Source organism: Mustela erminea, chromosome 17 (assembly GCF_009829155.1).
Source record: "Mustela erminea isolate mMusErm1 chromosome 17, mMusErm1.Pri, whole genome shotgun sequence".
NCBI classification, from domain to species: Eukaryota; Metazoa; Chordata; class Mammalia; order Carnivora; family Mustelidae; genus Mustela; species Mustela erminea.
This window is the reverse complement of record NC_045630.1, coordinates 35417954-35549615: the sequence shown is the minus strand read 5'-3', so window position 1 is coordinate 35549615 and position 131662 is coordinate 35417954. Positions and strand designations below refer to the sequence as shown.

Here is a 131662-nt window from a genome sequence, read left to right as displayed (position 1 = left end):
GCTGTCCCACAGGAAGGGGGGCCCGCCCCGGACCCCGCCCCGCACCCCGCCCCGCCGCACTCTCTCCCGCGGGGTTCACCTTGGGGGCGCAGCGCGATCAGGAGGCAGCGCGAGCGGTCAGCGCGTGAGGGGGTCTGGCGGGCCTCTGCGTTCTCCTCCTACGCAGCCGCGGCTCTTCCAGGTGGAGACTCCGCAGCTGGCACCTCGGCGGTGCCCCGGGGCCGCTTATATCTTTTCCTCCGAGACCCGCCTCCCGGGCTCCCCTGGCCCGGGGCCAGCGCCGCTAGCGCCAGAGGAAGGAGGGGGAAGTAGGGGGGGCGGGGTAGGGGCGGGGAAGGACCTAGGTTGGGGCGGCCAGGAGCTGTGCACGCCTGGGTCTTGAAGCTGGGAGTCCCAAGCAGGGGAGACCGCGGCGGGCGTGCGGGGATGGGGGCTGCCGGGTCGCAGGAGGTCCCCCTCCGGGTGCACACTCCGGTGAGGACCCGGAGCCCTGGGAGGTAGCGCGGACACACCCCATGTGACTCTTCCTTAGTGTGGGTGGGTGGCCCAGCTTTCCTTGCTCTGGGTGGCCTGTGAGGGACCCCTAATGAGGATATCGCGGGAAGGGGTGGGGGGGGGGGCGTCTACCTAACCGGAAGTTCTTTCGTTTTTATTCCTAAGTGTTGTCATTTTCCCACAGGTGTGGGGACCGGAGGGGAGAAGGCAAGGGGGAGGGATCTTGGAAGGAGCAGAACCAGGTTTCAGGGCTCTGTACGTGCTTGTGTTTCTTTCCGGCTTGACTGGTTTTACTCACAGGTGCTAGCCCTAATAGGGTCACTTGATAGATTACTACTTATTGAGGGTGCCCTTTTACCCAGGTGTGTGTGTGATGCCTCTCTCTGCGCTTGCGCCTGTTTGTATATGTACTTCTGGGTATCATTAAATCCAAATTATCTCCACTCCTACTTGAGAAGTGCAGCTGTGGGTTACAGGGCAGAGAAGATGGAAGGGGACTGTCCATAAATTTCTTCTGGGGGTCTGGAATGCAAATAGCTCATGCTCTCAGTGAATGCTTGCCACTTCCCTGGGTCTGGGGGTGCAACGCCACTGTGCTGGCTCCTAGAAACGGGCAGAAGGGTAAGAGCACAGGGTTTGGGTAAGAGCTGGAGAGAGAACTCTTGGCGGGGGTGGGGGGGGGGCTGGCTGGCTCAGTTGAAGAGCGTGTGATTCTTGGTCTGGGGTCCTTAGTTCAAGCCCGGGTTAGGTGAAGAGATTATTTAAGTAGGACTTAAAAAAAAAATCACTCTTGGAAGCAAGGGACGGGAGAAAGATACATTTTGGCTGGGATTAAAATCATTCCCATGGGGTGAAGGGTGCAATGATTTAGCTTTGGTTATCCATTTACCAGAGTTAACTAGCTAGAGGTGAAAAGCAGAGGCAAGTGGGCCAAAGGGCTGCCAGCACTTAGGGGGAGGAGAGAGAAATCAGACTGGCCAGAAAATTTGTGAAGGTCAGTGATGCAATCTTGCAACAGCCTCCTGTGGGTGGGGACAGGGAAAGGGGCTGTTTCAAAGATCAAGTGTTGGAGTCCTTGCATATTTTAACAGTAACCTTTTTTGGGGGTGGGGGCTGAGGCAATTTCCCTGACAATTTAGTTAAAAAAGACAACCCTGCCAGCTACCCTTGGCCTTGGCTATTAGCATTTAAGGTAGTAAGATTTGTGTGGGCAAGGTTAGTTAAGCAGCTTTTGTAAAATTCTGCCTTTTAGTCTGCACCTAAGCAGTCAAGGTGACATGGGGCCAAATAGAGGTTATTCCTACAGGTTGGTGAACACTGCTTATTGTTCTTTTAATGTTGTCAGACAGGAAATTTCTGCAACAAAGGACCAAGTTGAGATTAATATCAATCTTGGGATTTTCTTTCCTTTTTTTTTTTTTTTAAAGATTTTATTTATTTATTTGATAGCTCACACAAGAAGGGGAGAGGGGCAAAAGGAGAGGGAGAAGCAGACTCCCTGCTGAGCAGGATCCTGATGGGGGGCTCAATTCCCGGACCCTGGGATCATGACCTGAACTGAAGGCAGAAACTTAACTGAGCCACCGAGGTGCCCCAGTCTTGGCATTTTCTTTGAATCTTTCTTAACATTTTGAAGAAGTCTCTAATAACCTGGCAGAAATGATATGCAAACCTCAAGATTTGTGAGTGTGCCAAACACTGTGGCTTCTGGAAGCGTATATAATATATACCTTATTATTGGGCTTTCACTTGGTTCCTTCTCTGAAGGTGAGTTAGCCCAGCATTGGTCGCAAAACTCCAAAGCTGACCTGAAATTGACTCCATCGTAAGCATTTCCGGTATTTCTATAACTCAAAGAGGAAATCCACATGCCTTCCACCGTCAGCAGACTGCAATTTATCCAGGGTTCCCCTTTTTTGTGATTTACTGTGGTAGAGCACATTACTACCTGGATGAGTTCCCCTCTTTCCCTCTTTGATAATATGACTTTGACCTTGACCCCTGACCCCACCAGCTGGCTGGCCAGGGCTGTGCAGACAGAGCAGCAGGTGGTACAGATTGGGGATGCCAGGGCATTTGGTGTTTCTGGTTTAGGTGGTAGCCGGAGCTGAGGAAGAGGTGGTGGGAATAGAAGGCTGAGGAATCCAGGATCAATTTGTGTTTAGGAATTTCTGATGGCTCCTCTGTCTAGGTGGGAAAAGAGAATCCAGCTTCTAGGGTAGAGGGTTATATAGGGCTTGGGAAACTAACACGTGCTTTAACAGTGCTGATGTCACTTTAGAGATGGAAAGCCTTATGTTGCATCATGCAGGTCAGACCAGCTGTAGGGTAATCAACTATTTCAGGGTGTCTGGGGCTGAGGGGTTTCCCTGAGTGCAGGACTCACAGGGTTGAAACTGGGACAGCTCTGGGCTAATTGGGGTAGCTGGTCACCCGACCCTTGAGTCTATCCTAAGATTTAGTTGTGCCATTTCTAGGAAGGTAGGAAAGGCCAGTTTAAAATTTATTTTGCTTTCCAAATCCCTTTCTCCCAAACATTAAAACAAACACCCAGAGCCACCTGCAGAGGAGCAGAGGGGCAGCAGGTGGTCCTAGCGGTGAGTGCAGGAGAGAGCGAGCTGCCCCACAGCTGTGCCTTGGGAACTGAAGGAACAGGAGACAGAGGCCTTTTGGATGATTGGTTGTCTATGAGCCTCAACTAGTAATAGCATTACTTTGTTACCAGCTCTTTGCCACCTACCAAAGTCACTGCCCACATGGGTATAATAGGAGGCTGGAGGGGGAGGATCCTCCATTATAGGAGACAAGATAAAATCATTTGTAAATCTGAAACTCCTCATTTTTTTTTCTCGAGTTACTTTCATTTCATGTACACTACTTTTGGTAGTGGATTTGGAGAGGTTTTTTATCTCTCAAATATCAATGGATGATTTTTGAATCTACATGTCCAACTTTTGTCTGCTTCTGGATTAGAGTTCCAGAGTCTAGACATTTCTATGTGGATCTGTTGCTTTTATCACAAGCTTAACACACTCTAATTAAGATGCTCCGTATTCTCTAAGTCAAGCGGAGAAAGACAACTATCATATGATCTCCCTGATATGAGGAAGTGGTGATGCAACATGGGGGCTTAAGTGGGTAGAAGAAGAATCAATGAAACAAGATGGGATTGGGAGGGGGACAAACCATAAGTGACTCTTAATCTCACAAAACAAACTGAGGGTTGCTGGGGGGAGGGGGGTTGGGAGAAGGGGGTGGGATTATGGACATTGGGGAGGGTATGTGCTTTGGTGAGTGCTGTGAAGTGTAAACCTGGCGATTCACAGACCTGTACCCCTGGGGATAAAAATATATGTTTATAAAAAAATAAAAAATTTAAAAAAAATAATAAAAAAAAAGATGTTCCGTATTCTCTGTATTCTTACAAACTAACTCACCTTCTCATGTATCCTTATTGCTAGCAGGGGCATCTCCACTGTACCTGTTCTCTGGGCTTCAAATACTGTGGCATTTTTTTGGCCTTACCTGACCATTCTGTCTCACTGTGCCCTACCCAGTGCCCTGCTTTATTTTTCTTCCTAGCACTTAGTACCTGAATTTATGTGGATAGAACTGTTGCTTTGCTTTTATTTCTTTTCCATGCTCATTGGAGCCACCAGTGAGGGCCGCCAAGCTTCATGAGGGCTGGAATTGTATTTTGCTTTTCACTGTGTCTCCAGAACCTCCTATGATCCTTGGCATATGGTAGGTCCTTAAAAGGTATCTATGGGATTAATGAATGTCTTCCCCATTGGACTGGCAGGAAGGGACCGTGTTTATTGGATTTGCATGTAGACATTTAGCAGATGCTCAAAGAAGCATTCAGGCTTTTTCTTTTTCATTTTTTCTTCTTAAGTAGGCTCGGTGTCCAGCATGGGGATTGAACCCAACAACCCCGAGATCAAAAGTTGCATGCTCTACCAACTGAGCCAGCCAGGAGTTCCATTGTTTTTTGTTTTTCGATAGTTTTCTTTTCTCTTTTGTTGTTGTTGTGGTTGTTGTTGTTGCTATTCTTCTTCTTCTTCTTTTTTTTTTTCCCCTTTAGTTTTCTTCTCTGTACTCTATTTCAGACACTACAACCAAATAAATCTTAAAATTAAATTTTTATTCTTTTTATTTGTTTTAAAAAAAAATTTATTAACATATAATGTATTATTAGCCCCAGGGGTACAGGTCTGTGAATCGTCAGGCTTACACACTTCCCAGCACTCACCAAAGCACATACCCTTCCCAGTGTCCATAATCCAACCAACCTCTCCCCACCCTCCTCCCCTCGGCAACTCTCAGTTTGTTTTGTGAGATTAAGAGTCTATTATGGTTTGTCTCCCTCCTGATCCCATCTCGTTTCATTTTTTCCTTCCCTACCCCCCAAAGCCCCCATGTTACCTTACAAATTCCTCATATCAGAGAGATTATATGATAATTGTCTTTCTCTGATTGACTTATTTCTATTAGCATAATACACTCTAGTTCCATCCACGTCGTTGCAAATGGCAAGATTTCATTTCTTTTGATGGCTGTGTAATATTCCATCTTCTTTATCCATTCATCTGTTGATGGACATCTAGGTTCTTCCCATAGTTTGGCTATTGTGGACATTGCTGCTATAAACATTCGGGTGCATGTGCCCCTTCGGATCACTACATTTGTATCTTTAGGGTAAATACCCAGTAGTGCAATTGCTGGGTCGTAGGGTAGCTCTATTTTCAACTTTTTGAGGAACCTTCATGCTGTTTTCCAGAGTGGCTGCGCCAGCTTGCGTTCCCACCAACAGTGTAGGAGGGTTCCCCTTTCTCTGCATCCTCGCCAGCATCTGTCATTTCCTGACTTGTTAATTTTAGCTATTCTGACTGGTGTGAGGTGGTATCTCATTGTGGTTTTGATTTGTATTTTCCTGATGCTGAGTGATGTAGAGCTCTTTTTTATGTGTCTGTTGGCCATCTAGATATCTTCTTTTTTTTTTTTTAAGATTTTATTTATTTATTTGACAGAGAGAGATCACAAGTAGTCAGAGAGGCAGGCAGAGAGAGAGAGGGAAGCAGGCTCCCTGCTGAGCAGAGAGCCCGATGCGGGACTCGATCCCAGGACCCTGAGATCATGACCTGAGCGGAAGGCAGCGGCTTAACACACTGAGCCACCCAGGCGCCCTAGATATCTTCTTTTCAGAAATGTCTGTTCATGTCCTCTGCCCATTTCTTGATTGGATTATTTGTTCTTTGGGTGTTGAATTTGATAAGCTCTTTTTAGATTTTGGATACTAGCCCTTTACCTGATATGTCATTTGCAAATATCTTCTCCCATTCTGTCATTTGTCTTTTGGTTTTGTTGACTGTTTCCTTTGCTGTGCAAAAGCTTTTGATCTTGATGAAGTCCCAATAGTTCATTTTTCCCTTGCTTCCCTTGCCATTGGCTGGCGATATTTCTAAGAAGAAATTGCTGTGGCTGAGGTCGAAGACGTTGCTGCCTGTGGTCTCCTCAAGAATTTTGATGGCTTCCTTCCTCACATTGAGGTCTTTCATCCATTTGGAGTCTATTTTTGTGTATAGTGTGAGGAAATAGTCCAGTTTCATTTTTTTTTTTGCATGTGGCTGTCCAATTTTCCCAACACCATTTGTTGAAGAGACTGTCTTTTTTCCATTGGACATTCTTTCCTACTTTGTCAAAAGATTAGTTGACCATAGGGTGGAGGGTCTATTTCTGGGCTCTCTATTCTGTTCCACTGATCTATGTGTCTGTTTTTGTGCCAGTACCATATTGTCTTGATGATGACAGCTTTGTAATAGAGCTTGAAGTCTGGAACTGTGATTCACCACCAGCTTTGGTGTTCTTTTTCAACATTCCTCTGGCTATTAGAGGTCTTTTCTGGTTCCATATAAATTTTAGGATTATTCTATTTCTTTGGAAAAAATGAGTAGTATTTTGATAGGGATTGCATTAAATGTGTAGATTGCTTTAGGTAGCATAGACATTTTCACAGTATTTGTTCTTCCAATCCATAAGCATGGAAAATTTTTCCATTTCTCTGTGTCTTCCTCCATTTTTTTTGTGAGTGTACTTTATAGTTTTCTGAGTACAGATTCTTTGCCTCTTTGGTTAGGTTTGCTCCTAGGTATCTTATGGTTTTGGGTGCAGTTGTAAATGGGATTGACTCCTTAATTTCTCTTTCCTCTGTCTTGTTGTTGGTGTATAGAAATGCAATTGATTTCTGTGCATTGATTTTATATCCTGACACTTTTCTGAATTCTGATACAAGTTCTAGAAGATTTGGAGTGGAGTCTTTTGGGTTTTCCACATAAGTATCATATCATCTGCAAAAAGTGATAGTTTGACTTCTTCTTTGCTGATTTGGATGCCTTTTATTTCTCTTTGTTGTCTGATTGCTGAGGCTAGGACTTCTAGTACTATGTTGAATAGCAGTGGTGATGGTGGACATCCCTGCCATGTTCCTGACCTTAGCAGAAAAGCTCTCAGTTTTTCTCCATTGAGAATGATGTTTGCTGTGGGTTTTTCATAGATGGCTTTGATGATATTGAGGTAAGTACCCTCTATCCCTACACTTTGAAGAGTTTTGATGAAGAAAGGATGCCGTACCTTGTCAAATGCTTTTTCAGCATCTATTAAGACTATCATATGGGTCTTGTTCTTTCTTTTATTAATATATTGTATCACATTGATTGATTTGTAGATGTTGAACCAACCTTGCAGCCCTGGAATAAAATCCTACTTGGTCGTAGCGAATAATCCTTTTAATGTACTGTTGGATCCTATTGGCTAGTATTTTGGTGAGAATTTTCACATCTGTGTTCATCAAAGATATTGATCTGTAGTTCTCTTTTTTCATGGGGTCTTTGTCTGGCTTTGGGATCAAGGTAATGCTGGCCTCATAAAATGAGTTTGGAAGTTTTCCTTCCATTTCTACTTTTTGGAACAGTTTCAGGAGAATAGGAATTAATTCTTCTTTAAATGCTCAGTAGAATTCTCCTGGGATGCCTAAATTTTTATTCTTGATTGCCTGCTTAAAGCCTGGATTATTTTTTAAAAAGATTTTATTTTGTATTTATTTATTTGAGAGAGAGAGAGAGAGATCACAAATAGGCAGAGAGACAGGCGGGCGGGGCGGGGGGGAAGCAGGCTCCCTGCTGAGCAGAGAGTCCAATGTGGGGCTCAATCCCAGGACCCTGGGATCATGACCTGAGCTGAAGGCAGAGGCTTTAACTACTGAGCCACCCAGGTGCCCCAAGCCTGGATCATTTTTTTATTGCCTCCTTGGACTCCCGGATTCTGCAGATTGGATTTACTTGATTGGTATTCTTGGAATCTGAGACTTCTATGATCTGCTCTTCTCTACTCATCTGACTTCATATTTCATTCTTCTCCAACAAGAATCCTTTGCTCCACAGGTGGGTTTCTCATGGCCAGAGAAACAGTCCATTCTCATTTCAGCTGCCTCACCTTTGCTCATAATCTTCTTCCTACCTGAAATGCTATTCTCATTCCACTCTGTCTTCCTTTCTCCCATTCATGTGCTCCAGGAAGCCAGCAGCACACCCTGATCTCTCTTTTCTGTGAATTTCAGCCGCCTTTATGGCTTGTCCTGCACAGGTCGGCACTGTGTTGTGTGCTGTTTATACACCTCTTTCACTGTTCCCTGTGGGCTTGCCATGCCTCCATAAAAGACCAGATCTTTGTACCTTTCGTGGTGTAGCGTATAATAGGGGCTTAATCAATACTAGTTCCATTGACTTGAAAGTCACTATTGAGATAGAGATTGCAAAATGATCAGATTCTCTGGGGAGGTTATTTTAGGCACAGTGGCTTGTCCTTGGCATGGAGCCTGGGGGTGAAGATTGCCCAAGACCTCACAGCTTGGCTTGGTTCCTTCCACTCTGGCTTCCTCACCTTTCACTTGCATTCCCAGCTTAGTGTCTGACATTGCAGTGATTGGCTTACTCTGGGGTGCTCCTCCAGCCTGCTCCTGGGACTCCGGGGCCTTGACAAATCCACACTGGTGAACAGACTCCTTGTAGACAGTTTGCTTTAGTCCCTCATGGCTTCTGGCTGAGCGGAGCCACCATCTGCTGAACCACGTGGCGTGTGCCCCGAACAGTAGCACCCTACAACCCCTGTCCCACTTCTGAATCTCGCTACTCTACTCTGCAAGTTAGAATCAGCAGAGAATTTTCCCGAAGCTCAAATGCCAGTGCGACTTAAGAGGATAGGGCTCTGGAGTCAGATAGACTTGGGTTTGTTCAAGACCTGGCTCCACTTACCAGCGTCTGACTTTGGACAAGTGACTTAGCTTTTCTAGTCTTGTTCATCATCTGTAAAGTGAGGATGATGATCACACCTATTAAATGAGGTGTGAGGAAGCCTGAATGAACTGGAGCACTAGAAAGGGCTTAGCAGGCTGACACGAATGAAAGCAGTCATTATTCTGTTGATTGTTGATTGACATTATTCTGTTGAATGATTCAGTCATTATTCTGTTGTCTTTGCCTCTTGCTCAGGTCAGCCATTCCTATGGTCTTTTATCCCCAGGCCCAGGTCATTCACATTCCCTAGGTGACACACAGGCAGGGATAAGGTCCAAAAATATTTGTTAAAGTCTGCCATGTATCTGATACTGTATTTAGTTACAGAAAGCAGAATACAATACAACACTGTTTTTGCCCTCCTGAGACTCATAGTCAAGTAGAGGTCTCGGACATTAACTAAGTTATTACAGTATACTGAGATAAGCACAATAATAGAAATAGACACCAGGTAAACAAATAGAATAGAATGAGAAATATATTCACTGATTTAGTTTGGGGATTCCTTGACCAAGGAAGGCCTAAAAGTGGGTGATGCCTGAGCACCTGAGGGTATTAAAGGATGGATAATGTTTACCAGGTGACTCTGGGAGGGAGTGGGGGTTCAGGGTTAGGGGAGGCCTGGAGTGAGAGAGGACTGCATATAAAAAGGATGGGATGCATGAGAATATGTTGCATGGTCCAAGAGAAGTTAGGCAAGACTGGAGTCAGAGCATAAAGGATGGGTTTTGGGAAATGGCAGGAAATCAGGAGGAAGTAATAGGCAGGAGCCATAATGAACAATACCTAAATGATTGCCAACATATGTGGTGTCAGGAACTATTGACCACTCCCTTCTTCTAGAAAGACATTCTCCTTGGCTTCTGTGTCATATGCTAATTTTCCTCCTGTTCTATTCTGGACACCCCTTAGCTTTTTTCTTTTTCTCCCCTCGCTTTTGCCTTTAAAAATTTTTTTAAATAGACTCCGTGCCTAGCATGGAGCCCAGTGTGGGGCTTGAACTCATGACCCTGAGGTCAAGAACTGAATTGAGATCAGGAATCAGACACTTAACTGAGCTACCCAGGTTCCTCATCCATTTGCCTTGTATATGACCTCTAAATATCAGAAGTTCTCAGGACTCAGTCCTGGAACCTCTTTTTAAACTTTACATAGTCTCTTTAGGTGATTTAGTTTACTTGTGAGGCTTCCATTATGCCTCTGTGCAGATGACGTACATGCCAGAGCTCTAGACCTCTGTATCTTCCTGCCCAGGAAGATATCCTCCTACATCTTGACTTGGAAAGCTACCAAACTTTCCATGTCTGAAGCCGAAGTCAGTATTTCCACCCCCAAATTTGTACCACCGTCTTGCTTCATCTAGACTTCCTCATCTATCTGGTAGACCAGTCCTAAGCCTTGGAGCTGTCCTTTTCTCCTTTCTCTGTCATCCAAGACTTGTCATTCTGCATCTTAAATATCTCTTGACTTTATTTGCTTTCTATCTCCCTTGCTACCCTCCTAGTCTAAGACCTCATCATCTTCTTGGACTATTGCTGTGGTCTCACAATTTGTCTCTCTGCCTTGGGTCTTGAACTATCCAATCCAATCCAATGTAAACTTAAAAAAAAAAAAGAAAAAAGAAAACCTTGTCATGTCATTCTTCTCTTTAAAACCCTTCAGTGGATCCCCATGTTGCCCTTTGGTTCATGGCCTGGATTCTTAGCATGGTGTATAAGTTCACCCATGGTTTTTTGCTTGTCTGTTTTTCCAGTTTCATTGTATGTCCCTCAACCCTTGCTCTCTTGATGCCAGCCACACTGTTTTGGATCTTTCACAAGATCCTTCCACATGTTGTTCTCATTACCTGGAACACTTATCATTTCCCTTTATCTTTTTTTTTTTTTTTTAAAGATTTTATTTATTTATTTGACAGACAGAGATCACAAGTAGGCAGAGAGGCAGGCAGAGAGAGAAAGATAGAGGGAAGCAGGCTCCCTGCTGAGCAGAGAGCTTGATGCGGGACTCGATCCCAGGACCCTGAGATCATGACCTGAGCCGAAGGCAGCGGCTTAACCCACTGAGCCACCCAGGCGCCCCCATTTCCCTTGATCTTATGAACTTATACTCATCCTTCAAGTGTCACTGTCTTCTCATTGCCTCAGGAGGCCTTCCTTGATGCTTAGGTGAAGGAAGCTCCCTCTGCTGCATTTTCCCACAGCTATCTCACTTTCCCTTTCGTGACTCTATTGTGTGTCTCTATCACCAGACTGTAAGCTCTGTGAGGGTGGGGACTATCTCTGTCTTGTTCAGTGTTCTCAGAGCTAGCACCATGCATCGTCTATTGAATTATCTAATCACAGCTATCACTTTGTCTTATATTGAATTGCTTATGCTCTAGGCAGTTGGAAAAATGGATGAATCTCAGGCAGCAGAATGGTTCAATAAGACTGAGTTTTAAGGAGATCACTATTGGCAGAGTGAAGAATGCATGAGTGGAGTGAGAGTAGAGGCAAAGAATGGGATGTTGTTAGGGTAATTCAGGCAGTGAGGGACTGGGCTAAGACATAAGTAATGGGGATAGAGGGAGACAGATTTGAGTGATGCACTGTAGGCAAAACTGGAAGGCTTAGTGCTCTAGAGGAGAAAAGGAGTCAGAGATGACTCCCAGGTTTGGAGAAGAAAGAAGAACACATTTAGAGAAGAAGAAAATGAGTTCCATTTTGGGTATATTGAGTTTGGGCTGTTTATGAGACAAAGGTGGTCATTAAGGAGTTGTATATGAATCATGAGTCTGGAGCTCTGGAGAGAGATTGGGTTGTGAGTTGAGGATTTGAGAGGTTTCAGTGAGTTGGCTGAGATCTTGGGAATGGGGGAGATAACCCATGAGGGACTAGAGAGAGGAGAGAAGGATGGAAATATGGGAACCAAGGAATCACTGATGCTTGCCTCAGGCTGGCGGTGAAGCAGAGCAATCGGTCTTATTTCCTGAATCAGCTTGCAGAGTAGTTCAGTTCTAAGAGTATTTAATCACAAAATCTGATTTTCTTCTTTCACATCCAGAATCTAGGCCAGGAGCCCTCTTGGACTAAAGGACTCATTTTTAAGGTAGTAGGCAGAATTTTAAGATGGCCCCGATGTACAAACCCTATAAAGCCCCCCAGGATTTGCAAATATGATGGGATAGTCACTCCCATGATTAGGTTATATTATATGGACAGCTGATTTAATAAAATTAAAAATCAGTTTATCAGTCACTTGAACCACATTTTGAACACTCAACAGCTATGAGTAGTTAGTGGCTACCATGTTGAACAGTGCAGATACAGAACATTTCCAATGTTGCAGAAAGTTCTATAGGAGTGCACTGGGTCTCAATCCTTGGAATTGTAGGATAACATCTGGGAAGCGGTTCTCAATTCTGCCTGAATTCTTTGTTCCTCTTCATATCTAAAACTGTTCATTCACAGTTGTCTACAATCACTGTATCCATTTCTTCATCAGCCATTCCTCTTTTGCCTACGTCCATCTGGCTTCCGTTATCACCACCCCCACCAAAAGCTAATGGGTTGTTTTTTGAATGAACTGGATTTTATCATTCAACAGATAATAACTCTTTCTTCCTTCTAGAAACACCTTTTCTCTTTGCTTTTCTTTTTGCTAGATCAATTATATCAGAAATCTCTCTAAGTAGGTCCCAAAGATAGTAATGTTTAAAGCTGTAAAGTTGATTCTGCCACGGTAGTGAATTACTGCTCTTAAGGTTGGGGGTATTCTAGGGTCTTACCATGATCCCTCTTCTCCAGCTACATTACTTCCCTAGGTCAGTGGTTCTCAATCCTGGCTCCACTTTAGAATCATCCTTGAGGGTTTTAAAAGCCATCATTGCTGGGGAGTTCCCAAGATGGATCAACTCTGAATTCCTGGGAATGATTCTTATATCTCTTGGGGCTGGAGAAAGACTTTAGATGTCCTAAAAGCCCTGAAAAGATGGGGTTTTCTACACTGCCCATAGAAATAAAAATAACAGCAATATTAAATCTTAAAAATATATATAGGGCAGATGTGCAGCCTTCTAATTTTGCCTTAGGTGTTTACTTCCATGTCTTAAAAAATATTAGATATAAAAATTTTCCAAAAAAATTTTGGTACTTCTACCTTGCTGGCACCTTAAATGTATGTTTAGCCTGCCCTAGGAAGTCCAGCCCCAAATCTCATCCCAAGGTCACCTCCTAGGAGAGACTTCTCTTATCCATTACTTTTTTTTTTTTTTTTTAAGATTTTATTTATTCAATTGACAGAGCACGCAAGAGAGCACAAGTAGGGGAAGAGACAGAGGGAGAGGGAGGAGCAGACTTCCCGCTGAGCAGGGAGCCCAGTGGATGTGGGGCTCCATCCAGGACCCTGGGATTGTGACCTGAGCTAAAGGCAGACACTTAACCGACTGAACCACCCAGGTGCCCCCTATCCATCCTTTCTAAAGTGGCACTTTATGGTCCTCCCCTTAAAAAATATCTCATAGAAAGTATTGACATTTATAATTGTTAGATTTATTTTTTTGGCTTACTTGTTTATTGTTTGTTACCTCCACGAAGGCAGGGTCTTATCTTTTTTGCTGTTCATCTAGCACAATGCCTGGTATGAAGTAAGTGTTCCATGTATATTTCCAGAATGAATGAGTGAATGCACCTGATGTGTGGCAAACAGCAGTGAGTAGAGGAATCCCAAGGCAGGTAGGCTACCTTGGGTTGTTACCCTGTAGTAACCCACCCCATGAAGACTGTCTTCATGGGGTGGGATGGGAGAAGTGAGTTCATGAAGGGATGTCCTTGTTTCCAGCAACCTGGTCAAGGCTTAGAGGAGCAGGCACATGCCATGATGTTGATGGATGCCAGCTAGTATTTATTTTTAGGATGTAATTTCTCTGTGTCACCTCCAAATTTTCAGTAAAATTTCTTCAACTCAAGAGCTGTGTGTTTTGTTCTTAGGGGAATGGAGGAAGGACTATGTGTTCATGTTTGGGATCAAAATAGGCTGGCAAGATGCTTAAAAGGGAACTAGGAGTGTTTGAAGACAAAGAGCAACTGGAATGAATTTGTATTAACTGCTAGCATCTCCCTAGAGTTGTCAGCATTATGGTTATTTGAATAATAGACAAAAGGGTGATTTGGATAGCTAAAAAGTTGAGGTCACTCTGGTTACATAATTAATAAATTATTTGGTAATTCTGTGTTCAGTGCCTGTGTCCTATGAGACAATGGCTTGCCTCTGGGCAGTGATTCTGTCTGACTTGTTTACTCCTGGTCACTGGATGCCTTGGCTTGATGGGTGCTCAGTAAATATTTGTTTTGCAAATAAATGGTTCTGGATGTTTCTGTGTTTCTGGGTCAAAAGTCAGAAGGGTCTGCTGACACATGATGAGGAGAACTGAGAGAAAAGCCCAGGCTCTGAGAATGAGGACGAGGTAGAAGCTGGGGGTGGGGGTGTTCTGTATGGACTGGTTTGTTGGGAGGATTCAGATCCAAGCTCAGGCCCCCTGGGTGGCTGGAGGGAGAACAGGACACTACTGATCCCTAGTCAGTGGACTTGAGAACCAGGTATTCTGAGATCCTGCTGGGTTGTGGGAAGGGGTTTCTTAATGTCTTAGGCTTGGTGCTCATTGGCCCAGGGTTGGGATGGGCCTAAAATGACTGGTGGGACACATTATCTTAGACCGCACAAGGATAGGCAGGAACTGCCAGACTTTTGGCTGCACGTGTTCCCTGATTCTCTGAGAGTGACAGAGAACCCTTAAAGATGTCGAGGAGTTCTTGTGTCCTAAGACCCTCTCTCCATTTGTGCCCTCCTCTCCCCTGACCCCACTTCCATCACCTCTACAGGTTCTAAAGCTGGGTCTTGTATGCTTAGAATGCCCAGGTCGATGGCCTGACCACAGAAGTATTTCAGTTCCCCAAACCAAAACTACTGTGATTTTGATTCCTGACCTTTCTGTCCCCAAGGACCAGGACCAGCCATGGTCCTCCTATTCCATTCCAGACGGAATAGGAGGCCTAACCTTGGGAGCCTGTTGATCAGTGGATTGATTCATCATGAATTTTCCCAGGTTCTAGATCTCAGGAGAAAAAAAAAAATACATTTATTTTTCTATATGATTTTCTCCGTATGTTGTCTTGACAGAGAGTTATGTAGTAATATTCATAGGATCATATTTTTCAACACTTTTTGTTAGGTGTTCCCTTGTCCCATGGTTCCATACTAATAAATCAATATTTGTTTATTGAGCACCTACTATGTGCCAACACCAGGCTATATGGTTATCCGGAGGTAAAAAGAATGGTCAAAGGTTGTTCCTGTTCTCCAGGAGTTTATAATCTGGGTTTGGGGACAAATCACAAAATAACCAAAAGTTGAATAACCATAAATATGTATTTGACATGGGAGGGATTTACAAACAGAACAGAACTGATTGGTACTTGAGTTGCATAAGGTCTGCTGCTGGAATTTGGGAAGAATCTATAAGAATAACAGAGAAGGCATCACTGATCCAGGAACCTGATCCGAGTCTTGGATTTTGAACTTATCAAGTGCACGAGAGGTGGAGACATCAGTGGAGACAGACAGAGCTGGACGAATTGAGCCTAAGTGTGGTCGAGGGAAAGGAATGGCTGGATCAGAGTACTGTGTGAAGGGGGGCTGTGTGAGATGAGGTCAAATGTGCCTTTTTTTAAACAGGACCCTGAGAGCCTAGCCTGGCTGTGGACTTGGGATTTTAATCTGGATGATGGAAATCATACAGGTCAAAGTGCATTACCAAATCCGACTCAGCAAATGAAGCACTAGGCCAATGCTAACAGGATGAAATGTACCTTGGAAGAAGTGCAAAGGCGTGTGTGTGCATCTGTGTGTGTATGTGTGTGTACGTGCATACACCTCTGAAGAGGAGCACGAATTTGAGACAGGAATAGCCTGTTTTAATAGTATTTGACTTGAAACAGATAGAGGTGTCTCTCTCTATGTCTCTTTCTATCTCTAGCTGATGTCTCTGTCATCTCCACTTGGGTCCTTGGTGTGGTCTGGTCAGGAAAAGCCTCCTGCACTTTGGGCTTCAGCAGCAGGAATAGAATCTCCAGAACCAAAGTCATGTTGACATGCAATTTTCTTTCCCCAAGTCCTTGAAGTGGACTACTTTGACAAGGCGGCCGACATTCATAGAGGAGCTTCCTGAGTTCTCTCCTAGGGGAGAGTCTGATTCTTGTGTGCTATTTCCACTCAGGTTTCCCTACGACTCAGAGCCAACCTGACTCCCTCAGACCACTGTGCATCATCATGCAGAGTTCACTGGGCCACCTGAGGTGACACATTCACATCTTGTCTGGGAGAAAAAGCATCAACATAGAATCTGGTGAGTAAGGATTTCTGTGGGATGAAATGGTTCTCTGAGATGTGGAACTTCTAGAGCTAAAACAGGGAGAATCCTGGAAAACTACAATGGTTGGTCACCCTACAACACACCAGAAACTTCTTGAGGATTCGCCCCCACACCCAGTGGTTTTTCTCTCAGATACTGGAGCAACACACCTGCCTCATGGATACTTATCCTCTAGGTACAACTCACAGAGAGCTCATGGTCTGTGTTTCTCAGATTTTCTAAGGGGACAATCTTGTGATGCTTCAGGTTTGCAAAGCTAATATATTCACCAAGGCCATTTTTCCTGTCCGTTTCCTCGAGGTGTCATATTCTACAAACTGTGCCATATGACTTTCACTTTTTTGAGAAACAGATTCCCTTATCTTGGGAAGACCAGATATTGCAATGGAAAGACTATGGATTTTTGGTACTTGAAGGTCTTCCGGGGCATTCTGGTTTCACCATATACTAGTTGTGGTAGACAGTGCTGTGTATTCACACATTTTACTGTGTTTTCCTCTTCTGGGCACATAGGAAGATCACTTAGGCGCCCTTGAACAGTTGTGACCAATAGGTTGTAAGCTGAATGACTGTGTCACTTGAGAGCTGAAGCATGGAATATGAGAGAGTGTCTCCATGCTCCTCTATCCTTGCTGTCATGAAGCCCATGTGTCCTTGTTGGTGGGGCCACAAGACGGCAGAAGTCACTGAGTGTAGCAGAGGACCTCTCGCCTCATCATTGTCACCCATCTTACTCTGTGCCAGCAACAAATGAGTGTTTGTTGTGTTAAAGCTGATGAGATTTTGTGGTTATTAGCTTATTACTGAAGCATAACCTGACTCGAACACTAGTTCCGTGTCTTCCTCCCCTTGGTTACCCTAATAAAATACCATGGATTGGGTGGCTTAAGCAACAGACATTTATTTCTCAAGGTTCTAGAGGGCCGGAAGGCCAAGATCAAGGTGCTGGTGAGAGCTGGCTTCCTGGCTTCAGACATGTAGCTCCTTGTTCTCTGTGGAGGCAGAGCCTGGGTGTCTCCTCCTCTTCTTCTAAGGCCAGTAATCCCATTATGAGGACTCCACCTGCATGACCTCATCTAAACTTAACTACCTCCCAAAGGCCCCATCTCCTAACATCACACTTGGGGAAGGGTTTCGATGTATGAATCTGGGGAGGACATATTCAGTCCCTAACACCTTGTAAGCTTGTGTCAAGCTACCTAATAATGCTGGGGTTATAAAAAAGGGAAATAATATCTCCTTCAAAGAACCATCTTGGTGTGCCTGGGGGCTTAGTCTGTTAAACCTCTGCCTTCTGCTCAGGTCATGATTCCGGGGTGCTGGGACAGAGCCTGCCTCAGGCTCCCTGCTCGGTGGGAAGTCTGCTTCTCCCTCTCCTCATCCCCCTGCTCGTGCTCTGTCATTAATACATAAAATCTTAAGAAAAAAAGAGTCATCTTATAGGGCTGCATAAATGAGATACTTTAGATGTGTTTAGAATGGTTCCTCCTGCATACCAAGAGCAGAAAAATATTTTTTTTTTTCTTTTCTTTTAGCAAAATATACAGGTACTTCTTTCCGGAGTAATACTTAACCACAGGAGTGAAGACAACTTCTCCTGTCCGGGGAAGCACACACAGTCTCCAGATGACGCAGGTAGGCCCTTCTCTGTACTGGTGTTTGGCTCTCGGTCTTTCACCTGGAGTGGTCTTTGATCAAGGGACCCATGCCCAGAACATGCCACCATGATGTCGGACATTGGACACCAGGACTCCCCTCTGTTCACTTTTTTTTTCTTTAAGGTTTTATTTATTTATTTTTCAGCACAAGTAGGGGGGTGAGCAGCAGGGAGAACAGGCAGAGGGAGAAGCAGGCTTCCCGCCAAGCAAGGGCCTCAATCCCAGGGCCCTGGGATCGTGGCCTGAGCCTTAGGTAGCTGCTTAACTGACTGAGCCACCCAGGCGTCCACCCCCTTCCCCATTTCAGTTCTAAGCATCATATTTTGGGGAAATTGTTGACATGTGGGGAACTTCTAGAAGAAGGGGAACAGGTTAGGAAACGTGGAAGCCATGGGGATGGGTGGACCACCTACTACAAGTAAGGTTGTCAGATTTAGCAAATAAAATATGAGAAACCCAGTAGCATTAGAATTTTAGATAAACAGTGGGTCCCATTTTAGTATATAAGTGGCGTCACGCAGTCTTGGGGGTCTCCTTATACTAACAAGGTATCCCTTGTTTATCTGAGATTCCAGTTTAACTGGGATCCCTGTGTTTTATCTGGCAGTGCTAGCTGCAAGGATTGTTGAGGACAGTGCACACACATCAGACAGAGATGCAACATCATACTTAGGAACACAAATGTGTATTTATACTTGGCTACCGGGAGCTGCTGGGTATGCAGATTTCTGAGCCATCAAGGGGGAAGTTCAGAATTGGGTGTGCTATTCTGGGAGAGCTGCATGGGAGAGGCAAATCTGGGAGAGGGTAGGAATTTTGGTCAGCACCACTTCTTCCTTCCCCTCAAAATATAGATAGATACTGACTCTTGCTTTTGATTTGCCCTAAGATGCACAAACGGGAAGATAAGGTGCTGATAGTTACTTAGTACTTCTGCCCGCCCCCCTTTTGGTCTGTCCTTCCTTACACATTTATTAGTACATGCATTTACCTAGGAACTATGCTAAGGGCTTTCTTTCTTTCTTCTTCTTCTTTTTTTTTTTTTAAGATTTTATATATTTATTTGACAGAGAGAGAGAGAGAGAGATCACAAGTAGGCAGAGCAGCAGGCAGAGAGAGAGGGGAGGCAGGGTCCCCACTGAGCAGAGAGCCTGACGCAGGGCCCAATCCCAGGACCCCGAGACCATGACCTGAGCTGAAGGCAGAGGCTTAACCCAGTTAACCCAGGTGCCCCTGCTAAGGGCTTTCTTGACAGAAGAAATCTAATAGCCCCAAGAAGCAGTATTTCTTAAGAAGAGGAAACCGTATCTTACAAACTCGACAATGATTTAGACAACTTTTTTTTTTTTTTTTTTTTTTTTTTTTTTTAAGATTTTATTTATTTATTTGACAGAGAGAGATCACAAGTAGGCAGAGAGGCAGGCAGAGAGAGAGGAGGAAGCAGGCTCCCTGCTGAGCAGAGAGCCCGATGCGGGACTCGATCCCAGGATCCTGGGATCACGACCTGAGCCGAAGGCAGCGGCTTAACCCACTGAGCCACCCAGGTGCCCTGATTTAGACAACTTTTAGTGAACTCCCCGGCAGACTGTGGGTCTAGTGGAAGGGGTTCAGGGCACAGGAGGGAGCAAAGAGAGGATGATTCACAACTTGTAGAGGAACAGAAATTACCACCCTTACCCTTACCCTGACACTTTTAACTTCATGTTTACTGATTATTCTAGGAAAAAATTCTCATTATGGAAGACAAGAGCATGAAGAGAAATAGGAGGAGACGGGAACTATTAGTGCATTGGATATTTTCTCCCTGTTTCTCTCTGAGTATTAGTTTTCTTTACAGTTAAGATTTTATGTACATTTATTTTTTAATTTTTGCCTCCCACTTAACAGTATCCCATAAACATGTCCCTCTTTATTGGTATTAAGTCTCTTCTCAATGTTTTAGGTAAGCAGGGGGCCAGTTTTGACTCAGTTTTCGGGGGAAGGAATGAGATTGGATAAAGACTCATCACCCTTGTCTTCTAGGATATGGACCAGATATTGAAGCATGACCCCAGGAAAAGTAGGTGCCTTTTATTGAGAGCCCTCAGACTTGCAGGGCAAGTTAAGAACAAAACTTCTGTCCAGATTTGTGTAGAATCCTATCTTTATCAAGTGTTGGACTCTGGTTTTACTAAATCTTGATGGCCATAAAATAGTAAGTCTGTTTTGCTTATGCCTTTCCTCTGCAATCTATCCTCTATTTGTAAACACTCCCCACCCCCTACTGTCTGTCCTTCCCTCTCCAGGAATGCTGGGAGCATCACCCTGCTCTCGGGAGCTTAGCTTTGTTGGCCCCCAGAGTGTCCCCTCATCCCTTCTGGTCCAGGTCATGGCTCCTGAGGGGTTTGCGGCCCCTAAGCAATAGAGGGGAGTGCCCAAAGCATTCTCGATTGGGCCCTGGAGCCTCCACGGATGGCTCGCTTCCTGGTAGGTGGGCTATGGAATATTGGGGTGGGGGTGATATTTGTGTTTTGATAAGAACAACTGCAGATTCTGCTGATCAGAGTCCTTGACACCTGCGTGTGATGCACACGTGGGTACAGACACACTTTATGGAGGACACACCTAGCCGGGCCAGAAGTTGGCATTGTTTCCCTCAGTCTTTACAAGGATCCATGACATAGATGGCTAGTATCCCCCATGGAGGCAAATAGCTTTGGTTGTCCAAAGGCACACAGCCGGTGGGTAGAGAACCAAGACCTTCATCTAGACCTGTTCACTCTGAGGTCCAGGCTTTAACTACTGTCCATCTTGGAGAGCAGAACATTCTGGAGCTAGAGGAGGCTTCAGAGGAGATTCAAAAACATTGAATCTCCCAGCCGCTCTATCTCCCAATGACATTTTTGAATGAGGCCTGGCTTAAGCGTACAATTTTGGAGGTTCTACAAGTAATTCTCAGAGGCAGCCTGCATTAAGAATCAGTAAAATCCAACACCTTTATTTATAAATGATGAAAATATAACCCAGTGACGGGCTTGTTGATGCTTTTATTGACTAGCAGGCCTGGAGCTAGGTCTAGGATTTCCAGGATGTCCAAGTCCATATGTGGACCCCGTGTGACCGTGAGCACTGTAGGGAGGTGCTGATTAAGAGCCGTGACGGGGGGCTGACTCCAGACATGAAGCCAGATACACCCACGCTCCCTTTCCTCTCAAACCACAAGGTGCTTGTTGCCCCAGACTCCGACAACAGATGCTGATTTGAACATTTGGGTATTTAGTTTGTCATTCGACTGGCCCTTTCAGGGATCTCCTGGTGCAAGTGCCCACGTCCCTCACAGCCATTCCTCTGTCTTCTCCAGAGGCTTCTGGCCTGCCATGTGGCTGCAGGTTGCCCCCTTCAGGCATCTCTCTCTCACCTCTCAGGCTGGGCCATGGCCACAAGGCCAGTCTCACATGGCAACTCTGTGGCCAAAGGTCTCAGAGGTTGGTCTTGGGTCCTGAGGGGAGAGAGGCAGAGGGGGTCAGGGCTGGAGGAGGGTGCATGAGAATGAGCTGGCCTGTCTGCTGGAGGAAGGGCAGGAATCTGGGAGGGCAGTAAAGGTGGTAGAAATGCCAGCATATCCTTCTGTCTGCTCTGGGAAGCCAGCCAACAATGGGCCAACCATGGGCCAGTGTTCTCCTCCAGCAAGCTGCAGGGTACCCTGGGCTGCACCCCTCGGGAGGGAAGGGCTGGGGCATTTGGGGGTGTGCCGTGGGAGGTAGAACAGAAGGAGCTGAGGTTCCTGAGGTGAGCTGGGAGGCTGACCTTGGGAGGGGATTCCCCCTTCCTGTGGTGAGGCAGAAGTTGTATCATCCTGTCACAGACGCTTTGTTTAATCTTGCTAGGTCACTGTGACGTTTGTCCGGCTACCTTCTCTTTCCGTTTCTTATGAGGCAGTCATGTCCTTAGTCAGAGCAGCTCCAGTCAGCGTGACGGGGAACCCCTGCCTGTAGGTTCCTGAGCCTCTGAGGTTGGGGATTTGGAGGCCAGCCCCTCCCCCATTTCTGCCCACACAAGAGAGACTGTCAATTTGAAAAACAAACAGGAAGACACCTAATGGTATCTTCTGGATGTTTCTATAGCATCCATGTCTCCCCAGGAGTCCCCAGCTGACACCAGTCCTCCAAGAGTTGGAGCAAGAGCTCGAAGAGGACTTTTCAGGGATTGGGCCTTGGTTAGGTTTGGGGAACATGAAGTTCAGAGTCTGGTGGGTTCGGGTCAAGGATTAGCAAAGGGAGAAAAGGGGACCTGGAGGCAACATCAGTATCTAAGTGGTGGTTAAAATTAGGAATGCTGAAGCAAACTGGTCTGGGTTCAGGTGACCCCTTCGTAGCTGGAACCAAGTTACCGGAAATGTGCCTCATTTTCTTCGGTTGGAAAGTGAGGATATTTAAATGTTACCCCCCAGGGATGTAGTGAGTATCGATCGAGTCAGTACATACACAGTGGTGTGGTGGAACGGTGCCGGGCACACCCCGGAGCACCAGGTAAAATGTGAGCTGTAGTTCATCCAGGCTGTCTGCCTCATTCCTCCCAGACCTCAGGCCCAAGCTGATGTGTGCCTCTGTCTGCTGGGCGGATGTTCAGGTTGAGGAAGGAAGGGTCGGGGGACAGAGGAGGGCACCGAATGGAGTCCCCGATGATGGCAGGCCATGCTCCCCAGGCTCCCGTTCTGGTGGCTTCCGCCCCAGGCTGGGTTCCTGTCTGTGCTCAGTCACACAACAGATGCACTTTCCCCCTCTGGTTTTTGGAGAGGAGTGCGGAAGAGGGGCCAGTGTCTGGGCTGCTGAGCTGTTGTGGAGGTGTGGAGGGCCACGCCAGCTTGAGTCAGGTGGCGAATCCCCGGGGATGTTCCTGGAGCCTACCCTGTCCTACAGACTCGGACTCAGGCGTGACTCACAGTACGCAGGTGGAGCCGGGGCCTGAGTCACCTGGTGCCCCTTCCTCCAGCACCTGCGGTCTAGCCTGGCCCTGGCTTTCCTTAAACTCTCCTCTCCGTTCCTCTCCCCTTCCCTCCATTCCTTGTTCTCTACCCCTTGATCTCCTTGATCAGATCTTGGCTGATCTCCCCGGCAGATGGGCCGATGGATGACGGAGACAGGAGCTTCTGATGCCACTCCCACGCCCTGTCACGTGTTGCCAGGAAAGAGAAGCGTGTGGCATTCTGCCTCTAGCAGTATGGTGGCTGTAATCCGAGGGGAGGTGTCTCCAAAACGACCCCTCTCTGTGGCTTGCTGCTGCTGGAAATGCTGCTCTCAGCCACCCATTCTGGGGACGGGACACCCAGCCTGTCCCCTCTGAGAATGCAAGTTCCCCCGGCAGTGCATGGGGATTCCTAAAACTACCTCAGTTATTTATCCCACAGTGGGAACCTCTTCGCTGCGTGAAGCGGGAGCACCTACTATGTGCCCAGCGGGAGCACCTACTATGTGCCCAGTGTTACTCCCAGCCTTGGAAAACAGTAGTGAACAAAATGGACAAGAGTCTCTACCTTCTTGGGCGTTAGATTCTGGAGGGAGGAGTCAGGAAGTAAACAGGATAAATAGGTAAGTTATACAGTTGGTTTACAGGTGGTTACGTGTTGCAAACAACAGCAAAAAAGATCCAGTCTACCCAGAATGAGGGTAGGTGGAGTTGGGATCTGGCGGGGAAATGGGTCAGAGTCATTGAGAAAGTAGCATTTGGACAAAGACTTGGAAGAGGTAAGATAGTTAGCCTTGCAGAAGCAGATGCCCAGGCCCACTCCAGGCCCAGGGATACTGTGTTCCAAGGCATCTGGGGCCAAAGCCCGAGGACAGAAGCAGCCCGGTGATTTGGAGTGTGTGTGTCTGGGGTGAAGGAGCAAGGGGCAGAGACAGAGAAGTAATGGGGGTACTTGGGTCATACAGGGCCTCACGGACTCTCTCCAGGGGCTCTGGCATTGACCCTGACAGTAACGGGGAGCATGTGCAGGGTTCCAAGCAGAGGAAAGATATGACCTATTGTGTGGGGTCTGCTAGAGACCAGTTGGAGGCTGTTGCAGAAGTCCGGGGAAGAGAGGCTTGGGCCCAGAGGGTGGAAGCTGCCTTGGGAAGGGGAACTAACATTTCCTGTAGCATGAGGGTGTGCGAGAGAAGCAGGAGTCAGGGGTAACTTGACTAGCCACTTTCCTGAATACAGGTTCTGATGAGCCATGTCTGGGGGCTGGCGGTTGTGGTGCTGACGCTGAGGGCTCCACAACAGGGTGATGGGAAGAACAGAGTGGGGGTGGGCATTGTCGTGGTGCCCCCACCCTGCCCTTTAGCCCTGGCCAGGTCCTAACCCAGCCTCTGGCTCTGTTTTAGGCTTCTTGTCTCCGAACAAATTAGGTTCTGAGGTTCAAAGCCTGTGTCTGAGGCCATGACATCCCTGAGGGGTGTGGGATGTGTCTAGATCTCTCTCTCACCTCCTGGGGAGTGCTCAGGATCCCTGTGGAAAGGGGCTGACTGGTAGCCTTGGGGTCTGCAGAAACGCTGTCACTGTCCCGGATTGGGCCCAGGGTGTGTGTGTGAGGCCCAGACACAGCAATTGCCACTTTCCTCTGTGAAGCCAGACCCCTGCTGGGATCTGCCCTGACCTGTGAAGTCTGAGACACTACAGGCTTATTTACCTGGGCTCCTGGCCTCCTGAGAGAGGAGGGGGAGGGGAGATTTGAAGGGCTCCAGTCAGTCAGCAGGAGGCCCACCACACACTAGGCCCCGCCTCGTCTGCGGATCTGGGATGCCACACCTGCTCCTGCTGCTGGTTAACTATTAATGAGTTCTTTGTCACATCCTCTTTCCTGGTAGTGGGCTGGGGAGGGGGCAGTTCCAGGAGGGGGAAGGCTTCCTGGAAACCTTGAGTTCAGGGAGCTGGAGACGTGGAGAGAAATAAACCAGACTGGTGGGCTCAGAACCCCGGGGTGGGGGGTGGGTTTGGCAGCAGTGATCTTTCTCCAGAGGATGGGATGGGGTCTCTCTGGGGTCCTGTTGCAGCGGCTGGCCGATGAAGGAAAGCGGCTTGTGCTGATTGGGGCTGGCAGAGTTCAGCCAGATTTCGTTGGAATTCTTACAGGGGGTCTAGACACTAACATTCGGTGGCTTGTCCTTTCTGCATATAAACAACTTAATGCCCTTTGCTAATTACACTACTTCCTCTGCCCATCCAAACTTAGGGGACTAAATGAGAACCTAAGGATTAGAAATGCCCAGTTGAATCCACAAAAATCCTCCATTTTCCTCTTAAGGGTTCTCAAACCATTTCTTGGACTTAACCCTCAAACCATAGAGAACTTTCTGCTTGGGAGTCACTGAAGCCTGGACTGGGTAGTTAAGAGTCTCCCTTAAATAGAAACTTGGAGGCAGTGGTGTTTCACAACCATGCCATGCGGGCTCTTCTGCTCTGCAGGGCCAAGACAGGGACTGGGGGACCTTCCAACCTCTCTCTAAAAGCCCCCTGATCCTAACCTGGGGACGAGTGTCCTCTGAGACCAGCCTCTTGTTCTAGGCCTGTTGCCACCCTGTCAGGTGGCCCTCAGGCAGCTGTGCCCCCAGAGCCCCACACAGGGAGCTGTGTTCTCAGGCCTGGTGGGGGTGGGCACAGGAAGTTGGTCTGGTTATGCTTCAGGTCAGGTCTGTTTTCTGGCCCTCTGGGCTAGCATTCCTGCCAGGGGAGGGCAGGGCTGGGAGACCAGCCCTTAGGAAGCTGGGGGCATGACTCACAGGTAGTTACCTGTCCCAGGGCTCCCTGCCAACCTGCGGAGGGATCCGGAGGGGAGACATTTAGAGTTTACTCCTGTTTATTCCTCTTAAGCTTTCCTTGGGTGAGTTGGGCTTTGACCCCCTTCCCAATGAACCTAAGGCTCCTGCAAATTCCCCCAAAGCAGGGATTTTCCACTTTTTTAGTCTTCCATTGAGAGGGTGTCTGGTGCTTTCCAGGGTGCTTTGCAGCCCAGTGACAGGTCTGGAGCAGCCCAGTGACAGGTCTGGGCAGTAACAGCCTATATAAGAGCTTTGTGTCCTCTGCTTAGTCTTCTGTCCAGGGCTGCCCAGGACATAGGATGAAGCTGACCCCTGTGGGCCTTGGGGAAGTGCCAAGTACAGTGCCTGTGGCAAAAGTGGGTGCCCTTCCCTGGCCCCTGGGAGTCACTGACATTCAACGCCTGGGGCTTTCAGTTTGCAGTGGCTCCCTTTACCCCTACCCCCACCCCTGCCCACCCCCACAGGCACCCACAGGCCGCTGGGACTGATGAGCTTGCTGTGAGGCCTTTGAGATGGACCCACCTGCCCAGTCCTGTCCTGGGGGAGCGGGCGGCGGAGTGGGGGGTGCAGTGACGGCACATGGGCGTGCCAGACGCTGAATTCCTGAGGCTCGCCCTGCAGTGGGTGACGCCCAGCCGGGGAGTCTCCAGACGTGAGGCCTTTCTTTAAAAACTGGGAGCCAGAAGAAGAGACCCCACATTCAAGGGGTGCTCTTAGAGCCCACCTGGAGAACGAAGAGCAGCAGCACGGAGCAAGGTACGGGACCGGCCTTCCCCTGCGCGGTGGAGGCCAGGTGCGGGAGTAGGGCTGTCTGCGTCTGGGGTGTCTGGGGCCTGGCTGCAGGGGCCGGATTCATTCTGGATTCCTTCCTCCTCCTCCTAGGAGGGCACTGAGCAGGCGCACTCACCTGCAAAGGCTAGGTTAAATGTCTGCCATTGTTTGGGTTCCTTTTTTACATCGGTAAGTGTTTCAGTGACTGGGGAGGAAGCAGCTTCAGATCTGGGCTGAGCACAAAGAGAAGTGGGAAAGTGTGGGCTGGCCAGGCTAGAGCTCTTCCCAGGGCCAGCCGGTACCTGGTTGTGCGGGGTTTGCAGCCTGGGGGCAGGAGTGCAGAGAGAGCACTGGATGAAAACCAAAAAGTGGGTCTTCCTCCTGGGCCAAGATTAGCTGTGCAACCTCAGCCACCTGTCTCTTCCCCGGGCCCATGACTCCTCCAGGAGAGGTTTGGAAGGCATGATTCCCAGGCACTAGCCTGTGGAATGTAGATGCCGGGTGGGCCCCAGCTCCCTCTCTGCAACTGCCTTGCCCCCCTCTCCCTTCGCCCCCTGCAGCCAGAGGGCTCTGTGGCTGTCCGGGGAGTCAGAGGTGGGCCCCAAACGAGCAGAGGTGGGGCCTGTCCCCGAAGTCTAGTATCCAGCCTCAGCTTCCAGAATCCCAGGTCTGCACAGCCCTGGGCCACAATGGGAGACATTTTAAGATGCTTCCAGTTCTGATGAAATCCTCACTCACTTCTTAAATTCTGCCAGGCTCATCTTTCTCCCCACCGTGTCCCAGCAGCCTGCTTAGCTCTGAGTTGTGGTCACCAGAGCCTCCCCCTCAGGGAGGCCCAGGGTGGTGGCCGAGAGGCTTCGCCTCCAGGCCCTCAGCCACTCTGACCCACTCACCTTTGGGTCTACAGGCCTGAGAAAGGCCAATTCTGGGGGGTGGGGGGAGCAACAAGTTCTTGGACATCCTAATAGCTCCTCTCCTGCAAAGGGCCCAGCCCTTTCCTGCTCCCCACATTGTCCTTGCAAATGTGTGGTCCAGAGAGGGCCACGCCTCTTTCCCTTCCATCTCCATGCGGGGAGATGAAGTCTGGGAGGGGATGGCATTTTCCCAGGGTACAGTATGCATCACCGGCCAGCTGGGACAGCGGTCCAGGGCTCTGGCATTTTGCAAGCTTTTGGTGACAAATGAACCTGCTGCTTACAAGTATCCTAGGTCAAGGCCCTAAGTAAAGGGGGCTGCTGTCCCTTAGGGTTTGTATTGTTTTATCCAGGCTGCTTTGCTGAGTCCCGGGTGAGGTCCTCTGAGGGGAGTCCCCTGTTGGCTGAAGATGAGGCCCCTCCTTCTCCTGTGCTTTGGTAAGTCTCCCTTCTCATCCTTCCAGGCCCTGTTGTGTGGCAGGGAAGGGACAGCTCCGTGGGGGAGGAGAGTATACCGAAGGGTGGGTATCATCCCTCGGTCACCCCCTCGTCCTTCAGTTTGGAACACTTGTCTCCTGGGGCCCCCGTGGCGTTTCCCCGCTCTTTGGGCCTTTGGGAAAGACGATGGCCTCTCTTGAGAGGCTCCCAAGTATCTTCTTCTTCCAATGTGAGGGTGGCTGTGGTTCCCCAGGTGCCCGGCACAGCTGATTGCCCAGCCTTTCACTCTCTCGTGGGTTCCAGAGCCATCACGGCTGGGTTTTACAGGGGACTGTCGCTGGGGGTTCACAAAGCGTGGCTGGGTCCCCTTGGCGGGTAAAGGAGCAGCAGGAGTGCCAGCAACTCCCGGCAGTGGCTCACTCGTGGTGAGCAGCCAGCCCCGCTCTGGCTGTTGACCGAGGCGGCTGCTGGTGAAGGGACGGAGGCCTGTGTCCCAGTGGCGGAGCATGGGCCTGCGACAGGATCCTCAAAGTCACATATGGAGGCCACATTTCAGGATCATCCAGGGGTTCCGGTAGCCAGTGCTTCTCCTCCTTTCCTTTTTATTTTTTATTTTATTTTTTTAAAGATTTTATTTATTTATTTGACAGAGATCACAAGTAGGCAGAGAGGCAGGCAGAGAGGAGGAAGCAGGCTCCCTACTGAGCAGAGAGCCCGATGCGGGCCTCGATCCCAGGACCCTGAGATCACGACCTGAGCCGAAGGCAGAGGCTTAACCCACTGAGCCACCCAGGCGCCCTCCTCCTTTCCTTTTTAAATTACAGGTTGCTGAACATGAAATCAGCTGCTTCTTTTTTTTTTTTTTTTTTTTTTTAACCAAACAGCATCAGGATTCCAGTCCTTAGAGCCACCACTGGGTGGGAGCATTAGGGAAAGGGTCTAGGCTTGCTGATTTGCTGATTTATGTTTCCCTGGGGGATACTGGGGTGGCCTGGGGGGCCCTCCTCTCGCTAGGCTATTCCCCAGCACCCCTGTGATTTCAGTCTGGCCCGGCCTCCTGTGTGCCCAGCAAACCTGCTCCCGTGGGGCCTGCTATCCACCTGTTGGGGACCTGCTCATCGGAAGAACCCGGTTTCTCCGAGCTTCATCCACCTGCGGACTGACCAAACCTGAGACCTACTGCACCCAGTATGGCGAGGTAGGTCCTAGCACCATGGCCTCCAGGGCTGGAGAAGACGAGTTGGGGTGGGGGGAGGGCACCCTTTGTTCACAGAATGCCTGAAGTGTGTTTGGGATAGCCACAGCTCCATGTGCTGTGGAGAGTACAAGAAAAGCCTAAGGCCAGATCTCTGCCTCCAAAAAATTTTCTCCTTCACTGGGCGAGAGAAAACATCTTCAGAATCAGCTGAATGGCTCAATAAAGCTGGAGTCTTTCCTCAGTCCTCAGGTATGGGCAGGATGCTTTTTCAAGTCTTGGGAACAGACAATTAGATGAATGTTGATCTTTTAGAACCGAGAGCTGGCGTGTCGTCTGTGGGAGACGAAGTCAAGGCTGACCGAGCACAGGTGGTGGGATGGGTGCACTGGGTTGTGTTCTTGCCATGAGATGAGCTGAGTGGTGCCATGGTCACTGTTGGCTCCCATCTCTTTGGCCAGTGTTGGGAAGTGAGTGTAGACAGAGCTAGCGGCAGAATATTTGATTGTTGGCTAGAGTAGGAAGAGCCAGCGGTCCCCTCGGGCAAGTGGGAAACAGCCCAACTGCTGTTAAGAGGACATAAATCAACAAGGTAGATGCAGAAATGATGAGGCCAGCGAGGGGGTTCAGTGACTCAGCTGATAAGTAAGAGCTTGAGCTGAACAGTCCAGAAACCCAAACACTTTGACCTAGGTCAGTTAACATTCCCTGTTTAGGCAACTGAGTTCTTCAAAGAGCTGTTGTGATTTTTCTTCTATACACCTCTGGACCTATTTTGGAGGAACGTTGACTTCCTTTCTTTTCTCTTCAACAAGATGGGGGTCATTCTTGGTGCCTTGTGTTTACCAAAGTTGAAACCACTTAGTGTTAACTTGTTTTCCAACCGCATGTCTCATTTGGCCATTTTTCTGCCCTGAAACGAAAGGTTTGAACAAAGGAATGTATGAGGGAGGCGTGTTCCCCAAGTCTTCTAGTCTTTTCAGAAAAAGAGAGAAAGAGAGAAATACAGAAAAAAAGGGGAGTGAGAGAGACTGACTGCATGAAGGACACTTGGGTCCTCCATGGTCCTGTTTTCAAACTGTCCTTGTAGTTGGGACAATGGAGGTAGCATCGGCTACTGCCGCTGGGCCCCATTGCCCTTCTAGTCCAGTGTTCTTTGGCTACTTTTAATGGCAGATGGAGCTGAGTAGTGGCTTCGGAGGTGCAGAGCAGAGATGGCTGTGGTTCCTGCCTCTCACCCAGCTGGATGTGGGAAAGCCAATCTGACAGTGTTGGGTCAGATGGCCAGTGTTAGGCCAGGCCTCCCTGTGGACCCAGATTTCTCCACAGGCATCAGGGGGCCTGGCCGTATTGAGCTTTCTACGCAACGGAATGGTGTTCACTGCTGCCTTCCCACACATGCCCTATACCTGGTGCCACTGAGCCATGTCTAAACCTTGCAGGGAGGCTTCTGCTGATTTCCTTCCTTGAGTGGACCTGCCTTCTGGCGGGGGGAAGTAGGAGAAATTCAGAGCTCCAGTGCTGGGATGTCCCCTCAGGCCCTGCTCTGTCTGGACAGCCTCTTTCGCCAAAGCTTTGGCCTTTTGACTTCACCTTGGCCTGCCCTCTGCCTCTGTCAGAGGCCGGAGCCCACCGCCTCCCTTCCTCGCTTGTTAAGCAGCCCCCTGAGGACAGAACGGTGCTTGCAAAAGAGAAGTCTAGACTTTTGCAACCCTGGGGATGGAGACATCCCAGCTATTTTGGCTTCTCTGAAACTTGAGACACATTGGCTTTTTCCCCTCTTTTCTATGAGGGGGAGGAAAGCCAGGCAGCCTCTTCTGGAGAGTAGAAGGTGGGGCATCTTGAATGCATGTGATCTTGGGCAACACAGTCCCCTTCTTTAAGCCTTAACTTCCTCTTCCATGAGTGTTCGATGAAAGGGTCTGAAGGTTTGCTCTTGGCCTCAGGTTTCTCTGGGAATGAGCCGACTGCTGAGAGCCCCCACCTTCCACCTCTCCCTTGTTCCTTTGCCCTTTCTCTCTCTTTTCCCTTTCTACTTCCTAGAGGCTATTGGTTGACAGCAAGGAAGACACACCCCCAAGGCACAGAGCTACACCCTCGCAGGCTGCAGTGGCGGCTGTGTGATGACAATTGGGAATCGATATTTTAACTCTGCTGGCTTCCAGTTTCAGTTTTTGAGTTTAATATATTCTGTTATCAAATGATAGGCATAGCAGCTAGAATTCGTTAGGCACATGTTATGGGTCCCAGGCCTCATACTCAAGAGTTTCACAGGAATTATCTCAATTAATTTGCACAGTGCTTCCTGTGGGGGTGCTTGTTATCTCTGTGTGCCTTTGGGAGGGTTTGGGTGTGTGCCGGGACCCCATACTTCTGATGGAAACACAGGTGTCGAGTTTTCCGAGGAGTTAGAGACGGAGGGTGGGTGTAGTGGGGAGCCCTAGGCAGAGATGGGGCATGAGGCAGAACAGCATTCCTGGTGCCTGCCCCTCTCTCGTCTCCCTTCACCCCTTCCTACCAGCTCCTGGCCCCATATACACACTTTCTTCAAGCTGAAGCTTCTGGTTAGTGCCTCTGTTCTATTTCTGTGACATGGTGAGCTCTGAGCCAAGCACGACTTCATCCCGCACCTGCCGTCTGCCCACGGACGTGGCACGAATGCAAGTGCACCAGAGATTTACAACTCTTGGACGTTCTACACTGCTCGTTCCTCCGCCCTTAACCCCAGCAGGACTCAGTGGAATGGGAGTTGCAGGAGCCATGGGGACTCCTTCCAGTTCCAGAATTATCTCTCCCAGCTTCCGGTGTCAGAGTGTGGCTCCTGTTCCCTTGCTATCTCCTCTGCCTGATTTGGTCTCAGTGGCTAAGTCCTATCAGCCTCGAGGACTTGCTTCTGTGGTTTTGGGGTCCAGGTTGCAACCCTTGCAATGACGTAGGACTTGGTCAACTTTGCCTTGGGGTACCCCACCCCCAACTTTGCCCTTCGTAAGACTGCCTGCCTTGACTGCCCTTTAACTATCCAAGCTTGGGCCCAGGCTGTTCTTTACCAAAACGGCCCTGTCCCCTTGTTCTCCTTCCTTTGGTCCTAACTAACATCTGGGCAGAGTCACTGTTCCCTAGAGCTTGAGGCATGTCTGTGTGCCTCCTTGTCCTTGTCCTCTTCTGTATTTTCTCTCAGCGTTGGCTCCTTGTTTGAAACCTGAGTCACGGCAGCCCCCAGCCCGGTGAGCGGTTGTGAGGAGCGTGTAAAGGAATGAGCAGAGTTGACCAAGGCTGGTGTCGGCAAGACACTGAACGTTCCATTCCCCCTCCCCTTATGCAGCCACCTTCTGGCACTGGTGTCTGCTTGCAGAGGCCACCCCATCTGCGAATCACACTCCTGAGCATTTCTCCCCTGATTAGGACACGCACTTGCACACTTATTGAAATAACCCATCCTTGGGCCAGCCCACTCTGCTCTCAAGGTGGCCGCTGCAAGTCTAGTCTGTAGTGGACTGTTGGAGAATCTGGAGGCAATCCCGGTCAGTGAGGTTGTCCTGCCAGGGGGTGGGGACTCTCTGGGTCTGATCCTGGTCTGACCCTTAGATGAGGGATGGGACCTTGCTAGCTCCTGGGTTCTCTCTAGACCATCGTGACTCCGTGTATGAAATGAAGGAGTTAGGTTAGTGGGCCCTTGTGTTTGCTCACTTCTAGCATCTCTGCCTACCTCTCAGAGATGGCTGGGCTGTGCGTGACCCCGTGGGTTCAGCATGGTATCTGTGAGGCAGGGGCTTCTTCACTGGCAGGGGCTGAGCTGTGCCCTTCTGGTCATCTCTGGGCTGCTTCAGGCTCCCCAAGACGCAGTGCGTTTTGCCCGGAAGCTTTCCAGCCCTGATTTCTGCTTCTGACAATGTAGCCTCCAATGTTGTGTTTGCTCCCCTAAATGCTTTATTTATTGCCCACTCCCTCCCTTTCTGAGGGAAAACTTAATTACCCAGCTGTCTTAATAATAGTTTTACACAGTGCATTCCTCAGGTTAATTAGCTGGATAAATCCAACAGCTGTCATTTTTATCTCTTGGAAACAAGCTGAGGAGCGGTAGCCAGTTGCTATGCCCTCCACCCCAACACACGCACACAGAGACAGACAGACACACACACACGCATGTCAGTGCACCCACATGTACACCCCCCAACAACCACTGTCTTTCTCGGTTCGACGGTTATCTGTTTTCTGGACCTTTGGCAGGGCTAATACGGAAGCAGGGGATGTGTGAACTCCTTATGTCTCTGTACTTTGCGACTGCCTCTGACTAAATTGTCTGTCCCCGTTTCCCCAGAAGTTCTCAGCAGTTCTGAAACTTCCAAAGCTCCTGCCATTGGTGGGCCACTCTTTTGGATGAAGCATTGTTGTGTTCTTTGTTTGAAATACAAACTCTCTTGAGAAAGACACCATATCAATCTATCATAGACCACTATATCTCAGCCAGGGTTTGCTTATCAGAAAACTAGCTGTGTTGGGGCGCCTGGGTGGCTCAGTGGGTTAAGCCTCTGCCTTCGGCTCAGGTCATGGTCCCAGGGTCCTGGGATCAAGCCCTGCATTGGGCTCTGTGTTCAGCAGGGAGACTGCTTCCCCCTCTCTCTCTGCCTGCCTTTCTGACTGCCTGTGATCCCTCTCTCTCTCTCTCTCTCTCTCTCTTAAATAAATAAATAAATAAAATCTTAAAAGAAAGAAAGAAAACTAGCTGTGGCTTTTGTGAAGGGTTCCAAGAGAATAAAGGCCAAGGTGCGTAAGCTTTGAGGGATAGAAGGACATGGAGAGGGACATTGGGGAAAGTGTTACCATCAAAAGGAAGCAAAACTTGAGTTGGTGGCATGTGAGAGTCTTGGGTCCTGGTTGTTATGGGCTGGGGGATATAGCTCGTGGGGCTAAAAGGATCGGAGAGGGGGGAAAGCTGTAATGGGAAGGCCTAGACAGACCCAAGTGGCTTCAAATTTTGCTGGCCCATTGCTTTTGGGGTTCAGGTCTCCAGAAGTCCTGGCAACATTTTGCAGACCTTCTTTGCTTCTTTGTCCTTGGGAGCTGTAGGAACCATTGTCACAGGCAGAGCCTGCAGGGGTCCAGACAAGCAAAGCCATTCTCTGCACTCAGGTCTAGGGAAATATCTCTGTTTCTGGAGAGGTCCAGGCTGGGGCGGAGGCTGTCCTTCCCAGAGAAGAAGGGAGGGGGCATCCTGACAACCAGCTCCAGTCTCTTCCAGGGGCTGCCAAGTGACCTCGGTGTCCCTTGAATTAGAACCGGCCAAGAAGGTTTAGCTGCAGACATCCTGGGACTGAAATCCCTGCCGTGTTTCTTTCCAGCTTTATGGACTTGGACACGTTTCTTAACTTCTCTAAGACTTGCTTTCCTATCTGTCAAATGAGTATCTGCATATTTTAATGGAAGATACCAACCTCAGAGATTTGGGGAGGAGGCAATGAGATAATGTATGCGCAGTGCCTGGGAGAGAGCCTGGTACAGTGTCATTTCTGGGTGTGTGGTGCCCATCGTCTCTGACCAGCTTCACAGTCAGCCTCCTGAGCTTAGTCTGGATGCGAGAGGGCAGCATGGAGTGAAGGGTTTGGTGAAGGTGTCACTTCATGACAAGACAGAAGATGAGGGACACCTGGGTGGCTCAGTGGGTTAAAGCCTCTGCCTGTTGCTCAGATCGTGATGCCAGGGTCCTGGGATCGAGCCCCGCATTGGGCTCTCTGCGCTGCGGGAGCCTGCTTCCCTTCCTCTTTCTCTGCCTGCCTCTCTGCCTACTTGTGATCTCTGTCTGTCAAATAAATAAATAAAATCTTAAAAAAAAAAAAAAAAAGAGAGAGAAGATGAAGTTGAAAGTGCCTGATAGCCCTGGGGCTTTCCTCCTCAGCACCCCAGCGGAACCCGACTTTTGACCTTCGCCGCCAATATCCACTGATCTAGAAGGGCTGAGGCTTGTGAATCCCAGTGGGGACCAATGGAGGTCTTGCTGACCAAGGGCCGTAAGGGGTCCTTCTTCTGCTCACTTAGCTGAGAGGCGCGATTTTCCAGTACGGCATCTGGGTAATGTCCTTTTGGGTTTTTTTCTTCCTTCCTTTGCATTCTTGTTCGGAGTGTTTTAAACTTCTGAGCAGATAAGCTGGAGTAGGAGAGAATTCGAATAGCGTGTTAGAGCAAGAAAGAACTTCATTATCTTATGCCACGCCTGCATATTACCAGGGAGGAAGCTGAAATGGAGAGAATGCCTTTTCTTGCAGGCAGCTGGATTTTTTTTTTTTTTTTTTTTGGTCCTGGCTTCCTTTCTTTAGGCCCTGGCTGGTGGCCATGACCCTGATGCTATCTCCTTAGATAGACACAGTCTCTGGCTTGCTCATGGGAGGGAGCTGGGCCGTGAAAACCAGAGGCCGTTTCCACTTCCCTCTCGAGTTAGCTCCGTGTTCTGCAAAAGCAGAGCTTCGATTCGCGTTTACCTACCTTTTCCCACCGATTTCCACTGTGATTCAGGTTCCTGCTGGCTCTCGCTCTCTTCTTTGCCCTCCCCCAGCTCTCTGGGAGGGTTCGTCTTCCGGCCAGACTGCTGAGCTTCTAGAAGGCTCCAGGATAAGGGAAGAGGCCCAGCCTTTCCAGATGGAGAGCAAGTAGGAGCCAAACTGGCTGGAGGCCTGACAGGCTGAATTGATAATAAGGCCGCGTCTCTGAGGTAGCACGGCCGGGAGAACCGTTGGCCAGTGGACCCCAGAGACGGGGCCTGCTGCCGCCGAGGGCTTCCACCTCTGGGAAAGACGGAGGCATGAAGCCCACGGGAGGGGAAGAGCCTCGTGTGGAGAGTCCCGCACATGCATTGATACACATCCTCACGCAGGCAAACGAGAATAAATAGAAAGGGAAACTGAGGCCCAGAGGGAAAGAGAAAGCAGCTTGTCTTCCCGTGGGCGCCTGCTGTAAGCCTCTCTGCTTCAGGTCTCCAGCCAGCTGGCTGGCTGACAAGCAGAGCCACTTAAAATACCTGTCCCCAGCCTGTGGGCTCAGCCTGTCTCTAAGGATGGCAGTAAATCCCTCCTTCAGCTGTGTTTCTATGATAAGCAGCACGTAGGTTTTAAGCCCATGAGGGCATCTGATCGTCCATCAGTGCCTGCGCACGTGGAAGGAAGGTGGGGTGGGCGTGGGGCACCCCTGGGCTCACTGGGAAGCTTGAGCCAGGAGGCAGGGTGAAAAGCCCATGTGGACATTTTTTAGTTTTCTTTACTTTATAGTAATGTCTATTTTCCTGAGTATAAAAGCGAGTATATATCCATGGTATTGACGTTGAATATTATTAAAGAATAAGGAAAAAAAGCTCCCTGTCATCCTATTACCCAGAGATATTAGGGTCAGCTGCTTGTGGCGGTCATTTTTGTAGGTCACATTGGCTGAATAGCAACCATTTCATATGGTTCAACCTAATCTTTTGGGGTGTTTCCTTCCAAACACTTTCTGTTCCTTTCAATTTACGTATTTGAGAACATGACAGATACATGTTTATGCTCATCCTTTCTTTTTTCTTCATAAAATACTAGAATGTCAGCATTTTCCCCAAGTAATGAAAGGCTTTCTGTGAGCAGTCTTTTTAATAGTTACATAATATTTCATCCTTTGGGGACCATCAAGGTCATTTCCAGTTCCAGGTTGAGGCGTTCTAGGTCCGGTGCCCCAGGCCTGAGGAAAGAAAGAGCCTTGTTTCTGGCGCTGTCTTGGCCAGGGAACAGGCCGGGATCAGGTCCCAGCAGAGCTGGGGAGAGAGCTCTGGTGACAGGCGGCCGGAAGGCAGCTGGCCCTTGTCTCTCGGCGGGACATGTGCTGAGTGCATACAGAGGCTGGCAGTGGAAAAGTTTGCCCCCGAGAGGCTGTGCAGAGTGGGGAGAAGGGCACGCTCCCTGCCAGGGACCAAAATAGGAATCTGGAGGAGAGTCAGATTCCAGCAAAAGGCTTCTCTTGCCCAGAAAGGATTATTTTATGTGCTCAGGTATTTATTCCAGCACTGACACATCCACAGTCTCTGTTAACTGAGCTGGGTCAGCCTGAGAAGCCAGCTTTTTTCCCAATGTGCTCTCTCCACCTCAGGCTCCCCCATGGTCAGCAGCGGGGTCAGGCCAAGCCCTTTGAGTGAGACAGACATTGTCACCCTTCACCGTGCTTCCTGTGATGTCTGTGCACCCACCTGGTTTCCTAGCACAAGTGAGAGGATGACCCAGAGGGAGGGAGAGGGAGGGGGAGAGAGGGAGAGAGAAGGGGGAGGTGGTAGGGGACCTTCTCTAGTGTGGGTTGGTGCTGGCGCTGACGTGGCTGTCAGTCGGTAGAAGAGTCACTGCCCTTTTGAGCCCCATCTTTTTGATCTGAGTTCACATATATAAAATGGGAATAATATTCCTCACCACATAGGGCTGTTGTGAGGCTTAAATAGGTTTTCATATTCAAATTCCTAGTGTAGTACCTGGCCCATAATGGGCTCTCTGTCCCGTCATGTTGCTGTTTTGTTACCTCTCTCCCCCATCCCTCCTTTTAAACTCCCTGCCTGCAGGAAGAGAACGTCTAGGGCTAATTAAAATGTTACCACTTACTGAGTATTTGCTATTCATTCAGTAAGTATTAAGGGCCTACTCTGTGCAAGGGACTTTCCTAAGCATGGAAGATACAGGAAAGGAAGCCGTCGTGGAGTCTACTTTTGTAGCAGACAGTAAACAGATAATATAAGCAAATACATAGACAATAAACGCATGGTATTTCAAGTGGAGATATGTACTAAGAATAAAAATGTAGCAGGGCAAAGAATGGATGAGCAGGTGGGAGGGGCCGTGAGCAGGAGGGAGAGGCAGAGAGAGGGACAGTGCAGGGGAGGGAGAGACCGTAGAAGGGAAGGGAGGAAGCGAGCATTCCTTACAGGGCACGTGTGCTGGCCATTATTTGAACATTAAATATCATACAATTATTGTTTAATAAAGCACTTTGGGACCTGATGAGGAAACCTCCAAGCAGCAGGAAGGGTGACGATTCTCTTATTTTGGAGGTGAAAGCTGAAAAGTCAGGTGGGACGCAGAGGCTCCAATGGCCAGGAGTGTGGATTCTGCTCCTGCTTCTGCACTGCCCCAAGCTTTGTCGGCCGTGGAGAGGCACGATGGGTGTTGGGCAAGGAGTTTCCATCACGCCAGGCTCAGGCTCAGCATACCAACTCAATGCCTTTGGGACAAACCTGTCTGTTAATCAGTTCCGCAGACACTATCCTTTCTAAGACATCAGCCTTACTGGCTTATCACCTTCCCGGGACAGGGCAGAGGTTCAGGAGCTGGAAGGCCTTGGAGAGGCCAGAGCTCTCCCCTGGTTCTGGTGAGTGGAAGCCTTAGAGGGAGGCAGGGGCTTGGGTATTTGGAGTACAGTTGTCCCCACCCCGAAGGAGCTGCGGGCCAGTGAGGTTCTTGTCCAGGCTTCTACTTGCGGGGTACTGTGGAGCCCTCTGAACAGTGTTCTTTACTCTGGGCACAAGATCTGGTAGCATGGTAACTCAGAGAAAACAGAATTTGTTTGTGTTGCATGGGGGAGCTGAGGCAAGGTCATGCTGTCCCTGGGGGGACTGTGGGCACACACACATACAAACTAAGAGAACACGGGCAGTGTACTTGGGCACTGTTCTTTTGCTTGGGGATCTCTGCCTGGTGTGGGGCCCATGGGGTTCAGTTCTGTCTCTTGTCTCACTCCAGGGCATGGGCAGGCCAGGGGAGCTGTGGTTTTGTGGGAAGCTCCCCAGTGAGGTTGTTTCCTTTTCGGCTGCCTACCCTGGCCTTGATCTTCATGAAGGGACTCTTGCTATCAACCTCAGGGCTGCAGATTTCCTCTGTCCTATGCATTCCTGGCCTTGGGACTGCTTAACCACAAAGCTTCATTTGGTGGGGGACCCTCAGATTCTTTCCTGTGGGTAGGGAATGCCAAACCTGGGAAGCATCCACAAGTCCCAGACATTGGTGCTGGAAGGCCTTTGAGATCATCCAGATGTTAATGTAATGTTGACGCCCTAAGGGGAGGGTCTTTATTTTGTTCTCTGTTATAACTCTGGAGCCCAGAACAGGGCCTGGCACATAGTACACACTCCACAAATATTTGTTGAATATTTGAATGAATGACTCTCATCCAACCTCTACTCAATCTACAGAGGAGAAAACTGAGCCTAGAAAATGGAGTAACACAGAGCTAGAACTGGAACCCCAAATTCCCTTGTCTTTTTTTTCTCTGTGCCCCATCTCCTTGGTGCTCAGAACCTCAGTTTACCCTGGAGTGGCCAGGATGAGGTGAGATGAGATACAAAGCTCTCTAACGTTTACCTAGCACACAGCAGATGCTAAATTAAAGTGAGTTCCTCATCTTTTCTTCTTTTGGCTCTTGATACCCTTTTCAAGTTTCTCTTTTTTAAAAGATTTTGTTTATTCATTCCTTTGTTTGTTTAGAGAGCGAGTGCAAGTGAGGGGAGGGGCAGAAGGAGAGGGAGAGAGAGACTACCAAGCAGACTCTGTGCTGAGTATGGAGCCTGATGTGGGACTTGATCTCACAACCCTGAGATCATGACCTGAGCTAAAACCAAGGGTCAGATTCTTTTTTTTTTTTTTTTTTAAGATTTTATTTATTTATTTGACAGACAGATCACAAGTAGGCAGAGAGGCAGGCAGAGAGAGAGAGAGGAGGAAACAGGGTCCCTGCTGAGCAGAGAGGCTGATGCAGGGCTTGATCCCAGGACCCTGAGATCATGACCTGAGCCGAAGGCAGAGGCTTTAACCCACTGAGCCACCCAGGCACCTCTAAGAGTCAGATTCTTTTTTTTTTTTTTTAAAGATTTTATTTATTTATTTGACAGAGTTCACAAGTAGGCAGAGAGACAGGCAGAGAGAGAGGAAGGGAAGCCGACTCCCTGCTGAGATCATGACCTAAGCTGAAGGCAGAGGCTTTAACCCACTGAGCCACCCATGCGCCCCAAGAGTCAGATTCTTAACTGACTAAGACACCCAGGCCCAGGCACCCCTCAAGTTTCTCTTTGAGGCAATGTTCGGTACCAGTGTTTTTCTGCCACCCAACACCTTTTTCCTGGCAATAGTGCCTATTCATTATTCACTTATCTATATGTTAGGAGGAACACAAAAAAATTATATTCAAAGATGACCAGTAGCCTTGTTTTAAGATGCCAATCCTTCCAATGGTGTGAATGAAACCAGTGGATCCCTGGGGGTAGGATTATTACATAGGAGAAGTTCTAGGCTCTCAGGATGGGGTGGGGGGGGGATCCTATCTGGATCCCTTTTACAAGACTCTGTCGACTCCCTCTCCCACAGTGGCAGATGAAATGCTGCAAGTGTGACTCTAGGTTGCCTCATAATTACAACGGTCACCGAGTGGAGAATGTGGTTTCGTCCTCTGGCCCCATGCGCTGGTGGCAGTCACAGAATGGTGAGCTTTGGCCACCTCCAGGGGCCTAAACTTGTGGGAGGTCCCACAGTGTGGGAGGTGGTTGGGGGGTACCCGGGAGCCCTTTTGGTTGTCCCAGGCATTTCTTAACGGTAGGACATGCGTGGTTGACAGACCTTCTGCCTCTCTGATGTTGTAGGTAGAGGAAGTTGCTAGAAGTTGAGGAAAGGGTAAGAAGAGTGAAGAATGCCTTTATTTCCCCCTACTTAGTTGCAGCGAGCTTGTTGTAGGAGTTGAGCTTGTAGAACAGACACGTTGAAATCCTTTAGTGTGTTAGGGTCATCAAGAGATGATGGGAAGGAAATTTGGCCAAGGACAGGTGGGATCTTGAGTAGGAAATACAGGGAGAAGCACGTTGGTACCACTCCTCTCGAGAGGGAAACCAGAGGATGGATGTTAGCATTTCTGACTTCCCAGAGCTAGTAGAGTCCAGAGCCTTTTTTGGGCTGGGAAGGTAGAATTTCTCTGGTCTAAAGGTTCTACTTTTGGTCCTTCCAGATGTGAACCCTGTCTCTCTGCAGTTGGACCTGGACAGGAGGTTCCAGCTTCAAGACATCATGATGGATTTTAAGGTTTGCTTCCTGGGGATGGCAGTGGGTAGAAGAGGGGGGACCCTGGGGGCTTGGGCTTAGGGAGAGCACAGTGTCCTTGTCTCCCCAGGCTTGGGTGATGAGGAGGTGGGCTCCACTTCTCCATACTGAGGGGACACTTAACCCTGAGTCTGGGTCGAGGTGACAGAAGAGGCCCACTGTTGGGAGCACAGTGGCACCTCCAGGCCCCCTGTCCTGGCCATGCCGTGGTTATGGATCTGTTCTCTCTCTGTATCCTCCATCCTCAGCCCATCTGATTCATTCAGCTCGCCAAGTACAAGTTCCACTGGGCCTGGTCAGTTATCATGCAGTCGTATACATATATTCTTGGTATGTTTAATGCTTTTGCTGATGAGATTGAGTTTAACAAACAGCCAGTGACTGGCCCATCCTTATGAAAGATGTGCTTTGGAGCAGCACCCTTGATGGGCCATTCACTGCTGTCACATCTCAGAGTAACTTTTGGATTCTGCTTTTAGACCAGCCTCCTGAGATACTCCTTTGGAAGGGAACATTTTTATTCATTTGTCATAGCCACCCCCCCTGCCTTTTTTTGAGAAGATTTGATTTTATTCTTTCTCCAGAAATAGTCAAATATTTAAGGATCAAGCTCAGTTAATAAGATTGGGTGAGCATGAAGGGTGATATCATTTTCAGGAGCTAAAATGAGCTGTGCATAAAAAGCGATACGATCTGATTTCTTCCTTGGCTCCGAAAGTTAGCACTGAGATCCTCTCTTCAAGAAAAGGTCAAAAGTATTTTGAGAAATGACAGTATCACTTGAATAAATGCCGTGTCTAAAGGGGACACCTTTGAAGGGCAGCATTCATCTGGATGGATATTGTTAGTTACACTGTGTGCATTACTCATTCATTTACTTGTCCGTTCTTGCTACACATATACTAGCATTGGTTGTATGTTAGGTCGGGGGACAGATGCCGGGGGTGGAAAGACGAACAAAGCTAAGTCATGGTTCTCACATTGCTCTAGTTTATATTGGGAAGACAGGACTGATGAGGAGGTATGACAGGTGCTCTGATATTGGTAGGAAATGGGGCTGGGAACACAGAGGGGTGTCCAACTTGGTCTGTCTTTGGTGGGGGCGGGGGGGAGTCGCAGAATGCCCAGGAAAAGGTGAGCCATTGTAGGACACTGATAGTCAGGCAAAGGGCGAAGTTTATTCTTGGCAAAAGAGGACCACCCATAAAGTGCAAAGGCCTGGAGGGGAGAGGTAAGAGGCAAGAAGGTATGTAATGGTAGGGGGGTGGGCTTGGTCAAAGGAACGCACATATAGGGTCTGGAGGGGGAAATGTGTATATGGTGGTGAGAAGTAGGGACGTGGGAAGCTGCAGGCGGGTGAGAGATGAGTTTACAGACATAAAGGGGAGGAGGGAAGTGGACTAAAGCTTCGTGCCTTCATTCAACGAATGACTGAGTGCCTCGTGTGTACCACATGTTGGGGGTGCACCTGGATCAAGACAGACAGGGGGACCTGTGATTTACTGTAGTGGCTCTCAAACAGGGTATTTGGCAATTTCTGGAAATATTCTTGGTTGTCACAACTATTGGGTATGCTACCTCCTGTGTAGAGGTCAGGATTGCTGCTAATTTTCCTGTGATGATTGGGACGGCCCCACAGGATTTAGCCAGCTCCAAATATTAACAGAGCCGAAGGCTGGGAAACCCTGGTCTAGGGGGAGAGGAATCAGAAGCAGCAAACCAGAGGATTGCAAATTGTGGTGACATTTATGAAGGAAACAAACAAAATGCTAGAATGGGATAAGGTGGGCAGAGTGTGGGCAGAAGAATGTGTGCTAGATCGGTACGAAAAATCTTGGGAGGAGGAGACATTTAAGCTGAGAACAGAAAATGAGAAGGAGCCCACAAGGGGGAAGAGCGTTCCAGGCAGAAGAAACAACCTGAACGAAGTCTCTGAGGAGGGAAGGAGCGTGGTGCAGCTGAGGGCTTGGAAAGGTGGAGGTGCAAAGGGCCTGAGGTTTGCTGGGGAGACAGGCCCACATAGCACAGGACCTGGTCAGGATTTCAGATTTATTCAAGAATGGGCAGGGGACTTGAATAGACATCTCACCCAAGAAGACATACCGATGGCCAGCAGGCCGAAGAAAAGATGCTCAACATCAGTAATCATCAGAAAAATGCAAATCAAAATGGCATGGGTCTGTCACCTCATCCTTGTTGGAATGGCTACAATCCAAAAGATACAAGTATGTGTTGGTGAGGATGTGGGGAAAAAGGAGCCCTTGCATACTATGGGTGGGAACATAAATTGATGTAGCCACCAATGAAAATAATGAAATAGTACAGAGGTTCCTCCACAAACCTATAATCTGACAATTCCACCTGGGTATATGCCAGAAGGAAATGAAATCCCTGTCTCGAGGAGATATCTGTACCCTCCTATTGTCACACCATTCACAGCCCGAGACATGGAAACAAGCTAAGTGTTCATTTTGATGAACGGACAAAGAAAATGTAAGCCCTGTCCATACGTCTGTCCACAATGGGATAGTCAACTATAAAAAAGAAGGAAATCCTGGCTTTTGTGGCAACATATGTGGACTTTGAGGGTATCCCACTTAGAGAAATAAGTCAAAGAAAGACAAACACCAGGTGTTCTCACTTATATGTGGGATCTAAAGAAACTGAACCCACACAAACAGAGACTAGACGGGTGGGTGCCAGGGGCAGGGGATGGGGAGATGTTGGTCAAAGGGTACGAACTGCCAGCTATAACTTGAGTAAGTCCTGGAGATCTAGTGTATAGCATGGGGACTGTACTGAACAGTGTCTTAGAAAACTGGAAATCTTACATGTTACCACCACACACAGAAATTGGGAATTACGAGAGGGGGTGAATGTGTAACTATGACAATAATCACTTTGCGGTACATACATGGGGCAAATCATCACACTGTGCCTCTGAAACTTACATATATGTCAATGCTCTCTCAATAAAGCTAGAGAAACGAGAGCAGTGGGAAGCTGGTCTAGGTGTTTTCTCAGAGGGGTGACGCCATCCATGTGGTGTGTGGCGGTGGGTGCGAACACCAGGGAGGTCAGGGGGGCACCTGCGGGAGAGAGGTGAGGGGGATGGGCGGTGAAGCTGGAGACAGGGCCTGGTGTGGGATCTGTTTGGAGACTGGGTTTCCGAACCTGGGAGCCATCAGGGTAGAGACAGCATTGAGAGCCCCAGACATGGGTGGTCTCCCCCGGGGGAGGAAGGACCCCATGCGTCTTGTTGAGAGGCTTGTCCTTCATCTTTACGTAATGCAGACCTGGGATGGGGGGCGCGGGGGTCAGACAGTCAGCTAGGAAACCCTGTCAGTTGAGGTGGGCAGAGAGGGTTGGAGGGCCCGGACGTTTGGCTGTGGGATAATTTTCTGGCCTGACCGCTGGGTGGTGGGCTGAGCAAGGATCACATTCTTGTGGAGTGTAGATCACCTTTCTCTTGGTGTCCACGGTTCCCATGGGGGAAATCAGAGGGGGCCAGTGTTTGTCAGGAGAATTGGACCGGGAAACCCTGAAGCCCACTTGCCCCTCCCGCGCCCCTTCTCCTTCCTTCACTGTGATTCTTTCGGGGGAACCACCTGTGCATTTCCCTGCCCATTTGGGTGATGTGTCTCTCTGGTGGCCCCTTCTGGCCAGTCCACAAGGCCCCTACCTGGTCTTTGTCTCCGCAGGGGCCCATGCCCGCTGGGATGCTGATCGAGCGCTCCTCGGACTTCGGAAACACCTGGAAGGTGTACCAGTACCTGGCGGCCGACTGCACCTCCGCCTTCCCCCGGGTCCGCCAGGGCCAGCCCCAGAGCTGGCACGATGTCCGGTGCCAGTCCCTGCCCCAGAGGCCCAGCGGGCGCCCGGATGGGGGGAAGGTAGGTAGAGAGGACTCTGAAAAATAGGCACATGGTTGTGTGTGTGTGGTGGGGTGGGGGTGGGGGGCTCCCTGACACCACGTTACTCCCATAGTCCCCCAGCCCCTGGAGAATAGACGGCCCCTCGGGGTGCTTTGCTGTCTCTTCTGCTCCCTGGCCACTCCCAGAATATTTGCTGTTTGTCCCCTTTGGTGCTCAGGAAGAATATTTCAAAAACATGTCGAGGGCACTGCGTCACCCAACCCTGCCCTCTTCCTTAGCCGCTGCCCCCGGCTCCTTGGCACGGCCCATCGTGGAAAGGGTAAAATCCATTCTGCTGCAGTGGGAGGACTTTGAGATGGTTAGTTTAGATTCAGGTGAGCAAATTACACAAATTGAGTTCGAGCTCTGATTTCACCTGGATAGGGCTGAACAGAGGAACGTGCTTTCTCAGTTTAATCCCTCCATCTGGCCCTTGGGAAAATTCAGGTACAAGCCATAGGTCCGGGTCACTGGAACTTAAGCCCTGAGCGAGAAACAGAGAACTTGCCTCTAGAAGCAGCTCAGAACTCTCTCCCTGACGCCTTGTACCTGGAGTAGGATTCTTTCCTAGCTGCCTTTCCCCTCCCCAGCCCCTGAGGGAGGCTGCAGGTTCTGACCTCCCTTCTCTGGCTCAGGCTCTCTCCCCGCACCCAGTGCTCAGCTCCCTGTGGACGGTACCTCCTGAGTTACAGCCCAGCCCACACCCATGTTAACTAACCACATTCCCTAGACTCCAGAGCAGAACACAGGACTTTCTCCCGATTCGTGGAGGGCTGTCATAAAGACTCTGGAGTCCCACAAAATGAGCTGTTTTTATAAAAAAGGGAAAGCATCGTGGAAATCGGGGTTGTCTGGAGAGCGGTGGTGACCACATCCATGAATCCTTGGGCCCTGGGCCTTCTCATTCATCCGAGGTGTTTGTAAAATTAGTATCCCCTAAACCCTCATGTGTACACTGCGCATCTTACTATTATTTCTGACCCAAGGAAATCAGGAAATTCTTGGGATATCCCTTTTTTCCAGTGGAGAGAAGTTATCTACACTTGTGTGCATGCACACACACACACACACACACACACATTTAGGGCCCAGTGACCATCTCACTCCCTCAGGGTGCTTGGAGGGCCTCACATCCATGGTCTGTTCAGGGTTCCAGGTGAGAAGGATCTTTCAGCCATAAGACAGGGATGGAGTATTGGTGGGAAGGTAGACTTCCTCTGAGCTTGGGTATCCCAAGTTTACCTCTTCCCAAGATCTTCCTTTCCCCTTTCTCTGTAGGTTCAACTTAACATTATGGATTTAGCCTCTGGGATTCCAGCCACTCACAGTCAAAAAATTCAAGGTCAGTGTGATTACTCCTCCTGCTTGTGGTGGGACTACGGGTAGGGAACAAAACTTGAAACTTGGGACTTGAAACGGTTGGTCGGTTGGAACTTGGATGGCAGAAATTCCCTGGTCTTTCTTATTTCTGTCACATGGTTGGATGTAATACTTACCCGGTTTATTCCATTGAGCAGATGGGGTGGTGAAATCAGAATTCCTTTCCTTATTCATCCTGCCCTAGGAGACTTGATTGTGCATCTAACTTCCTTTCTTTACTTTCCCTTGCCCAACCCCCTCCTACTTACTGTTTGCCCCCTCTCAGAGCTGGGGGAGATCACCAACTTGAGAGTCAACTTCACCAGGCTGGCCCCGGTGCCCCAGAGAGGCTACTACCCACCCAGCGCCTACTACGCCGTGTCCCAGCTGCGTCTGCTAGGCAGCTGCTTCTGCCACGGCCACGCCGACCGCTGCGCCCCTCAGCCTGGAGCCTCTGCTGGCCCCTCCGCTGCAGAGCAGGTGACAGCCTCTGGTGGGAAGGGCTGAGGGGAGAGAGCCAGACCACAGCGGACATTCTGGGGGCCCCTATAAAAGAGGGGAGGGCGCTCAATTTAAGATGTGGGTCTTTAACATTTTAGTGAGAGTGGAGTCTAAGTAATGATTCCTTCAAAGAGCAGAGTTTTGTAGCCCTTCCAAAGCTTTCCGTCTGGCTTGGGACGACTTGGTTTTCAGTCACCTGTAAGCACATCTGTGGGTCTCGCGGGGAGCTTAAGGTGATGCTGCTCAGTCCTGGCTACACGCTATAATTTCCTGGGGAGCCTCTGTCCTTAGATATTCCATTTTTTTTAAATTGTTTTTTTATTTTTATTTTTATTATTTTTTAAAGATTTTATTTATTTATTTGACACAGAGAGATCACAAGTAGGCAGAGAGGCAGGCAGAGAGAGAGAGGGGAGGAAGCGGGCTCCCTGCTGAGCAGAGAGCCCGACGCGGGACTCGATCCCAGGACCCTGAGATCATGACCTGAGCCGGAGGCAGCGGCTTAACCCACTGAGCCACCCAGGCGCCCCTAATTGTTTTTTTAAAGCTTCCAGGGGATTCTCAGCGCTGCCAGGGTGGAGAGGCACTGATTTGGGGACTCTAGTCCCACCTAGTGGCGAGGTCCGGGGCTGGGTGAGAGAAGAGATTCTCCCATCTTGCTCAGTGTACCCCAGAGCCGCTGACTCAGATGCGGCGGAGATGGGAAGGGAAGCTCTAGCTTCACCAGCAACCCTGGTGCTTTTGCTAGGAAAGGAAATGTGAGAACCATCAAGAGAGGGGAGAGAACCTTGGGTTCCGAGGCGGAGGAAACTGTCGTTTCGCTTTTCTGGAGCATCTGTTCTTCGTCCTTCAGTTAATATCGAGAGCTCATTTGCCCTGGGGGTAGAGGGGCACAAGGCATTCATGGTAAAATGGCCTGCGAGGGCAACACAGGTGCTGGGGGCCCTGGGCAGCTTCATCCTTCCCACGGCTGGGCCAGCCCCTGCCCAGGGCTGCAGAGGAGGCCAGAAGGGGACCAGCTCCAGGAATGTGTCATCCGTTAGGGCCTGGAGATGAAGGAGTAGAACACAGGCGGCAGAGGACTCAGTGCTGACGGATGAGGAAAACAGTGTTCCGGGGGCTGCAGGAGGAGGGGCGGGGCACGCCCAGCCCCAGGGGCTCTCGAATCTGGCTGCACCCCCATCCCTTGAATCACTGCTTTAAAGTGTTCCGATGTCTGGGCCTTGTCCCTGAGCTGTGGATCTGAATTGGGCCTGGCCATGGTATTTTTAAAAAAAGCTTCCCCCATAACTGGAGTTACGTCCAGGGTTGAGATCCATGGAAGTGGAGGAACCAGGGAGGTCCGGTGGAGAAAGTGCCCTTCCAGCCGGCAGGATCTCGCTGGGGAGGGGAGGAAGAAGGGAAGAAAAACATCAGTAAAGGCCAAGAGGTGGGGAAACATGGCTTGCGCGGGGTACAGCTGGAGGTGCAGCTCGGTCCTGCTGTTCCAGGGGGAAGTGACGTTGGGGCAGACGCCATCCAAGTCCTGCCTGCCAGGCTGAGGGTGTCAGGCTTAATTCAGAAGACAGTGAGCACGTAATAGCTATTCTGTCTTTACATCTTAATGAGTCTAGTAACAATTGATCATAACAGAAGACCCATTAGCCAAGCAGCCGTGGTCAAAGATTGTTAGCACATCAATCTCCAGAGGGCCCACAAAGTTCTGGAATCAGAGTTTGCCAGTAAGGGTGTCTGGGCACCTTCCAGGTGCTGCTTTGGACTGGGCATCAGGGGGACGTCCAAAGGCAAGGAATGAGCTTTTGTTTAGTTATTTTTTAAAGATGTATTTATTTGAGAGAGAGAGAGAGAGAGAGAGAGAGAGAGCGCACAGGGGGAGGGGCAGAGGGAGAAGGGGAGAGATTCCCAGGCAGACGCAGCCTGGAGCGCAGAGCCCAGTGTGGAGCTGATCCCACGAACTTGAGATCAGGACCTGAGCCGAAACCAAGAGTCAGAGGCTCAACTGACTGCACTCTCCAGGTGCCCCAGGAATGAGCTTTAAAAAGCCTAGCTAGAGTACAAGGGCAGGCACATGCATGTACACATGTGTGCACACACACAGCCACACATACACAACAGCACACAGGAAGGCACCTGGGAGTGTCCTTGGAGCTGAGTGAAGACTTGGAGGAGGTGGGGAGTCTGGACCCTGAGTGGTGAGGGGTGGAGGGGGCGGGGAGCTGGCTGGGACATTCCTTTGAGAATGATTCTTGCTAACCGGTGGCCCCTTTCCCAGGTCCATGATGTCTGTGTCTGCCAGCACAACACTGCCGGCCCCAACTGCGAACGCTGTGCACCCTTCTACAACGATCAGCCCTGGAGATCCGCAGATGACCAGGACCCCCACGAATGCCAGCGTAGGGTCCCGGACTCACCCCTGCCCCTGTAGTGGTTGGGGGGGGGTGCTGGCCCCTCTGGGCCTCAGTGATCTCACCTGGACACTGGGAGAAACTATTCTTTACTATTTAAATCTAACCTTGATCACACGCTTGTAAGGGAAGCTCTCCTTATTCTGTGGGGATGGAGAGTTTGGGTTGCAGCTACTCTCTGCCTCCCCAAACCTTCTTCTCAGCCAGGCCCAGAGGGACCAAGGCTGGTCCGTGCTCCCGATGCCACACGGCCTTCATGGTATCCCCAGATCCTTCCTCTTCTGTCCCTTCCACTTGCCTTGTCCTGTGTAGGATGTATCTGGTTCCTTACTTCAGAGGGCCTCCTGGAGTCAGGGCCTTTCTCTGCACAATTGGGAGAAATAAGGGTCCCTAGCCCAGAGAGAGGCTGTGACCCAGCGGGAGATCCGTGGTGGCAGTGGTGGTTGGGGGTTGGGATGGCTCATTCAAAGGACTCCCTTTTTGGCCCCACATGGGTGTTATTCTTGGGTTAGTCCCCACACTGGGAGTTAGGAGGCCCAGGTTTTTACTCTAGTTTGCTTTCTTACTGGGCATATAATCTTAAATGAGTTACACAAGCCTCCCTAGGCCTCAGTTTCCCCATTTTCTAGACCTGAACATCTTGCAGAGTTGCAAGAGATAGAGGCCAGTGTGTTAGTGTGGAACGTGCTTTGTGGACGGAAACAGGGCTGCTCTGTGGGTCAGCCCCGGAAATCTCCTTTTTCAGGGTGTGACTGCAACGGGCACTCAGAGACCTGTCACTTCGACCCAGCTGTGTTTGCCGCGAGCCAGGGGACACATGGAGGTGTGTGTGACAACTGCCGGGACCACACTGAGGGCAAGAACTGCGAGCGTTGTCAGCTGCACTATTTCCGCAACCGGCGTCCTGGCGCTCCCATTCAGGAGACCTGTATTCGTGAGTAGGGGCTCTGGGGACCCAGGTATTGTCCATCCACACTCTCCCTGGGAATACATGAGCCCTCAGGAAGCAAGAAGCCTTGCTTATTTGTCACTACTTGGGGGCAGTTGTTTTGACTTAGCTGTGCACTTCTAAGCAAATCACTTAGCTTCTCTGGGTCGTCAATCAGTCAGTCAGTTGATAATTAGGTAGCTCTTATTTTGGACATAGGAGAGACAAAAGTAAATAGAAGAGATAGTTCCTGCTGTCAGGAAACACACACACTGTTTGGCAATGGAAACACATACGACAGAGGCAGACGAAGCCCTTTGTCCACATTTATGTGACTGTTTTTACCATATGGTAGTGTGGTTTGCTCTGTATTTTTCTCCCCACCTCCCCCCAATATTGAGAACTCCTCTGGGGCAGGGATTACATCCTCTGTCCTCAGGCTCTAGCACCATGACAGTCACATAGCTGATGCTGAAGAAATGTTTCCCGAAGGAACGTGGAACAGCCAGGAGTGACTTGGCATGTCCACAAGGCCGGTGTGTTCACACACACAGCAGAGTGGACCGAACTGATCTGAATCGGGAGAGGTTAATCACAAAGGACTTTTTCTGCTAGAAGAAGAATCTGCATTTTGCAAGGCCTGCAAGAGGTCTGGGTGTGGGGAGGAAGAGCGCTGGCTCGCTTCCGTTGCCGTCGCTGGAGTATGGAAAGAGTGAGAAAGGCAAGCCGACTTCTGTTTCCCGCAGTTACTTGCTGTGTGACTTGGAGTGTGTCCCCACCTTTCCGGGCTGTCATGAGGGTGACACAGAGCAACAGGCAAGCGTGCCCAGCTCAGCACTTGGCACACAGCAGTCGTTTGGGAAAGAACGTCGATAGTATTTAACATGCGCCAAACACTGTTCTACCTGCATTTTCATTTACTCATTTATTCCTCAGAGGGAGTCTCTGAGAGTTGTATCATTGTGCCTATTTGAGAGATGTGGTAACTGAGGCCCAGAGGCGTTAAGTAACCTGACCAAGGTTGTAAGCTTGTAAGTGGTGCAATAAAGATCTGAACCAGGCAGTTTGGCTTCTACAGTCTGCTCTTCACGTTCTGCTTTTCCTCTTTATGTTCACTGTGGTGGCTGCTTTTGTCTCTCAGCTTGTGAGTGTGACCCCGATGGGGCGGTGCCGGGAGCTCCCTGTGACCCAGGGACCGGGCAGTGCGTGTGCAAGGAGCATGTGCAGGGGGGAGCGTTTGTGACCTGTGCAAGCCAGGATTTACAGGACTCACCTATGCCAACCCGCAGGGCTGTCACCGTGAGTAGGGGGACCCAGCTTGGGATAGCAAGGGGAGGGTGAGGTGGGCCCCCAGCCACCAGACTTAGCTCACAAGGCTGAATGCTGAGGGCCGGGTGCCATGTGCTGGGTGTCCAGCAGGTGGCAGCGCAGGACCGGTTTGGAAGGTGGTCCTGAGTCAGCTGGAGGGAGGGAGGGCGGGCTGGTGGTCAGGTGCCAGGCAGGCCTCCTGAGTCAGTCAGGTTATCTGGAAAGAACAACCCTGCCTGGTTCCCTTCCCCAGGCCCGGGTCCTCTCCCTGATGTGTGTCCCCTAGGGGTGTGCTTTGGTGGGCTTGTGAGCTGAGTAACCCTCTGTCCTGCAGGCTGTGACTGCAGCGTCCTGGGGTCTCGTCGGGACATGCCATGCGATGAGGAGAGTGGGCAGTGCCTGTGTCTGCCCCACGTGGTGGGCCCCAAATGTGACCAGTGTGCTCCCCTACCACCTGGAAGCTGGCCAGCGGTCGGGGCTGTGAGCCGTGTGCCTGTGACCCTCACAACTCCCTCGGCCCCCAGTGCAACCAGGTACAGGAGGGAGTGGTCCCCTGGGTCCCTCCACGGGAAAGGGGGCCTGCCCACCTGCCTCTGTCTCCCCTGCATGCTGCCGAGAGTCAGTCTGGGCTGCTTCTGCCCCATTCTCCTTGGGGAGGCCACCAGATTTCCCTCCTGGTGTGGATCTGAGCCTTCCTCGAGCCATTCGGGGCTTTGGCATCCCAGCCCATCCCTCAATAGGTGCCTTTGTTTCGGGGGCACCCCCTCTCTGCGGGCGGTCAGTGCGTCCTGGACCCTGTGTGCTGAGCAGGGATCTGGGACCCAGGCCCCGATACCAGGACACGGCCGGGCCTGGCGGGACGCTCCCTCATGGTGCTCCCCCCACAGTTCACAGGGCAGTGCCCCTGTCGAGAAGGGTTTGGTGGCCTGACGTGCAGCGCCGCAGCCATACGCCAGTGTCCCGACCGGACGTACGGAGATGCTGGCACAACGTGCCGTGGTGGGTGCCTTACTGAGTAGGGGGACGCGGGGGCTCCGGGGGCGAGCGCGCAGGTGGGCAATGCGTAGAGGGCGTGCGGCAGGGTCTGTGGTATGGGAGGACATCCTGTACTGGAGCGTGTGGGGTGGGCCCTGGCAGCCCCCTGAGAGCGTGTGTTCCCCGCCACTGCTCCAGCCAGCCTCAGGGCCCCCTGTCGTCAGGCCGGACCCTGTCCTCCTGACTGGAGGGTGGGGGGTGGCTTCCCTCCCTGTTTCCCTGAGACAGCACTTCCCAGAAGCCATCTCTGGGGCAGCAGCAGGGAGGGAAGAGTTTCCTCCTAGATGGAGAAAGTGAGTCCTGAGGGGAGAGGTGTGGTTTCCCCAGAGTCTGTTTGACAAGCAGCCACAGGAGCATGGGACCTGGAGCGTGCAGACCCGGGTCTGGTCTTAGCGTGGCCTCTGTCTTGCCAAGTGGCTGGGCCAGTAGCTGTCCCCATGGCCTCGGGTTCCTGAGGGCCCGTAGCACTTAATATCCCTGTGCCTGTTGCCGTCTACACATGTGGGGGAAGGAGCGTGGTTGACTCTGTCACAGAGAGGCTGTGTGAGCTGGAGGGTGTCTAGCTGAGGGCGGTGCCTGGCACACAGTAGGTGCTAAGTGAGGGCATGCTTTTGTTGCTGCCCTTGTCGTGATTTTGCTCTGGCCTTGACTGTCTGCTGTTCCAAGTCCTGTCTATGGGCCCTGAGGTCGGACCTTGCTTCAGGCTCTCCCCACCACAGGCCTTTGGTTCCTGAGCCCCCACCCTGACCACCATCTTTTCCCATTTTAGCCTGTGACTGTGACTTCCGGGGAACCGAGGGCCCAGGCTGTGATAAGGCCTCAGGCCGCTGCCTCTGCCGCCCTGGCTTGACCGGCCCCCGCTGTGACCAGTGCCAGCGAGGCTACTGTGACCGCTACCCGGTGTGCGTGGCCTGCCACCCTTGCTTCCAGATCTACGATGCCGACCTCCGGAGCCAGACCCTCCGCCTCAGTGGCGTCCGCAATGCCACCGCCAGCCTGTGGCCAGGGCAGGGCCTGGAGGATCTTGGCTTCACCTCCTGGATCGCAGATGCGAAGAGCCAGATGGAGCAGATGCAAGCCATCCTCTCCCGACCCTCGGTCACCGAGCAGGAGGTGTCCCAGGTGGCCAACACCATTTTCTCTATCAGGTAAACTTCCCCTTCCCTGCCCAGCACGCAGAAGAATTCCGTCATGCGGGTTCACCTAAGTGGCGCACGCTGGTCCTTCGTTCCGCTGGCATAGCCCTTTATGGTTTACAGAACATTCTCACATGCACGCTCCCTTTGAACGATCACAGCAGTCCTGTGAGGTTGGTGTGCTGGGTGCCATTACTTCCGTTTTGCAGGTGGGGAAACAGGCACAGACAGGCGTGGGACAGTCACATGGCCACTAAGGGGCAGAGCTGGGACTCTGAGTGTGGGCAGGAGCCCCAGTGTTCTTTCAAGTGCCCGGTGCTGCCCATGGGAGAGAGTCAGCTTGGGATTAGTCACCCGGGTGCAGGGCATCTGAGAGGCAGGGGCTCTAAAAATAACTTGTATTTGCCTTTGGAATGGGAGCGGTCCCACCCACGCCTCCTTCCTACCAGCAGAGGCGCCTTCTTAGGTTTGGTTCTGGAAGTTTCTATAATTAGTTTGCATTCCCCACGCATTAGCTGATTTTTCAGTGCCCAGAACCATCCAGGTGTGGGATTGACCTGAGTCTTAGAACTGAGTTGGTGTTTGGTAGGCTGAAAAAGCAGGCATGGAAAGGTGTCCATGGAGGGACATTCTGTGCCAGAGCAAAGCCTGTGGGTAAAGAAGGCAAAGCTTGTGGGAGGGAGTTGGCGGTTGGTAGACCAGCAAAGGGGATGGGGAGAGAGGAGAGCTGAATGGTTGTGGGCCAGGGCTGGTGGATCCTGACCCCATTTGGGTGGAGACCACCCCCCCCAACAGCTGTGGGTGCTCATGGGGAGGTGTGGGCTACAGAGGAGAGACCTAGGAGCCTGGCAAGCAGGTGGTGGGGGGGGAAGCCGATGTCAGCCAGCAGCGACTCAAGGAGGAGGGGCTCATGGAAGCCAGCTCTGGGAAGGTGCGGCAGGCTCAGGATGGTAGAGTCACACAAGTCGGGGAAGGAGAGGTTTTTGTGATCTGCCTGCCGAGGGATGGAGGGAACCTGGGCCGGCTCTCTTGGCCTTTGTCCTGCAGAATCCTCCTCAGCCTGTGGAGTCTACGTTCTGTGGCCTTTGCTGAAGACTTCTCTCTTTCCTGACTCAGAGAGCTTTCTCCAGGGGCTGGCAGGTTCTGGGGAAGTAGGCCCTCTCCCAAATTTTCGTGAAATCTCTTCTCCTATCACAGGCAGACTCTCCAGGGCCTGCAGCCTGATCTGCCTGGAGAAGAGGAGGCCTTGTCCCTCTCAGAAGACGTGAAGAATCTGGACAGAAGCTTCAATCGTCTCCTCATTACGTATCAGAGCAAGAAGGACCAGTTTGAGAGGATAAGTGGCGCGAATCCTTTGGGTGAGGAGGGCTGCTCAGGTGCCCGGGAGGCTGAGCCCCGCCTCAGCCCTGCACCTGCTGCTTCTCCATCTCCAGGCCTGGGGGGCCCGGGCGGCTCAGTTCCCTTCTTGTCTTCCCCCAGGGGCCTTCCGGGTGCTGAGTGCAGCCTACCAGCGGTCTTCCCAGGCTGACCAGCAGGTCTCCGACAGCTTCCAGCTGCTCTTACAGCTCAGGGACAGCTGGAGAGAAGCAGAGAGACTGGAGGGTCAGCTGGGAGGAGGAGCCGGAGTCAGTGGTTCCCAACTTGTCGCCCTGAGGCTGGAGATGGCTTCCTTGCCTGATCTGACACCCACCATCAACAAGGTGACTCAAAGCATGGAACCCCACGTCCCGGGTCTCTCTGCTCCAGCTTGTCACAAGCCAGCTGCTGCCATGCCTCCTCCTGGGGCAGTGTGAACCTGCCCCACGCCCCCACCCATCCTGATCTTTGGCCCCTCACAGTGTGCTCAGTGGTTGCTAAGGAAACACGTTTTTTGGTGCCTGGTTGCCATGGAGACGTCTGGCTGTTTGTTCCCGGGGTGTGGGCTGGAAGTGGTGGTTGAAGAGCCTTGGGTACCCTCTTTGATGCCCCCTTCTCTCCACAGCTCTGCGGGGGCTCCAGGCAGGCGGCCTGTACCCCAGGAGCGTGCCCTGGAGAGCTGTGTCCTCAAGACAATGGCACAGCATGTGGCCCTCACTGCAGAGGTGCCCTCCCCAGAGCGGGTGGGGCCTTCCGGATGGCGGGGCAGGTGGCCCAGCAACTGCAGGGTTTCAACGCCCAGCTCCAGCAGACCCGGCACATGGTGGGTGAAGCCACGGCAGGGCAGGCACACGTCGGTCAAGGCTAAGGCGATAGAGCCCCCAGGGCAAGTCAGTTTTTATTTCACAAGTCAGGAGACAGAAGTCCAGAGAGGTTAAGTAACTTGTCTGAGCCCCACAGCAAGTGAGAGGTCGAGGAGGGGGGCCAGTGATTTGGGCTTTTTAACCTGACTCCACATCATTGCTTCCAGAGCCAAACCAGGTTAGCGCCCCTTGTTTCCCAGGTAGATTGTGGGTAGCAGGTGCCCACAGAATCCCTGAGGGCTGCTGGGAGGCGCTCTCGGGGCCTTGACCGTGGCTGACCTATGGCGTGTGCTGGCAGATCAAGGCAGCTGAGATAGCCGCCTCGAAGGTGCAGTCAGATGCTCAGCACCTGGAGACCCAGGTGAGCGCCAGCCGCTCCCAGATGGAGGAGGACGTCAGGCGCCTGCGGCTCCTCATCCAGCAGGTCCGGGACTTCCTGTCAGGTGAGCCTGGCCCTTACCCTCCTTTGGCCTGATGTCTGGACTCCTGCCTGGCGCTGGACCCTCTGGTCCCTCCATCAAGCTCCCTGCCTCCTCCCGTCGCCTCCAGGCTTCCTGGCCAGCCCCCCCCCCCGCCCTCCCCCCTCCCTCGTTGACTGCCAGAGCCCTTCAGGTGTTCTCGTTTTCCTCATCCCGAACTCCTCCCTGCCATTCCCTCATTCTTGGAGTTACTGTGGCCCCTGTGCCCCTCCTGGGTGTGGCCTTGTGTCTTCCTGCCCATTCTTGACCAAGCTGACTCTTACCAGCCTCAGAGACAGGACACGTGCTTTCTCGGCCTGGAATCCTCGTTCCAAGGATGCTGATTCTTACCCTCCTGGCTCCATTGGAAGGCCATCTCCCCAGAGCCGCCTTTCCCGACCACCCCATCTGGTCCTCCTCCACCCCCCCCTCACCCCCCCAGCGTCTGACCCTCATGGTCTAACCTTCCTCACACTGCTCCAAGCCTGTGGTGGTTGAATCCATTTGTGTACGAGTGTATCGTTAGTCTCTCCGCTAGATTCTGAAGTCCAAGGGGAAAGGGATGGCTGTCTGCCTTGTTCACTATGTCCCTGGCACCCTGCATAAGCCAGACACAGAAAAGCACCCCATCTTGTTGAAGGGGTGAATGAAGCAGATCCCCTCTCTTGCTGGCCCAGGAGCGGAAAGCTCCCTGGACAGGACTCAGGGCGGGTTGCTTTCCTCTTGGCCTCATCTTTCGCTTCTGCAAACTGGGATGGTAGTATTCCATATTATTAGATTTCTGGTCCCTGCCCGGGGAATTTACTTGGCCGGGAGCCCAGTTCCTAGGAGCTGAGGCCTTGGTGTGATGACAAGGCTCTTCTCTGCTCCTATTGCGGTGCCTTTGCTCCCAGCCAGCCCCAGCTCCTGCCTGGGTGTGGGGGGCAGGTTGGAGAGGGGTGGGGAGGGTCTGCAGCCGAGGCTTGTCCGAGGCCAGGCTGGAGTTAGCCTCCCGGGGAGCCCCAGAATGGGGGAGAGTGGATGCAGGGAGATGGTGCTCCGGAAACAAGGACGAAGGGGCAGGCCCAAGTCTGGGGCTTGGACTCGCAGATAAGGAAATCCTCCCCGATGCAGAGCCTAGTGATGCTGAATGACATCATCGTTGACCAGGGGGTGGGAGGCAGGTTAGGAAGTCTCTGGGCTCAGGTGGATCGGCGGGGAGTCCCTCTTGTCCTATAAACTGTACGTGTGTCTCAGGTCAGGTCCTTTGACGGGGCCAGGGGCAGGGAGAAGGAGCAGCGTCTGAGGGAAGCGTGATGCCTGTGAAGGGCCCAGGACAGTTCTAGCAGTCTTCACGGCAGTGGGATTTGGTGTGCAGAGAACTGTGCAGGGGCACAGGTACTAACCGGATGCTGCCGTGTACAGGGTCAGTGTGGGGGTATATGTGGGAGGCCTGTGGGGGAAGGAGGACACGTGGTCTTTCCCACGAAAGGAAAAGAAAGGTCTTTCCTTTCTTTGAGTTTCCATTGAACTCAAATGGAGTTCACAGAATCATCGCTCAGGCTTACTGAGTTCTCCCTAAGTGCCCAGCCCCGTTCTAAGTGCTTCATGGGTATTACATGACGTAGTCCTGGTTGCCTACCACTTTGCAGAGGAGGGTTTCGGGCACAGGGAGGTTAAGGAACCTGCCGAAGGAATACAGATAGGAGTCTTCTCACTCTGCTGCTCACACTCTAGATGATTATACTATTAGATGGATACACACACACACACACAAATTTTGCTTAAGTTTTCCCTCTCTCTGGATTGCTTCCCTGCCTCACTTCTCCAGACCTAAGTCCTGTTCCCCCTCTAAGAATCCTCTAGATAACCCATTCTCCAGGACCCCCACCCTCCCATCAGACTGGGTTAGGGCACCCCTCCAGTACTCCTCTGAGCTCCTGTGCTCACCGTTGGCACTCAGGCTGGCCGTCCTTGGTTATGTGCCTGTCTGTTTTGAGCTCTGTGAGGACAGGGATTGAGTCTGTTTCGATTTTCAGTCTCAGTTCCCCACGTGCTGGCCTCAAGTCCCAGGACAAACCACCCAGGTGGTCAGGTGCCCCCTTCCCCTACCACGTCAGTCCCTTGATCTGTAAAAGTGAACAGGAGAGATAGGGAGGAGATGCCACATCTGTACTTCTGACCTTGCTCTCTGAGCTGGAGTTGGCTTATAAAATCCTTGCTGACCGGTTGTTTGATTTTGTCCTTTCGGTTTGAGGACGATTACCCATTTCACAGGTCTGCAAAGTGAGCTCAGAGGAGCCATTTGACTTGAAGTCAGTTTGCTTGAAGAGTAGAGGGGAAGCCTGGGTGTGGAGGTCTTTGAATCATTCATTGGCTCTACAAACACCAAGTGCCTCTGAGGGTCAGGCACTGCAGCAGGGGCCGAGGATATGCAGGACGCCTAGTCCCTGCCATCACAGGGCTTCTAGTGGGGTAATGGGAGACAGATAGGTGAGCAAGGGTTCGGCGTATGGGAGGCAACAATTGCTAGGGAGAAGACAGAGGAGAGTAAGGGGTATCGGCATGGGGAAGGTTGTGATTCTAGATCGCGTGGCCAGGCTTGGCCTCTCTGAGAGGTGACACTGGAGCAAAGACCTGATGTTCTTTCTCTGCCTTTGCACAAAGGAGCACACTGGCCTGGGGAGGGGTGTGTGGAAGGAGTCTGCTTGCCAAGGAAGCAGTTCGGCTCTGGCCGCTCTCCCCAGTGTAGGGCTGCTGCTGTTCGTGCTGTAGGCATTGTTCAGTCCCAGCTGCCTGGCAGCTCCTCCTTCTCTCCAGCCAGCAGTTTCCTGTGGCATCAGACACTTAGCTGCCACAGCTGTGCCCACAAACTCTCCCCCCCCACCCCCCGCCGCCTCCACAGCATTCCCGGAAGTTCTGAGAACGGGCCCCTGAGTGTCCCTGCAAGAGTGCGGCGGCTCCTCGGGTGGCCGGGGGCAGAGAGGCACGTGGGTGCTTCCCATGGAGCTGCTCAGCTTGGAGAAGCCTCTGATCTTTGGGGAGGTGGCGAGGCTCTGGGATCTGATGGATGGCTGTCTTTCAGACTCGGACACCGATGCGGCCACCATCCAGGAGGTCAGCGAGGCCGTGTTGGCTCTGTGGCTGCCCACAGACTCGGCCACGGTCCTGCGCAAGATGAATGAGATCCAGGCCATTGCCGCCAGGCTACCCAACGTGGACCTGGTGCTGTCTCAGACCAAGCAGGACATTGCTCGGGCCCAGAGGCTCCAGATGAAGGCCGAGCAGGCCAGGTATGGCCCGGGGCCCTGGACCTGCGCTTCTCCCTGCCCAGGGCTGGACTGGGGTTTTGCTTCCCGACTCCTTGGGTTGCTGGCAGAGGGTAAAGAATCTGTACACGTCAGACGGGTGTGGAGGGCTGGGGGACAGGAGGGGTGCTTACCATGGTGGGGGTGGTGAAGTGAGAAACGGTGTCCAGGGTCACCCTGTCTTCCATATTGGTGACGCCAAAGGGGGTCTCTGACATAACACTTCCACTGCCCAGGTCTGCTTGGTGAGATCCTGGGATGGAAAAGCTGCTGTGTTAGGGCTCCCTTTCTAGTCTTGGCTGGGAGGGAGAGTCTCTTGAGCTCGTCGGTGAGCAGAGCCGCGCATCTCTTCATTCGCTGGTCTCTCCTTCCCTCACCTCTGCTCCCCTTCCCCCGCCGCCGCAGGAGCCGAGCCCACGCCGTGGAGGGCCAGGTGGAGGATGTGGTGGGGAACCTCCGGCAGGGCACGGTGGCGCTCCAGGAAGCTCAGGACACCATGCAAGGCACCAGCCGTTCCCTTCGGCTTATTCAGGAGAGGGTTGCGGAGGTGAGGGGTGTGGTTTCCTTCCACTGGATTTGGGGGTGAACAGACAGATTCAGGCCCAAGATACAGAAAATGCCAGAAAGTGACCTGGAAGGGGACCTAAAGAGGGAAGACTATGAGCTATGGGCCTATGGGCGTGGCTGTGAGCTCTTGGTTTTCTGGTTGTGAGGCTTGATGGAAAAGGCCAGGGGTGGGCTCTGGGCTGCAGCGGGGTGTGTGTGTGTGTGTGTGTTTGTGTGTGTGTAGGGATTGGCTGAGCTGGGAGGGAGGGGGCTGCCTGCATGCCAGGGGACAGAGAGAGAGGGGATCAGCAAGGGGACAATAGTGGAATCCTGCTTGGAGAGAGTTTTTGCTACCTGATGAGCTGGGCCAGAGAAGGACAAGGCCGCTGCTTAGGAGATCTGCCACAAGCCAGGTCTCTCTCCCCACCAAGGTTCAGCAGGTCCTGGGGCCGGCCGAAGGACTGGTGGCTGGAATGACGTCGCAGCTGGGAGACTTCCGGGCGCGGATGGAGGAGCTCAGCCGCAGGGCCAGGCAGCAGCGGGAGCAGGCAGCGAGGGCCCAGCAGCTCACGGAGGGGGCTGAGCAGCGGGCACTGAGTGCCCAGGAGGTGAGGGCGGATGGAGGTCGTCCTGGGCAGAACCAGCCAGGGTGAGGGTCCTGAGCAGGAGAGGACTCTGTATGCTATCTGAGACCCTGGGCTCAAAAGCGATTGGAACATGTTATTCTAGAATCCTCAGAAAGGGCTTCAGGACTCACCCTGACCTGGCCTGGCATCTGGACCCCACCTCGGGCCACCTCTGGGGAGTCAGTTCAGGGGTGTTGCTAATGATCTAGTCCAGTCCCTCTCTGTTTCCAGAGGGAGGGGTCACATTGTCTGGCCTCAAACTCACCTACAAAGCAGGTCCCTTGACATCCAATCCAGAGCCTGTCCCCTGCTGTGGCTTCCCGGCCCAGAGGCAGTCTTGACTTAACCTAACCTGTGCCCCCACCATTGTCAGAATTGTGTCAGAGAGGCAATCAGAGGGCCCTCCTCTGGGTCTCCAGCGTACCAGGAACTTCGGCATTCATGGTCGGGGTCGGTAGCGGCCTGGCTGCCGAGTACACTGCCCAGTGACTACTAGGTGCCCGGCGCTGGGTGGGGAAGGACAGGAGCAGATGGAGGGAGGGACGTGCCGATGACGTAAGGTACGGCCTGGGGTCTTGGGGTTTTCACAGGCCAGAGCCACCCCCTGGCATGTGGATTTGAGTGCTGTCGCGTGCTTTAGTTAAAGGTCTTTAGGACTTTGGGTGCTGCTGCTTATGGCCCTGAGGTGGTTTTCCCTTTTTCAGGGATTCAACAGACTAAAGCAAAAATACGCTGAGTTGAAGGACCAGTTGGGTCGAAGCCCCATGCTGGGGGCGCAGGGCAGCCGGATCCTGAGTGTCAAGACGGAGGCCGAGGAGCTGTTTGGGGAGACCATGGAGATGATGGACAGGATGAAAGGTGAGGGGACGCTGCTGGGGCTTGGACTCCTGGCATCCCGGGAGGCAGGCCCCAGCCCAGGGCTTCTGAGGCCCGGCCTTGTCAGAGCTGGCTGTGCTGAGGGGGCGAGAGCAGTGGGGCTTCCCCAGGTGCCCAGGGGCTAGGAGACACGATGATGGGGCTGTGGGGACTGAGGAGATGCTCGTAAGATTTGTGCTGCCCTCAGGAGCTTGCAGTCCAGACGGGGCCATCTTCCTGGTCCCCTGCAAGATGCCTGGAACTACCCAGCAGCACAAGGGGGTCTGTGATGGGAGCCCGCATGATCAGTGCTCTGTGGACGGACGTTTCTGTCCAAGAGAAGTGCTCGGTGAAGGGAATATTCAGAAGAGATAAGACTTGACGTAGGCCTGCGGGAGGCTGTGAGGAAAAGTAGGGACTTTAAGACGGGGGGAGGGGGAAGCAACAAGATATGTTCTGGGGCTGGGGGGCAGGAGCACCCAGCAGGAGAGGAGGGGTGAAGAGGGTCGGAATGGTTGGGAGAGAAGCAGCATGGGGTCAGTGTGGCTGGGTCCACAGGGCTGGCCTCAGGGCCAGCACGAGAGGGGAGAGAGCGGAGAACCATCCAAAGGTTTTGAATATAGCAGGGACAATAAAAAATTGTTGTCAAAAGGGTTCTGAGGGGGCGCCTGGGTGGCTCAGTGGGTTAAGCCGCTGCCTTCGGCTCAGGTCATGGTCTCAGGGTCCTGGGATCGAGCCCTGCATCAGGCTCTCTGCTCAGCAGGGAGCGTGCTTCTTCCTCTCTCTCTCTGCCTGCCTCTCTGCCTACTTGCGATCTTTGTCTGTCAAATAAATAAAATCTTAAAAAAAAAAAAAAAGAAAAGAAAAAGGGTTCTGAGGTTCTTCCAATGTGAGAGCAGGGATTTCCAGGAACTGGGCTCAGTCTCTAAGATGTGATGACGGGTCACTGCCCTGGTGTGCCCAGCAAACGCCACAAACAGAATTTCTCTGAATTTCAGAGAAAACAGACAAGAATCTGTTTGGCCGGCAGGTGGACACCCTGGGAAGGTTGGGCGGGTGAGTTGACGAGGTAGGCTGGAGGCTGCGGCCAGCCGTCCCAGAAGGGTGAGCTGCTAAGCCTGACGGGGTTGCCAAGGCTTGCGTCAGTGCCCACCCTGCCCTCGTCCATCAGTGTTTTATGCGAAGATAAAGGATTTGTTCATCAGACCTGTCGACAACAGGTCATTAATCCTTTAGGTAAGAGAACCAGTCATTCTATGGCTATCTCAGAAGGCTGAGAGGATGCACTGAACCGAGCAGGGTAACATGAAAGAGAAGTGTTACCTTCCACTCTGGCCTTATTTGGGCCCAGGCTCACAAGTACAGCTCAGGTGAGGCTTGGCTTCTTAGTGGCTCACGTACCTGAAAACCTTTTATAAGCGCTCAAATGATAAAACATTTCAAAATTGAGGAGTGAGAAGCAAATATGAATTGTTAGTCACCTGGAAAAAACCCAGGGGTTCCGAGTGATTTTAAGCTCCATGGAAGTCGGGGGTGTCTTGCTACCGCCCAAAGGGCAGATAAATACAAAGCGTGCGAAATCTTTAGTAACTGGTATGTCACACACCTATGAATCAGAAAAGGTTCAGACTGGAGCAGTGGAACAGGCATTTCTGTTGGCAGGATTTTACCTTTCATGGCAGGATTTTGGGGAAGATCACGTGTGGGGGTTGGGGGTCCTGGGGATGGGGACCAGGGAACACAACGGTAGCTGCGAAAATTTCAATATTTGATCAGCCCGCAGGTCCGGAGAGATGGCCAGTGGCTGAATGTCTGGCCAGCAGCACCACTGTTCCCAATGCCTGTGGGATCTCACCTGGTGGGTGGTGTTCAGCGGGGGGGGGGGCTGACAAGTCTGTGCCTATCGCGGGGAGCACCACCAGGGCTGGGAGGTCGAGAGACTTCGTAGTGACATCAGGTGCAGAGTGGGTGAAGGAACTAGGGAGATTTCATCTGAGAAGGTGTGGCCTCAGACATCTCTAAGACGTCCACGTGGGAGGCAGAAGAGCTATATTCCCCATTTACTCCTAGGAGACGGACCCGAGACAACCGAGTGGAAGCGGAAGTGGTCAGATTCTGGCTTCATGGGACTTTGAGCAGCTAGAGCTGCCTAAAGTTGGAGCATTGTGAGGCCACACGCTCCCTCCCTATTCCTGGGGGAGTTCAGGCTGAGGCCGGTGCCAGTCCCCGTGCGTGTGGCAGAGAGGCCTCTCGCCTAGGCTGACAGGATGGTCCGGCTGCACTCGGTCACTTTGGAGTCCCCCACATCCCCTGTGCATAATCTAGTGGTGGCATACAGAATGGACCAGAGCAGGGGCGGGGGGCACTAGATTTATCTGGAGTGGTAATTAGGGAAGGGAAAGTGCAGGGGAACTCTGGTGCCCCAGCCGGCTCTGTGGTTGTGGTGCCTGCTGGAGGATTCCTGGTGGGGACGGCAGCTGAGTCCAGCAGTCTTGGGTTGCTAATCTTGATGCCAGTGGTTTGCTTCGTCAGTCTAGGACAACTGAGAGCGCGTAGAGCAGAGGAGAAGGGTAGGGGCTTCCTGGGTCTGGTTTCCATAAGAGTGGGGTAGGGGTGGAGAGCCAAGAGCTGCCTCAGTGTCTAGCTACCCCCACCTCCCCCCCCCCCCCGCCCCCAAGCAGGTGATTTCTCCTGCAGGTGCTGCCTCTGGGTGAGTGGGAGAAGAAGGAAGGGTGGGGAGGCTCTGGGTGTCTCACCGGCTCCTCCACAACCCCCCCTTGCCCTCCATCTGCCCTCAGACATGGAGTCCGAGCTGCTTCGGGGGAGCCAGGCCATCAAGCTCCGCTCGGCAGACCTGACGGGGCTGGAGAAGCGCGTGGAGCAGATCCGCGACCACATCAATGGGCGTGTGCTCTACTATGCCACCTGTAAGTGACGTGCCAGCCTCCAGCCCCTGGCCCAGCTCCTCTGCCCTCTTTATTTGGGCTGGATTCCATCCTGGCTCCAGGAGACTTTTCTACAGCCTCGAAGCACAGCCCTACCCACCCTGTGTGCAACTGGTAAGATCTTTCTGTGCTGCTGCTGAGCCTGAGCTGATGGGAAACTATATTGGAGAGACGGAGAGGGTGGAGGCGGGCCGTGGCCTTGGGACAAGGAGCTCTAAGTGGAGTTGCACTTGGCCGGCCGGCGTCCTTGCCCTTCAGCTTCCATGGACACAAAAACTGAACAAAAAAATGACATACAAATGAAAAGCCCAATAAAAACCTTTGGCAAGAAGTCTGGAGGTTGAAAGAGAGAAATTGGTCTGTGTCCCATAAGTAAACCTTTGTCACTTGTTCCTGTCTCCCACTTGGAGTTCTGGGACGCTCCTCTGCTCAAGCCCAAGGCCCAGTGGTATAGGGAGCACAGGCTGCCCCCCGTGTCAGTACAGCTTGCTTGTCACCCAAACTTAGAAGGACTGGACCCCTTTGTTCCAGGACCTAATGGAACCCATCCTTGAGAGACCCGATGGTTTTCATCTTTGAGCAGTGACCCAGTTGCTCCTTCACAGATGAGGAAATAGAAATCCAGAGAAAGGAGGGCTTGTGTCCACATTCACAGCTCCAGAGGCAGAATCTGTGTCTCTTGGGATCTCAAAGAGAAGCTGCAGATAGATGTGCATTTGTGTGTGCAGCAGATAAGGGAAACAGCGCAGGTGTGTGTGTGCTAACCATGGCCTGGGCCATGTGCTAGGTGTTTTCAAAATTAAAAAAAAAATGTCTTAAAGGTTTTACTTATTTATTTGAAAGGGAGAGAGAGAGAGACAGAGACAGAGAAACAAAGCACAAGCAGGTAGAGAGGCAGAGAGAGAGAAGCAGACTCCCTGCTGAGCAGGGAGCCCATTGTGGAACTTGATCCCAGGATCCTGGGATCATGACCTGAGCAGAAGGCAGGCGCTTAACCATTGGAGCCCCCCAGGAACTCCATGCTAGGCATTTCACCTACATTTTTTGACATTATTAATCATGTTGATTATTTACTGAGCACTGTGCAAGACACGTTGTCTGCGTTATCTCATGATGCTGCTTCCATTTGACAAATGAGGAAACCAAGGCACAGATGGTTGTTGTGTCACTCCCCAAAGGTCACAGATGTGGCAGGGCCAAGGGCAGGGCAGGGCTTCAAATCACCATCATCTAGATCATCTAATATCATTGTTAGGAGACTGGACTGGACTGTGTGGGCTCCGACAGAGCTACCCCGGGAGCGGTGGTGAGGAGAGAATGAGTCACGAGCGGTATCTCATGTGAACTACTAGCGAGCACACACCATGCACTCAGTCTGTGTCCGCCTCGACACTGCCAGGTTCCTCCAGACCCCAAGGCCCCAGCACACTCTCCACTCCGCACGGGCGCCGAAGTCCCAGAGCCACATCTGACTTGACGAATAACCAAATGAAGCCTCATAGAGAAAAATATGTCCATTTTATTGAGCACAACACCGAACGTGAAGCTGGAGGGGGCGGGGGAGGGACAAGAGTAAGGTTTCTGATTTTCTGGGAGAGAAGAGCAGAAGCAGGAGGAGAATTACCAGCTGAAATGGAAACAGTCCACTTCCAACTTTTACTTAACCGGGTGTGGGTGAGGCATCCGGCCAGGATGAGAATTCCTTCCAGCCCCTCATCACCGATTTCTTTCTTTTCCATCTGGAAGGCTGTGGTTCTGCTTTTGGCCTGGGGCAGGGCGGGAGGTGTGCCGGGCCAGTTGGAGCTGATCATGGAGTCAAGGACTGGAACTTGAGAGCTCACAGGCAGAGCAGGAGCCCCCGGCCATTCATGCAGATGCGCAGGTGACTACATTAATGAGCCCGTGCTGGCCACAAGAATCAAGGCCTCGAGGCAGGAGCATGTGCTGAGCAGGAGTCGGGGGTTGAGGCTCCATATGGCTTTGCTCAGAGAAGGTGACACAGCCTGGCCAGCCCAGGAAGCTTCTCATCACAAACAACACAGATCCGGGCGAGAGCTACCTAGTTCACTGCACAGAGCCACGGCACGTAGGGTGTGGGGGCACAGAGCAGGCAGGCCAGGGAGACCCCGGGGTGGGGGGGCGGTGGCCGCCGGCTCCTCCTGCCCACAGCTTCAACGAGGCCTCCGCGCCTTGGGGGCTCGCTCCTGGGCCTTCTGGAAGGGTCTGCCCCAGGCGGCAGCAGCCTGCTGCTTCTCACCGTCACCCACTCCCTCCAGGCCCTGCTCTGCCCGCTCCGCCTTCCTCCCGTTGCTGGGTGGACGCCAGGCTGGGAAGGCAGAGAAGAGTCGCGCGCCTCTCCTGCCGAGGAAAGGGGTTCAGGGTGGCTGTGAGCCTGCGGCATCCAGGGGTCCTCAGACCCGTTCATTCGGACGGTGAGGGGGCTGGCCTTCTGGGACAGCAGCTCTCCCAGAGCCCCCTGCCTTGGCCCTCCCACCTGTGCGCCTCACCTGAAAATCGACCCAGACGCGGGCTCCGGGGATCACATTATGAGACAAACTCCAGTCTGCCCCGCCCGGCAGTGGGAACCGCCACCCGCTTTAACTGGCACCATGACCTCTGATTTGTAGTTCCTGGAAAGCAAGCGCGGTGGGGGCTGTGACGTGTTCGGGGAAGGGACAGGAGCTGGGGGAGCTCTCCGCGCCTGTGGCCTCCGCTCAGCCCTCCCTCCCTCAGGTTCACAAAGTACATGCCCTTGCAGAGAGGATGGAGAGGACAATGGAGCCCCGCCCCCGCCCCCACCCCCACTTCCACCCCCCCGCCACCCAAAACACAATGGTTCTAGAAACTCGAGAAATCGACTGCCCACCATGGACATGTGCGCAGTTTTCTGCAGACATTTGTAATTCCTGTTCACTAAGCTTTTAGGTAGCTCTGTGAGGTGGGCGGAGCAGGCGAGCCTGCTCTCTCACAGATGAGCAAACCAGAGACGGGGACATCCACTGATCCGACAGCAGCCACATAGCTAGGGGCAGGGACAGGACTGCGAGCACTGCCCTCACCCCCTCCGGCCGAGAGCTCTTCCCGCCCTGCGGAGCCGGCTCCCTTCAGCCCCAGCACCCCGGCAGGGCGAGGCCTCTGTCTCTGGCGGAGGATACGTACTGTTTCTTGTTGGCTTTTTTGAGCAGCGCGGGCTCGGAGCTGTAGGAGGACTTCCCTTTGCCCCCGATGCTCAGGCAGCTGGAGCAGCAGCCGCAGGGCCCGGCGGCCAGGGGCCCCTGCTGCATGGGCACCAGGCTGCTGCTGATGCGGAGCGAGCCATTGACCAGGCAGTTGAGGGACCGGCCCCCGGGGGCCGCCGGCCGGGCACCGAGCTGGCAGGGTAGCCGCGTCAGGGCGGGAAGGGCCTCGCTCTGCTCCAGGGCCGGGGCCTCGGGGACGGTGATCTCAGTAGAGCCGGATCTCGAGGCTTCTGAGACTGGGGTGCTGGGTGGTCTGTTCTCCACCTCCGGGCGGAGGCCTGGGCTGTGCAGGTTCATGTGCAGCTTCCTCATGTGGTGGACCACAGCAGCTGCGTTGAAGGCTTGCTGAGGAGACATGAGACCCACCTCTGACCCTCTGCATTCTCTCAGGGCCACAGGGCTCAAGCTTTCCCTCCACCTGGCAGCTTTAGCCTCTTGAAACTGATGTGCTCACATCTCACTTCAGAGAGGGTCCAGGGGGGTCCAGGGAGGCCCAGTGGCTGCCGGAAAGGCCCAGGGAAAGCCCCTAACCAGCCCCACCCCAGCTCAACCTCCAGGGTCCAGAACAGCCCACCTGCCTCCTGCAAAGGGCCACTTACCCTCCACTTGCTCTTGGCAAAGTTCTTCTGGATCTGGAGACTGACTGATGGGTAGATGTCCCGGTGGAGGGCTGTGTTCCCATCAATCCTGTGGGTGTAGAAGGGAAGCCTGGCTCACTGGGGGCTGTGCGTGCAGGACCAGGTTAAGCTGAGTGCCGTGCCTCAGAGGAAGGGTGGCCCATGGCAGGAATGGGCTGGAACCAGGGCTCCTCTGTCCCCTTGGGCAGCTCATTACGGGTTCCATGCTTTGGTAAAACCGAAGTCTTATTTTATAGTAGGTGGGCAAACTATGACCTGTGGGGCAGATCTACCCATGGCCTGTAACCAGGTCTCACTGGGACCCAGACATGCCCATTCATTCAAGTAGGAGCTGTGGCTGCTTCCATGCCACAAGGGCAGACTGAGTCGTTGCCATATAGACCGTACGGCCAGCTAAGCCTAAAATACTTATTTTCTGGCTTCTTAGAGAATAGGCTTTCTGGGTCCTGTGTCAGAGGATACTTGGGTTGTCACTATCCTTTAGCTCAAAACTTTCCTCAGAACGCAACTCCTCCAGGAAGACTTCATCAGTGAGGCCTCCCAGTACAGGCCGCCTTCTTCCTGATCATCCATCTCTACGTGCTCCTCAGATACTTGCCATTACATGGCCCAGGACTTTCTAGGTACTAGGGACACAGAGTAGTAACAGATGGGACCCTCATCCCTGGGGTCTTCCAGTGGAGCTGTGGAACCTTGTTCCATGCCATGAACTTGAGTAATTCATGGTAATCTGTGTAATTGCCAGAGGGAGGTAAGGAGGTGAGCCTGGCCTGCAGGACCCAGGGCTTCAGGCAGGGCAGAAACTGCTCTGGATCCTGAGGGATGCTGCATACATGGCAAGACGCAGGACATTCTAGGTGGTAAAAATGGTGTGACCCAAGGTATAGGTTGGAAAGACCTTGGGATAGGGAGTAGGAGAGGGCAGGAAGAGAAAGAGAGCTTTGAGGCCTTTCTAGAACAGAGAAGGTATGTTGGGACTTTGGGGAAATGCAGGTGGAGGTAAAGGGTCAGGCCAGATTAGGGAACATGTGAAGAGGCAGAGGAACCTAGGCTTGCTGTGGCAGCAGGTGGGGCATTATTACGAATCCTGAGCAGGGCTGAAGCATGAACAAGGGGTAGAGCATGCTCACTTTACTGATCGGCTCCTTTGTGATTCTTCGCCAATCGCCTCACTTAGAGCAGGTTTTGACCCACAGTGAAATGATGCTCTCCAGGACAGGGCAGAGCTGCCTACTCCTGGAGCCTCTTGAGTAGCTAGTACTGAGTTCTGTATCCTAGTACTGGTAACAGTTCCTGGCTGGGTCTGTCTCCTGGCCTTGACTTGTGACACAGTAGCCACTCTGGGGTCGGAACCCACTTCCTTAAATGCTGTCTGCACCTCTAGCTGGACCAGACACAGGCGTCTGCACTCCTTGCGTGCTGAAAAGCAGAGAGCTCAGGGAAGCCGACTCTTGGGAAACACCCCTTGAATGAGTCGTCATGGTCTCTGGGGAACCACCAGGCTAGGAGCCTCACTCACCACGGGTGCCTCAAGGCCTTCTCGCAGGTGTACCGTTCATTCGGGTCCTTCTCCAGCAGGTGGCAAATAAAATCCTTAGCTAAGGGGAGCAATCAAAGACACAATAGGGACCAGGTTTCATGACTGATGGAAACTCACTTCCGGGCTGGTGGGTGGCAGAGAATGCATCCTTAGCTAATCTTCCAAAGAGGCAATTTTAAGACTCTTAAAAGAGAAAAAAAAAAAAATCCAAACCACCTAACAGCAGCCCACCATAAACCACCAAAGAGAGATTCTCCATGGCCTCCCCCACACAGCACAGCAGATACAGCTCTTCTCATGAGGCCCCCCTGTGTCTGCAGGTCGAGGGGGTCTGCCTTTGCACCATCCAGGCGCCGGCAGCCACGAGTGGGCACACGTGAGTGCAGCCGCAGCCCTCCACGGATCTCCACTTAATGGACCCAATGACTTGTAACGACTGCTGCCTCCTCTCACACACGCAGATGTCACAGGCTTTCAGTCTGGTTATATAATAAAGGCAAAACTTGGCCTTGGTTTTGCCACTCGTGCCTGGAACACTCCCTTGGGCAGGCTCTGCCCTCCTGGCTCCTCATCTAAACTCCCCCGCACTCCGCCCCCGTCTCCTTGCATCCTGTGGTTCTGTCTCCAGGAAAACAAAAGCATGAACCTGAGATGTGGATAATTTATTTGGCCTTTGAGCCAGATGAAGATTTCTCCACTCTCCTTGGCAGCCTGTTCTAGAAGATTCCCAGGGGACTTTCAAGAGCCAGGACTGTCATCCGCTCTTAAGCTCTTTTTCTCTTGGCTGCCTTTGCCTTGAGCCTGTTGTCTTGTCCTTCACACCTGCTAGCCTTACCTGACTCAGAAATGTCATCCCAGAATGGAGACTCAAATTCATAGTAGCCCTCCTTGATCTTCTCGAAGAGCTTCGACTCCGTTTCTTCATAGAAGGGGGGATACCCACACAACCTGCAGTGAAACAGGAAGGAGCTATGCTGCTAACAACCCCAGTCTCTCCCCTCTGCCTGGCCTCCACTGCAGATCACAGGCAGGAAACAGGACCCCCAACCAGCAGTAGGAACAGGATCTGCCTGATTCTGGAATGATGCAGGCCCCATCAAGCAACTCTGGAGGGCCCCTTTGTGCGTTATTCCCCCCCAAAGCCACACTGCCCCTGCTATACCTCCCCAACACTTAGAGAATGTATAAAATACCTTTAAGAGAGATAACAGAACACCTGCTTGAATGTAGGTTTTGTGAGGGATTTTTAAGGTTATTTTGTTCTTTACTCTTTAGTACCTACACCAGTGATTAGCGCAGAAGAGACGGTCAATGAATTTTTGTTGAGTACACGAATAAATGAGAGTAGTTATGGGGAGCCATCCAGCAGATGCAAGGAGTCACGTAGACGAAAATGCCTGAAGGTTGAGGAAGTGAGAATGATTGGCTAGGTAGGGTATGGGTGCGCTCGTGGCTGACACATGAACAGCACCAGGAGCCAAGAGAGAAACGCATGATTACTGCTTGAAAACAATAGAGCCCTCCGTGGTTACGTAAGGGTCCACGAGGAGACCGCGTGCACGGGGCTGTGATTGGATAGTTGGGCTGAACCGCCTACATGTATATATTGCCAGAACTTGCTTGTAGGAGAGAGAGAACAAAGAAACCCTAATAAAGAAGTTTGCTCCTCATCACGTTTGCGGGTCGTTCTTGCTGGCGAGAGCGACAAGTAGTTATTCAACATAAGGTTAGTAAATAAAGAGTTGAGTCCCTGCTAAGGGACAGATCTGGTATTTTCCTAAGAGCAGAGTCATCTGGAGGTGAGGAAGGATGGTGGGGGAGGGTGGATGAATAGGTCTGGAAAGGAGAGGCCAAGATGATGTGAACAGGAACTATGACCCGGTTCATTCAGGCCATCACTTTGCCTTGGGCAGACTTGCCCAATCTGAGATGGGAACATTGTGCCCACTTGGCTTCTAAGCTTGGCTTGGCCTTTCCTTTCTTCACTGCTTGTTCCATAGAGCAGGACTCAACATAGTTATAGAGACTAAATGGGGGTGGGGTGCAGGAAGAGACAGAACCATATGGCTGAACAGTGGGTTCACACTGAGCTCTATTGTAATAACCTGGTGGAGACCAGGATGGAAACCTTTGGAGCTGTGTGCATGGTAAGTGTGAGTGTGTGGGTGTGCGTGTGTGTGTGTATGTATGTGGATGCACATGTGTACACGCACACGCTTTGAAGATGGATGTTGCTTGAGGAGCTAAGATAGGGGAGGGGAAAAAAAGGATGAGCTGTTCTGAGATTTCCCAGGAACTGAGCCAATGCAGGCTTCTACTCACAATATGTAAGTGATGACGCCAATGGACCAGCAATCCACAGCCTTGCTGTAGGGTTTCTGGGCCAACACTTCCGGAGCTGCAGCAAACGAAAGGTAGAGTCAGGGATGGAACAAGAAGAGAGGGCTGAGAAGTGGGGGTCAAAGGTCAGGAAGAGGATTAGAGAAGCGGACTAGGAAGCTCCTGGGATGGTAGTGTTTCTGTAAGAATGAAAACGTTCCCAGGGCAGGGACTGGGGCGCTCCCATCATCCTGAATCTTCCTCCGTCAGCCTGGAAGGTTCCCATGACTCTTACATCAGACTGGGGCTACATCTCTCCCATCAGACTGAGTACTCTCTGAAGGCAGGTCTTTGTCTCTCCATGCAGATAGTGTGTCCCAGGGCTGGGGCTGTGTGTCTCTGTTCAGACAGGGACATATGTGAAGTAGAGGCAGTCTCTCCCACTAGACTGGGATCTCCCTAAGGGAAGAGACAGAGTCTTCCACATCAAATGAGGAGCTCTTAGAGGGAAGTGATAACTGTCCTATCCATCTCAGGTAACTTCTTCTCTATCAGATCAAGAGCTCCATGAGAAAACAAGCCATGTCTTCCCCTGACTGGGAGAGTAGAGAGTTATCTTCTGAATTCATCCCAGATATCAGGGCTTTGTACTCGGTAGGACTCAACACCTACTGACTGACCTCTTTTTGAGGGTGAGAGTAGGAATTTCCTCTATTATGCTAGAGGTAACCTTTCTGTGTGCCATCCTCAACCAGGTGATGAGTGGCTAAGAGGGAAGTAGGCGGGGGGGGGGATGCTCTGAGTATTCGTTTTCTCTCCATGGATCTCAGGAATGTTTTCACTTGGTAACTTGATGGCTTTTACTTTTGGGGGGACCTTCAAAGCCTCCTGTTTAGGGAGGAGGCCCCATCTCTACCAGTTTCTTAGGGAATATATTTGGGGGAGCACACCTGGGTTCCTCAGCTTCAAACTCAACACTATTCCTCCAGGATACTAACAACGGGGGCACTGAGGTCTCTTCTGGGCATGGGAGAAAGGAAAAGGGGTGCCTAGTGTCAACCTCTCGGCAATCTAACCATCTCTGGTTTTATGCTCTTGTCTCTGCCCCTCGTCTAGCCAGAAAGACAAAGCAGGATGTCTGTCTGCAAAAATGATAGCTAAGTATAGTCAGGGGCTGTGGGATGGCTCAGGGGTAGGCTGTCTCTAAAGATGCAGGGTTTGGGAGCAGGAGGGGTAGTTCCAGAGATACATGATCTACCCTAAACCTCATAGTTAATGCTCTACTTGGGTTGCCTTTGAAGTTGAACCCTGTCTCCCGATAACCACCCCTCCCCATGAAATAATATCCATGAAGTTGAACACAGCCAACTGGTCAACCTTCGTCCTCCTCCCAGACTCACCCACATAGCCTGGGGTCCCACAGGCAGTGGACATGACTCCACTCTGTTCCATCTTGGACAGACCAAAGTCTGTGATCATGATCTTAGAGTTCTCTTCAGGGGTTAGGTACAGCAAGTTTTCAGGCTGTGGGAGAAGAGTGATATCATGTAATGTAGGATATAATCATCTGAAATACAGATTTCTTTTCATCTCCTGATATATAATTTCTTAGGAAGCTGTGCTCTGGGCTTCTGACTTCAAGGTCAGGCTCATCTCCCCCAGTTCTTTCCTCCTTCCTCCTACCTACAGCCCCCTACTCCATATCCAATCACTCTGTATTTTGCTCATGGCCCTCATGTTGATCAGCTTTCTAGCCATTAAGTTACTACACCCACCCTCCCCACATCCCCAACTACCCTAAGACTGTTTCTTGAGGGGATCAAACCATGGTTAATTGTCTCTGATTTCTCTAAAGTCTAGTACATGCTTGGTGCAACATTGACACCCCCCATTAAGTATTTCTTACATTTTATTTTGACTGTGGCTAGGTTTGAGAAACATGTGGATTATCTTGGTATCCTGCTAGGGCGAGGCCCCATGGAAAGTTCAGGAAAAGGCTGAGATGAAACTTAGCAATGATTTTTCAGTCATTTAAGTTTTGTTTAAGGAATCTGAGGGCAGAAGGGACCTTAGGATTCTACTGCTCCTACCCTCTCATTTTACAAGGCTTAGGCTGCCCATAACCCAGGCAAGCTTCCTAAAGGGTCATTCTCTGTGTCCCACTGAGGGCTCCCACTTTGGCACCTTTAAGTCTCTGTGGACGATGCCATTCTCGTGGAGGTATTTCACTGCTGACAAGACCTGCTGGATCACCAGGCTGGCATCCTTCTCTGTGTAGACACCCCGCTCCAGGATCCGGTCAAAGAGTTCCCCGCCAGAAACACTGTGGGCATAGGGGCAAGCGCAGGAATCCAGGTCTTATTTCAGGTCAAAGGGACATAAGTGTGTTGCTCTGTAGCCATGAAGACACAGCTGTGGTGGAAGAGGCAGGTGCCCATGGCCTGGGCAGGGAGGTCTACTTTAGTCTGAGAATAACTCCTTTGGGTATTGGAGTAATATCAAGAGGGAGTCATTTCTTCGAGCCAACCATTGCCCTCTCCCTGGACCCTTCCTTAAAATGCAAAATGCTCCTGGTTAGAGTCAAGCAAGTAGCCCATAATCCCTTTGTGAACACATTCTTAGCTGCCTATACTCCTGGCCCTAGGACCCAGGGAATCATGATGAAAAGGAGAGGTGAGACTGAAATCAGGCCAACGCAGGACAGAGGTGGTGTACAAAGGAGACCAACTGGGCTTGTGTCGGGATTTCTTTTCTCATCGTGGAAAGCTGGGCTACCTAAAGCCGGAATCGTGGATGGAGCTGTAGCAGTATTTGGAGACTCTACTCAGGGGCTTTAAGATCCAGTCTGCCCCTGTCTCTTGAATGCCATCTACACTGCTTTGGCCAAAAAGTTCTGTAGTCCATAGTGGAACACCACAGAGGGAGACCACTCACTACCTCCTAAGAAAGACTGCTTTATCTTTCACCACCTTCTCAGTATTTCTCTATATCATGATGGAATCCACTCCTTGCAGTTTCTACCTGAGGATACGGCGTCCGCCCATGGGGCCACACAGAACAAGAATACCATCCTTTCACGTGAATCGTTTCCAGTATGTGAAGACAGCGAAAGGCTCTGCTGAGGCCCTTTCCAGGCAAACCTTTCAGCCTATGTCAACCATGAACCAGGGCTTCCAGTTCTGTCACAGGCCTGGACCCCTTTTCACTGTCCCGGGACACTGGCTACGGACATGCGCGTGTGATAGGACCATGCGGTAAAGAAGAAGGAGAATTTCTCTAATCAAAAGGCATACCACCCTACTCCTTTGTTTCTATCGAAAGCTCTGGGCTCTGCCACAGGAGCTAGAGGCCCAGGGGAAAGATAGTCTTGATGCACAAGGTGGAATTGCTGACTTGGAACAGCTTGGGTCCTAGCGCTGGTACTCTCATCGGCTTTGCCACTCTTTGGGGACAGCTCAATCTGCCTGCTTCCCTGCCTCCCCTACTGTCTCAATGTGGGCTAATCCTGTTGAACTGGCCTCGTTAAGGTGCCACATGGTCCCTGCTCACTTATTAGTGCTGTTCTGCCTCCCTGCCTCCCCTCACCACACTCCCTTGACCACCTGCTCCCTCTAGTCACTGCGCCTCAGGTGAGCTGAGGAGTTAAAAGGCTGCTTAGGCCTGAGTTAGCTCATCTGAGTATCTGAGGAATATGCCTGTCGGTCAAAAATACTGCATCTTGCTACAGAGATTGCAGAGTGGTGTGTATGTGTGTGTGTGTGTGTGTGTGTGTGTGTACTTTATAAATAGAAGTTTCTCTGAGTCCAAGGCTGAGCCCTCAGAAGCACCAACCAATGCCTACAGCATTCACTCCCAGGCAGAACTCCTATTTATACATGATGGGGATGTGCAGACTTTTCTAGTGAGGTGCCATCTCTGTCCCACAGATGGGCACACACACGGTCACAGCTTGTTTTAACATTGAATGGATCTCTTTCGAGAAGGTCTTTTCTTTAAATATCAAATTGAAATCTAGGTACCTATGGTTTCTAATCCCACAGTAATTTTACCCTGGAGTGGCATTAAGACATTTATTTTTATTTCTTTTTTAAAGATTTATTTATTAGGGGGAGAGAGAGCATGAGCAAGCAGGGGGAGGAGCAGAGGGAGAGGTAGAGAGAGAATCCTCAAGCAGACTCCCTACTGAGCATGAAGCCCAGTGAGGGGGCCTGATCCCGGGACCCCGAGAACATGACCTGAGCGGAAATTAAGAGTCGCCCGTTTAGCCGACTGAGCCACCCAGGTGCCCTGGCATTAAGACACTTAATATTCAGTGTGATGGACACAGACAGACTGGTCAAAATGGACTCAAGCCATGGTGCCAGAGAAGGGTTCTGGAGGTGCCCCGCCATGCCAGGCATATCCCTTCAGCTGTGGGGTTGTTTCTGGGGTTATCCCAGAAAGGCTGACGGGGGTGACTGGGACAGCAGGGGTAAATGAATGAGATGGAGTCACAGCTACTCACTGACTTGTAGAAAATATTTTTTAATAACTGGTAAGGCTGTACTGGTACAGACCATTTCAATCATCAGTCCTAGATTTACCCCTCAGTCCACACAGAACATGTTTGTGACCAGAAGCATACTTAGCCTGAGAGAACTCTTGGCATTTGAGAGTTTATTTAGCAAATTTTTGATCTTATCTTTTGAATCCCCATACTCCCCCCACCACCTCTAGGCCTCCCAGGCCCCCAAGACACCTGTGGAGGAAGTGGGTCACCTTTCACTTACAGCTGCATGACCAGGTAGTAGTGAGTGGAGCTCTCGTAGATGTCCTCTAGGGTCACGATGTTTTCATGCTTGATCCTGGGGGGACACCAAGGCTCATGGTGAGTGGTATGTGGTGTAGGGGGTCAGACAAGGAATGGACACCCAGCCCACTGGACTTTTACTTCTGTTAGAGACTTCTGATGACAACGTTTAGGAAGAGCAGATCCTTGTGAAGCCTTCTCAATAAAAAAAGCAGTCACAAAGAAATCCTAGAGAAAAGATCCCAGGGTTGTATTCAATCCCTATTTTTGAATGGATAATTGATCATCCTGCCTTCAGGGAACTGACATTTTGTCACTTCTCCAGAAATCTCTCTAGACTTTACCAAAAGAGAAAGTTAAGAGAACCAAAGAAGCCTACAAACACACCCCAAACGAAATTATTTTACAAAATGGGTATTGGGTCTCCTTCAGAGACATCCTTGAAGAAAGCAGACTGCAACAGAAGAGAATCAGGTTAGCTAAGTCTCCTCATGGGTGACCACTGAAGGAGTTTCGCAAAATTATTATTCCGGAATATTGTGAGGAGCAAGGAAGGTGATGATTTCTGGGGTCAGCTCTGTGGGATGCTGTGGATCAGTAATTCTCAACCAGGGGCCCTTTTGACCGCCGGGAGATATTTGGCAATATCTAGAGACATTTTTGTGTTTGTGACTGGGGAGGAGGGAGGCGCTAACTGGCATCTAGTGGGTAGAGGTGGGAATGCTGGTAAACATCTTACAATGCACACAGAGTAGCCCCCCAACCCAGTAAAGAATTATCTCAGCTAATATATCAGTAGCACTGTGTTCGGGAAAATTTGCTCTAGATTCCCTCTGCCTGGGATTACTCAAGGGCTAAGACAAGCAGAATAATCATATTAACCGGGGTGGGCTTGGCCTCGTAGGCAGCAATTCTATGCATGCCTTTCCAGGAGGAACATTTTTTTTTCTTTTTAAAAAAGATTTTATTTATTTATTTGATAGAGAGAGGCACAGCGAGAGAGGAACACAAGCAGGAGGAGTGGGAGAGGGAGAAGCAGGCTCCCCAATGAGCAGGGAGCCCGATGTGGGGCTCGATCCTAGGACCCTGGGATCAGGACCTGAGCCAAAGGCAGATGCTTACTGACTAAGCCATCCAGGTGCCCCAGGAGGAACATTTCTAGGAAGTTTAACTCATGGCTGTGCAGCACATGGGTGAAGAACTTGGACTCTAGGTCACTTGGGCTTGAGTGTGGATCTAGCTAAGGTATTCAGGAACTGGGTGACTTTGGCTGGCTTTCTCAAATATTCTAAAGCCCACTTTTTGGTCTGTAAAGTCCATCTCTCTCATAGGGTTATATCAAGATTGAAAGAGAGAATGCATGTAAACTGCTAAGCACAGTGCCTGGGGAATAGCAAACACATAATAAACAGTAGCTATCATGTTTAAGTTTAATTTCTAAAAATTAAAGACCTGTTATAGTGGTTACCTGATGGATTCAACCACACTCACTAGCTGACAATGTTAATGTAGTTTATCAATGGTTCATTACAAACAGATACTGTGCTGTTAGGGATGCTGATAAATGCAGTGGTAAGCAGGACCACCATAGTCCTTGCTCTCAATGAGTTCACGATCTGTCTCGGCTCTAACCTCCCTGGAGCCCAAACTGGTATCCCCAGCACCCTCCCTGCAGTGACTGGGGAATACATAGATTCAATATGTTCCAGCAAATGTCCTTCTATTTCCTCCAAGCCTACACCTCCTTTTGGTTTCCTTTCCCAAGCAATGATATCACTATTCACTGAATTGCTCAATCTCAGCTTCTTTTTTTTTTTTTTTTAATAGGCTTATTTCATTGTGGGGGGGAGGGTAGGAGGGTAGGAGGGACAGAGGGAGAGAGGCTCAAGTGGACTCCATGCCAAGTATAGAACCCAACATGGGGCTCAATCCCACAACCCAGGAGACCATGACCTGCCGAAATCAAGAAGCAGACGCTTAACCAACTGAACCACCTGCATCATTTTTAATACTTTTCTCTTTTATACCCTTACTGGTCTACCTGAACCCAGTCACTTCTCTTTCCTGAATCCAGTCTTCCTGCTACCACATGATCTTGCTATTACCTTCGCTTGTATCCTCATTCTTTGCGGAGATTATTGAGGAAGTGTTAGAATTGGTCTCCCATTCTCTAGGTGCTCATCAAATCCATGTTCCACCATCCTTAAGAGGAATGGCTCTAAAATATAAATCTGATCATGTGAGCCTTTCCTTAAAACCCTTTGATGACTTTTCTTTGCCCAGAGAGTAGAGTCAGCACTCTTTATCATGGTATCCAAGACCCTTCATCATCAGGTCTCATTTGATTCCATCTCCTGCCCCTTGATGGTCCTCACTCTAAGCTCAGCGGGTCCCAACACTGACTCTTCCCTAATGTCCTCTGTACTTTCACAGTTCTATGTTAAAGTTTATGTTACCCTCAGCCTGAATTCCCTTTCTGCATTGTCTCTTCTGTCTCTATCAAATTCTTCTCATCTATCAAGGTTTCTTTTCTTTGAAAATGTACCTAATACCCCATACATATTTTTAAAAAAATGTAGGCAAAACAAATCTGTCTTCTCTAGACTTTGCCTTCTGCTACCGCTGGCTCATGCTCAGTGGGATTAGAATTTGTTATGGGCACTTCTGTCCATGCCCAGAAAATGTGAGCTTCTGAAGGTAAGGGATTTTAGCAGCCTTATTCTTGTGCTCCTGATGCCCAATACACTTTTGGCACACCACGGGGTACCACAAGGCTTTATTATATGGGTCCTGCTGTTACCATTTGATGGTTTGTTAGTGTGGCCTCCGTCATGACGGTTGGGTGCTGAACCTACATTTGCTTTGGTACAATCCAGGCTAATTTCCAAATCTTATTCTGCTTCCTTAATTACTGATTCTTCTTGGTATTGGCCCTCAATTGATTTTTGTGCCTTCTAGCTAATTACTCTCTGGTGTACATGCACAAACCAGGTCTGGCGCCAGCTGGTTTGCTAATCAATTTGCTGTACGCCTTTCCCACCATGCCCACCCCTCCCCCTCCAAAATCAGCCAAGACACCTGTCTGGCTAAACTTAGCCGACTGATCAAACGGACCCATCAAAGCGATGAAAGAAAGCAACGCCTTTAGGTGTGGAAATCAGCTTCAGTCCTTCTCGAAGGTAATTTGTGAAGGAAATGTTGTGATCCCACAGTTGTACCCGGCCAATACTAGGACCCACTCACTTTTTCAACACGGCAATCTCATTCTCCAGACTGCTGTCCCGGAAGGCAGGTGACTTCTTGATGCACTTCAGGGCAAAGAGCTTCCCTGTCAGCCTTTGCTTCACCAGGAAAACTTCTGAAAAAGCTCCTCTAAGTAGAAGACACCAAGAAATAACAATTAGTACTGGCTGGCTCGGGAACACTGTCAGAAGCAAAACCGAGGGGCAGATGAAGGACGGCGGGGCTGGTAATTAGTTTCCATTGTTACTGTGGGGACCTGAGGAGCTGTATCGAGGGCAGAGCCCATCTGACAAGCCCTGGGTCCTTTCTTTCTAGAAGGAAAAAAGTTTCGACTACAGACACAGAGACTAGCCGGGTGCTATTTCCTGATCCTATAATTTGCGAAGGACTCCCAGGGACTCGGCTTTGGTTATGGAGAAATTTCCATCTGGCCGAACCATTTAAAAGGGGCCATTTCAGAGCCAATTTACTTTGCTTGTTCCAGCACGGTGGAGTGTGGCACACTGGAAAGGCAGCTGGAGGTAGCACTGGGGACAGGGCTCAGGCAGGGATGGAAAAAAACTCCAATCTCTGTTTTCGATGGTGATAATTACCCTGAACTCATTATCAGATCCTAAGGGGAGCTGAGTACCCTCTCATTCAGTAGGATCTGTGAGAAAGAAAGACAGGACCCCAGCAGCTCTGGGCAGGTTTCCTGAAGATGGAGAAGCTGGAATCCAATGGAAACACAGGGTAAGATTCCAAAGAACAGTGTTGTTTTGTTTTGTTTTGTTTTTTAAAGGGACTCCGAGACCAGGCTGGAGCTGGAGCTGTAGTTAGCTAGCAGTGGTTGCTGGAGCTCAAGTGTCCATAAGTGAGGACCTCAGCTTTGCGGGTGACAAGTCACTTAACTTCTATAAACCCAGTTTCTTGATCTGAAAAGGGGGAGTGTCAATAGTAGCTGATTCACAGGGTTGTTTAGAAGACTAAATGAATTCACATATGTAAAGTGCTTAAAAGCATTGCTGACATCTGGTATACTGCATGTGTCAGACACTATTATTGTTATTACTATTATTATTTGAATACCATTAGGGAGGACACCTGGTAGTGACAAGAGGCCATAGTGTGTAAGGGAGGAAACAGCTGAACCATCCTCTCCCAGGCCATCTGGGGATTCTAGAATGGAGGCCCAATAGCAGTGAAGCTTGTGCAAGGACTTTGAGAATCTGCATTAGAAAATACTTGGTGTTTCCTGGGTCTGAGCTTCCTGTTTCCCCCAGCTGCACTCAGCTGAGTTAATCAGAGCCTTCAGAGCTTCCTCTATCCGTCATTCATTCCTTCACTCATCCCTTCAATCAAGATTTATTGAGCACCTACTGAGTCAGACACTGGAGATAAAAAGGTAAGTGTTTCGGGTCTTAAAAGGCCTGTAGACAAGTGAGGAACACAGACAAATGAGCCATTAACATTTGATGTAAAACTTGTTATTAAGCACTCAGTGAATGCTTGTTCAGCTGACAGACCCTCTGATACTCGGCTGAGTATCAGTCTAGCGCAGAGTCTGGTGTGTGAGATGGACACGGACGGAGAAGCAGGGGGTGTTGGGAGACCACAGACAATGAACGCTGCAGACAGGGTTTCTGCTCGGCTCTGCTATCAGCAGATGCCGGTCACCGTGGAGCCACTGCACATCTTCATACAATAATTATCACAACACTTCTCCCCAGCAGATAGCAAGCTGGAAACAAGGGCGCTTTTTTCCTAGCGTGTACAATGTGGTCGCTTGGCGTAGCTAAGAAGCACGTAATTAATTCCCAGGCTTCGGGCTTCAGAGCACCCTGAACCCAGTTTTACGGGGTGAATGGGAGTCAGCCCAGTGAAGAGCTGGAATGGCTGTCCCAGGCGGGGGTGAGAGGGACTAGCACGGAGGCACAGGAGAGCAGGGCGGGATGGGGCTACTGGGGCCCAGCACCATTTGTGAGCTATGAGACAGGGAACAAGGGGGAGGAGAGTCATGAATGTGCGGGAGAACCCGGTCCTCTGCCTGATCACATATGGAAAATGCTAAAGAAGTGTGTGGTGGATGGCTGGATGGAAGCCTGGAAGGCTGGATGTGGGAGAAGTCTGGCCTGGGATTCGCCGTGTGTTCTACTCATCTGCAGATCCCACTTTCCCTAGTGTGAAAGGAGAGAAGTGAACCACACAGCCTTCAAGGTTCCTGCCGGCTGTGACTTTCCGGGACCCACTTTCAGAGTCCCCCCTTTTGCCTGTACACATAGGTGGCCCCCCCATTTCAAAGCTGACACCCACCCTGGGTCCTCTTGTGGAATGAGATCAAATTGAGGCCTTCCTGGGGGTGTCATTTATATTGCAGTGTGTGTGTGAATGGTGCCGCCTGGAGTTGTGCAGTGTCACGGCAATTCGAAATGGTGCTATTGCCCTTCTGCCTCAGGCTGCTTTGTATAGTGCGAGTGCGAGTGTGTGTGTGTGTGTGTGTGTGTTGCATGTGGCACATGCGGTGGGGCAGGGGAGAGCAATTATAAGACTTAATTGTGCTGTTGGTCAGACTGGGGAGCAGAGGGAGCGGAGAGCTAGTTTTGAGCAGTTAAGGTTGCTGGGGTCAGAAGGCAAGACAGGTAGAACCTCTAGAGCCAGGAGTGCTTTGCTGCCATAGAACTTGGTCTGCCTTTCCTGCTCTGAGAAGCTCTCCCCACTTGCTGGGAGAGGTGACGGAGGTTCGAGGAGAAAAGCCTCTTCCTGCCAGTGGAAGGAGGCGGGCTGGCAGCGGGAGACATTCCCCCGGCTACAGACTAGCTCTGCCCAGTCTCCCTCCCGTAGGGCCCTGGAACTGTGGGTGACCTCCGGGCAGAGTCAGTAAAAGCCTTCTCTCCCTGATGGGTTGTTCCAGAAGAGCTGAGGGCTACAGAGAAGGAGCCTTTGTCCTGAGATTCTGGGACATCTTGTTCAGGGGAGTCTGCTCTGCCTCCTGCTCCCTTCCATTCAGCACCTCCCCTTAGTAACGACACGGGGTCTGCAGCCTGGGCTCTCCTGGCCCACTCCTGGGCACTGCAGGGGTGCCTACTCTTTAGCTTTTGTTCAACTGTTGCAGCAGCGGTCACCTGCCCTCCCCTGTCTTGTCCCCTCAGTTCCCCGTATCAGGGCGGGGCTGGGTAGGTTAGAGCAACTGAAAGCATGTAAAATAGAGATTCCTGGCTGCCCCGCCCTGCCCCCATCCCCTTCCTCAAATTCCAGGGCAGTAGGTCTGGGACTGGGAATCTGTATTTTTTTGTGGGTTGGGAGGACCTACATAGGCTAAAATGCGACTAGGGAACTCTTATTAACTCTCTTGAGTGTGGCAGTGCCATTGAGCATATAGAAGAAAATGCCGTTATTTTTAGGAGACGCAGACAGAAGGATTCCAAGGTGACATGTCATGATGTTTGCAACTGTTTACAAGTTGTTCAGGGAAGTCGTGTGTGTGTGTGTGTGTGTGTGAGACGTGTGTATGTAAAACAAATATAGTGAAATGTCAACGATTGTTGAATTGAGGTGGCGAGTATATCGGTGGTTCAGGTACTATTATTTCACTTATTCTTTTTTTTAACTTAGATATTTTCACAGTTGCAAGTTAGAGAGCTAAGCGCCCCCGGTGACTCTGATGTCCCTCCAGGTTGAGGACCTCTGTGGCCGAGCTCCACGAGAGCAGCAAGTGTCTGGCTGTTGCCAATCCCACAGCCCACGTCTGAGCAGAACATGAATAAGCGCCTGTCAACCTGGGCATCCTCCCGTCCTTCTCTTGGTTTTTGGGATTCTTAGCAAATCATTTCTGATTCACGCATGAGTCTTATCCCTCTCTCCTGCCAAAACTCCCCTCTAGCCACCCCCGTCTTGGCAAGGGTCCTTGATGGAGGGCCAACACTGTGATGACCAGCACCAGTGCCGAAATCCTCCTGGGGGGCTCAGACCCCGACACTTGCCTGAGCAGGGAGAGCTCTGGGGCGGGGGGGGGGGTCTCATCTTGGGGCCAGGCCTGGCTCCTCTGCGTCTACAGTGAGAGTGTGGGCAGCTGTCACTGCCCGAGGTCACTGACTCCTGGCCAAGGCAGAGGGAGCTAAACTTAGCCCGAATTGGCTCAAGGGAAAGCTTGCTTGAATGGACAGCCTACTCCCTGCTCCTCACTTCCTGGGGCCCAATTAGCCCAGACTAATTAGCTGGCCAACTGGGGTCCCGAGGCTACGGAGCCGGGGGCCTGGAGCTGTTGGCAGCCTGCGTCAGAGCCTGCTCCCGCCCGGAGGAGAGGCAGGACTGAGCGGACAGTCAGCTCCAGACAGGCTGTCTCTGTTCCTCCAGCCGTGTAATCGTTGTCAAGGGGCAGGCGCAGACACTCCAGAGGCTGGTAGGAGTTTGGACTACGGCGTGACTTTATTTTTCCAACATGGCACTTAAATACATAGCAGAGAGGAGGGTGGTGGGGAGCGGACTCGGCGTGTGTCCCGTCAGCTCTCTGGGCTCCAGAAGCCCCTTCTCCTCTGTCTACAGAAGACAGTGGGGTTGGCTGACCTGCTTGCTGCCAGAGGAAATAAAGGAACTGGAGGAGGAGGGCCAGGAAAGTTCTAGGGCCACTGAATCTCTGGAAGGGCTCCAGAATGCCTCCTTCCTGCCACTAGGACAAGAAGCCACAGGTTGTCCCCGACCTCGAAGCAGGGTCCCTTGGGGTGGGGCAGGGTGGAGAGCCTAAGGAAAGGGCTGGTATCCCTGTGGGCCCCAGTGTACAAAACCAGCTTCCTCTGCTCTACCTACCGAGTCCCTTTGAGCTGCTGAGATGATGTCCCAGCAACCTCAGTCCCAACTTGTCAACTGTTGCTGGCCCAGAACAATTCTTTCCAGGCTCCCCCCACCCCCACCCAGCGCACAGCCCCACTGCCCCGACTCTCAGCCCCGGGACTCACGATCCCAGCACTTCCATGAAGATGAAGGTTTTCCGGATGTTCGTGGTCTGTTTCTTCCAGGAGCTGCAGTCATCGTCTTCCTTTCGACCCATCGCCTCCAGAGTTGAAGCTTTGGGGGAAGCTTTGAGGAAGGGGAGAAAAGGTCTGATCAACTAATGTCTCAGATAGGATGAGAACATGGCAAAAAGAATAGAAAGCACATCTCTTACGTAATAACTAGAACGAAGGATTAGGAGCAAAACCTGGATAATGGGCAAAAATAACACTATTCTCTCCAGTTGCTTTTTAAAACTACTACAACAGGGGCGCCTGGATGGCTCGGTGGGTTACGTGTCTGCCTTTAGCTCAGGTCATGATCTCAGAGTCCTGGGATCGAGCCCCAAGTTGCCCCCAACCCCGCACTTGGGTGTGCTCTCTTAAAAAAAATCTAAAATTGGGGCACCTGGGTGGCTCAGTGGGTTAAAGCCTCTGCCTTCGGCTCAGGTCATGATCCCAGGGTCCTGGGATCGAGCCCTGCATCGACTCTCTGCTCAGTGGGGAGCCTGCTTCCTCCTCTCTCTCTGCCTGCCTCTCTGCCTACTTATGATCTGTCTGTTAAATAAATGAATAAAAAAAATTAAAAAAAAATTCTTAAATTACTCTAACAAATGTGTTGCACGGCTATTACCTGCCCACTGTACTTGCTGGACACTCAAGGAGTTGAGAGTCTAGTGGTGCAAAGTCCACTTCGTACTTATGTATTTAAGGGCAATAATGCACACACGTATGGATTACTACACGAACATCCACCTTGGGGGGATCTGAGCTGAGCTGTTTCCTGTGTTTCCAGGAGATGGCCAACGTGTGGATTCAAACCCCGCAATCAGCCTGACGTCCCGTCGGTTACCACCTGTTGTATCCGTTCTCCCACGTCCCCAGTGATGCTTACTACTACCTCTCTCCTATCCGTTCTGGGCTAAATGAAAGGCGTCATTCGATGAACGAGCATCGTTTCCTCCCAAACTCCCACAACATGAGTACAGGGCTGGAGAAACAGTTATTCATTAAAGTCTGAACTGAATCTTGTCCTCTTTGTATCGGGGTTCCAGAATTGCCATATTCATTCACCCGAGTCAGCAGCTGTGACGCGCCAGGTGCCGGCCGCGCACCAATGATGGTTCTGGGCTTGGGACCGGCAGGCTCCAGGGGGCATGCCATGAGCAAGGGAAGTACCCCATGTGCAGTGATGGAGTGTGGGAAAACCGTGGAAGAATAAAAGCTTGGTTTGTAAGAGGGAAAAATGGGGACGGTCACCTTTAGAGAAAGTCACGGAAGGGCCTATAGTTGGTCATGTTTAAGCTGGGATCGGAAGTGTGTGCAGGAGCCTGCCGAGGATGGAGTGTGTGTGTGAGGGAGCATTTTGGCAGATGGAGTGAAATACAGGAGGTCAGCGTGGAGGCGGGGCAGGAACAGAACTTGAGGGGATGGGTGTGCTCTGCATGACTCCGGGCAGTGAGTGGGCAAGGGAAGGAGGTAGGGGACAGACCACAGAAGGCCTTATCAGCTCTGCTGAAGATACTGGATTTTCTTCTAAGGAGATGACAAAACACAGAAGGATTTTTAGCAGAGCAGGTACACCCCTGATGTTTCAGAGCCCACTCCAGCTGCTCTGAGGAGAATGGGGCGGGGGCTAAGTGTTGGTACATGGAAAATGGGTGGGGGACAGATGTGCAGGAGAGAAATGGCAGTGGCTTAGATCATGCTGGCAGTGAGGGAGAGAAGGGGGCTCAGGATACATTCTGGGGTTCTGATTATACGAGATCAGGCGATCTGCCCACAGAGGATGAGAGGGGTCTAGGCTAGCTGTCCTGTTTCTGGTAGGAGGATGGGGGGGTGGGTGTTGCCCTTAGTGAGTCAGTGAATACTCGACAGAAACATGTTCTTGGGGGTGGTTGGGTGGGTTGGGGGGAATCTCTGTCCCTTTGGGCCCCTTCTGCCCGAATAGTCTCTACTACAGGCTGACACTGAGTGTCTGGGAGGGTGCGGGAACGTTTCTGCCAACAAGCTTCTCCCCATTCTCCTTGGAACTAAGAAGTTAGGAAAATATGTCCAACGGATGCATCTCTTAGGCAATGCCCTTCCTTCCCCATCAAACAAACAAACAAACAAAAAACGAACCAAAAAACACCTGTAGAATCCATGGTCTTCTGATAGCCTCAACACAAAGGGGTTTGTGCCTCCACAATTTAGCATTGGGTAAAGAGCAGATTCAACCCGAGTTCAAATTCTGCTGCGGCTAGTTGCCACTTGAATGGCCATAGGCGAGTTATTGACCTTTTAGAGTCTATTAACTCATCTGTAAAATGGGGACAGAGCCCTCTATGGTCATGGTGCAGGGTAAATGAAACAGTGGACATAGAGGCTCAGCACATTGCCTCCCGTGTACTGTACAGTTGTGATAGAGATAATATTTGGGGGGATACAGAGTCTACGTAACCCCCGTCTGGAGGACTCAGGCATACGTAGGTTCTAAGGGATAGAGGGAAACCGCTTCTGCATTCAGACACAAGTGTGAGGCGTAAGACCCTGTGCATAAGAGGAACATGACTTGAGGGAGGGCCTTGCTGGGCAGGAACAGGTGGCGACAGACTGACAGTTTTGGTCCGAGTGGATCCTGGGAAGGAGATAGGAGAGATGGGTGCACACATCTTTGGTTGCACCCATCCAGGAATGGGGGAGGTTGGTGACACAGATGGGTGGCTTCTCAGGACCCTGCTAGGGAGAAGCCCTAAGCAACTCGGATTGCAACCACACTGAACAGGGCAGGACGTAATCACGGGGCAGGCCTAGAGGGAGGAGGTGAGTGAGAGGGGGTGGCTTGACCTGCAAGATTCCGGAAGTTCCCCAGGGCCTGTGGGGGGCTGGAGCCTGCTGGTTCCAGAACACGGTAGCTCAGTGTGTGGGTCTCCCCAGCTTAGCTGTGCTGAGTGGTCTCACGCTGTCAGCTTGAAATTGGCTACAGTGGGAGTAAATGCCACAGTCAGGCTTCTGTCCCACCCATCCTTAAACTCTGTCCTTAAATATTTATCATCTCACTTCTGCCCAGGGTCCTGGTGAGGGGACACAGAGCTGCTAGAGGGTCTATTCCCTGGGGTCCAGAAGAAGACAGCATTGATCAGGGCTTCTCAGGAGAAAGTAAGTGGCTGGGAGCTGGGCTTTTAGTGGAGGGTGTCAGCAGGATGTACCACAGCCCAGATGGGACCAGCCCCACCTGAGGCCAGCAGTCATCCTTGGGTGAGCTCCCAGACAATAGGGATCTGAGGTCCCCGAGGGGTCTGAGGCCCCCTTCTCCTCTATCGACAACCAAGTCGAATCAGCACCTTATAACATAAAATGCCCCCTTGAAGCAGAACAAGAGGAGGAGAAGCCATCTCAAGGCTGTGTGTTTTCCTGGAAGAAACTGAAGTAGCTCAGTGAGACTCTGTGGAACCTGAGGTGCTATAATGATCAAGTTCAAATTTTAAGTTCTCCATTTCCCTTTTCTGCTGCCTGGTGAGGGTAGGACTTAATGAGAAAGATTTTCTAGGAGATGAAGATGTTCTATTCTCTTTGTTCACTTCCATATTGCATGTAAACTCGCAACCTCGCTGTATACTAACTGGTGGTGGATATTATGAAAAACCTGAGAAAAGTTACGAATTCCTTAGCATTTGGTATGTTCCAGTGCAGCCCTGGCATTTTGTGCTTGTCTTTTCAGGCCCGTTTGTGGAATTTGCTCCCCTGGGAGGGTGGCGGCCCAGAGGGACACAGTGACCCAAGCACTAGCCAGAGGAGGACCTGCCGGCAAGGCCACAGCAGCCTAAGCCCTGATTTGGAGGGCGTAGTCCACAAGGCACAGATAAATGAGCCCTGACTGGCAGACTGCTTTGAGGAAGACGAAATACTAGAATCAAGGGCTATCTTTAGCCAGATACCATTCTGCAGATTCTTAGCCCCAAATCTGGCAACTTCCACTTATCAGGGCGGCTGTCATCTGCGCTTGGACCGAGTGCTTGTTAGCTTACATGCTGCAGCTGGAAGTCTTGAAGAATGTAGGGGATCGGGGCATAGGGGTGGACGTTAAAAGAAGTCAAATCAACAGGGTCAGTCTGTGTCCCACTGTTTCTTCCACTCTGTCTCTCTCCCCCCCACAGACTGGCAGGGCTGCAGATGATGCTTTTATAGGTAAGGACCCATCCAAGACTCTTCTTTCCAGCTTGGGGACCATCAGCTGGGTGTTCATTACTCCCCCTGCTGGAGCCCCATGGAATGACGGGCTGCTCTCCTGAAGGCACGACCACCTCATTAGCAGCTCTGTACTCACTGTTCCTTCTCTCCCATCTCTCTTAAATAGCTTAAAAACATAGTATTCTTAGCTAAGCTAGGCTATAAGAAAACATCTTTCCCGCCCACCCCTCCTCCCATACACTCAGTACCAACAATTTAGCTCTATCTTCAGAACAACGTGGAGAACTCGGGGGTCCAGATCTGAAACCCCCAATCACTCCCACCCCTCCCTGACCTCAGAGAGGTCCCCAGGCCCCACGCCCAGCACCAGCATGGTGGAGATCTAACCATGGGCTCTCAGAGGGGCAGCCCACAGTGCTTCTGCATCCTGTTTCTTTCTGTCAAAGTCCTCCTCCTGCTCCCATGACTCCTGTAATCTAGGTTCTTTCAGAGGAAAAGAAAACACATTCTGAGCAGCTTGCAGCCCCAAGATTGCTGTCATTGTTCCCAAAGTACTCCCACTTCTCTCCTTCCGGCCTCCACTTCTACTGGGCTTCAAGGCGCAGGAAGAGCCGAGTTACCGCTGATTTCACAAGTGTAGCTCAGGAGACGCCGTGGGCGTTGGCACCTGTGACCTCTACTCCTCAACAGGGCAAGGCCCTCGAGGACATTCTGCAGAAATGACTCCCGGCCATGGAGACGACCTTATTCATGGGGCCATCTTTGAGGTGTGGAGATAACACTCCTTTGTTCCCCACTGGACAAAACCCGGACATTTTTCAAAAGAACGTGCACGTGGCTCTCTGCCTGGGGCCAAAGCCGTGCAGAGGTCAGTTGTAGGTTGTCGGTGGATGTCTGAGTTTCCCTCCCCTCTGAGCTCCCTCCTCTCTGAGCCCAGAGAGTTCAGCCTGCCTGTGTTAAATGATTCAGTGAGGAGGAGAGGCCAGTGACGAGGGTGGGTTGATCAGAGAGTTGGACTTAAAATAGGGACATGGTGAAGGATGGACTCTTTACTTTGCTCTAGAGAGAGACCTCTAGCAAGAAGACCCCTAGCCTGGGAAGGGTAGGCCTTGGGCCTCCTCTCTCCAGTTCTCAAGGTCAGGCTCTGTTTAGACCACTGAAGCAGGACAGGGCAGAATGGCCACAGAGAGCTGAACCACCTTGGCTCCATATTCAACCTCACCACTCAGGGCCTGGGCCTGGTTCTTGGTCAACAGCACTTCCCGGGGACACTTGAAGAGGCCTTCCCTGACCATTCTATCTGGAGTCAGCCCCTCTACCCACCCAAGTCACTCTACCATGTGAGCCTGCCCCTTGCTTCTGTAAAGCCAGTGACAATCTGAGATGCTCCTGTTTATTTGTTTGAGGTCACGTCCTCAGGAGAAACTAACTCCAAGCAGACCAAACCTTGCCTGTCTTCTTGTCTCCCTGGGGCCTACTGCAGCACCTGACTCCCAGGCGGCGCTCAGTCATAGTTTTCGGGGTGGTCTTCCTGCTCTGTTGGGGGACAGTTCCACAGCTGGGGAGGAGACTGTGGAGGGAAAGTTATTCCTAAAGGGCAGGCCAGGTAGCCCTGAGGGGGACGCAGCCTCTGAGCGCCACCTTCTCTGTGCTTCTGGGGACGGGCTGTGTGGTGTGCGGTGGCATCCAGTCTGGTTGTTTATGAGGAGCTGCTGACAGATGCTTAGGCCCTGAGCCCAGGAGGCAGGTGCCCTTCTCATGTTTCTTCCATGGCAGATCCCTGTCCTTCTCTCCTTGCTGGGCTCCCTTTGGTTACAGGAACAGCACTAGCAGCACACAGAACTCTCAGGCAGATGACGCCTACCTTCAGTGTCCTCCTCACTGTCATCACCATGCCCCAAAGAGGCCAGGTCACCTCAGGACCCCACACTGCCCTAGAGCCTCATTCTGGCCTCTCACTCCTGCCCACCATGCTCCACACGGCATCTTCACTGAAAGTTTCCTATGTGGAGTCCCAGCTGCTCTGAAGGGCTTATTAGAAGAATCAGCTGGACTAGCAGCTTCAAAGTCACCCTTCCTGATAATATATCTGAGAGCCTTGGGTGCACCGTGTTTTAATCCAGGAATTCCATTCCATTCCATTCCATTCAATGTGTGTTTCCCAAACCCGCAGCAAGTTCCTAAACTGGGCAGGAACCACCCAGAGGAGATGGAGAGAAGGGGAGAACTTGGAGGAGCACTTTCAGCCCACAGATAATGGCTCTCAACTTTACCTATGGGAAGAGCCACTGTGCCTTGGTTTATGCCCTCCCTTGGGGTTTCCGGGCAAGCAGGTATAAATCACTCAGGGCATGGTAATCAGGCCTCCGAGCCTTCTTGAGGGACCATGTCTGGCTCTCTGACTGATCTTAGTAGAATCAGCCCACCCTAAGACTGCTTTGTGGTCTGCTTCCAGGCTTTTCCATTTCTTGGGAGCATGACTCAGAGAGGCTTGTGGGTCTTGGGAGGGAGGTTATCAGTTGGATCATCTTTCATAAGAATGTGCTCTGTGCCTCCAGGCTGGGGCTCACAGAGTCACGGCAATATATAAATCACTTGGTTATAAGGGGGTAAAAGGCTAATGCTGGGATGTTTTCTTGCCCTGAGCTCCAGTTTCCTGGACTCCGGCCTATATTGGACTTGGCGTCATCCTTGGATTGACAGGAACACTAGAAAGAGCTCAAGTTCTTGTCCCGCTTTTGACTTGGTACTGAGGAGCTGTGCAGCCCCAGGCAGATCGCTGTCCATCTCTGGTCTGCCACATTTCTCCTTAGTGAAAAGAGGAGATTGGAATAGATTAAGGTTCCTTGAAGTTTGTTTTTCAAAATCTTAGTCCCAGAAGACTGTCCGTGTGCAAAGCGGATTTGCTGCTCCTTCTTAGAGATTCATGGCCCAGGACAACTCTTAATGACTTGGTTAGTGCTGTTTAACCTGGCATCCCCCCAACTTACTGGACTGTGGAGCTCTTTCCTTGAGTAACACCCACTAGCATCCAGGGGATCTAGGGTTGCCCAGAGCCTACTGTGGAAAACAGAGACTGGCCATCACTGATACTTAGTGATTCTCCATGGGTCTGAGCAACACATGAAATTTCCAGCAGTGTGCTGCCCTCAGTCACAGCACTGCTCTCCTCACAGTGTCAGAGGCACGTAGCTGGGCCTGTGTGAGTCGTCACAACCCATTCCCACCTCACCGGCTGTAGCTCAAGCCCAGGCTCTGGATCTTAAAGCCTCCTGGAGACTTCTGGATGGACAGAACCTCCCCAGAATAGGGCCTCCAACTCCAGCACCCCCACCAGGCCTGTGTCTCAAAGGCCAGCACTGCATGCCAGTTTCGGTTCACAAAATCACTGAGGAAGGAGGTTTTACAATGGCCTCCTGCAGTTTATTTCAGGCTCAAACCCACATTTAAGTTTAAGCAAATCCCTCCTGCTACAGTGACAAGCCAGAATTCACATGTTGCTTAAGATTTATTGTGTGCCTGTTATAAAAGAAATGAACATGCTCTAGGGCTTCATTTGGTGGCAGAGAGGTCAACACACAGGAGTCCCTGGAGAGAGCAGGGTGTGCTGCTGATTCCTGCTGTGCTCCTAACCCCAGGGGGCCTCAGTTTCATCCTTTGCTGAATGGGATCCCTGCTCTATTCCCACCTCCGCTGCCGCGCCCTCCCCCCCCACCCCCCGCATTCCTGGGGCATGGGAGTGCACAGAATCAACTGCTATGATGCTATGTAGTGGGTCCACATCACAGGCACACGAATTAAACCCCATGTGCTGGGGAGAAAGCCAGGGAAACAAGTAAGACTTTAAATAGACCTCAATACGCAACAGGGGACGTGAAACCATTGCTCCCTAACCGGTCACAGCTCCCAAGTACGCCTCACAGTGTGGGCATCGCATCTCACTGTGATTTTAAAATGTTTAAAAATATCTACTTTTTCATGCATCACGGTCTTGAAATGCAAACCAACTACTTCATCTGGTACTGAACCAAGAGAGCGAGCTCTGCCACCAGCCTGGGAAACACCGCCTGCCAGCATTTCTTCACCCGCGTCACGCTGGTCTCCCTGGGGTACCCTTCTAAGGAGTTTTCAAGGGTAAAAGTGTTGACTGTGTGCCTGCCACAGGCTGCCCTTAAGCCAGACCCTGCAAGAGGTGCCTCCTTTGTGCAGGTGCAGGGCTCCTGACTGGGAGGTCCCCGCCAGGCACGCTCCGCCCGGCCCGGGGAGGGGCGCAGAAGGCGGGCGGCGCGCACGAAGCCCTGCGTGACCAGCCCCGCCTCCCCGGACGCGGGCCTGACCCGCGTGGACAGCGGCACGGGGCCCCAGCCCCGCAGGCGGTGACCGCGGGGGCGCGCCCGAGGTTGTAGTGGCGCGCGCTGCCGCTCGCGTCTCATTCATGCCGAAGCTCATTCACCCGGCAGCCCCGCACCGCACACGCTGTGCGGGGCAGTTATTTCTGGCCGTAAGCGCGCTTGTGAGCGAGGAGAGGGTGCCGAGGCGCGGCTTTCCGCTGCCCGCGGGGATCTCTCCTCTCCGGGCCCCAGTGCTCCCAGGTCTTTGGGGGGGGGTGTGGGGGAAGGGCGGTACGGGCTGAGCGCTGGGCAGGGCATCCTGCGGGCACGTCACCTGCATCATCCTCCCCATCATCGTGCCTGACTGCCGCCTTTAGGGGACCGTTTCATGGCTGCGGTACAGATGGGCAGAAGTGGTAAGAAAAATGCCCCAAATCAGGGAGTAAATCGCAGAGCCGGATTTGGGAAACCCGTCTACCAGCGCCACCACAAAACCTGTTGCCTCTTTCCTGGAGGTGATTATTTGATTTCACTTACCTTGCTTCATCTTTAGGAGGTTTTCCTGCAACCCCAGCACCTGACCGAGTCCTCCTGGAACACGTGACTTGGATGCTCTGAGAAAGGCCCTGAGACCAGGCCAACCACTGCTTCTCCTGGCTCCGACCTCAGGCTTCTTTCCCAAAGTTTTGCCCTGATTTTCTCAACAGAGCTGTTCATACACACCCGCACCCAACTCATCCCTCCCAACACACTCTAGCTATCTGTAGTGTCATGCAAAGGTCACTGATGATGTCAGAAGTCTTGGGTTCAAATGCTCATAGAGACCAGCCATATCCAGGTCTCCAACCCTCGGCAAGCCTCTTTGAGTAACTGTGGTCTCATCTATATGATGGGAGAAATACTATTCGCCCTACCAGCTCAGTGGGCTTGTCCTAAAGGCAACTGATTAGAGGCACATTAAAAACTGTAACTGTGGTCCCCATATCAGGTATTACTAAGCACTTTGTGTTATGGACCTATTAGATCTCATCTTTGGCCCTGGTTAAGGCTGGGTCAAAGGAACTGCCAGGAGCCGGGCTGTTTCCGGCTTCTGCTCTGGGAAAGATCATCTCTTTCCCCCGGAGAAACCTGCCTGACTCTTTGACCCTTCTCAGAGGCTTTCCTCATGATCAATTTATCCAGCTCCAGAGCGAGCAGCTGGGCAGCCGTGCCCTACCGCCAGACCAGCTCGAGCCCTGGCAGCTGCCTCTGGGAGCCTCGGGGTTAATGCTTGTGCGTCAAAGTTACGTGGAGAGAAGGGGCCACAGTGCTCATGGGGGTGGTGGAGAATCCAGACCTCCTTTTGCCATCTTCACCTGCCAGCAGAACTGGGGAAGTTTAAAGACAGGAGGGAGCTGGACGCGCCCAGGGAAGGTGAAGGCGCGGTCTTGTGACTAACGGCAATGAGTCCTGCATCCTCACGCAGCCCAGGCGGGGCCCTGGAGCTGGAGCCTGTCCAGGGCCCCTTGCTGGGAGGGACCGAGACTGGTCCGTTCTCCTGGGGGTTACAGAGCCACAGGCTGTTTATAAACTGCCCTTTTTGCCCACTGGCTCTCTTAATCCTCCCAATAACCCAGACAGATAGGCAGAAGGGCATTGCTCCTTGCCAGATGGGGTCAGAGAGGTTAAGAGATGAAGGATGGGCGGGAGTTAGGGGTCCAGGCACGCGGGAGGTCCTGCCACTCTGGACATGGACAGCCCCTCCCAGCCTCGGAGCCCTGAGGATTGCCCCGAGAATGCAGCCTGCAGGCAGGCATTGCAGGAGGGACAGCTACCGTTTCGCTCCCCTCTCCCTCCTCAGAAGTGCTAACAGTCCCCACTCACGCCAGCCTTGAAGTGACAGCAGATGGCTCTAGGTGGAGGTGCCACCGGGCCCCCATTCAGACTTATTTTCCAAGGCGGCTACAACTTACCCTTGACACCACACGAGTCAGGCAAGACTGGAAATGGGGTTGAAATGAACAAAATACCCAAGTTCCTTGCAAAAGTGTTTCTTCACACACATCTCTAGGTGCCGCCTGCCTCCCACTAAGCCAGGAAACCTCCCCAAAGCAAGAAAAGAATGAGACTCATCTTACCCGGAGACTCAGAAGGAATGGTGCTCCTGGTGCTCCTACTCCAGCTCCCACAGGTCTGTGAGGATTAGCTGCTCCAGTGCCTTAACAATAAACCGAATTAAAGGGGAGGAATGCAGGGGTTTTCTTTCCCAGGACCGTAACCAGGCAGTCTTAAAGGGGAGGAATTGCATCTCCTGCCTTTTTCTCTGCTTTGCTTTCCCTCCCTCCAAGCAGCATTAAGCCTGGTCCAGAAAACTGCTTTTGCAAAGGTCCCTTTTATGCCGTGTGTGTGTGTGCGTGTGTGTGTGTGTGTGTGTGTGTGTAATTGTGTTTGCACTGATGTGTGTAATGGAAAGAGAGGGAGGAAGAATTAAAAACAAAAATAAAGCCTCATATTACAGGTTTCCATTGGCCTGAATGGGGTGATAACAGAAAATCAGAGAAGCTTTCTAGGACTGCCTGCCTCAGTTTCTCTTTTAACTACTCAGTTGCTGGAGTGTATTGTGTAAAAACACCTTCTGGGGCAAGAGGCTATCTCCATTGGTTGAAATGAAGGGATTGAAGACCCTTCTGTGTCCAGTTGTCTCTTATAGAATGGGAAGAGAAGCAGGGGGACTCTCTGTTGGGTGGTTCCTCCCTCCATCTCTGATAGGTCTCCTCTCTCCTGTGTCTAGAAACATAGCATCCTGATCCCCAAATTTACCATCCTCCTATCAGTCCTAACCCATTAGACCTTAGGAGATCACTGCCCTTCTTCTGGAAGCTCTCGCTGACTCTGCACCCCTGTACGCACCTCTATCTCACCCTTGATCATCTCAGCCTCCTTTTAGCTCTTCCTTCCGTACAGGTTCCTTGAACTTCTGTCTTATGTCCCCTTGCTTTCACTTTTGTTACCTTTCCTTAATCTCAACAGCCACACACAGGGTCTGTTATTGTCATTATGTGAATGTCCCAAATCAAACTCCCATCTGGGTTGTTGACCTTAACCTTAACATCCAAATGTCTGCTTCCATCCACAAATAATCCTGAACATGTAATAGTTTCTTTCAAACCACCCTTCTCCTGTTTTCCCAGCGAGGCTGCCGAGCTACCCTCTTCCCAAACACTTAAGTTAGAGAGCCAGGCGTTTTCTTTAGCTGTGTTGTCTCTTTCACTGCCTTCCAAATCCAATCAGCTGTTAGGCACTTTCAGTTGTTTCTTTGAATTGGCTTTTAAATTGTGCCTTTTCAATGTTTAAAAAATTGTTTGTGTTTTTTGAATAAATAGCATGTTCGCATGGGCCAGAAATCAGAACTATATTGAAAGACATACACTGAGGTGCCTCACCCCACTCCACTTCTCATCCACCCCTTCCCCTCCCTGCCCTGTCTCCTATAGGTGGCCATTCTTAGTAGTTTCTTGGGTATCCCTCTAGTAGTTCACATGGATACGAGGGAATGAATAGATACAGACACGCAGACACAGATAGCTATCGATAGATAGATATGGATATTCCCTGCCATCCTTTTTTATACAAAAGGCAGTAAGTAAATGCTGCCTCTTTTATATTTTCATCACTACAATTTTAATCCAGGCTCTCCTCCTCCTCTCCCTGGTGCTATTGTGATGATTAGGCTCTAATTGGTCCCTGGGGGAGGTGGTCCATTGGGATCGCTAAAAGTGGCTCTGGAGAAGTTTTCTAGGTTAGACTCCTGGGTGACTGGAGCTGTGGCCTTGGACAAGTGACTTACTGTCTCTGCGCCTCATTTTCCTATCTGTGGAATAGAATAATTCCTGAGTCTATGTCATAACTAGAAGGGAGGAATGAGACAGAATGCTAGTTGTTTAGAACAGCAACTAGTATCTGGTAGGCAGTCGATATTACTGTTTTTTTTTTTTTTCTCCAATGCAGCTTTAGTTCTTGTTAGAATTATCTCAATAAAACATATTGATTGCTCCCACCTCAAAAAAGGATCTGTTACCTACAGAATAAAGGCCAAACACCTTAGCCCATCACTGGAGGCATTCCAGCACCTGGCACAAAACTCTCCCCTCTCCCCTGAGTCCCTCCATTGGGACTCCATGGGAGCTGACAGTCCAGCCATACCATCAACGACAAGGATTTCTAACTTGCCATTTTTCTCAGAGTTCCTGACCTTTGCTTGTGCTGGTCTACCAATACAGAATGCCCTTTCTTCATTCTCTGCCTATGGAAATGCTACAGGTTGGAAAAATCCTCATCAAATACTATCTCATCCATGAAACCTTCATGATTTCCCGACTTCTTTATTACTAGTCACTCTTTCCTCTGTGGTGTTCCCCAAACTCTTTGTCTACAGCTCTCTTAGGTTCTTTATGTTTTTCTGTCTTGAATTTCAGCCTGTGTTGCCAGTGCTTAGATTCCCTGGTATAGCATCCCCGACTAGCCACTGTCCTCCTGTTTGAACGCTGGAACTAGGGAGTTTATCATAGCCTGAGACAAGTCAAGTGGTGCCCACAGGCAAAAGGTATGTCAGAAAGTTTATTTCCATAGGGAGCTGAATGCCGCCAGCACACACACATACACGCACTCGTTCCTTAAATATTTATTAAGACTGACTGTGAATTGGGTAGTGGGGACACAAAACCAGACCCAGATTCTACATTCATAGAACTGCTGTCCACGTCTGTAAATCAGCAAGATTCTCCTCTGTAATGTGCCCTAATACAAGTTTGAACTGGACAATGAACTGTTGGTCAGCACCAGCCCCCTGGGACCCTCTTCCGCCCCTCCCCCTTTCCTTCCATCCACCTATACGCTGCTGGCCTTGGTTGAGCCACTGAGCCAGGGATGACTTCTCAGCTGTGGAAACGGAAGTAAGTTCCACGTTGGGTGCCAGGGGAGAAAGTGTTACCTCTTTATGCTGAGTTCCAAAGGCAGATGCCCTCACAGGTACTGACCAGGCCATATGCTGGACGTCAGGGGCCAGAGTAGGGACAGAGTGTCCATTGCTGGAGTAGTAGCATGGGTGTTTAGAGAACTGGGCGGGCATTCCAGAACATGCTCCAGGGAGCTGGAAGAGAGCTTTTAGTATGACCACACATGCACACTTGTGCATAGAGACACACATGTGCACTTGAGCCTAGACGTATGCATGCTCACATTTACAGTGTCTGTGCGTTTTTCCTGGTTTGGGTTCTTTTAATGGCTTTATTGCTATGATTTCCCCAATCAACAATCAACCGAATATTTATTCAACATCAACTATGTGCCCAGTAGAGGAGGCGAGACACAGAAAGCAAGTGGAGGTGAATCAATAATGAAATCAGGTACTGTTAACCCACATCGTCACCAGAGACGGAGCCCTGGCAGGAAACTGTGTGTTGGAGGCGTCAGGAGTGGAACGTGGAAGGCTCATGGAAGTCGGCCTGGGCTTTATGGATGCTCTAGGACCAGATTTAGAAGGTGTGGTGGGCGAGGTGGGATTAGGGAAACGCAGAGGAGGGAATAGCTAAAATGCGTGTTGGACGTGCGGAGGCGGTGGGGGACAGGTCTGGCCAGGCAGGACTTGGGACTGGGCTGTGAAGGAAGTAGAGGCACGGCAGGTTCCCCAGCACGGGTGTTTGTGGGAAAGCAGTGGCAGAGTGCCTGAAGTGGGGAGAAATTAGAGACTAGAATGGCGGCAGGGAGGCTCTGCTGTCACGGAGACATGAGGGGTTGAAGGTCTGAACTAAGGGGGTACAGGATAGGAGAAGGGGGGCCCCTGCCCATCAGGGAGCATCCTTCTCTTACCTAAAACCACCTGTGCATCTGAGCCCATCACAGGTGATGTTGGCCAAGGGAGAAGGTGTACTCACTGGGTGCTCACCTCCCGGGCTCCCATGTGATCGTGCCTACCCCACAACTGGACAAAATAAGGGAGCCTCTTATGGTTTGAGGAGAGAAGGAGACAAGGGAGGTGTGCTCGTGAGAACAAAACAGTCTTTCTCTTTCAAAGAGCATTGTCTTTTATATTTGATTAGCTTCCAGATTGAGCTTTTTGGAGAGCTACCTGACAGCAAGACCTGATGAGGTGCCAGGGTGGAAAAGGGAAGGGAGAATGATCTCTGTGCACCCATCCACCCATCCACCCATCCACCCATCCACCCATCCATCCGTCCATCCATCCATCCGTCCGTCCATCCATCCATATGACAAGTACTTACAAAGCACTACTCTGTTTGGGGCAGTATGTTAGGCTCTGAACATACAGTAATAAATAAGATAAGCACAGTTTCTTCCCGAATAGGTCTTGCATTCTAGCAGGGAAGTCAGATTTTAAACAAATACGGATAATTACAATTGGGATAAGTACTATGAATAGTTTAGGGCACTGTGAAAATATGTGTTAGGGGACCGTAGGCAGCCCTGAGAAAGTGATTTTCAAACTGGAATCAGAGACAAGAAGAACAAGCTATGTGAAAAGTTAGAGAAACAAAAGAACAGAATGTGTAAAGGCCCTGCAGTAGAAAGGAGCCATCCATACCTGTTGGAAAGACAGAGAAGTGCATTGTCCCTGGGCAGTTAAGAGCAAGAGGGAGAGAAGTCCTGAATGCAGCTGGTGAAGCAGGTGAAGAAACATCATTCAAGGCCTTGAAAGTATTATAGTCAGGGTCTTATGCGGGGGGAAGGCCCACCAAAGAGCAAACACCTCCTACTTCATTTCCGGTCTGGAGTTGGGTAAGAGAGAATGAACGGGCACAGAAAGTGAGGGCGAGGGGGAAGAAATGGAAATTATAGGACAGGAGAGACAGGCAGGCATGAATCAATGTAATACTTGCTACTTTAGTGTTTATTTGTTTTAAAAATAAGACACCAGATTTCTAGTACTTCCAGGAATAGACACCACTATGTCTTGGTCTGCATTGTCCCTGTAGGCCGTGATGTGCTCATCTTTTTGTTTGAGCTGTTTGAGTCTCTCCTCAAACCCTGTCCACTTCTCAGCTGGGTCCACAGGCAAAATGGGTGACCCTCTCTGTTCTCCCAGAGCTCATCTCTGCAACAGCACACATCCTGCTCTGCTGGCTGGAAACTGGTCTGCTGCATGCGAAGGGTGCCCGTTAGTGACGAGCTCTCTAAGCATAGAAACCGTGCTTCCGTGACCCCTATGCTATCATATCACCTCACAGAAAGCATGTTCCACAAAGTTCTGAGAAACTGAAGGACAGAAAAAAACCCTAAAAGAAGAGTTTTCTGGTGTGTCTGAAAGTATGACACTTTTCATAGCCGAGGGAGGAGTTCAGTGCTTTAGTAACGGGTTTACTGTGGGCTGCCCCTGACACATGCAGAATCCAAAAGAAAATATTAAAACAGCCATTTCTTCAGGTTTGTGCTGTAGCCTCCAATTTCTTTAGAGGGTGCTGAGCATCGGGCATTGTTTGGCTGGTCAGTCAGGACCTCTGGCTACTTCCATGTGACCCCTCCATCTAGGGAGGGAGGTATCAGCTCATTGCATCTGGACTTTCTCTTTCTTCTCCTTTTTTTTCCATAGCTTCTTTGTTGTATATACCGTGTCCTTAGCTCTTTTTATCCTTCTCTTAGCCCCTGCCAATGTTTAGTAAACATTCAGCTATATCTAGCTCTGCCTTGGGCTTGGGTGGGGCGTAGGGGGTGGGTGTTGGCATTGGATCATGCAGGTGAGATGTCTACAAGGTGAACAGATTTTTACCAGCTCCCCTTGTCATGGGTTTGCTGTGTGTCTCTGTGCTGAAAGAATCTATCACCTCCATTGCCCTGAGTCACTTTCCCAAACAAGCCCAGCCTTAGTGTGTGCCATATTCCAGAAATAAGTAGGGGACAGGACAAAGCCCACCACTCTGGGCTTCAGATTTTAGGCTGTTGACCTCATCTGTTTCCTTGTGAGAACCTGGTTCTGGTCCCCAACGGAGACTGGAGAACCTTTCCCTTCTGTGTCCATCATTATTTGTATGTATTTCTTTTTCCACAGCTGGAAGAATCAGTCCTGACTCTCCTTGGTCACCAGCATGTGACCTTGAAAGACAGTAGGGGTGGGAAGGGGTCAAGTGCAGTGAGGGGGTGGTCGTGAGTATCATTGGCCTCATCCGAACTTTTATCAAGGCTACTGACAAAGTGCCTGATTGTCCAATTTGATTTTAATTTCCTTTTTCTGTTTCTTCCTAAGCCTCCAGGGAATAAACAAATAACAAAAGAAATGGCGTACGAAGGAAAAATTATGGTGAGAATTTCAATAAAGAACTTAGCCCACATTATCCTGTTCTAGTAGTGAGGCCTTGGAATTGGCCCCGAATTGGGGTCTGGGGGATCTAGCATTTGTTCCTGCACAATCTTTATTAGCCAGGCAGCCTGGGGCTAAGTCTAAACCTCGGGATTTTCCTGCTCTGATCTGTCAAATTGGGCTAATGATGTCAGCCTTCCCCAACTGTTGGGGTCACATGTAAGGAAAGGATTGTATGAACCATGAGAAATAAGGTTGCGTTTATTCCCCTTTGAAAATCATACGTCTACCTCCAGGTCTGGCCCCCACATTAGACAGAGTTCGAACGCTGCCCATTGCTCTTGGCCTCGCCTCCGGAGAAATGGGAATCTGAGCTCCTTCACTCCCAAGAGCAAGCTGCTACTGCCCTCTAGTGACAGCATCTGCCCAGACCTGGTCCCCGTGGCCACCCCGATGGCTAATGGTGGATGGAAACCAGATCTTTTTCTTGGCAGGACCCTTTCTGACCAACCTTTTCTCAAAAAACAAAACAAAACAAAACAAAACAAAACAAAAACACCCCGCCTTCAGACTTCTCCATTTTTTTTTTTTTTTGGTTAGTGATTTCTGCTCTTTTCTATATTATTCTAAGAACTAACAGATATTTTTCACATGTCTGCTATGGAGGATGGGCAGTATGCCAGCACTGAGGTGACATCTTTCCCCTCCCCCCACCTCCCTTTGCCGCCCAGTCTCCCTTAGGAGGGGGACGTCTCAGACCAGTCATGCCCAGGACGTCAGCCTTCTGGAAACATTCCAGAGATGACGACTGAGCCTCCTCCTCCCTCTTCCAATGGGAAAGACCCAGTGGGACTAAGGACACTACCTACTAATCTCCTCTGTCCTCATGGTGCTTAGTGCAGAACAGCCATTCTGGAAGGATTTACCTATTGAAGAATTTGTCTGTGGAATGAATAGTTGACCTTCAGAAGTGACTCCTGGTTGGATCCCAGAATTCTACAATTTGTAAACATCTTTGAGAGCTACAGTGAAGAGGCTAAGAGTCAGACAGGAGAGCAGACTTGAGGTTGAGTTTCGGGTGCTTTATCACTGGTAGGGTGATCCTAGACAAGTTTTTTTTAGGATTTCTGAGCCTGTCTGTCATGAGTCAGATGGGCATAAAGGAATACTTTCCTCAACAAGAGGGTCATGGACTTAAATGACAGAATGCACGTGGAGTGTTTGGAAAACAATAAGCACTCAGGGAGAGGCCCTTTTGGGTGCATAACTCAGTTTGAGACACTGCAGGGACCCCGACGGGAGTCTAGAGTGAAGGCAGCACACTGAACCAAGGGAGAGGCAGTGTCTGCAGCGATGGGCAGGTGTGTGTCCCTGCGAGTGCACCCCTGTAAGCTACGTGTCTGGGACAGAAGGTTTCCATGTACAGTGAGGTCTCGGCTTAAGAGCTTAGAATGTAGAGGAGACAGGTCCTCTCCCCTCTTGGCGTGACTGTCTTTTCCAGGAAGAGGAGTGGTCCTGAGCACTCTAGCACCCAGGGAAGTCCGAAATGTGCGCTAGTTATGGATTTAGTCATAAGTGGGGAGGCAGCAAAAGGCAAAACCTTTCCTTAATAATGGGAGGGTTGTCACTGGGACTCTTGGACAACTGGGGTGCTAGGACCTGGGAGCTAGACAGCATTCTGGGGTCATATCTACCCCCAGTGTTCCTGGGGAAAGTAGCCGCAAGAAAATCCTTTTTCCTCCTCTCCTTGGACACCTACCAAAGGCAGGTGAACCCCTTCTCTCCTTCCTCTCAGCCCCCGCCCCAGTCCAGGCTTTCAGGGGGAGGAAGGCTCCCGAGGCTGCCAGCAACATCACTACTCAGATGTTCTCATCCACTGTTGTTCCTGAGATGGAACATTTAAATAATGGAACTGATGATAAGCAAAATTTAGCAGAAATGATTTGCTTCTGAGGAAAGAAAAATTGCTTGATTTAGACACTAGATCTCTTGTTTGACTGTTCTCAGCTCTGTGGTCCAAATTTGACCTTCAGAATGGATTGGCAGAACCTGGTGGAGGGAGAGATGCAGGCACAGGGTCTCCAGGGCAAGGTCCGTGGGCTGAGAACAATGGCTGGCTCCAGCTCCGTGCAGTGCATTGGGAACAGACACGATTCGCTCCAGAGCCAAGGCTGCGTCCTGCACTTCTGCAGGAGGCGAGGCCGCAGTGCTCGGACGGGAGCAGGCTGCTACCGACACTCGGTGCGATCTACCCCCAGCTGGTGGGAGGAGGCAGAGAGAAAGTGGAGAAACCTTGGAGAAAGCAAGCACACTGAAGGATTTGAAGAGGACAAGGGCTTATCTTCTTGCCGTGGTGGCAAGGCCAGTGGGCTCTGTAGCACTAGAAAAGTACTGATTGATCCGGGGCTCTAGAGGACCTGCATTAGCCTACTAAAAGAGTCGTGATTCGGGGCCAGGCTTGCAAGATGAGGTGTGGAAGAAAGAAGGGGAAGACATTTCTCCCATTCATCTGAACTAGAGCATTGTAGATACCAGGGGCTGAGGAAGAGATCAGCATTACAGGGAGACAGCGTTCCTTTTACGGCCCTAAGAAGCTTTCGAAGTATCCGCCTCGGATACTGAATGGCCAAGCCATTCCTCTATAATCTGAGGTTGGCCTTATCATAAAACCTGGAACCCAGATGAGAATGGAAGGATTAGGGGCTGGGTGGGGCTCAGTATCTGGAGAGGGTTGGCAATAGCAATGGCTAGGATGGCTGCAAATTGTCACATCCCAGAGTACCCACGAGAGGTCATGGGGCATCACCAGTGAGCGGAGACCCCCGCGGTGGAGGGTCTAAGAGAAGCCAGCGTTCTGAGATTGTTACACATGGGGGCGTGCATGGGCTCCCTTCTCGTCCTGGGGAGTTCTCTCATTTTCTGCTGAGAAGCTTACTAGCCAACCTTCCAGAACAACTCACAGTTGACTCCTCAGTGAAATCCTCCATGCCAGAATGACTCGCTCTTTCCATGGTATTTGGCAGTACCTTATTGTTTCTTCTACTATATTCAACGTTTATAATTATGACATTAATTTATTTCACTAAATTTGGGGCCCTTAGAGTAAGTACGGTCTTTAAGTACTTTTTATATAGAAGCTAGTAATTTATTCATTCACTCAACAAATATGGATTAGGAGTCAGGATAGTAGGCTGAAAGACAGCATGGGGCTAAGATTTGTGGGAGATACCAGGGTGAGACTCCAAACCCGGGTTGGAGGTGGAAACAAAAGCAGGAAAGTGTCCTTGTCCCAGAGGAATTGAGCACTGGGCAGAGTTGTAATGCGGGGATCCCAGCCCAAGCATCCAGTTTAGAAATGGGGTTCAGGGAGGAGCCTTGGCAGCATGAATGGTCGGGGACTCTGTCCGAGAACCTGGCACAGCTTACCAGCCCAGCAGAGCTGTGGCGGCCACCAGCAGGCTGGACTTGTTCAAGGGCAGATGTGAAACAGCCACTGAGGACCTGCAGAAGTCCTTGGGGGAAGCTCAGAGAAAGCTTTAGGAGTGGTGGAATGGGAGGGGTGGGGTGGAAGAGACAAGGCCATTTGGATTATTCCTCAGTGAGGTTTCCAAGCTGTGCTGACAAATGAGGAAGCGGAAGAAATTAGGTCTAAAATCTAATTCATGAGTGATTTCTTCTTCTCTTTGTTCCCTGGGCATTCGCACCCCCATTGGCCTGACAGATGGGATGGTGGTTGGAGGGGCACATGCTTTGCTGTTACGAGTTGCATTGTGTCCCCATTGAATTCATATTTTGGAGTCCTAACGCCCGAGCGCCTCAGAGTGTGATCTCATTTGGAAGTCGGGTCCTTGTAGTTGTAATTAGTGCAGATGAAGTCACTAGGATGGGCGTTAATCCAGTATGACTGGTGCCCTTACTGAAAAGTGAAGTTTGGATACCATGGGAGGAGGAAGGTAGAAATTGGGGTAGCGCTTCTTTCTACAAGCCAGGGAATACTGAAGCTTGCTGGCCAACCAGCAGAACTGAGGCGAGAACCACAGAGCCCCCGGAGGAACCAGCTCGACCAACACCTTGATCTTGGACTTCCAGCTTCCGGATCTGGGAGACAGTTCCCTTTGGGGTTTAAGCCATCAGCTTGGGTACTTTTGTCACAGCAGCTCTAGCAAACTCACACACCTCCACAGGGATGGTGGGGAGTGAAGGCCAGGGGTGGGAACCTCGTGCGCCGGGACAGGGTAGCAGTGAGGAAGCATCGGGTTAGCCTGCCTCCCCTGCACGCAGGCTGGGATGAGAGCCACAGAAGACCCCAAGTCAGCCTTTGCTGCCCCTTCAGGATATGCATTTGCTGACAGTGTGAGACCCTCAATCTCGTTTCTGCTCTTCCAATCTGGAGGCAGAGCCCAGGGGGTGCCCCCCCCCCCCCACCGAGTGGTGTATACAACACACTTTCCATGTCAGAATTAGCTGAGACATGAGTATTTATCGCCTGTTTTTCAAAGCACAGTTCCCATTGCTGGTCTATCCGACAGGGAGTCTGGAGAGAAAGGGAAGATATGTTTCCGTGCCTTTACCCACCTGGTGGCTGATCAGAAAGAATTGCTGCAGTCACCACTTGGCAGAATTACGCCTTGGGAGGGCGAGGCACACCCCTGCGCAGGTTGGAGACCCTTCCCCGTGCAGATCTTCAATGCAGAATATCTAATCTGAGCACCCCGTTAGTAAGTACCAACCATCCTGGGTCAGATCCTGGCTGCAGGCACGGGTTTGAGCTCTCAGGAGAAAACGTGAAGGTTGAGTGAATGAGGGTGTGTGTGTGAGAGACAGAGACAGAGATGGATGGAAGCAGCGGACCACAGATCTTTGATAGCTGTGTAAACAACACAGCCAGTACTTTTCAGATTGCCTTGAACACTGTTGTGTTTCAAAATCATTGCCAAAGAGATTTTGACCTTCTATTCAGAAAAACAGGAAATGAGAGGATTGTAAACCCCAGGGAAGAAATCTGACATTTTGAGGCCAAAGACCGACTCCCTTTGATGCACTGACAAGGACCATTACGTATCCTGTGTTTTGGTTTAAACAGATCCCTCTTGGTGACCTAACATTCCCCCAGAAATATGGAGTGACCAAGAGAGGCCAAGCCAGAGCTCTGGATCTGAAACTCTTTGAGACCCTGGACCAGCGCCCTCTGTTGGCCTCTTTTGGTTCAGCCAGGGGCCGTTTCCGCAGTTAAGTCCTACCAATTCCATCGATGAGTTAAAAACCAAACTCATTGAATCCAAGGTGTCCAGGTAGGACTTTTCTCTTCCCCCTTCCAAGTATATTTTTTCTAACTCCTGCTTTCCCAGTTCCCTGTGGAGTGGTGGGAGGGGGAAGCTTTGATACAACAGAATAAATAGTTTTTATTCGCAATAACCCACAAACAATTTGAGCGCCTCACTGTCCGTGGTAGAAAGGCTTACTTTCCATGTAGATGCTCTAACTGGAGGGATTCAGTCCTTCCTCATTGCGACTGTGTCTCAGTTACGCTAAGACTTAAAGCCTCCTCGTAGGATTGTCAAGTGAGAACCTGCCCTCGCCCACCAGGGTATAGTGAGAAGAGATGCCCAGATCTTGGGGTGGGGACACTGCAGCTTGAAGCGTCTCTCCCTACAGAGCGGGGCCAAGGGGAGCAGCCGGCAGGTTGGGGGAGGAAAGGAAGGCAGGATAAGGAAGGCCGGTGTCCCGTTTAAGGAGGACATCTATGATCTGGGAGGCAATTCTAAGAGAAAAGTGAAAAAACGTCTTGTTCCATCCTCCTGGCCAACTACTGGGAAGATTGTGTTCCTTTAAGGGACCAGACACAACCTGCTTGGTCTTCTAGCCGCTGTGGGGCACCAGCGGGGGCCTTTGAAAACCCCCTGTGGGAACTGGACCCCATTTCCACATAATTGGCTCGAGTCAACTCCTTCGTGTATCAGGAGAGCTGCTTGGGCAGGGATGGTCTCTGCAGAGCTGTTTAGATTTAGAATAGTTAGGTCTAGACTTATCCAGAAGCCAGGTCTTCTCACTGCAGCCTCCCCTACTGTCACTTCAGAAATAAAGCAAACCGCACAGTGGAGGATCAGACAGTCATTAGAAGCACGGACTCTCGTCGGGCTGGCCGGGTGACTCTTATTACCTGGGGTGTCTCTTACTACCTGTGCGATCCGGGAAAGTCTCATAACCACCCTTTGCCTCAGTTTCCTTATTTGTAGAGTGGGAATATCAGTGGTGCTCACCGTAGGGGAGTCTCCTGAGGGACAAGCGAGTTAAGACACAAAAGCACTGAGAAGAGTTCCTGGCGCCTGGGAGGGCCCCGCAGCTGTCTCCCACCCCCGCCATCACTCTGTGACCGCATGGAACAGATGGAGAGTATGTCCCCAGGAACCAGCACCGTCTTTGTACTTGACTGCCGGTGTTCTCAGGACTGGAAGGGGAGATGCTTTGGTGGTGCGTCTGTCAGCACAAAGGGTCACCAACACCCAGTTCACCTGCCCTCATAGGGACATGGAGGCCTTCTACCCGGAACATGCACAGGGCCACGTGAGACGTTCTGGTCGATAAAATGTGAATGGACATGATTTCTGTCGTCACTTTGGGGCTGAGCAGTTAAAAACCCAAATATGATTCTTCACTTTCTCTTCCTTTGTCACAACGGCTTTGCAGGTCAGAGGCTATCGAAGATGCAGCTACAAGATGGCGGAGACTCCGGTTGGCCTGGGCCCTGCAGGGACTGCATGGAGCATGGCCGCACTGACTCTTTCTCCATACGTGGCATGAACAAGAAACACACTTTTGTGGTGTGAAGCCCCTGAAATCCAGGAGTTGTCACACAGCACAGCTGAGTCCAGTCGTTCTCCGTCTGGTCCCCTTGCTCGGGGACTGTTAGAAATGCAGATTCTCAGGCTCCACACCGCACACAGCGAGTCAGAGACTGAGGGTGGGGCTAGCAATCTGGGTTTTAATAGTTCCCCAGGAGATTCTGACACAGGTCAAGTTTGAGAGCCATGCTCTACCTATCCCGAATGCTTTTTGGGGGGCCCAGGCACATGGGGACTTTGCCCCCATGGGTGACCACTGCTTGGGATGATCTGTTCTGCTTTACTCCTTTCCATTGGTCGAGATACTTAAGCCCCAGCTACCTCAGAATGGTGAGCATCGAGCACGTCAAGGCCTAGGATATCTGCCTGAGGTCAACAAACCACCTGGAAATGGGTTCCCTGTTGCTTTAAGAAGGTGAGTGCCTTCTGGTTCTTTTCAGGTGTGTCTGAAAGCACTGGGTTTATTGCACTCCTTTTTACTCTGCTTTAGAGCCCTTCCTTCCCCCAGGGAACAAAGAGACTGATGATCCCTGTTTCACCAAGGATGAAAAGGAGGCTCTGAGCTGCCATGTTAGGTATCCACAGCCTGGGGCTAGGTAGCTTTGCCCCACGCACAGCCCTGGTTCTGGGCTTCACACACACACATACTCAGGAAGTGGTCGTAGAGAAAAATGAAGACACAAAGGCATTGTTTGCCCTGATACAGGGTTTACTTGTCTGAGCTTAGCTGGATGTCAGTCCTGGTGCCCACTGCTGTGTCAGGGTGGGGCCCGCCACCATCCCGGGGCGCCTAGGCCAAGGGTAGACACAGGAGGGACAGAGCAAAGGCCAGGCCGGAAGTCTGATCCTGCCTTCCTGAGTCTTTGGCCAGGCAGAACCGTCCCAGAGAAGTGGCAGCCTGTGGCCAGCAGAGGGCAGTATTGCTTTAACAACCGCTCTGATTCCTTCTGGGAAAAGACTGCTCACATGGGCTTTGACAATACTGATGGAAATGACAGAGGCCAGAGGGTCGGTGCATTTGAAGAACAAAAACAGCAAAAAGATGGAGGCCTACATGCCCACCACCTGTATCAGACAACTAGCGTTTCCTCTATAATTCTTTGAGATTTTCTGTCAAAAAATTCCTTATTAAAAGGTTAGTAGAAGCTCCGCCACCTCTGCCCTCCGCCTAGTGGGGTGTTCACCTGTCTGGACCAGTCCCGGAGCAGCTAGGGGTGTGCTGTGGTGTCAGCCTTCATTAAGGGTCTTATTCATCATACTGTTGCTGTTCGGAGATGCGTGCCCGACCAGCTCCCCTTCTCACGTGCCCTCTTTCTTTCCCTATTTTTCTTCCTTTTTGCCCTCTTCCTTCACTCTCTCTCCTTTACCTGTATAGAGGCATGGGTCTAAGTGGGTAGCTGATGGCTTCGCAGGGTCGGGTACTAGGAAACGGGGTAGGTGTGAAAGACACAGTATATCCCTTCCCTTAAGAATTTATAGTCTTGGAAGGACAAGTCCACAGGAGCAGAACTTAGAGGAGAAAGGCAAGAAAACATTTAAATCATGTTCTCCAAACCATAGGAAAAGTGCACATTTGAGCCTCTAACTTAGACCTTAGCAAGAGGTTCCAAAGTTTTTCAGGACATCTTCATCATGAGCTTTCTAGAATGTACCTCTTCCATGGCTGCAAACACACTGCAGGGTTTTCCAAGAGCCCATTCCTATACCCAAGAGAAAAAGGGGACCGATTCCTGAATCTGGCTGAGAGAGGGCGGCTTGGCACATCTAAGAGGTCCCAGGTAACCCTCCCCCAGGTAACTAGAACCCATTCTTACAGTCACCTGAATCATTGGGTCAGACTTCTTACGACCACTCCAGCCAGGGGCAGGGCTTAACCAAGTTCTAAATCAGCCTGGCTCCGTGTCCCTAGACACTGGCTTAGCCTTCTGAGAAGGAAGCTATTTCCTACTGCTGTGCTGTCAGAGGGACCCAGGGTGCCCCACTGGGACCTAGGTGCTGGGAGGTGAGAGGCACCATCAGCAGACATGGCTACACTGGCATTAGGAGATTAATGAGGCTTTTTGAAGAACGAATGTAGCTATAGCCAACTGTTGGCAATTAGTTAGAGCAAAGCCCTGCTGTGCTCTGGATCTGTCAGCTGGGACCTCTGGAGAAGCAGAACAGCAGAACAGAAGAGCTCGACAGAGAGGAAGGAAGAGTTGAATTCTACCTTCCTTGTCCTAGGTCAGCACTCTGGTTCTGTAATGATCCTGAGTTAAGCCTTCCATAACCATATGAATCTGATACCTCTTTGATTTGAAAGACATATATAAAGCAGCGAGGGGCCTTATGGGGTCATCTTGTCTACCTTCCTGCCTCTGCGTGGGACCACACAGCGGCGCTTCTCCAAGCTTATTCTGGGTATAGTTCACCTGGGAGCAAGGTTTCCCAGGTGAACTATGATTGCTGATGCTTCTGATTTGGGGACTACACACTGAGTGACAAGAACCGTAGCTAGAGGCTGGGGGTGGGGAGGAGAGGGAAGAGAGAGACAGAGAGGGAATTTATTTCATTAAGTTGAGACCTTAGTCTTTCTACTTCATCACTGGTATGTTCATTCATCCAGCAGTGCTAGGCAGCAGCATTCATATGTATTGGTATTGAGAGGGGTAAAAATAGCCTGGAGTAACCAGAGAGTTGCCCTGGGGCTAGGAAGAGGCGACTGGGGCTGGGGCAGAGTGGGTACAGGACTGAGTCACACTGGAGCAGCCGAGGCCTCCGGGGGCCTGTGCTCCTCCTCCCTTCCGAGGGTGCCCTTCTAAAGCAGCAGTGACAGCCGCCAAGGGCCAGGGCAGGCAGTGGGGAGAGAGAAGTATTGCTTACACCATCTTCTCTTTAAGAGAGAAAATGCATCTTAAAAGCAGTGGGAGCTAATTTGCTCTCCCATAATCAATCACCCAGTACAGCCAACAGAAACACACCGCAGCAAGCCTGCAACCGCGGAGAGGGGCTGCGAGGCTGGCCGGCCAGCGGGGGAGGCCTGCGGAGAGGATCGGTTTCTCCTTACGGGTTTAAAACGAATCTTAAAGACCTATAGCATGTGTGTGCATATGCGTGGCTGGGCGGCTGTATGCCAGGGTCATGTCTGCAGTGGTGCCAGTCTCCGGTTCGCACGCAGCTCCAGCCTGCCCTGTCCTCCTGCCTCGTTCTTTGATGTGTATGTGGCGCCCGGGAAATGATGACTTCCATTAAGACCTCTCTGCACTTCTCCCTCGGGAAAGGGTCCCCAGCAGCATGGAGCTTCCTCTTTCAAGGGCTTTCTCTCTTCAAACTCATCCCTGAATAGCTGCTCTTCCCTCGCCGGTCTTAGTTCCCTTCTCTGTAGAATGGGGAGCTTCACTCTCCCTTTCCCGTTCACATCGCTGGAGTGAGGAAAAGCGGACGTTGCTAAAACTGATGTGACATAAACCGCCAGAGAAGCTGTTGCTCGGGCTGTTTCTATCTGGGTCTTGGGTTGGGGTGAGGAGGACAGCCCCCGCTGGTCTTAGAGGTCATGGCGCTCAGAGATGCCACACGGCACCCTGCGTGTCTCTAGCCGCCCCGTCTCACTGTTCAGAGACGTGTCCCCAGGCAGCTCCCTTCCTCCCTTGCTCTCTTTCCTTCCCTGTCTTTTCTTCTTCTTTCTCCTCCTTTCCCCTCTACCCCCTCCTTTCCCCCTGTATCTAGCAGGACCATATTTTTTCAAATTAAAAGTTGGAATACAGCCTGACAGTGGGTCAGAGTATCTGAAATCTGGATGCTTACACATTCTAGGATGTACGATCATTCTAAACACCCTTCTTTATGCTTCTTCCTTCGCCCTACTGCTGCTCTGGGCTCTAAGTACATGGTCATAAGACAAGGAGTGGGGGTCACCATGATGCCAAATATCCAGATGTTTAGAAATGTCCAGATGGTAGATTTAATTTTGCAGTTTTGTTTACTCTGGGTGCTTAGTGCCCTGTGGACACAATTCAACAAAAACAAAATAGCTGAATAAATAAAGATGACCTCTATGGTCTAAGCAGTGAGTTGTTTAGCATCTTGTCTTCAAAACAACTGGTAGACAGACTAGGAGTTTTTTTCTTCCTGCTGACATTGTTTGGGTGGTATGTTGTGCAGACGTCACAGAACCTGTCCTTGACCATGCTTTCTGGGGACCCTCCCAGGAAAGACACTCTTTCAGTGAAAGAGCAACCTGAGAAAGAAAACCAGGGCTGGGTAATAGGGTCTGTGTAATAGTGTATAGGGTCTGTAATAGTGAGTGGAGTCCCTATTACATTATCCATCCATCCATCCATCCATCCATCATCCAACCATCCACCATCCATCCATCCATCCATCCATCCATGCATTTACCCATCCACCTACCCATCCATCCATCCATCCATCCATCATCCAACCATCCACCATCCATCCATCCATCCATCCATCCATCCATGCATTTACCCATCCACCTACCCATCCATCCATCTGTCCATCCCTCCACCCATCCATCCATCCATCCATCCATCATCCATCCATCCATCATCCATCCATCCACCATCCATCCATCCATCCATCCATCCATCCATCCATTCATTTACCCATCCACCTACCCATCCCTCCACCTATCCATCCATCCATCCATCCATCTGTCCATCCACCAACCCATCCATCCATCCATCCATCCATCTGTCCATCCCTCCACCCATCCATCCATCCGTCCATCCATCTGTCCATCCACCTACCCATCCATCCATCCATCCATCCATCCATCCATCCATCTGTCCATCCCTCCACCCATCCATCCATCCATCCATCCATCCATCTGTCCATCCACCTACCCATCCATCCATCCATCCATCTGCTCACCCACTTCCTCATTTACCCCCCTGCTTCTTCCTGTTTTGCTCCCTCCCTCCTATCCTTCTTTCCTTTCCTTCCTCTCTCCTTCCCTTTCTCCTTCCTGCCTGCCTACCTTACTTTGCACCTTTAAAACTTACTGCCTAGTATTTGCCCTGCACTGAGCTAGATACTAGTCTCGGCCTGCTATCACTGACCTTATTGGGTGAGACAGATGTGCACACAGCTGTTAGAATGATGTTGTAGAACAGACAGGAGTGCACTTCTTGCGCTAGACCCACCCCTGGACATTTCCACCTTCTCCAGGCTTTAGGTTTCCCTCCTCCCCAAGGTTGGGGGCATTATGTCTAGGAGTTCCAAGAATCATAGAGCAGGGCTGCTCCTTTTGGTAGGCGGGTCTCATTCCAGACAAGGTGGGTGGCTGGAAGAAGCAACGATTTGTATATAAAAACCTGAATGATATCCTTTTATTTCTTCTCCCTCTACAGCTCTTAATTCACGTTTCTTCACAGAAAAGCCACCCTCTAGTCATGGGAGCAGCAATCCTCCGATGAGCTGGAGGACGTTTCTTCCCTCAGAACCGTCCTGCTCTAGCATCATCACCCCCTAGTGGGAGCAGATGGACAGAGAGGCACAGCCATGTATTTATTTCAGTTCTGGCTCGTGTCTGGCCTGGTGGGAGAGTGTAAGCAAGAAGACAGAACGCTCATGGCGTTTGGAGCTTATTTAAACATATTTACAAAACCCAGGCCTGGTTAGCTAGTGAGGCACAATGAGGCAGAGGCTGGTATTGTGTTGTAAGAGTCATAAACCAATTAAATAAAGATTGCAACGGCTTGGCAACCCCATTGGGGGCAGGAGGTGATTTTGACAGCTGATGATTGCCACAGATTTTAGGAGAAAAGACAGCCTGGGCTTCCCCCGTTCCATGAGGGAACACCCCAGGCTGTTGTCCTAACGGCTCACGCTGCAAGTCAGGTTGTTTCCCGAGCCTGTGGGTCGGATGTCATGTTTAGCCAACTGGGAAAGAAGAAAACAAAAGCTATTTCTTCCCCTCTAATCCTTTAAAAAATATCAAACCCCACCACTAGGAGACCATTTATTTCTCGCTGCAGTATACCATTTTTGGGGGCAGGGGAATGGAGTAGCAGGGGAATTGTGGGAGTCCCAGCAGGAAACTGGAGGGGGGGAGTCCCTGTGGATGGAGGCCCAGCTCCAGCTGGCCTGTCTCTTATCCCCTTTCTCTCAGTGTTAGCAGGCTCCCTCAGAGCTCTGCTTCTCTCAGAGTCAAAGCACTGTTTGGATTTTTACAAGTGTTATATTAGGTTCAAATGTGCCCCACAATCATTCCCCGGGGCAAAATTAGTAAAAAAAAAAAAAAAAAAAAAAAAAAAGCCCCTTTTGCTAAGTGCAATGAAGACCTTTCTTTTGTGAAGCAACAAGTAGCCTTATTCAGGGAATGGCAGTGAGGAGCGAGCCCCTCACACTTCTTCCTCAAGACCTGCAGGTATGCCCTTCTCTCTGCTGGGGGCCAGGCCCAAAGGATTTCTGCTTAGAACCCTGAGTGACACTGTGGCCCAAGAGGTCTCAACCTGATGGGACATGTCAGTTATGAGCCCTTGCCTTCAGGGATATCCAAGAGCATGAAAGAAAGAGTGTTAGGAGCTTCCTACCCTGACCCAGGTGTGGAAGCCTTGTGTGCTTTGCGGGGCCTGGTGTCACACCAGCTGCCTGGGCTTCCTTCCCATCGCTGTCATAAGCACTCTAGAGGATCAGGACTTTGGAAAACGTTGACGGGGCTGGGCAAGTCAGAAGAGATTCTGAGCGTTGTAGTTTCCTCATTTGCAAAAACAGGGGGGAGGGTTAGTAATTATGTAATTATAATAATAAAATCAATTATAATAAATAATTATAATAAAAAATCAATTCTGTCCACTTTATAAAATTGGCAAAGAAGCAAGGCTAATAATGGACTTGGAGAGTTCTAGATAAATGTCAGTATTTGTAGATAGCTGGCAGTCCTTTGATTCCTTTCTGGAACAAAATAGAGAATGAATGAATCAGACTCCTCTGATATGTTCCAGTTACGATCTTGCCCAGTTGTTTAAACTCTGAGAGCTTCATTTTAAGTGGGTGTGGCTTGAGGCCCAAAGTGTGGACTTTGGCATCATGATTAGACCTTACTTACTGGCTGTTTAACTTTGCAAGATTTATTCGCGTCTCATTTTTCTCATCTGTACAATGGGAATGAGCATAATTCCTGTCTTTATAGGGTTCTTGTAAAAATTCATTAACATCATTAATCTGAAGATTACAGGTCAGGGTCTGCTACTTAGAGGTCAATATAATAGTAATAATAAAAACAACAACAACAGCAATCATGTAGGATAACCTTAATTATTTTCATTAAAAAATGAGATGAGGGGCGCCTGGGTGGCTCAGTGGGTTAAGCCTCTGCCTTCGGCTTGGGTCGTGGTCTCAGGGTCCTGGGATTGGGCCCCACATCGGGCTCTCTGCTCGGCAGGAGGCCTGCTTCCTCCTCTCTCTCTGCCTGCCTCTCTGCCTACTTGTGATCTCTGTCTGTCAAATAAATAAAATCTTAAAAAAAATGAGATGATATCTGTAAAGCACAGTGTCTGGCACATAGCAGATGTTCAATATAGAAACAGGCCCCATCTCCTCTCTTTCCTAAATGAACAGTCCAATCCATGCATTTAAAAAAAAATACCAAACTGGCCCAACTGTGTTTCCTGTTTAATAGAAAGACTGTTGTAACGTAGAGGGAGTGGATAGAGCTAAACAAGGTCCCATGCCTTTGAAAACTTCGGCCAACAAGGTCACGGATTTCTCCAGGAGAAAGAAATGCCTTTCAGGAACAAGCTGGGGAGAACAAGCATAGAAGAACACAAGTCCCAGGTAGCCCCAGGGTGGCTGCTGAGGTCAGGATAGTCCCCCCCCCCACATGACAAAGGCATTCCCCCCACCCCCGCCCCACCCTTGGCAAAGGCAGTGAGTGCTCTGCAGATGTGTTCACTTGCCTCCCACCATATGCTAAAATCTAGGCAGCCCCTCAAGCACCCTTAAGTTAACATCTACAGTTTTCTCCCTAAGTTGAAATCATTTCAAGATGTAATTTCAGGGTATTATAAATATTGACTCTCTAAAGTGAAACCATTATCCTTTATTAAATGTATTCAGTGGAATCCAGAAACCACCGTGATTTGATATCCATCATCCTCCAGTTAAAAAGTGTACGGCAAACTGTTTTTTAACATCAGGAGATTTTATTTCATTCTCTTTCTTAAACTCATCTTTCTCTTCTACCTCTCACAGAGAGATGCTACTACATTATTCTCATATTGTATGGTTTTATGTTTGATAGTTCTTGAAAGTCACCAAATATGCATTTTCTAAATATTACTCATGAAATTATATTATGTATGCCATATATAATATATATAATATTATATAAATACTATTATATTTATATTATTATATTATATATTATATAATATAATATAATATTAGTATTATATATTATATACTATTATATACTATACTATATATTATATTATATATAATATATTATATACTTTTACACTATATTATTATATAATATTATAAATACTATTATATTTATTATATAATATGCATATTAAATACTATATTATAAATATAATAAATATTATGTAAATTATGTAAAAAAAGTTTTTTTAAATTTAAATTTAAGATCACATACAGTGCAATATTGGTTTCTAGAGTAGAATTCAGTGATTCATCACTTACAAACAACACCCAGAGCCCATCACAGTAAGCACCCTCCTTCATACCCATCACCCATCTAGCCTGCCCCCCCCATCAACCCTCAGTTTATTCTCTATGGTTAAGAGTCTCTTAAGGCTTGTTTCCCTCTTCCCTTTTTTTCTTTCCCCCCTTCCCATACGTTCATCTGTTTTCTTTCGTAAATTCTACACATGAGTGAGATCTTATAGTATTTGTCTTTCTCTGACTTATTTCACTTAGCACAATACATTTAGCTCCATCCATATTGTTGCAAATGGCAAGATTTCATTCTTTTTGATGGCTGAGTAATATTCCATTACACACACACACACACACACACACACACACACACACACACCCCACCACCACATCTTCATCTGCTCATCAATCAGTGGACACTTGGCTCTGTCCATAGTTTGGCTGTCATTGATGCTGCTGCTATAAGCTCCAGGGTGTGTGTACCCCTTCAGATCTGTATTTCTGTATCCTTTGGGTAAATACATAGTAGTACAATTGCTGGATTGTAGGATACTTCTATTTTTACTTTTTTGAGGAAACTTCAAGGTGTTTTCCAGAGTGGCCGCACCAGTTTGCATTCCCACTAACAGTGCAGGAGGGTTCCCCTTTCTCCATATCCTTGCCAACAACTGTTATTTCTTACGTGAATTTTAGCCATTCTGACAGGTGTGAGGTGGTCTCATCACAGTTTTGATTGGTATTTCCCTGATGCCGAGTGATATTGAACATATTTCATGTGTCTATAATATGTCTGGATGTCTTCTTTTAGAAAGTGTTTATTCAGGGTCCAGTTCCATTCTTTTGCATGTCGCTGTCCAATTTTCCCAGGACCTTTTGTTGAAGAGTCTTTTTTCTGTTAGATATTTTTTCCTGCTTTGTTGAAGATTAGTTGACCGTAGAGTTGAGGGTCCATTTCTGAGTCTTTATTCTGTTCCATTGATCTGTGTGTTTTTGTGCCAGTTCCATACTATCTTGATGATTACAGCTTTGTAATAGAGCCTGAAGTCTGGAATTGTGATGCTTCCAGTTTTGTTTTTCTTTTTCAGAATTGCTTTGGCTATTTAGGATCTTGTGGTTCCATACAAATTTTAGGATTGTTTGTTCTAGTTCTGTGAAAAATGCTGGTGATCTTGTGACAGGGATTACATTAAATGTGTAGATGGCTTTGGGTAATATAGACATTTTAACAATGATTGTTCTTCTAATCCACGAGCATTGAATGCTTTTCCATTTCTTTGTGTCCTTTTCAATTTCTTTCATAAGTGTTCAATAGTTTTCAGAGTATAGATCTTTTACCCCTTTGTTTAGTTTAATTCCTAAATATCTTACTGTGTCTGACTCAGTTGTAAATGGGACTGATTCCTTGTTTTCTCATTCTGCTGCTTCATTATTGATGTATAGAAATGTAACAGATTTCTGCACATTGATTTTCTATCCTGCAACTTTGCTGAATTCATCTATTAGTTCTCACAATATCTTGGTGACATCTTTTGGGTTTTCTACATAGAGTATCATGTTGTCTGCAAAAAGTGAAAGTTTGACTTCCTCCTTGCTGTTTTGGATGCCTTTTTATTTCTTTTTGTTGTCTGATTGTTGAGGCTAAGACTTCCAGTACTACAGTAGATAGTAATGGTGAGAGTGGATATCCTTGTCTTATTCCTAACTGTAAGGAAAAGGCTCTCCAGTTTCCCTGTTGAGGATGACATTGGCTGTCAGGCTTTTATGTATGGCCTTTATGCTCTTGAGGTATGTTTCATCTGTCCCTACTTTGTTGAGGGTTTATATCAAGAAAGGATGCTGTATTTTGTCAAATGCTTTTTCTGCATCTATGGATAAGATCATATGGTTCTTATCCCTTCTTTTATTAATGTGGTATATCACATTGAATGATTTGTGAATATCGAACCACCCCTGCAGCCCAGAAGTGAATCTCACTTGATCATGGTGAATGATTCTTTAATGTGCTATTGAATTCAGTTTGCTAGTATTTTATTGAGAATTTTTGCATCTGTATTCATCTGGGATATTAGCCTGTAATTCTCCTTTTTAGTGGGATCATTGTCTGGTTTTGGAATCAAGGTAATGCTGGTTTCGTAGAATGAGTTTGGATGTTTTCCTGCCATTTCTATTTTATGAAACAGTTTAGAAAGAATAGGTGTTAACTCTTCTTAAATGTCTGTATATCAGAATACTTTAAAAAGTATTTTTAACTATGGTAAAAAAAAAAACACATAACAAAATTTATCATTCTAACGATTTTTTTTTTTTCATTTGGCTCCATACCCAATGTCGGGCTTGAACTCACCTCCCTGAGATCAAGAGTTGCATGTTCTACCGACAACCATTCAGATGCCCTTCCATCTTAACTATTTCTAAGTGTGTAATTCAGTAGTGTATGTACACACACAATGTTGTATATAATGAGAAATGTTAATATTGAAACATTTCCATATGGTTCAGATGTTCAAATTACTTCTTGAATGGGTGATCATTATAAGTATATAAATAATCAAAATAACAAATATAACATTTTAAAATACTAAATTAAATAGAAAAAATGTATTGGGACTATATTTCTCAAGAAATTAAGATGATCCTCCCAATTAGATAATAAATATCACTTACTATAGAATAAGGAAGTGTCCAACATCACATCTGTTCTTTTTGGAAAACTTACCTGTTTTGTTTTTATAGATGTGAACAGCGACCAGTCCTACCTGAACAAATTGATAGGAACACAGAATGTTCTATTGTGATAACTTTACTAATTATTTGAACTATCTTTGGGTTCAGTGCCCCAGATCACACAGTGGCCCATCATCAAAAATGATTTTTTTCCTTCAATTTCTGGAATATCCAAAATGCCTTTTGTAAAATGTATTCGGAGACCATTAATTGCATTTTTTATGTTTTCACCTTGTCTAATCCAATTTATGAAGAAAGGGTTGGAAAATTAAAATAGTGTTAATTTCAATCCACTTTCCCAAGGCATTGAAAAAAAATAAAATGCTTTTATTTTATTACATGCTTAAGTATCGTTTTGTCAAATCTTAGAACTCAGATTTAGCTCATTCAATTTATGGAAAATGCCTGTGCATAATCCATTTAGCAAAGCCAGTCTTCCTTGTCAAACCAGTTTGCAAATCAGACCGACTTCTCTACGAAAAAGTCTGACTTAAATTTTTAATTTAGATCAACATTACAGTGTATTTTGAGGAATATTATGAAAACCACCATAAGAAGGATTACTTCTAATCTTATAAAAAAGATTACTAGAAGCAGTCAAGATTAAAATCATGAAAGATATAATTAATCTATTTTATGACAAGTTGCAAAAGCAAGAATAAATCTATGTTTCTCATCACTTAGTTTCCATAATTCAATGTTACATACAGCCCGAATTGTAAGCTGTTTATGAAACAAAAAACATGATAAAAGATATGTCATTTTTAGGAGAATGTGCACACATGTGTGTACTAAATCTTGGAGTTGACTTTTGGGAATAATCAAATAAGAACCTTGTATGAAAACACAGAACTAACTCCTTTAATTTCATTAGACATCGAGATAAGCTGTCCCACATAGTCACGAAAGAGAAAGGTATATACTGCTGACAATAAATGTGTCTAGCAGCTAGTATTTAGTTTGCTTTTTTGATTAATAGGAGGTGTAGGAGGAAAAAAACTTTAATCATTTCATGAGATAAAATAGTTGCAGGATTGATTGTAATTGGAATACATACCTCGTTATTTGATAAAATAGATTTTAACTACCTATTGAATAATGTATATTGCATTCAAAAGTAATCACATAAAATTTTTATCCGTGGGTTTTATTCGGTACAACTTGTCAAATTTAGTAGCCCCTGAAAACATTTCAGTGGTGTTTAAAAGAATTAGCAAACCCATCCTCGTTTGACTGTTCAAAGATTTTTTTCTTTTCTTTTTTTTTTTTTTTGTTCCTTCTAGGGTTGCATATTGAGAAGAGCTGAAAAGGATTGCTTATGTTTAGCATGGGGAGGCGTTTTTAGTCTTTATTATTCCTTACAGTGTTGTCTTTTCTCTCCTCTCCCTAGATCCTGTCAGAAGCAATGAATTCTTTGACAGGACCTGAGGAATGCAGACATGACATCCTTACCAGAAAATTACCACCAGGCCCGCTGCCCATACTCTGTAATGTATTAAAGACCACTTCTTTGAAAGCCAATTAACTAAGGTTGTGGCTCTCTCCTAACTAAAGAAGGAAAAACAGGAAAGGAGTGGAAGTCCCAAAGTGGGCTAATTGCACCCTAAGTCATCAATCGGGAGACTCACCCCAAAATAATTTTAAATTTTTTCATAGGGGTTTTGTTTATTAATTTGAGAGATAGAGGGAGAAAGAGAGCCTGTATGAGTTGGGGGGGGAGGGGCAGAGGGCGAGGGAAAAACAGGTCCTCCGCTGAGCAGGGAGCTTTACATGGGGCTCAATCCCATGACCCTGAGATCATGACCTGAGCCAAGGCAGATACCTAAGTGACTGAGCCACCTAAGTGTCCCAAAACAATATTTTTAATTGTCCTTTTTGTTTGGCGCCCTGAAGGGTTTTACATCCTAGGAGAGTACACCATAGTAAGGTTGGGAAGAGGAAGGGAAACATCTTTCTTTTGTAACATGGGACAAGGGCATTTAAGAGGGGGCAGAGGGAGAAAAAGAAACTCATATGACACCAGGAAGTAGCCTGGGTGGGATTTGAGAGCCTGAACTTGTTAAATTAGCCCCGTCTGCAACCCCCTTGGAAAGTTCTACTGTATGGAACGTCTCTGTCCACCATCTACACCCCACTCCCACACCCACGCACTCACACACACTCACAAGCTCACACTCGCCAGGAAATCCCACTCTCATACACCTTCACACTCACACTCTTGCACCCACACGCACATATGCCCTCAGAGACTCCCACAGCGTGTACCTTCACACACCCTCACCCTTACATACACTCAGCAAATCTCCCATGAGGAAATGTACATGGCATCCACACAGCCCCGTGCTCGCTCCCATACTCGCGTACTCACGTCTGTACGCACCTACAGTCACTAAGTCACACACATCGCAGAGGTTGGTGGAAGGCTCAGAGATGATTTCTAGTTGCCTGGGTCACACAGTACAACTGCGTGTGTTTAGTTTTCAGACCACTGCTTTAGGGCAGTATCTATAGCTTCCCGCACTCAGCCTGCGTGTCTTGCTTCCCTTCGAGGAGACGAGGGGTGACCTGATTTCTTGTGGAGATGTCCTGCCCACTGCTCTTCTGGGACGATGAAGTGCCGGGGCCTCGCTAGTGCCCACAAATTCCCCCACTGCTGTGTCAGCAAAGCTCTGCCTGCCTGGGGATCAGCAGTGACTCTTTCTGAGGCAGCCGGGAAGCCCTGTCCTAACAGCGTGCGAGCCCAGGAATGCACTTAATTCACGGTTGGTTCTGCCATCAGCTGCTGGCTGGTGGCAGACAGGAGTTGTTACTCATGCGCCCGGACCCATTTGTCCCCTGTGTGGTCCTGCCTGCCCAGGGAAAGGCAGCATGGTTGCCTGCTGGGAACAGTCACCTTGGGATATAGTTCCAGGTCTTCCTCAGTTGTGCTGTGTGACCTCAAGCAAATAAAAGACCTCTCTGGGCCTCCCATCAACCTCTGCAATGTGTGTGAAAGCAAGTTATGTGTGAGCGTGTGTGTGTATGCTTGAGTGTGTGCAGGTGTACATGCGTGTGATTGTGTGCACACATGTAGGCACAAGTGTGTCTCAGTTGTGAGTGTGAGGCTGTGTGAGAGAGTTCCAGTGTACGGTGAGCGCACACATGGGAGGGTTTAAGTGTATATGTGTCAGAGAACAAGAGTGTTTTTCAGTGTGAAGGTGTTTGTGCGTGTGTTGTGTGCACACATGTGTGTACATGTGGATGGTGGAGAAAGGGAGGGTGAGGCAAGAGGGAATCTTCAAAGGAATGTTGAAAGCTTCTCAGTATCTCCCAGTGATGGGAGACGACACATGAGATCATGCTTCTTCCTTCAGCAGACACTGGTGTGGTACATATAGCCTGTGTTTGCTACTGGGCTCTGTGTTGGAGTTTAATGGCAGACAAAACCAACATGGTCCTTGCCCACATGGAGCCTACGGTCTTGGATTCGGACTGGAACACAGGCTTTAGCAACCGAGATGAGAGTTACAACAGAGGCTGGGAGCACTGAGGAGAGCACCTGGTCACAAGAGGTAGTGCCTTTTCTGTCCGTTGGGGCCTGAACAATGGGCATGGAGTCCTGCGTGGAGCTGAAGCAGAATGTGCTTGGCTGGTGCCATCCAATATGGCAGCCACTTGCCGTACGTGGCTGTTGAGCACGTGAAGAGATGGCAAGTCCAGATGGATCAGCACTGTAAGTTTAAAATACACACGAGATTTTGAAGACTTTGTCTGAAAAAAGAATGTAAATGATCTCAATATTTTAATCGTTAATTAGGTGCTGAAGTGATAACATTTTGGATAGAACATGTTAAATAAAACACAATGTTAATGACAAGATTACCCATTTCTTTCCACCTTTTTCCAGTGTGGCTGCTAGAAAACATGAGATGGCTTAAGTGGCTTGTACTCTCCTGCCCTTTTCCTATTGGCCGGTGCTGTCCGAGGCAAGGGCAGCTGAGAGCCGTCTGTGCAGAGGCCCAGAGGTGGGTGCGAGTTTGGGTGTTTGGGGACCGGGATTGCCGAGCTTAGGGTTTGAGGGAGGGCTGGCGAGAGCTGGGTTGGAGAGGTCGCCGTGCAGCGGCAGGAAAGGCCCACTGAGCCCTTGGAGAGCATTGCTGATGCCACAGGAAGGATTTTAAGCAGGGACGTGGGTTGAGCAGATTGATGTGCATTACAAATCTCCTCTAGCTTCCTTGTGGAATGTGGAATGAGAAGTGAAGGCAAAACTAAGACCAGGAAGACCAGGCAGAAGATTCTAGCAGTGGTCCAGATGAGAGAAGACAGTGGCTGGGCTTGGGAGTGCTGGGGGGGTTTGAGAGACGTGAACCTTCAACAGGGGTCCGTTTGTAGTAGACACACAGGAATTGTTCCAGCAAGGAATCCTACAAGAACCAGTCTGCAGTGTTTGCCTCTGACAGTCATGGAGACCCCAAACCACAGACTGATAGGGCAGGAAGGGAGCTTGCACATGACCTGGGCATTCTTCTTTAGGGGTTCTGATAGATGGGGCCACTTAATCCCCAAACCCCCAAACCAGAGGTAGGTGTTTTGCTTCCTTGACTCGAAAGAGGAGATTTTCTTCCCTACAGGGGCATGTTAAAATAGCAGCAGCTTGAGTGTACCCCAGGAAGCAGGCCAGAAAGCCTAGTGGGCCGATCTTGTATGCCACGTCCTAAAGGAAGCTCTGGATGCTTCTGTGCTGCAGAACATCTGGGATGGTGGCTTTAGGTTCCCTTTCTGCAGAGCTCTGTGGTTTGGCTGATGCTTGGGAATTGATGGGTGCCTGTCAAGACTGGCTCCCGGGTGCGGCCCACTTTTCCAGCCTCTGGCATTTGATGCACTTGACTTAGAAAATTAGACACTGCTTGGCAGCTGTCCTTAACAGTTTCCCAACTGCTTCTCCCATGCTGATCTTTTTTTTTTTTTTTTAAGATTTTATTTACTTATTTGAGAGAGAGAAAGAGCAAGACGAGTGGGGAGAGAGGCAGATAGAGAGGAGGAAGCAGACATCCCACTGAGCAAGGAACTTGATGTGGGGCTCCATCCATGCTTAACAGACTGAGCCACCCAGATGTCCCTCCCATTGTGGATCTGGTTCATTGTTCCCAACTTCTGATTCTTGATTTGTGATGCTGATTCTAATTACTTTGTCCCTGCCTCCAAAATCTTCCAACATGTCCCAGAGATGGAAGCCAGCACTCCTTCGCAGGCTATTTAAGGCTCTCTACCACCTGGTCCTCTTTCCTTCAGACCTAGTCTCCTATTGCTCTTTCCAAATCTCTAACTCTCTGATGATGCCAGCCACCTGCTAGGTGCAGAGCACACCACACCTTGATTCGTGCTGTTTTCTACCTGCTTTTACCTTCCCACTTTCTCTCCCTAGATGTAGGGCCCGGGAAAAATACTTCCTTCCTGAAGCCTTCTCTTCTGTCTCTCACTGTAATTAATCCCACCTCCTCTGCCCTTCCATCTATACCGCTGTTTAGCACTTGTCCTGACCAGCCTTGTGTTACCGTTTCTCGTTGACATGTTTTCTTTCCCTATTATGCTGAGTTCCTTACAGGCAGGGATTCTGCCTTCTTTGTGCCTATAAACTAGGGCTATATAATGAATTTTGGCTGCATAACTTTATGGAATCTTTGGGATTGTGTCCCACTCTTAGTCTTGCATTGGTACCTGGAGCATTCATTCATGGCAAGCTGGAGCAGGAAGCAGGGCTCGAACCAGGGAGAGGTGAGTTGCTGTCATTGCTGACCTTGTGCTTGTCTGACCCTGGGAGTTAGTACCTCCTAGATGCCTCACTTTCCTTACCATCAGCCCTGGCAGAAAGGAAAGATTGGAGTCTTGGGATTTAGAATGAGTCCATCAGGAGGGACAGGCCAGGGTCCACAAGGTCCAGTTTCTCCTTTCATACTGACATGTGGAACTATCTGGACAATCAAGCCCAGCCCATGCCCAAGGGCCCCCAGAACGATCCCAGAGCCCACTGGCACCAGCAAAGTGGCAGGGTCCCAACTGATGAGAGGGTCTTAGGAATCTGGAAAGACCAATGTTTGGAATACTTTGTAAACAGGCAGAAGGACAACCCTCATACGCAGTCTCTTGAAAAGAACGAGGTAACAGTGTGTGGGCTGGAGCATGGAGACAGATAACAGCCTTAAGATATAGAGATCATAAAAGCAGAGCACCTAGCTATTGACTGGGGTCTAGGGCAAGATCAGGTTTTATGGAACTTGTGGTACTATGGTAACTAGTTAGAACTTATGAGTGGGGCCACATTTCCATGGGCTGACCTCAGTGCGGTTGAGGGTGTGTGTAAGGAAACCAAAGGGCTACATCCTGGTGGGAATGGGATCAGTGACTTAGCCCGTGTCACTGGGAGTGCTACACCCTGTATCAGATGGTATCAAAGGAGAGTGGGTGTGTCCCATGAAACGCAGCACTCAGCTCTTGGCTCTGGAGCCCATCTCTGAGGGTGTGAAAGACTCCAGGTCAACCTGAAGAAAGGAGGGTTAGAGGAAGCGAGAGAGGGTGAAGCACAGGCTATTTAAATACGGCCACGGTATATCAGGATTGGCTGGGAGAGGGGGCTTCACCAGGCTTTCACGAAGAGCAGCCAATAGGTCTGTCCAGGGCTCTGGCACTGGTCCTCGACTGCCAGGTCATGGACTAGCTGAGTCAGGATACCCAGGGACTCATGTTAAAATAGAGTCTTACGGGCTTCAAACCTTGGACATTCTGGATCTGTCAGCATAGAGTTCATTTTAACTGAGCTCTCAGGGAGCTATGCAGCCTGATTTGGGAGCCACTGGCTGGGAACAGCGTTAAAGGAGGCAAAGTAGCTGGCAGTTCATTTGGAGTTAGTCCCATGTTTTCCTTTAGGCCTCATTTAAGCCATGAAAGACTTCCATAGGAATACCACTGACAGATAAAGCAGAATATTAAGGGCACAATTCTGAGACGCACTAAATATTTCCAGTTGTTATACTTTTCTTTTCTCTGTATCATGCCTCTTTGAATGTCCTAGCGCTCATTTTCCTGCTTTGGTATAGTGGTTCTCAAACTTTAGTATGCAGAGGGCTTGATTAAACTTCCATTCCTGGCCCCCCACCCCCGAGTTTCTGAGTCAGCGGGCCGGGGCTGGAGAGGGGCTTGATTATTGCATTTCTAACAAATTTCCAAGTGAGGTTGACATTTCTTGGTCTAGGGAATATACTTTGAGAAACACTGATCCAGTGGAACAAAAAGTGGAACATGCACGATTGAATGTCAGAAGAAGAAAGAGATATTTGAAGTAATAACGACCAGGAATTTTCTCTAAAATTAATGACAGGGACCAAACCTGTCAGGAAGCTCGTAAGTAGGATAAATATCAGAAAATGTATACCTGTGTATATTACATTCAATCTTCAGAAAATCAAATCTAAAGAGAAAATCTTGAAAGAAGCCAGGAGAGTGGAAGTACCTACTTGTAGAAGAACAAAGATTAGAATTAATAAGGAGATGTCAGAAATCACACAAAGAAGAAAGAGCAGTGAAATAATTAAAGTGTTGAAAGAAAAGAACCCCACCAAGCTAGCAGTCTCCATCCAGTGAAATTCTTCACAAGTGAAGGAGAAACGAAGGCTTTCTTAGACAAAAGCTGAGGGTAATCATTGCCGGTGACTTGCTCTGAAAGAGATGTTAAAAGATATTCTCAGAGAGAAGGAAAATGATAGGTCAGAAACTGAATCTATAACAAGAAAGAATGAGTATCAGAGAAGGAATACATGAAGGTAAAATAAAATCTTTTATTTTTCTTATTTTCAATCGATCTCAGAGATAAGTGTTCAGAGTAATACTAGTGACAATGCCTGGGGTGATTACAGTATATGACTAACGAAATGAACCACAGCAACGCTGTAGGAGACAGAGGAGGAGTGGGGAATCTTCTGTTAGAAGGAACTTAATGCTACCAGTGAGGCGATATAGTGATATTTGAAAGAGGACTTACGTGAGTTCTAAATGTATATTGCAAACTCTAGAGCAACTGCTAAAAATACTTTTTTTGAAAAGAGATATAATTGACATGCAAAAGGAGGAGAGAATATGGAATCCTGCAAAATACTTAGTTAAAACTGAAATGGCAGAGAGGCAGCTGGGTGGCGCAGTCGCTTCAACTCTTGGTCTTGGCCCACGTAGTGATCTCAGGATCATGAGGTTGAGCCCTGCATCAGGCTACATGCTCAGCGGGGAGTCTGCCTGATATTCTTTCTTCCACTACTCTGCCCCTCTCCCCAGCTCTCTCTCAAATAAAAAAATAAATCTTTAAAAAATAAAATAAAAACCGAAATGACGGAAAAATAACAAAAAACAAAACAAGAAACAACCTGTATAACCTTTGCAAACTTGAAAAAGAGGTAAATGTTAATGGAGCTACATCAGTAATCACTGTAAATCTAAGTAGTCTGTGTAAATGAATTGAAATACAGAGATGTCAGAGTGGATACAAAAAAAATGCAAGAGCCAATATGTCATCTACAAAAACTTACTTTATGTTGTAAGGACCTATTTAGAAACTCTCCCTGCTCTCCTTACCCCAGGGGATTTACTTAGAGACAAGTCCCTGAGACCAGCTTCAGGTAACAAAGCCCAGATACAAAGGTGGGTCAGGCCAGGTGGAGACATCGGATCAGTGGGGGGATGCATACTGTCTCCCTGGTTACTAAGGAGTATGGGCCCTGCCCTTTGGGAGCCTTTTGGGCACCAATCCCAATCAAGGTGTAACAGGCTGGTTCAAATGTCTACTAGGGCAAATTATAACTCAATTGGTCACCTAGCATCACAGAGGGTACCCAACTGGGGTACTCAATTTGGGGGGGACCCAACAACATATAAAGACACAGATAGGTTAAAAGTAAAGGGATGGAGAATCACCACTGGCAAAATCAGTTCTTAGGAAGGAACATCAGGAAATTATACTTTTAGTGAATTTGTTAAGTGTTCCTTTTCACAGGATGTTTTTCAGCTTAAGCTTTTTATGAAATGAAAGGACTTGTTATCTGTTATAGGAGTTTAAGTGGGAAAGATACAGGTGACTTCCTTGGAACTCTTGAAATGCCCAAATCAAATGCCAAGGCTGAATTAGCCAGGCCTTGGGTGCATGGACGCTCATACTTAGTTATCATGAAGGAGAAGGTAATGGCTGGGTGATTTGTACTCTCCTAGGTCTGCCAGAGAAATGGTTTTGTGAACAGAGCTTCATTCTGAAAGCTAGTTCTTGGACAACTTTGATTTTTGTTTGCATTTCTAGAATCCTTCCAGGTAGTGGGCCAAAGTGAGAAAACACAGGTCGGTAACACATCGTGGAGCTGAGAGCAGAAGACAAGCTGGGGGCAATGGACAGCTGGAGGGAGAAAACTCACTGTGGCCATTTTGGGTTTGGGTTGTTGGAGGTGCTTCTGAGCAGGGCACTTATGACTTTGACTCTTCATGCACCAACAACTAAGTAAAAAAAAAAACAAACAAACAGCATCTAATGGATTGCTCTGTGACATCTGATATGAAACACTTGACGGATGTTTTGTGTTGATGCTCAGATGTTAAGCATTCTGGAATTCAACTGGTGAATATTGATGCATTCGTGTTAGAGATTCTCAAACAGTGCACTGAAAAAGATTAGTTTAATGCAATATTAAGAGATGCTTTATGTGCTATGCTTGAGTGTATTATGTGTTGTAGGAGGGGTGTGCGGGGAAAGCCAGGTCTTGAAATGCCAGGTGAGGTAAAGTGAATAGGCTTCTTTGTTAGGAACCTTTAATATGGACAAATGTGCAATGGGAGTCTTGACAGGCAAGGTGGGGAACTATAATGTGGTGGGCAGTAGTTCCCCAACTTATTTGAAGGGGATTCCCCCCACCGCCTCCCAGAATGCTTGTATCTGAGTCAAATTATCTCTGATGTGTCACTTAAACAAAGTCAAGTTTTTATTTTAAGTTAAAGGAAATCCAGAAGTAGGCAGTCCAAGAGACTGTGACCTCATGATATCATCTGGAATCCAGGCTGCTTTTATTTCTTAGCTCTAATATCCTTAGTTCATTATTTCCATCCTCCAAGTCACTACACAGGTCCAGGTGGCCAATACCATGCTGACTGTCACACCCTTGTTCCAGTCAGGAAGTTGGAGGACGTGCGAAGGGCATAAAGGATATGCTCCTGGATGCGCATCCCCCTGCTTAAGGAGATTTCCTGGAAGCTCCATCCCGTGACTCCTGTTGGCATTTTACCGGTCACATGTGGCTGCTACCGAGGCTGGCAAACATGAATTTAGAGCTGGGCACCTGGCTGCCCTAATTAAATATGAGTTTTATAATGGAAGAAGAAAGAATATTGAGTAGACAAATAGTGCCTACACAAATATCTGATTGAACATTCCTTAGACTGGGTCTAGGAAATGTTGATGTGTGTTATTTTTCCACTGGCCTCTGATGTTTCCTCTTTACCCACATGCTACTCGTCTTGGTTGCTTGCTATGTCTGCCCCTCTCTCTCTCTTTATCTCTGCGTAACTTTGTCTCTCTTTCTTGCATGTATGTATACACAGAAATACACATATATGTCTTAGATTGTCTGTAGAATATAAAAGATTAATAGAATGTTAGATCAGGAGGAAGTTTTAGATATTGTCTAGCTCAGTGGCTCTCAACCTTCTAACACACTTTAGAGTCCCTTGGGGGAACTTGCAAAAATACCGATGCCAGAGCCCTCCTAGTTTGCATTGTAATCTTTGGGGATAATGTCCAGATAGTCATCTTATTTTCTTTCCCAGAGCTTCCCAGTTGATTCTAATCTGGAACCAGGGCTGAAAGCCTCTGGTCTGGACCAGCTTCATCATTTTATTGGGAAGTTATCTGCACAATTATTTCTTTCATGTCTGTTTCCCCCAGTAGACTATAAAACCTATGACGGCAGAAGAAATAGTATCTATTATGTAGTCACAGTATTCATCCACAGAGCTTAGCACAACACTGGCACAAAGTTGAATGAATGAATGAATGAATTAGTGAATCAATGAATGAGTAAACCAAGGCCCCCAGAGAAGGTCCTCATGAAAGATGATAGAGCAAATACATATACAGCAAAACCCAGATTAGAACTCTCTGTTCAGGGCTCCTTCAGTTATCCCAAGACCTTGGGATAGTCAGACCTTGGATCACTTTACCCCAGAACTGATGAATGTGCTTCTGTGTTCCTACAGCATTTATTATATACAGTTATAATTATTTTTGAGTCTCAGGTTAAGAACTGTGTCTTACTTCTTCAGGCATCACCAGCCACCCGCC

The 131662-nt window shown here is 49.8% G+C and overlaps 3 protein-coding genes across 3 annotated transcripts in view; 1 reads left to right on the top strand and 2 right to left on the bottom strand.

Annotated features, from left to right (window-relative positions):
* The window catches only part of G0S2 (G0/G1 switch 2), a 999-nt gene extending 776 nt beyond the window's left edge, over positions 1 to 223 (bottom strand). The window contains exon 1 of the mRNA XM_032318465.1: positions 80 to 223. The gene's annotated coding sequence lies outside the window, so the exon portion shown is untranslated. The remainder of the gene's footprint in view (positions 1 to 79) is intronic.
* A 15875-nt stretch (positions 224 to 16098) lies between these two features.
* LAMB3 (laminin subunit beta 3) lies at positions 16099 to 64958 on the top strand. The gene is given in 26 exon segments (XM_032318449.1): positions 16099 to 16227; positions 17790 to 17889; positions 27729 to 27813; positions 28857 to 29011; positions 40360 to 40474; positions 40991 to 41064; positions 44784 to 44975; positions 46275 to 46338; positions 46642 to 46835; positions 49129 to 49249; positions 50007 to 50195; positions 51331 to 51416; positions 51419 to 51488; positions 51832 to 51947; positions 51950 to 52030; positions 52385 to 52496; positions 53302 to 53680; positions 54866 to 55026; positions 55148 to 55368; positions 55650 to 55847; positions 56186 to 56330; positions 59410 to 59617; positions 60038 to 60179; positions 60610 to 60786; positions 61509 to 61662; positions 64458 to 64958. Coding segments are annotated over 24 exon segments (3519 nt in total). The 5' UTR covers positions 16099 to 16227; positions 17790 to 17889; positions 27729 to 27785; the 3' UTR covers positions 64595 to 64958.
* Positions 64959 to 65654: 696 nt separating this feature from the next.
* On the bottom strand, positions 65655 to 96238 carry CAMK1G (calcium/calmodulin dependent protein kinase IG). The gene is made up of 13 exons (XM_032318410.1): positions 95958 to 96238; positions 85304 to 85424; positions 80373 to 80501; positions 77110 to 77184; positions 74525 to 74663; positions 73741 to 73864; positions 72344 to 72419; positions 70857 to 70969; positions 70001 to 70079; positions 68443 to 68530; positions 67764 to 68188; positions 67112 to 67234; positions 65655 to 66962 (listed from the first exon to the last, which is right to left on the bottom strand). The coding sequence occupies exons 2-12, from the start codon at positions 85393 to 85395 to the stop codon at positions 67144 to 67146; spliced, it is 1431 nt and encodes a 476-aa protein (XP_032174301.1). The 5' UTR covers positions 85396 to 85424; positions 95958 to 96238; the 3' UTR covers positions 65655 to 66962; positions 67112 to 67143.
* Between the last annotated feature and the right edge of the window lie 35424 nt (positions 96239 to 131662).

What these genes read in the sequence shown, in the direction of transcription:
- CAMK1G (XM_032318410.1), bottom strand. Translation starts at nt 85,395, where the DNA reads ATGGGTCGAAAGGAAGACGATGACTGCAGCTCCTGGAAGAAACAGACC. An exon ending in GGCGTCATCACTTACATATT is followed by an intron (nt 70,970 to 72,343) that starts GTGAGTAGAAGC and finishes GTTTCACTGCAG; the next exon opens with GTTGTGTGGGTATCCCCCCT. An exon ending in AAGGCCTTGAGGCACCCGTG is followed by an intron (nt 68,531 to 70,000) that starts GTGAGTGAGGCT and finishes CTACACCCACAG; the next exon opens with GATTGATGGGAACACAGCCC.